Source organism: Myxocyprinus asiaticus, chromosome 12, assembly GCF_019703515.2.
Source record: "Myxocyprinus asiaticus isolate MX2 ecotype Aquarium Trade chromosome 12, UBuf_Myxa_2, whole genome shotgun sequence".
Lineage (NCBI taxonomy): Eukaryota > Metazoa > Chordata > Actinopteri > Cypriniformes > Catostomidae > Myxocyprinus > Myxocyprinus asiaticus.
The window spans coordinates 45,200,716-45,344,894 of record NC_059355.1 but is presented as its reverse complement, the minus strand read 5'-3'; the positions used below and the strand labels follow the sequence as shown (position 1 = coordinate 45,344,894).

The 144,179-nt window shown below is 37.7% G+C and overlaps 3 protein-coding genes across 5 annotated transcripts in view; all 3 read left to right on the top strand.

Annotated features, from left to right (window-relative positions):
* LOC127448901 (phosphatidylinositol glycan anchor biosynthesis class U protein-like) overlaps window positions 1-17,424 on the top strand; it is an 18,721-nt gene extending 1,297 nt beyond the window's left edge. Inside the window, exons 4-12 of the mRNA XM_051711837.1 lie at window positions 985-1,047; window positions 1,590-1,699; window positions 1,806-1,906; window positions 3,224-3,321; window positions 4,584-4,738; window positions 7,174-7,317; window positions 8,865-8,989; window positions 9,813-9,955; window positions 14,132-17,424. Of these exons, the coding sequence (XP_051567797.1) occupies window positions 985-1,047; window positions 1,590-1,699; window positions 1,806-1,906; window positions 3,224-3,321; window positions 4,584-4,738; window positions 7,174-7,317; window positions 8,865-8,989; window positions 9,813-9,955; window positions 14,132-14,245 (1,053 nt within the window). The 3' untranslated portion in view covers window positions 14,246-17,424. The remainder of the gene's footprint in view (window positions 1-984; window positions 1,048-1,589; window positions 1,700-1,805; window positions 1,907-3,223; window positions 3,322-4,583; window positions 4,739-7,173; window positions 7,318-8,864; window positions 8,990-9,812; window positions 9,956-14,131) is intronic.
* Window positions 17,425-25,132: 7,708 nt separating this feature from the next.
* Window positions 25,133-37,217, top strand: LOC127448898 (oxidative stress-induced growth inhibitor 1-like). Of its 3 annotated transcripts, XR_007898600.1 has the most exons (7): window positions 25,133-25,283; window positions 28,441-28,508; window positions 30,517-30,653; window positions 31,072-31,263; window positions 31,993-32,084; window positions 34,449-35,593; window positions 35,930-37,217. XR_007898600.1 is itself a non-coding variant. In XM_051711833.1 (6 exons), the coding sequence occupies exons 2-6, from the start codon at window positions 28,451-28,453 to the stop codon at window positions 35,518-35,520; spliced, it is 1,551 nt and encodes a 516-aa protein (XP_051567793.1). In that variant the 5' UTR covers window positions 25,133-25,279; window positions 28,441-28,450; the 3' UTR covers window positions 35,521-37,217. The 3 variants fall into 3 exon arrangements, 2 of the variants coding, with proteins under 2 accessions (XP_051567793.1, XP_051567792.1); XM_051711833.1 differs by having other exon boundaries at window positions 25,133-25,279; window positions 34,449-37,217; XM_051711832.1 differs by having other exon boundaries at window positions 34,449-37,217.
* Window positions 37,218-40,455: 3,238 nt separating this feature from the next.
* LOC127448896 (protein MTSS 1-like) lies at window positions 40,456-118,189 on the top strand. The gene is made up of 14 exons (XM_051711830.1): window positions 40,456-41,169; window positions 63,569-63,630; window positions 67,568-67,641; window positions 92,572-92,656; window positions 92,774-92,865; window positions 95,016-95,090; window positions 101,450-101,607; window positions 102,140-102,247; window positions 102,332-102,429; window positions 102,565-102,655; window positions 106,010-106,147; window positions 107,498-107,654; window positions 109,260-109,531; window positions 111,874-118,189. The coding sequence occupies exons 1-14, from the start codon at window positions 41,098-41,100 to the stop codon at window positions 112,651-112,653; spliced, it is 2,262 nt and encodes a 753-aa protein (XP_051567790.1). The 5' UTR covers window positions 40,456-41,097; the 3' UTR covers window positions 112,654-118,189.
* The last annotated feature ends 25,990 nt before the right edge of the window (window positions 118,190-144,179 follow it).

Below are 144,179 nucleotides of genomic sequence, written 5' to 3'. Positions count from 1 at the left end.
AAATGACTGGATCATAATTCTAGAGACATTAGACATTAGAGCAGCCCACTCTGTGGCAGTTCTTTGAGCAACTTCCTTACTAGGCTAACAATTAAAGGGATAGTTCACCCAAAAATGAAAATTCTCTTATTTACTAACTTTCATGCCATCCCAGATGTGTATGACTTTCTTTCTTCTGCAGAACACAATGGAAGATTTTTAGAAGAATATCTCAGTGCTGTAGGTCTATACAATGCAAGTGAATGGTGACCAAAACTTTGAAGCTCCAAAAAGCACATAAAGGCAGCTAAAAAGTAATCCATTTGACTCCAGTGGTTTAATCCATGTCTTCTGAGGCAATCCAATCGGTTTTGGGTGAGAACAGACTAAAATGTAACTCCTATTTCACTGCATATCTTGCCATTGCAGTCTCTAGGACACTTCCCAGCGCTTAACACATGCGCAGACCGCTAGATGGCGCTAGGAAGTGTAATTGAGCTTGAACTTTTAAAGTAAATAAGGAGTTATTTTGGTCTGTTCTAATCCAGAACCAATTGGATCCCTTTATAATATATGGATTAAACCACTGGAGTCGTATGGATTACTTTTATGCTGCCTTTATGTGCTTTTTGAAGCTTTAAGGTTTTGGTCACCATTCACTTGCATTGTATGCACCTACAGAGCTGAGATATTTTTCTAAAAATCTTCATTTGTGTTCTGCTGAAAAAAGAAAGTCATACACATCGGGGATGGCATTAGGGTGAGTAAATGATGAGAGAGTTTTTATTTTTGGGTGAACTATCCCTTTCATTCTAATTCACTATGAATTTGGCATAGAATGATTGAATGAGTGTGTGAGGATGAAATGACGTCACTCACAAAGTGATTTTGTCCCAGAAGCAGATGGTGAAGAGAAAGAAAGTCTGTCTTAATCATAGCTCATAACTTCAAATATTACAATGTGTTTGTGTTCATGTAAAATTCCCTATACTGTTATATCACTAGATTGCAGATGGAATCACAGCAGTGGCTCTGTATCTGGCAGTCCAGATTTATAACAAGAATGTGGTAAGCTTTAAAATTGACTTGTTTTTGTTCTTAATATTCAAGTTCCAGAAATCTGATATTGTGCTTCATAATATCTTTGTCAGACATTTGTAATTTTAGAGATAATTATCATAATACACTCCTCCTTTGGTCAAATAAAGTTAAACTGCAAAAAGTGTCATGCTATAACCATGGTTGTTAAAGCCCCAGCACTGCCAAGATGCCACTGTTGGGCCCTTGAGCAAGGCCCTTGACCCTATCTGCTCCAGGGGCGCCGTATCATGGCTGACCCTGCACTCTGACCCCAGCTCAGCAGGGATATGTGAAAAAAGAATTTCACTGTATATGTGCAAAATGTATAATGTGTGATAAATAAATACAATTAAATTATTATAAATTACCATGTAAATTCCATGGTATATGAATATGGTAAGCATTCAATACCATGGTATATGACACAGTACCATTGTATTGTCAACTGAAACCATCATTCTATTATGGTACTACTACTGCCACAGTACCTATTTGTTACTTTAGTTTAATTGTGCTTGTTTACTTTGTAGTTTAGAAAACAGAAGTATGCTTTAGAATCAGAGCGGTATCCACATGACTGTTTGGAGCTTCTACGTTCTCCCAAGGAGATGCTCTACATCCCTTTCAAAGTTGCCATGTTGTAAGTTCTGACTCTTTTCCACAATCAGCCTCGCTTTGCACTCAAATTTGTATTGCTTTTTCTTATTTGCAGCTTGATAAGACATTTTAATTGCTTTTCCTTTCAGTTACCTGTTAAACCCCTTCACCATTCTGTCTTGTGTGGCAAAGTCGACTTGTGGACTGAACAATGCAGTTATTGCACTCTTCATTCTCTGTACATTAAAAGGTGAGCGTTCTTGCAGTGCCTCTTAATCCAAGCTTAAAGGGATAGTTCACCCAAAAATGAAAATTCTCACATCATCATTTACTCACCCTCATGCCATCCCAGATGTGTATGACTTTCTTTCTTCTGCAGAGCACAAATAAAGATTTTTAGAAGAATATCTCATCTCTGTAGGTCCATACAATGCAAGTGAATGGTGACCAAAACTCTAAAGCTCCAAAAAGCACATAAAGGCAGTATGAAAGTAATTCATACGACTCAAGTGGTTTAATCCATGTCTTCTGAAGCAATCCAATTGGTTTTGGGTGAGAAACAGACCAAAATGTAACTCCTTATTCTCTATAAATCTTGACAATAGCAGCACTCTGTGCATGTGCCAAGCACTAGGAAGTGTAATCGACCTTGAAATCATAATCGTTCCTAGAGACTGCAATGGCAAGATGTACAGTGAAAAAGAAGTTTTATTTTGGTCTCTTTCCCAAAATCGATTGGATTGCTTCACAAGACATGCATTAAACCACTGAAGTATTATGGATTACTTTTGTGCTGCATTTATGTGCTTTTTGGAGCTTTGGTCAACATTTCTCTCACATTGTAAGAACTGTACAGAGCTGAGATATTCTTCCTTAAATCTTCGCTTGTGTTCTGCAGAGGAAAGAAAATCTTACAAATCTGGGATGGCATGAGGGTGAGTAAATGATGAGAGAATTTTCATTTTTGGGTGAACTATTCTTTTCATCTTAATTCAAACACACATCAGTTGCATACTTTACTGGTAATGGGAAAGTACACACTTCTGACTGAATATGTAATGAGACCATATGCCAGCATTGAGACATACTACAATGTCTTGATGTGCGATATTAGCCTAAAAAGCATGCCTGCTACAAAAATCCATCTAAAACCGGGGCGTATTTGGCATAATATTTTCTACATACATACTATGACTTGAGACACACTAAACCTAATCTCACATACTATTTAGGTTGTATGGAATGCAAATTGTGATGCAGCCTTGAACTTCATGTAATTATCCAAGTAAAAACAGAAAGTGTAATAGTTTATGAAGCATCTTAGTGTATTTTGCTACTGTATTGGCTGACCACTCTTGTTTTAGAATGACAATGATCATATACATATCATAAACATATTTGAGTCAGTAGCCTCAAAAACACAAGCCCTTGATCTAAGAAACTATATAGAAATAAAGAGCTAGCTGTGCTTATATACTGTATTAGTTTAGTCACTAGAACATGGCATTATACCTACAGATTATCCATGAATTACTGTATGTGGTTGGTGTTGCTTTTATGTTTTCAGGTAGTTCCTTGTTGAGTGGGATCTTTTTGGCCTTAGCCACATATCAGTCTATGTATCCTTTGACACTGTTTGCTCCTGCACTGCTGTTCCTCCTACAGGTAAGAGACTGACATTATTCCCGAAAATGTATAAAATTACTGGAGAAGTCAGACATCCAACTTTCAGCATTAAGTTTAATATAATTATACTGAAATATATAACGATACCTTATTTTTTATTTTCCGTCAGCTGTTTTTAAAGTAAACGCAAGTATATTGTGTTAATGACGTTTATGTTTTTGCCATAATTGGCATAAGAACACACGTTTTCTTGTAAAGTCATGGCGCTGTCTCATGGTGTGTGCATTTGACCATGACACATGATTGACTGTTACACTCTGAGGTCGGAACTGGGGAGCTCTTGTAATGCCACTTCTCAATTTGTCTCGAATGCGGCATAAGAAAACACCTGATGTAAGGCTCTAGCAACTAATTGACTAAAGGAATAGTTCTTCCAAAAATGAAAATTCTTTCATTTACTCACCCTAATGCCATCACAGATGTGTATGCCTTTCTTTCTTCTGCTAAACACAAACTTAGATTTTTTTTTTTAAATATCTCAGCTCTGTAGGCCCTCACAATGCAAGTGATTGCATAAAAGTAATCCATACCTCAGATCTGTAGGTCCTCACAATGCAATTGATAACATAAAAGTAATCCATACTCCTACAGTGGTTTAATCCATGTCTTCTGAAGCGATCCAATCAGTTTTGGATTAGAACAGACCAGAATGTAACTCCTTATTCACTATAAATGCTGACATCAGCAGTCTCCTTGATGATAATGATTTCCAGCTCAATTATACTTCCAAGTGCCATCTAGTGCTCTGTGCATGCATCAAGCAGAAATAAATCATGATCATGCCTTGAGACTGCAATGGCAAGATGTACAGTGAAAAATAATTTTTTTTTTTTTTTTTTTTTTGGTCTGTTGTCACACAAAATTACCTAAATCCCTTCAGAAGACATGGAATAAACCACTGGAGCCTAATTTGATTATTTTATGCTGCCTTCCTGCACTTTTTGGAGCTTCAAAGTTTTGGTCACCATTCACTTGCATTGTATGGACCTACAGAGTTGAAATATTCTTCTAAAAATCTTCATTTGTGTTCTGCAGAAGAGAGAAAATCATACACATCTGCGATGGCATGAAATTGATAAAACATGGTAATGAAAGTAGTGCACAACATAACACGAGCCAAACTCTAACACTTCTCTGGGAGCAGCATGACTCTTTATGTTGTGATTGTGCGCACTACCACTGCACCACAGCTCTGAAATAACCACAGTTAAACATGATGACCCATTCTCTCTCTCTTTCAGAGGTTGTATATCCCAGTGAACCTGAGGAGGACTAGTTTCTGGTTCTTCACTCTGCAGTATGCATTTATATATGTGGGCAGTCTGTTGGTGATCACTGGCCTCTCCTTCTTTCTCCTGAGCTCCTGGGATTTCATCCCTTCTGTCTATGGATTCATGTCAGTAAACAGTCATACACCACTTTATGACATTAGTACATATTTTGTTTTATCATTTTCTATCAAAGGTTTCCCATCCCTGCTGAACAAAATCAATGTTCAAAACGTTCAAATGTTCAAACCCCCTGTAAAACTAGCCTGACCAGCAAAAACCAGGCTGGCAACCAGCTTAAACTGGTTTTAGCTGTTTTTCCAACAGGTACTTGGAGCTAAAATATTTCTTTGCCTTTACTTGTGGTAAATATATCATACCTGCTTCACACATGCAATGAATTTGAGTCTTTAAGCACCAAAATGTTGTTAAACTCTGTGATGTAATTTTCCAGAAATTACCTTTTAACGGCTGCGACGTTTTGAAAACATGGTGGGTATAAACAACCATTTGATTACAGCTCGCTGTCCGTTCACAGGTTATAACTGTTACACTGGCGGCCAAAAATTTGGAATAATGTACAGATTTTGCTCTTATGGAAAGAAGATGGTACTTTTATTCACCAAAGTGGCATTCAACTGATCACAATGTATAGTCAGGACATTAATAACGTGAAAAATTACTATTACAATTTGAAAAAAAAAAAAAATGTCAGAACTTCTTAAACTACTTCAAAGAGTTCTCATCAAAAAATCCTCCATGTGCAGCAATGACAGCTTTGCAGATCCTTGTTATTCTAGCTGTCAGTTTGTCCAGATACTCAGGTGACATTTCACCCCACACTTCCTGTAGCACTTGCCATAGATGTGGCTATCTTGTCGGGCACTTCTCACGCACCTTACAGTCTAGCTGATCCCACAAAAGCTCAATGGGGTTAAGATCCATAACACTCTTTTCCAATTATCTGTTGTCCAATGTCTGTGTTTCTTTGCCCACTCTAACCTTTTCTATTTGTTTTTCTGTTTCAAAAGTGGCTTATCTTTGCAGTTCTTCCCATAAGGCCTGCACCCCTGAGTCTTCTCTTTACTTTTGTACATGAAACTGGTGTTGAGCGGGTAGAATTCAATGAAGCTGTCAGCTGAGGACATGTGATGTGTCTATTTCTCAAACTAGAGACTCTGATGTATTTATTCTCTTGTTTAGTTGTACATCTGGGCCTTCCACATCTCTTTCTGTTCTTGTTAGAGCCAGTTGTCCTTTGTCTTTGAAGACTGTAGTATACACTTTTGTGTGAAATCTTCAGGTTTTGGCAGTTGCAAGCATTGTATAACATTCATTCCTCAAAACAATGATTGATTGCTGAATTTCTAGAGAAAGCGGTTTCTTTTTTTGCCATTTTTGCCCTAATATTGACCTTAAGACAAGCCAGTCTATTGCATACCGTGGTAACTGAAAAACAAACACAAAGACAATGTTAAGCTTCATTTAACGAACCAAATAGCTTTCAGCTGTGTTTGATATAATGGCATGTGATTTTTCTAGTACCAAATTAGCAATTTAGCATGATTACTCAAGGATAAGGTGTTGGAGTGATGGCTGCTGGAAATGACGCCTGTCTAGATTTGATCAAAAATGACTTTTTTCAAATAGTGATGGTGGTGTTTTTACATCAGTAATGTCCTGACTATACTTTGTGATCAGTTGAATGCCACTTTGGTGAATTAAAGTACCAATTTTCTAAACTTTTGGCCGCCAGTGTACACGTTCATTATGTTGAAGTTTTGAAATAGTTGACCCACCTTCTGTCACACAGTCCATCTTCTCGACATCACAGGTCGTTGTCTTGGTGTCAGTCGACGAACTTTCTTCCCACTCATCGTCAATGGAGCTAGTTTGGGGCTCTTCGGGATTCCGGCTACTGCTCGGAGCCTCCAGATTCGAAGGGCTGCTGGTGCCCCAGATGGACTCGCAAAGCTTTTGCTCTGCCTTTTGGTCGGGTGTATACCTCACTCTCGAAGGAGGCTTGTTATTTTATCATAAATAACAGAATCACTTACTGTTCCTGTAATCTGTCGACAAATGTTTTCATTCGTTCGGATGAAGAGAAGCGCTTTAGTTTCACGATCTGTCCAATTTGTCCAAATTGCCCCCAAATCAAACTTTAGACATTGCACACAATTATCTCATGGATCAGGAAAATTTTGCAGTGTATAGTGACAAAATGCATTAAGGAAAGTACTGTGGTAGTTTTTGTTGCCGTTTTCTGTTTTGGGAGAAAATAAAATCAAAAGTACCTTTTACTTTTGTGTGACAATGCCAAATGAGTCATCTTTTGTGAGCGCAGTCTCTGTAAAATTAATTTTAAAATCCTCATTTAGTAATCACAAACAACTGGAAAAGTCATGGAAATCCATAGGTCAAAAGGTGTGAGAACCCTGAAGGTAAAGCCGGTTAAATGGGTTGGTATGTTATGTGCCATGGACCGAACTTGTATTAACACTTTTTTAGGTGATAACTTGTATGTTGTGCATTGTATAATTTACTCTGTGTGTGTGTTCTACAGTCTCTCTGTTCCAGATCTCACTCCTAACATCGGACTCTTCTGGTATTTCTTCGCTGAGATGTTTGAGCACTTCCGTCTCTTCTTCATCTGTGTCTTTCAGATCAATGTCTTCTTTTACACCATCCCTCTCTCTATAAAACTCAAGTAGGTCTTGCATATAGCTGAATATATGAGCAATAGTTTGTCTTTAGCTTTCGTAAAGCATTTACAGTAACACTCTCATGGATGAGAACTGAGAGTAATGCTAAATTTCTAAAAGTCTGTTGCTTCATGAAAGAAAAAAAATCTGCCACTGGAAGTCCTGTGATTTCCTCTCTAACGTGGTCTATGAACTAATATCAAAGTCTTTTTAGCAAGTCAGTTCACTCAGCAGCCATCTTTGGAACGCCTCCGAGCAACTATTTTTCTATGTAAACAAGCGGCATACAAGTGCAGCTCCTATCTACTTGAATGGTGAAAGACCGAAATCTCCAAAAACGATTGGTCAAGATTGCGATCAAAGAACATATTTCAAATCTGCAGTCAAATCTGACATCACTGGTTTCATAAAATGTGCTGCTTTACCTCAGATTACGTGGAAAAAATGAAATTTTCCAAGCGAAATTTGCAAGCTAATGCGCATGCGTGTGCTCGATTTGATTGGCAGGCGATGTCTGTATCTAAAAGGTGATTGGCTCTTTTACCTGCAAGGCGGGACTTCCTTTTCTACATCAGTTGACCGTTGGGCATTCCAGTTTCTCCCATTCATTTTAATAGAAGTGGCCCATCTCTGCTAATATGTAATAAATTTGCAGGACATAAGAAATTATATGTATGCGAAAAAGTGTATCCCAAATGTACTTCCCTAGGGATTCACTAACTTAATTTTAAATTCTTTAATAGGATATATCTTACACGATGCGTATTAAAAAGATATTCATTAACACGTCAGGTTTGTGCTTCAAGTGCAATAAAGAAAAAGGCACATTCATTCATTGTTTTTGGTATTGTAACAGAATTTTGCCATACTGGGAGAAAATACATGGTATAATAGAAGATCTTCTTGGACTGCATTTCGATATGACCACAGCCTTAGTGTGGACACTAAACATGATGTAAAACAGTTATTTGTTATCCTGGTCTATTTAGCCAAAAATGTATTGTGTTGCTTTGGTCTGCACCACAGGCACCATCTCTTAAAATGTGGACATTACAGGTCACTATGTGGTTGCCACTTGAAAAGCTCACCTATGATAAACATAAAAAAATCTGACAAATTTTGGCAGATATGGTCTCCCCTTTGGGACTATATAAAGGAGCTCCATTAACATACATATCTGACTGCTTTTAACTTATTCGTAAGATGAATAAAACTAATGTGACTTTTTTTTTTTAGGTTTTGAACATCCTGTAACATGGTTAGAATTATATGTTATACTGTGTGATACTGCTGATGTTAATCTAATGTAGTAGGCAAATAAAATAAAAAAAAGTAATAAATAAAAAGAAATTATATGGGCATCCAAGTGTTGAGAAAGCAGCATTGTTTTCAAAGTTTTAAAACATTTTTTTATTTTTTATTTTATTTAGTTGATAAAGAGAGATTCATATTTGCATTGCAAGATTCTCTCCATTTTGTATTGACGGTGCAAAAAACATTTGCTACTTTTTGAATGAATTCTTCCTTGTAATGATTTAATTTATTTAAACAGGGAGCATCCAGTGTTCCTCATCTTCATGCAGATTGCCATTATCTCTATCTTTAAGTCGTACCCGACCGTGGGAGATGTTGCCCTCTACATGGCTTTTCTGCCTGCCTGGAGTCACCTCTACAGATGTAAGTATCTCTTGTGTGTGTTTTTTCTTTTCCTTTTTTTTTTTTTTTTTTTTTTTTTTTGCTTTGTTTTGTTTTGAAACAGCATTGTGAAGTGCTACACAAAAAAGAAAGAAAGAAGCAAACATTGCAGTTACAGTAAAGGACTTTCAATGGAAGTGAGTGGGGCCAGTCTATAAACATTCAAATTTACATACAGAGCTGAGATATTCTTCTAAAAACCTTTTTTTGAGTTCAGCTGATGAACGAAAGTAATTTTTGGGTGAACTATTCCTTTAAGCCATAAGAAGAGCTCAATTATGGCTTTTATAATTTTAGTATGCTATGAATGTGTTACATAAAGGTTGCATTAATTTTTTATTTGGTCTTTTTTACAATAAAAATTGTTCTAAAGCGTCTTTACAAAGAATAGTGACTTCTGGAGACTTCTTCACATTTTCTACACTGATTTTGGGGAAAAATCTGCTCAATTCAATAGCCAAAAGCATTATAAAATTAGCCTGAATATTTAACAAAAAAATTAACGGAGCAAGGGATGTGTAGAACTTTGTGAACGACAGGCCTTTTCTTAAAATGTGCAGAAATCTGCAGCACTTTCTGTGGAATTTCTGTGGACAGAGATTCTGTTCAGGCCTGCTAATGCTGTTTTTTTTTGTTTTGTTTTTTTTAAGATTTATTCATGTTTTATAACAATATCAGTTAATGATCCTGGATTATTTAGATACGTTTGGTTGTGTTTCTTGGTGTATGCATGCACATGGTTTTCTTTTAAAAGATATCTATTTGCAATGAAACATTTCTTTCCTTTTCTCTCTTTGTATTTCAGTCTTAAGGAACATCTTTCTGGTGTCGTGTGTGCTGTTGGCATGCTCTGCACTCTTCCCTGTTCTGTGGCATCTCTGGATCTATGCTGGCAGTGCCAACTCCAACTTCTTCTATGCCATCACCTTGCTCTTCAATGTTGGACAGGTAAAGCACGCCATCTTGAAAATATATTTAATCATAATTGAAAAAGACTGCTGGCACAATATCGAACGAGCGATTTGGGGGCAGTGGTGGCTTAGCGGTTAAGGCTCTGGGTTACTGATCAGAAGGTTGGGGGTTCAAGCCCCAGCACTGCCAAGATGCCACTGCTGGGCCCTTGAGCAAGGCCCTTGACCCTATCTGCTCGAGGGGCGCCATATCATGGCTGACCCTGCACTCTGACCCCAGCTTAGCTGGGATATGTGAAAAAAAAAAATAGAATTTCACTTTATATGTGCAAATGTATAATGTGTGATAAATATATAAAGTTATTATAATTATGATTAATTATATTGGTTTTGTTTTATGGTCACATGGTCTTGTTTACTCTGAAAATAAAGGGTTCTTATCTGGTTCTATTTTGAGTCAGTTGCTCATTAGACCATAACAAAAGCTCCAGTCACATCTCTCACTAATTCATAGAGACATTTCCTGTCCTGGTAGAGGTAAAGCACAAAACCTGGTGTAAGGTTGCAGGAAAGATAGATTAGAGAGACAGGAGTTAGAGCATGCTCAAATGTTTAAAAAACATTTAAAAAAAAATAGAAGTTAACTGCAAAGATATTGTAACTTACTCATTAGAAACAAGAAAACATGCTTTTGATGTATGGAAGACTTGGCAATATATTGGTTTTACAGCTCACAAATTGTACATGGAAAAATTCTTGTCGGAGCAAGTTTTCATTATTCATTAACTTGTATTAGTTTCAGCTAAACAGCCCCATATTGAGTTCAGCATGACAGCCGTTAGAACACTATCTAAGGCATGTGTACCTCCAGTTTGCTTTACAATCTGGGAATATACTGTGTCCCTTCTTTTATTGTGAAGACCTGTTTTGTCCTTCAATGTGGACTTGTTTTGAGATTACCTGACATTTAGCCTGTAATATGGACTTCCATTGTAAATCCATTACTAGTAATGTAAACTACTCCCTTAAAAGATTTGTACTTTTTAACAGCTAATCTCGAAAGCGATAACTACTGTAGACAACAGGGTGGCTGACGGCATTATAATATACTGTATATATAATATAGGTTATAATTTACAATAAGGTTCCATTTGTTAACATAAGTTAACAACATTAATTGGCATGAACTAACTGTGAACAATAATTTTACAGCATTTATTAATCTTTTTAATGTTAATGTTTTTTGTTTTTGGCACAATTCAGAGTAAATTCTAGAGACTGTTGTGCGTGAAAATCCCAGGAGATCAGCAGTTACAGAAATACTCAAACCAGCCCATCTGGCACCAAAAATCATCTTTACGATTATCTAATCAGCCAATCATGTGGCAGCAGTGCAGTGGATAAAATCATGCAGATATGGGTCAGGAGCTTCAGTTAATATTCACACCAACCATCAGAATGGGGGAAAAAAAATTGATATCAGTGATTTGGACCGTGGCATGATTGTTGGTGCCAGACAGGCTGTTTTGAGTATTTCTGTAACTGCTGATCTCCTGGGATTTTCACACACAAGTCTGTAGAATTTACTCAGAATGGTGCCAAAAACAAAAAACATCCAGTGAGGGGCAGTTCTGTGAACGGAAATGAGTTGCTGATGAGAGAGGTCAACAGAGAATGACCAGACTGGTTCGAACTGACAAAGTCTACGGCAACTCAGATAGCCGTTCTGAACAATTGTGGTGAGAAGAATAGTATCTCAGAATGTTATTCTGAGATTCGGGTTGGTGCTATTTTGGCTGCACAAGGGGGACCTACACAATATTAGGCAGGTGGTTTTAAAGTTGTGGCTGATCGGTGTGTGTGTGTGTATGTATATGTATAAGTATATGTATATATGTATATGTATATATGTATATATATACACACACACACACACACTACCTGTCAAAATTTTGAAACTCTTGACTGAAATGTTTCTCATAATCTTAAAAATCTTTTGATCGGAGGGCGTATGCTTAAATATTTGAAATTAGTTTTGTAGACAAAAATATAATTGTGCCAACATATTACTTTATTTCAGTATAAAACTAAAATTTAATTTAAAAAAAAGTTTTTGAAATTGATGACTTTGACCAAATAATAAAGAAAAACAGCCAATAACTGCCCAACATAGATGGGAACTCCTTCAATACTGTTTAAAAAGCATCCCAGGGTGATACCTCAAGAAGTTGGTTGAGAAAATGCCAAGAGTACATTTCTGTAAATTCTAGGCAAAGGGTGACTACTTTGAAGATGCTAAAATATAACACAGTTTTGATTTATTTTGGATTTTGTTTAGTCACAACATAATTCCCATAGTTCCATTTATGTTATTCCATAGTTTTGATGACTTTACTATTATTCTAAAATGTGAAGAAAAAAAATTATATTAAAGAATGAGTGTTTCAAAACTTTGGACTGGTAGTGTGTGTGTTTGTGTGTGTGTATATATATATATAATATGGTGGCCAAAAGTTTGGAATAATGTACAGATTTTGCTCTTATGGAAAGAAATTGGTACTTTTATTCACCAAAGTGGCATTCAGCTGATCACAATGTATAGTCAGGACATAAATAACGTGAAAAATGACTATTACAATTTGAAAACAATGTTCAGAACTTCTTAAACTACTTCAAAGAGTTCTCATCAAAAAAATCCTCCATGTGCAGCAATGACAGCTTTGCAGATCCTTGACATACTAGTCAGTCTGTCCAGATACTCAGGTGACATTTCACCCCACACTTCCTGTAGCACTTGCCATAGATGTGACTGTCTTGTCGGGCATTTCTCATGCACCTTACAGTCTAGCTGATCCCACAAAAGCTCAATGGGGTTAAGATCCATAACACTCTTTTCCAATTATCTGTTGTCCAATGTCTGTGTTTCTTTGCCCACTCTAAACTTTTCTTTTTGATTTTCTGTTTCAAAAGTGGCTTTTTCTTTGCAATTCTTCCCATAAGGCCTGCACCCCTGAGTCTTCTCTTTACTGTTGTACATGAAACTGGTGTTGAGCGGGTAGAATTCAATGAAGCTGTCAGCTGAGGACATGTGATGTCTATTTCTCAAGGCTTCTGTACTTATCCTCTTGTTTAGTTGTACATCTGGCCTTCCACATCTCTTTCTGTCCTTGTTAGAGCCAGTTGTCCTTTGTCTTTGAAGACTGTAGTGTACACCTTTGAACGAAATCTTCAGTTTTTTGGCAATTTCAAGCATTGTATTTCCTTCATTCCTCAAAACAATGATTGACTGACGAGTTTCTAGAGAAAGCTGTTTCTTTTTTGTCATTTTTGACCTAATATTGACCTTAAGACATGTCAGTCTATTGCATACTGTGGCAACTCAAAAACAAAAACAAAGACAATGTTAAGCTTCATTTAATGAACCAAATAGCTTTCAACTGTGTTTGATATAATGGCAAGTGATTTTTCTAGTACCAAATTAGCAATTTAGCATGATTACTCAAGGATAAGGTGTTGGAGTGATGGCTGCTGGAAATGGGGCCTGTCTAGATTTTATCTTCTGAAGAACACAAATAAAGATTTTTAAAATGATACTTCTGCTCTGTTGGTCCTCACAATGCAAGTGAATGGTGAACAGAACTTAGAAGGCCCAAAAAGCAGTATAAAAGTAATCCATAAGACTCCAGTGGTTAAATCCATATTCTGAAGTGATATGATAGGTTTGGGTGAGAAACATATTGTAATTTAAGTCCTTTTTTAAATGTAAATCTACATTTTCACTTTCACATTCAGCCACCTACTGGTTGGGGCTGGTCAAAGGTGCAGATTGATTGTAAAAAAAAGGACTTAAACATTGATCTGTTTCTCACCCACACCTATCATATTGCTTCTGAAGATATGGATTAAAATACTGGAGTCGTATACATTACTTTTATGCCTGCTTTATGTCATTTTTGGACCTTCTGAGTCCTGGTCACCATTCATTTGCATTGTATGGACCTACAGAGCTCAAATATTCTTTTAAAAATCTTCATTTGTGTTCTGCAGAAGAAAGTAAGTCATACACATCTGGGATGGCATGAGGGTGAGTAAATGATGAGAGAATTTTCATTTTTGGGTGAACTATCCCTTTAGTCTAATATTTAGTGGGTGCTATGAAAATTCACAGTAAAGTTTACAGATACAATTATTTAATGTGTGTGCACCTCCACAGATCCTCCTGGTGTCTGACTATTTCTATGCCTACCTGCGTCGAGAGTATCACCTGACTCACGGCCTCTACCTGAAGAAGAAAGACGGCACTGAGGCCACGCTGGTGTTGAAATGACCTTCAGTCACTGGACTGCGAGACCTCACCGACTGCCTCACACTTCCACATCACTTTTTCATCTTTTTATTTATATTTATATTTTCACTACATTATCTTTTTTTATACCCTTTCTTCATTTCCATCTCTATCTGCTTCCAATACCATGTTTTGACTTCAAAACCCACTCTTTTCTTTTGCACATTTGAGAGTTTTACCTCATGTTTGGTTGTGGACGCCCCCTCTTGGAGAAAAGGGGGGGCGCTAACTAAAGCACTCTGAGTGAATAAGGAACTCTACTATATCTCTGCTCCCATGAATGAGGGAATTAAAATAACTGAGGTGGGAAGAAAGGTTATGCTAAAGTGTTTTTTCAGTTATTTGTGCTTCTAATTGTGTTTCTTCTTTGTTCTTTGAAAGTATCCATTTTCTGTTCCAGTGAACTCCTTAATTCAGACAGTCGATGCTGTTTGGTTGGACATGCAGTTTGTAGTGCTGGTCAGCAGAGGGCATAATATGAATATGCAATGGCAATAGACTGACCTCTCAGAGCCTTTGAGCAGTTTTATTGGACTGCCTGACATGGAGAGCTGGTTATGTAGGAAGGAGCATTTTAATAGTTAACTCTCTGGGTGAATTTCGCGAAACCTGTCATGAACATTTCCGGATCATATTTCACCACAAAATCAAAAAATATGTATTACAGTAATAACATTCTAATCATTTAAAAATCATGGTAACACTTTATTTTAAGGGTGCACAATAATGCACAAGTTAAGCATGAATAAGACCGTAATTAAAAGTGAACAATGTAAAGTAAAGCTATCTTAGCCATAATTAACAACTTGTTGAATGCCTAATTTTTGTTGAGAAAGTAATGTGGTTAATTTCTTTTTTTTTTTTTTTTTTTTTTTTCAGTGATCAAATTTTAAGTTTGCCAGTAATTAAGGCAATTTAGTATTGGCCTTTCAAATCAGTTACTTATAAATTACAAAAATCTTCTATTGTTTAATTTTTATTTTTAATTTGTTTTTTTGTTTTTTGTTTTTTCACATTTCAGTTACAATAAAACTCTGCAAATGCTGTAAACACCTAAAAAAAAAAAAAAAAAAAAAGTAACAAATGATTCAATTTCTTTTTATTTTAAGATTAATTTCATTGAATAAAATTAGTTCATTAGTAGTAGTTCATTAACACAGTTCATTAGTAACAGTTTAGTCAAACCAATATTAATAAAGTATTCTCTTAGTTTAATAAACAGAAAATACCATCTAATAAGTGTTAAACAATCCAGTAATTTGAGTAGATTAAAATGTCACTTTAGTACAGGGGGTCAAGTTGTCTAATACAAAATTGTAGCAATTTATTAGTAAAACCAATAATAATTAATTAATAATCATAATCATAATTACTGTTTAAATATAAACTGAAATACCACCTAATAAATGAACAACCAAAAAAATGAATATGTTTAAAAGGTAAAATTGTACTTTAGAAAAGAGGTTCAAGATGTCTTTAATAGAAGATTTTAGTAATTTATTAGTAACAGATTTGCCAATACTAGTTAGCATAATTTAAGTTATAAATATGTCTAAAATACAGTTACGCTACATTCAGTTAATTGTTCATTATTAATTACTGTCTTATTCATACTTAACTAGTGCATTATTGTAGACCCTTAAAATAAAGTGTTACCAAAATCCCTTAAAAGTAAACCAACCAGAAGCATTATGTTAATAAGAATTTTGTGGGGAAATTGTAATGACAGTTTAATGTTACAATGTAGAAACTGTTAATGGTACTAAAATAGGTATAAAGTAAAATTCTTATATTTTTCATTTAATTTTGGGCTGAAATGAGGACCTGTTTTTGTGAGATTTACACAAATATTGTTCTCACTTTGACTCATAAACTAAATGTTTGATTTTCTTTCTCTTTTTAATAATGCAGTCTGTCTGACGAATAGGAGTTGTGTACATTTTTGAATTTGGTGCTTTTTGTGCAACGTTCTTTGTTTTGTTTTCTTATATACAAAATGAGGAATTAACGTGCGCTGAGAATTTATGTATTGTAACATTGGCACTGTTTGGAATTGGGTTTACTGTTCTGTTTTATTATTTGTCTGGGATTGAGAAATAGCCAGATTTACTTCAATAGGTAAAAATGGCAAACTTTTGACATAACCCCAAAATGCCAAGTAATGACAGGTTTAAAACCTTGTGTCAATTACACAGCTATTCGATAGTCCAACTCATGGTCAGGCCTTCTTAGATGGAATTTTCCATTACCTATATCAGTTCCAGACTTTTCCTTTTCTCAAATAATCCACCCCTTGGCCATGGAGGAAGAGGTTAACATCCGGATGTCTTTTCTAGATAATGAGGTCAGCTGTATCAAAGTCCAGTGTGTGAAAGTTTTCATTGAAGTCATAAAACATGTAGATAACCAAGGTTTACAAACAAATATATCTGTGTTTTAATAATTGTATTGTACATTAACTCCATAAGATATTTATAGGCACTTTTTTTAAACAACAGCTGAACAGTCATTACTGCACATTGAACAAAAAAACAGTTTTAAAATACAGACTAATACAACATATAGACTACTGACCAGAATAATATCACTATGTGAAGAAATATATAAAATGTGTTTGTCATCAGGAACATTGTAACCTTGGATCATTATGGTGTTGGACGACTACTGAGATTATGCTTTTACTTTGGCTTTTTGTGCATTTGTTATTAGTCCTCATCATTGATATTCATCAGTCTTTTGGACATTTTTGCAAAAATCGCACATTATATCTTGGTGTTATATCAAGTGTTGCACAGAATTGTTGATAAATATGCTCTCGGTTCCAGATTAGAAACTGTAGTATGTACATAAGCACGATTAAGGGCTACTCTCCTGCTTGCATCTGAGATGGAACAGTGAAATTTGATTAACTGTTCATTTCAAACATTTAGTGTCTAGGAATTTCTTTTGATATAAGTTTTTTTTTTTTTTTTTTTTTTTTTTTTTTTGAATGACTAAATGTCACCAGTTTGGAAATGTGCACACGAAAGTATTATTCATTACTTGACCTTTGTTTTACATTACTCTAGTTCTCATTTTGGACTGAGAAGGGAGTTTGGGCCAATTATGATATCTTGACACTGATTTTAAAAGATTTGTCAAATATGTGTTAATAAAAATGACAATAAAGAATGTTTCTCAGTTGTCTTGATTTTTAGTTGTTAAACTGCAGGTCAATTCTCAATTCAAGAAATTAATTTAATAAACTTAAAGGGCTAGTTCACCCAAATTCTCTCATAAGTTACTCACCCTCGTGCCGTCCCAGATGATTTTTTTTCTTCAGCAGAACACAAATGAAGATTTTTAGAAGAATATCTCAGCTCTGTAGGTCCATACAATGCAAGTGAATAGTGATCAGACCTTTGTAGCTCCAAAAATCACATAAAGGAAACAGAAGTAATCCATAAGACTCCAGTGTTTAAATCTGTGTCTTCAGAAGTGATATGATAGGTGTGGGTGAGAAACAGATAAAAACTTATGTCTTTTTCTTTTACTCTAAATCTCCACTTTCATTTTTACATGTGAAAGTGGAGATTTAGAGTCCTTTATGTGATTTTTGAAGCTACAAAAGGTCTGAACACCATTCACTTGCATTGTATATGAACCTACAGAGATCAGATTTTTTTCTAAAAATCTGTGTTTGTGTTCTGCAGAACAAAGAAAGTCATACACACCTGGGATGGAATGAGGGTGAGTAAATGATGATGAGAGAATTTTCATTTTTGGTTGAACTTTCCCTTTAAAAAAATCCTCAACCCATTTTTTGTTTTTGTCTTTTTCTTTCTTTTCAGTCAGTGGGCATATCAAGCATGTCTTAAATCGTCTTATTATTTGTTTTCTATCAGGAATGGCACACAGGAATTAATCCTTGACTGTCATGTGTTTTATCAAGAAACAAGAAGTAAAATCTATCACTGTCAGTGAGTATTGTACGTAACAGTTCAAGTAAATACATGTCAGCACTGTATTTTAAATGCTGTAGATCTTTGCAAAAGCATTTACCAGTAGTTATGAAATACATTCAAAGTGAGGGTTTATCATTGACAATCAGATGTCAGTGGGAACTTTGTTGACAGTTCTGCTTTCATAAGTATGAGCAGAGGACGGTGGCACACAGTTTTTTAAACTGGGCCCCACCTGCTTCTGTTTGTCAGATACTTTAAGCTGTCTTAGTGAAATGAAGAGATTCAGTTTAAAAATCTATTTTAATCCATTTTGTGTAGTTTATAAGTCTATTTTAATAAACATTTCAATCAAATATGTAATATAATTTTTTATAAAATATATGAACTTGATATACTTTTTCATTTTGAAATGTAACGTGGTTATTTAAGGCTACAGATTTGCTTATTTACCACAATTTAAATTACAATAGTTTTTTTGTAAGGAAGACTTTAGTCACACACCGCAGGTGAAAGTCAGAATGACTTTGCACGTATAAAAACCACATTATTCAAATAGCTTTTTTTTTGTTGTTGTTGTTGTTTGTTTCCTTTCACCTTCTTCAATGGAGATAATTATTTTACAACGAGTGTTAAGTAAATTTTATAATATTTATCTTTAGATATTAATTTTTAGATAATTTACAAAACATGAATATTGATCTTCATCTATAAAATTGTCAGTTTTGGTAAATCATTAGTCATTATTTAAAGGATAGTTTTCTTAGGCTTAAGTTATTCATTTTTAAAAAAGAGGACATTTTCTGTAATTGGAATGCAAGTTTATGTAACAGTAATTAATTCGCTTTCAATCCCATGTAACTTTAAGAGCACATGCAGCAGTTTCTGTGCACGTTGCTGGAATAATGTTGCATAAGCGTATTTACATAACTTCTATGCTACCATGACAACTACACTGGACCTGTTGAATCAGATTTTCATGTTACCATTCTTTTTTCTCTTGAACTGGTCAAGCGGTGTATTGTTTTGACATAGACTTGGTTCCCTTTGTGAGCCCCGTTGACTCTTGGACAGACTAAAGAGAAATGCTTTTGGAAGCCTTTTGGAAGGGCCCCTCATCCAGACTAACTGGAAACTTGTTGAGTCATACGCTGACTAGCCAGCAGAATATAAAAGGCTCCTGGGGTAGTGCATGAAATTAAGCACTACAGTTAAACTTTTATACGACAAAACACTTTTTTTGTAAACCTCTAACTGCAAAATGGAAAGTGATTAAAGAATCATTTAATCTTTTCAGGTGTATCTGGATGCCAGCATCATTTAAGAGTGATTACATTCTGGGGAATTTATAAAAATGTGGGAACAACTTGAGTTCATCTAATAATTAGTCTACTAATAGTTACAGTCTGATAATGTAATTTGAATAAATAATGTAAAAAATTTAATTTCCTAAACCTGTGCTGAAAACATTAAACCCATTAAATTACTATTAATTAAACAATTGTTTATTTGAGAAAACTATGCTTTTAGCCCGTCAAGAAAAAAGTAGAAAATATGAAAATGCAAAGACCAATAAGTTTTTTACTTTAAGCGTGTGATTAGGTGCGGAAACCTTGACGAATTTTAGCCTTGCATGCTATACATTATGTATAATATTTTTCCTATTTTATTTTCTGACATAAAATTGTTCTAATAAAATATATATATATATATTCCTTTTTAAAGAAATAAAACAATTTTGTTGAAAAATGTGGGAAATGTTGCCATATGGCAACTCTGTACCACAGTGGAATTAATTTTTTCTTCTTTAAAGTTCTCCATTTCTCCTTGAATTAACCCTTGTGCGTCAATTTAAAAAAAGTTACTCAGAGGTCCTTAGAGGACAAAAATATCCACGTAAAAAACTGCCATAATAATATTATATATTAATATTATTTTCCAATGAATTAATTTTTTTAAACAACATCAGTCCAGATCATAACTACCAAATATTCATTCATTTTCAGGATTTTAACACTTTTTGTTTTAACACCAGTTTGTTTATATAATGCCACTGTTGTTTTTTATGAAAAAAAAAAAATAAGAATTATTTTCCATATACTAAATGCTAAGGGGAACTGTTTTGTTTTTTAGGATTATCACAGTCTGGGATATGTCAATGATTAGCACCAACACTGATTTTGATGCATTATTATTTTTTGTGCCGTGTCAGATAAAAAATAAAATAAAAAAAAAACTCACACTCAGGACCTTATAGGACAAAAATCCACGTCAAAAAACTGCCATAAAAATATGATATATTAATATTATTTTCCACTTTCACTGACTTAGATTTTTTAACCAGCATCAGTCCTGATCATAACTACCAAATATTCATTCATTTTCAGGATTTTAACCCTTTAAATGCCAGTTTGTTTACATAAAGCCACTGTTGTTTTTTTACACACACACACAACTTTCTCAGTACACACATTCAAAACACACTCTGACATCCATACCAACTGTAACATTCTGGAAGGAAGTCACAAGAGCTGGATCTAGGTGCGGCTGAGGAGTTTAATGAGAATTAAACAAATACAACATTACGGATAAACACAGGATCAAAATAAAACATCCACGATGGGAAACAAGAACAGGAGGAAACATCTACGAAGGTCACTGGCTGGACTGTGACATGGCATGGAGCGGACTCGGATGTGGCTGTGACATGGCGTGGAGCAGACTCAGACGTGGCTGTGACATGCCGTGGAGCAGACTCAGATATGGCTGTGACATGGCATGGAGCAGACTCAGACGTGGCATGGTGTGGAGCAGATTCAGACGTGGATGTGAAATGGCGTTGAGCAGGCTCAGACGTGGCTGTGACATGGCGTGGAGCAGACTCAGACGTGGCGGTGACATGGCGTGGAGCCGACTCAGACGTGGCTGTGACATGGCATGGAGTCGACTCAGACGTAGCTGTGACATGGCGTGGAGCCGACTCAGACGTGGCTGTGACATGGTGTGGAGTCGACTCAGACGTGGCTGTGACATGGCGTGGAGCAGACTCAGACGTGGCTGTGACATGGCGTGGAGCAGACTCAGATGTTGCTGTGACATGGCATGGAGCAGACTCAGATGTGGCATGGCGTGGAGCAGACTCAGACGTGGCATGGCGTGGAGCAGACTCAGACGTGGCATGGAGCAGACTTAGACGTGGCTGCGATATGGCGTGGAGCAGACTCAGACATGGGGGCGACATGGCATAGAGCAGACTCAGATGTGGTTGACTCAGAAGCTGGAACCGGGATTGAGAGAGGAGGATCCTCTGACGCGAGTGTGTTGCGTATTAGCCTCACATATTCCTCCCACGTGTAATCTCCCGAGTCTGGCAATTCCCTCCACTGACATGTTGTGATTCCAATCTTGTAAATGGATTTTAGAGTGGCATCATTAAATCCAGTGTGGACAGCATCGGTGGAGAAAATATGGGTAAACTACTTAGTTCAGTGAAGTAAGCCGCTAGATCCATTTTGCGGTCAGTTGTTCTGTAACGCTCTGGAAGGAAGTCGCAAGAGCTGGATCTAGGTGCGGCTAAGGAGTTTAATGAGAATTAAACAAGTACAACATAACGGGTAAACACAGGAACAAAATAAAACATCCACGATGGGAAACAAGAACATGAACAGGAGGAAACATCTTCGAAGGTCACTGGTCATACACGGGAGGTCAAAACACATAACAACTGACAAAGAACAAGAAAACAACAGGGCATTATATACACAATGGATAATGACTTATTGGAAGACTCAAGGACAGCTGGCAGTGATGAGGGCAGGGAATTATGGGAAATGTAGTCCAGGAGGAACAGATGACAGGGGAGAAACACAAGGCAAACAACAGTGAATCATGACACCAAAACACCCACACAATTTTAGCTGCATCATTTATTCAATTGGCCTGCAGTGCTCTATAATACAAAAACAGAAAATAGGAAAAAAGCATGTATTTGCTCCGTAGGCTAAACATGAGAAAAATGGTGCCATCTGGTGGAAAATATAAAAAATAAAAATTTTGAAGCCAGAGCTCCGGAATGAAAGCATAATATAGAATTCATGATTTTATGCTTTAATGGCACTGGGATCAAATATTGCCTTTTAATGGGTTTCAATGGGGACATTTTTGTCCTTAAGGTCCTGAGTGTAACTATTTTGTATACACAGTGCATTATATTTGTATTATAGGAACTGAGGTTGAAATATCTAAATTCCCCCAAAAAATACACACCTTTGGCAAAATGTATGCCATTGGCATTAACACTCGAACAAAATGATCGAAAAAACAAAAATGAAAAAGACAAAAATGTCCCGAAGGTCGCATAAGGGTTAAATTAATATTTATTTAATTAATTGGTGTATTTATATATTTGGAACTCGTACAAAACTAAAACTAAGTGAATCATTATCATGTGTTCTTCAATATTCTTCAGTTATTTTTTCCACCATCACTTAAGCCTAGCTCATCCTCACTGTCTCAATCATGCAATTTCATTATAGTACAGAGTTGCTACATGGCAACATAGCAATTTATCCACTGTGGTACAGTTACCCAAATTTTCTGTAAATCTATGCCAAATAAAGTTGATCAGTTAACAACAACATCCAATTAAATTATTTGTTGCAGCACAAAAAAAAAAAAAAAAAAAAAAAAAGATGATACATACCGAAATGTGTTTAAAAGAGCAATTTGTGGAGCACTTCGGCAGGTGTCTATCCTACAAGGGTGACCCCCAGACAAATGTTTTTGAACATCCTGTTGTAAACCTAATCCAGTTTTAAGCCGCCACACCAGGTGCTGTTCCCTGGCATTAAGTATTAAAAAGTCTCTTTTCATAACAAAAAAAAAAGTGTTCATGGGAACCCAACAACACAGGAAGCATGAGAAAAGACCTGGAATTAGGATTTAAATCATTAGAACTGGTTGTTCCCAACAATGGAAACTTTCTTTCATATGAAAGTAACATGAAGTCGACTAGCTGCTATATTATGTCACCTAACCAAGTAAGCATGTCACCCAGTCACAAACAATTATGCGCTTTAACTACTAGAATATCAGGGTTGATTTAAGGGTTTCACATCTAACTTGGTTGTCATGGAGAACCACATGAACTCTGTAACTTTTAAAATGTGAATATGGCTCTGTGTGCTGTGATTTAATGAAGTATTTCTATTACAGGGTATACTAGACTTTCAGACACATTAGCCAAATTCAGAATGGCATACATACTACCATACAACTCTTACTATTTCTGAAAAAGTCAGTTTTGTTAATGTCGTCTTGGACTTACACTGACACCTAGGGGTGTGGATGCTGCATCATTCAAATAAATGCACTAGTTTTCAATTAAGGTTGCCCTTGTAGAAAATCACTATTCACAGTTAGCCATGATTATTTTAATCCACAAGTAAAAATGTCCAGTAACAGGAAGGTTACTGAGATTAAGCGTAGTATTCGACTGCTCATGTGATCCTAACATGGCAGCCCCCATGAGGGGACCCTCTCCATGTAGAATAAAACAGCTTTTTTAAGGTTACTGATATGACTGGAGTCTTCATCTCCAGTGAGTCGTCATGATTATATACATATTTTCCAAAATGTAATTAATTTCTTTAGGAGTGAAACTTTTTTTAATGAAGAAAAAAATACTGAATGCACCTTTAAACTTGATTATTATTTACACAATGGCAGGAAAAGGTTTTAATCCTTCTAAACAGAAATAAAGACCTTAAGTCAGCCATTGAGTGAGGGATTGGGAGTTAGCTTGTATGAGGGTGGAAATTTATGAAATTTTATCAAACATGAGGGAATTTTTTAGAATGAGACAAACCAACTAATACCAGAAAACATTTTACAGTATAATACATTAGCTACTTATATTTGTGCTGTTGTTTTCCCACCAAAATGATGTCATGTCACTTTCCGGAGAAAGACATCAAGCAACCGAAGGTAATATACAAGAATAGCAGAATGGAAGGTGATACTGACACGTAAAACACGTTTTAGTTTGAAACACCTGTAATATGTCTTAATAAATAGCTTTCTTTTTTTTTTTTTAGTTAGAAATTAGTGCATACCCTGTACATAGCACATGTACATCACCTAGACGTCTATTTGATGTCTGTGTTTACATCTGGAAGACATATTTTTTACGTTGTTTGCTCATCCTCAATACGTCTATAAGACATTTCCTCTCGGATGCCAATAAGACATTCAGCAGATGTCTTTGAGACATTTATGATTTAGAATGTTGGTAATTCTGATCTTTTTAAGATGTTTAGCAGATGTAAATTAGACTGTGATGCTTTCTAGATGAAACGATCTAAAACAGACATCTCAGAGATGTATGCGTGCTATCTAGGTACCCAGATATTGAAGATGAGCAAACAATGTAAAAAAAATGTCTTCCAGAGACACAGACATCAAATAGACGTACGTGTGCTATCAGGGTAGCAAGGCAAAAAATGGCAATATCCACTCAACTTAAAACATCACTTAAAATTCACCCCTATATTCTCTTAATTGTGAAATTGTATACAAGGAAACTTAGTTTAACATATTTAATATACTTTGAAATATTTTGAGGCATGTGGGGACATTAAGACGTACTGTCTGGATGAGAGGAATGACCCAACTAACATTCTTTTCCACAAGTCGTCGTTGCGATGGTAATCCTATGGCAGCGACACTGCGAGTCACAGCGTTTGCTGATTGGCTGATGAGCAGCGACGGACAAATTCTGGCCAATCAGGGATGAAAATCAGGGTGGGAAAAGTCGCTCTTGCGTCACTGCACAGCCGCACCAATCATAATTCTAAGCGTCACATCGTTGGTCAATGATTGGTTGGTATGTGCCTGACAGTGGAGAATTATAAAAGCCATTACCACACGATTCACAAGCATCATGGGCGTACGCGCAAGTACGAGAGGAAGCTGCAAGTGCAATATCGATTTTAAACATCATTGCTTTGCTTAAACATTCAAGAGTTTGCTGACTGATTTCATTCAAAGCTCTGGTCATTTACATCAGCATTACGTAGTAGGTAAGATGGATTTTCGCATTCATTCTTGATGGTTCGCTTTCATCACGCTACTGTAATTTACATATGGTTATTTCAATTATTATAATCAGTCGTTACCAGTCCTTGTTTGGTTTATTACCATCTCATTTCCAAGTTCATCATACCCGGTTTGTTTCCTTAATTTGATGCTGCGTCGTCGACTTGTCGCATTGTGTCTGTCGGACATGGCATATCTGGACAGTGGACAGCGCGCGCTTACAGTTAAAGCGCGCACACACGCTGTTAATTCAAGGCTCGGGGTTACGCACCAGTTAAATGTGCTTTCGCATAATCTTAATCCAGTTATAGGATGGAGTCTGCTATTCACGCTTCCTGCAGGTTTAAAGGGGGTCTGAGAGGCTTGCTTCGCACACAATGAGACTGTGCACAGATATAGACGTCTTTGGGAAAAGCATGCTGTCTTTACTGGAAAGTTCTGTGGGGGTCGACCTCCTCGAATAGAACATGCATTATCAAGCACGCGTTTGAAGATTAAATTCGGCCACCTGTGAACAGATCTCGTAAAGCGTTTGGTTTACAGCGCTGGACTTTAAAACTGACACGTTTGAAGTGCACGCGCGCGGCTCGCTGTTACGGTGACCTACTGGCAAATAGAGAATTTTTAATGGACAACATAGCGATAGACATACCGTTACAAGTACAACTGTCTCCGAGTCTAAGAGATAAAATTGTGCAGTCCGAAAATTGTAGCGGTTTAATTCACGCGTTTTACTGTAATTGACGCTTCGCGTGCACACATTCTAAACGTTGGACTTCAGTGTCCTGTGTTAATTCTCGTTTTTATGGGTCAGACAAACATTTCCTCTTATGAACCGCAGCCTCATAAACTCTCTAGGACAGAAAAAGTTTTGCATGTAAACTCACGCCCCTCTCTGGACCCAATTCAAATCTGCAGACGCTTAAATTTGATGTATATTTCAGTAAAATAGTGGACCGAGCTGCATGAATTCTATTTGTTAGAAGTGGTTGCTTTCACTTGATGTGGCGGTCACTATTCAGAGTGACTCAGCGCGTTTGACTGTTGCTCTAAAGTGGCGCTGTCGCTTTAAAACTTTCTTCAGCGTCACCGTTAAACAAAATTTCAGCTGTTATTATGTAACCTCACTGTAGCTGATACATAAGAGGCATACTTTACTGTAATGCAGATTATGTAGGATTAGCTAAACCCTTGAGTGACCACATTTTATTGACCCTAGTAGCCTTGTATGAGCACACTTTTAGCAATTTCCACAATTATGCATAATGAAAATATAAGGAAATATGAAAATATTATGTGCAAAATAGAAGCTTTTTCACTGGTGCAATATATATAAACTCAGCAAAAAAAGAAACATCCTCTTACTTTCAACTGCTTTTATTTTCAGCAAACTTAACATGTGTAAATATTTGTATGAACATAAAAAGATTCAGGAACTAAGACATAAACTGAACAAATTTCACAGACATGTGACCAACAGAAATGGAATAATGTGTCCCTGAACAAAGGGGGGCTCAAAATCAAAAGTAACAGGCAGTATCTGATGTGGCCACCAGCTGCATTAAATACTGCAGTGCATCTCCTCCTCATGGACTGCACCAGATTTGCCAGTTCTTGCTGTGAGATGTTACCCCACTCTTCCACCAAGGCACTTGCAAGTTCCCGGACATTTCTGGGGGGAATGGCCCTAGCCCTCACCCTCCGATCCAACAGGTCCCAGACGTGCTCAATGGGATTGAGATCCGGGCTCTTCGCTGGCCAGGGCCGAACACTGACATTCCTGTCTTGCAGGAAATCACGCACAGAATGAGCAGTATGGCTGGTGGCATTTTCATGTCAGGATGAGCCTGCAGGAAGGGCACCACATGAGGGAGGATGTCGTCTTCCCTGTAACGCACAGCATTGAGATTGCCTGCAATGACAACAAACTCAGTCCGATGATGCTGTGACACACCGCCCCAGACCATGACGGACCCTCCACCTCCAAACTGATCCTGCTCCAGAGTGCGGGCCTCGGTGTAATGCTCAATCCTTCAACGATAAACACGAGTCTGACCATCACCCCTGGTGAGACAAAACCGCGACTCGTCACTTTTTGCCAGTCCTGTCTGGTCCAGTGAAGGTGGGTTTGTGCCCATAGGCGACGTTGTTGCCGTTGATGTCTGGTAAGGACCTGCCTTACAACAGGCCTACAAGCCCTCAGTCCAGCCTCTCTCAGCCTATTGCAGACAGTCTGAGCACTGATGGAGGGATTGTGCATTCCTGGTGTAACTCGGGCAATTGTTGTTGCCATCCTGTACCTGTCCCGCAGGTGTGACATTCGGATGTACCGGTCCTGTGCAGGTGTTGTTACACGTGGTCTGCCACTGTGAGGACGATCAGCTGTCCTTCCTGTCTCCCTGTAGCGCTGTCATAGCGCCTCACAGTACGGACATTGCAATTTATTACCCTGCCCACATCTGCAGCCCTCATGCCTCCATGCAGCATGCCTAAAGCAAGCTCGCGCAGATGAGCAGGGACCCTGGGCATCTTTCTTGTTTTCCAGAGTCAGTAGAAAGGTCTCTTTAGTGTCCTAAGTTTTTATAACTGTGACCTTAATTGCCTACCGTCTGTAAGCTATTAGTGTCTTAACGACCGTTCCACAGGTGCATGTTCATGAATTGTTTATGGTTCATTGAAGAAGCATGGAAAACATTGTTTAAACCCTTTATAATAAAGATCTGTAAAATTATTTGGATTTTTACAAAATTTTTTAAAATACAGTATCCTGAAAAAGGGATGTTTATTTTTTTGCTGAGTTATATATATATAATGTTCATAGATATACAATTATATATGCTTTATATAATTGGTAATTGTATAGATGGATAGAATTGACACTTCTCCTGCCTCTTGCAGCTTTCCCATGTCATTGAGGTCATGACTGGTGGGAATTGAGCTGTCTCACTCTCTTTGCATTCCTGAGTGTGTAGGGGTTTATCTAATAGACAGGGACAGCATTAGTCACCCCATTGATAAGTTATGACCACAATAGAAAGATAGGGGATGAAGTGGTTTTGCCTTGTGTGTTTTGGGAAAGGTTGTATTGTTGTGATGTTAGCTTTTGCAACTCACCATTTGTTATCCTTTTACCTGTAACAGGTGAGACACTATGGAGATTTATGACAAAAACCCTTCTTCCGACAACGTCCTTCCTGTTGTCATTGTTGGTGAGTCATTTCTTTAAGTGTGCTATTTTTAAGCTGTGTGTGGTATACGCGTGAAAACATGCACAACTCTTTCTAAATGAACTATTTTTTCTGTTTTATTTTAGCCTGTAGTTTTCCGAGCAGTTTTTAAACTTTGTATTGTGGTAATTATGTTACTGCCACCTTAGGAACTTGTTTTGTTGCATTCTTCTTTGAATAAAAGCGTCCATCAAATGAATTAATGGACACGTGCCCAAAATTAACAAAAAGTAAAAATTGTTCCTACATTTGCAATTTGGAGATTCCACCAGCAGGTGGTAATGAAGTTCATTTTCAAACTCCGAAAATATAGTGGAACATCAAATAACGTCACTGACGATCAGAGTTCAGTAGCCATCTTATGAAACAATGTGTTAAACTATCTATAGGTCATGGTTTATTTTTTAGTTATTATTATGTTTATATTTACAGTTGTATTTATGATCTGTTTTGTATTGGTATTTTTCCACCTGTTGTCGTAGTGATTTTTAAGTCACTGCAAAAGGTGCCAGTGAAAGACGTTGGAGAGGATAAAATGGATTTGGTATTTGATTTATTTTAACTTTTTCATTATTTTGATCATATTTTTGTTTCGTTTGAAGTGTAATTTGAAGTTAGAAATATTTTTGGTTTCATTTTTGCATGTTTTAATAAATGAACTTGTTCAAAATCGACCAGTAGAAGTGAAGTGCGTGCCGATACAATCACTACCAATACTAGCCATGATTTGTGTCAGTAGATGAAAATAATTAATAATACTTACATTTCCTATAATTTAGTGGAGCATACATCCAAATCTTGAGTGTGTCCATATTTTTTATTCTTCTAATTCATTGTATACAGTCCTTTACACTGCCAACTTCTTATGAATGTGCTGTTTTTGTCTATATCACCAGTGCTTGAGGGAATGGACTGCAATATGCAGCAATAACTGGAGAAAAACTTCAGAATTAAATTGCACTTGACCCACCCCACTCCAAACCCATTTTCGCCTAGACTCGGCGCATACGAAAATACCAAAACTTCATGGCCATGCTTAGGCCTGTCACGATAATTACGTTATCGACTTATCGTACGATATATGGTCATGACCTCGATCATTTTTGCTTTTTTGTTTACATGCATGTTTGTTTACATAAGAATGAATGCCACCAACATTTTAGCCAGTCGCAACGCTTCTGTCCTCTCGTATGCTCTCTTTGTCGGAGGCGGGGCTCAGGCAGCTCCTCCACACACACACACAAAGCGGACAGCGACAGGTGAAGATTACATGTTACTCAAGGCTAATAGGTGTTTTTCCCAACGACTGTATAATTCCAGCCAGAAAGTTTGGAAGAATAATGTTTCAAAGCCGCATTCCACAGCTCCGGTGTGGGAACATTTTGGCTTTAAGCCGAATGAGAGAGGAGAGCCTATTAACGTGAACGTGCCGGTATGTCGACTTTGTTTAGAAACAGTGGCAATACAAATAACCTAAAAGCTCATCTAAAACATAACCATCCCATCCAGTTTTCCGAGCTAGAAACAAAAACTGCAGTTGGAGATGGAGAGGGGCCTTCCGGACATTCCAGTGTCTGAATATTCTTAAGAATTAAAAGTTCATTGTTCTTTGAAAGGGTGTACTTGCATTATTATGCTATTATATTATCATTATATCAGTGGCATAAAATGGTCTTAAAATGATAATAATATCGTTTATTGTAATTATTTCTGGGACAATATATTGTCCAACATAAGTAGTTATCAAGACAGGCCTAGCCATGCTCACTGACTTTGTGCTTAGTGCGCTCTTAAAATAGGGCCCTGTGTGTTGAATATACTAGGAAAAATCAGCAAATTTTTTTTTTTTTTTTTTTTTTTCCCACAAAATTTTGCCTTAGAAACAAGTTTTTCCAAGGTGTTTAAAAGTTGTTTCTGAAAAAGGGCATAGTCGGAGAGCATTTCTATTTTTTTTTTTTTTTTTTTACTTACATGGCTTTGTATCTTTCAGGTAATGGACCATCAGGTATTTGTCTGTCTTACTTGCTGTCGGGATATACGCCTTACCTTTCGCCCAACGGCTTCCATCCCAACCCCATTTTGCAAAGCAAACTGTCAGAGAATCCCCATCTGTCTCTGTTTGACCAGGTAATGCTCACACATATACAAAATCTCCCAACACACATTACCACACCAATTTACATAAAAACTGGTGATTGAGTTTTACAGTCAGCTTTTAACTTTTGACCTCAAAAGTCTCTATAGAAACTACAATGACTGTTCAGAGGATTATAATTATCAGTGTCAATGGTGGCTGCACGGATGAGTTGGCTTATTGGCCATTCACACAGGTCACATTATTGCATTCAGACTGTGCTATTTTTTTAATCGCTGGTCTATGTACACAGGCAGTATGCAGTCAGACTTTTTTAAACCTTTAAAACTGTCTTGATACACCTGCATTGTATTTCATTATGTGTCGCTCCGTCTTGCTGTTATGAAAACAAGAACATGTCCTGTGTTAACACTTAGGGCATGCGTATGTTTTATTAATTTGTGCTTGCAGGATCTAGAGTACCTGTGTGAAGGTGTAGAGGGTCGTTCATCCAACCCTGTGGCCGTGCTTTTCGATGCCCTCCTCCTCCCTGATGGTGACTTCGGAGTGGACAGTGCCTCACCGCTGATATGGCGGTACGAGCCGCAAAGGGCCATCCCGCACCTTGTACTGGGGAAGGGGCCACCTGGTGGAGCCTGGCATGTAAGTTTCTATTTGTAGAGAAATGTTATATACAACAGGACACTGTATTATTTTAATGGGTGGATCTCACTAAAATGTCCAGATCACATATTTATACTGTATAAATTATACTGTATTTCGCACAAGGTATATGAAGCCTAATTTTGCATCCTTGAGATTATTTGCATTGTGACTTTTTAATTACAATTAAGCACATTTTTCCCCTGTATACTCATTACCATAATGCTTCTTGACATTTAACTTTTGAAAGTTTTTTTTAATTTCAATAATTTTCAATGGTTGTTCTTATTAAATTCTCATTATTGAAATACATGATTGTTTCCTTTGTAAAATAGTAAAAAATACTGAAATGCAATGATTACTTTATTTAAATCAGCATAAATTAAAGCAGTAAAACAAAAACTACCATGATGTATAAATAATACTTGACAATGTAAATTATATTTCATTATTTTTCTTTACAGTAAAGAGAATGAATTTGTATTTGCATCGTAATGGTATTGAAAATAGGGTTCATTTTCTGAAGTACAGCCTTGTTGTAAACCACTTCTAAACTAAGGAGGGACTGATGGGGAAAAGGCACTCATGTGATTATATTTGCATTTCAGAAAACAACTGTACCACTGTCTTCTATTGTGTGTTTCTAAAAGTTCAATCAGATGTTATCCTTGTGCTTTCGCCAATATCATACCAGGATGTGAAGTTGTTTATTGTGTTTGATACCTTCAGGCAATGGAGGGCTCGATGTTGACTCTCAGCCTGGCTAACTGGATGGAACTTCCAGGTTTGAAGCTGAAAGACTGGATGCGAGATAAACGAAGGTATGAAAAAGAAAATGTAAATAATTATTATCACTGAAGCATTTAGAGAGAGAGAGCATTGATTTCGCAACCAATTAATTCTAATAAACCAGTACAGATAAGGGCTCACATTCCTGTACAACATACCTAGGCAGATTCTTTTGACTTCAGTTAGTGCTTTCATTTTTTGTTCTTGACAAGGACTGCCTATTCCAAGTAACAGTTGCAATTTTAAACACTGAACTTTAAGAGTTCATTTCACATAGTAAATTATGTTTAATGTTGACAGTGTAGTCACCAATACCAAAACCTGTAAAACTAGACTTTTCTCTATTTAAAGTTATGCACAATCGACCGTAGTTTATAGAACTGCAGTTTAGATGTTTTCCATCTAATAAATCTAAAAACGAGTATTTAATAAAGAATAAAATTCCTTCACTTGCATAAGGCGACTAAAAGCAGAACGGGGTGGGGTTTTTTGTTTGTGTAAAAAAAAAAAAAAATATATAGAACTTGTTTAGCAAACATTTACAGAGACAGGTGTTCAAAACACTGTAAATTATACACTCTTTTGATTATCATAAAGCTGTAGAACAAACGTAAGCATTGCAGCATCGTTTCATAGTTTGGTTGCTATGAGACGTCTGTTGACAGTCAAGGTACCGCTCAAATTCGCAACGTAGTCAATCTCAGAGTTAAAAATAATGCTCCTCTTTGACACGTTTGTGTTGAGTTGTCACTGAATTTAGAATTTAGTGTAAAGTCAGGTCCCGCATGATCATTATCGATCATGGTACTGTCACTTCCGAGTACTCAAGTACTCGTGCCCATCCCTAAAAGCTGTTAGACTACTGTGTCTATTAGAGCTGCTTTGCAGTTGCCAGTGTTGTAGTCAAGACCACCTAAACCGAGACCAAGACCAGAGTGTATTGAGACCGAGACAAGACCAAGACTTTGAGGGGTTGAGAACAAGTTGAGACCATTCACTGGTTCAGATGTCAAGTGTGCTCCGTGAAGATTACAGTACCTCAGAATCTATACATCTTATCGCGGTGTTTTTGGACTTGTTTAAAACAGGAGAATTTGCTTTTAGTAATCGTATGTAACAGTTTCTCATATTCTTTTTATGTTTCATGAGAGAAAAGCGACAAGTAAGCCACATCTGTTCAAAACATCTGTAACTATATGCCATGCACAAATAAACAGCTTTTAGTCTGTGAGTAAAACAATACACCTATTGTAGTCTGTTCATTCATTCGGTTCACTGACTGAATGTTTTTACTATAAGTGTGATGATGAAGCATCATTTTGTGGGCATGTGAGTTGCTGCGTTTGACAGCGGACTAGAGTTTGTTAGAACAATAATGTTATGATGGAAAATATTTTTAAACTGGTTGCATAAAATACTTTGTAATGGAAAATGAATTGGCAACTTTAAAACTCTTCTAACGTAACTATGTCTTCATTAAAATACCGGGGAAAAAACTGTATTTATTTATTTTGAGGAATTTGCCATGGCACACCTGACAATCTTTCATGGCACACTAGTGGGCACAGTGGTTGGGAAACACTGGTTTAGGTAGGAAGATTGTATTACAGAAAATTTGGCTGACATCTCTCAGACAGCCACAGTTTCTTCTACTGTCTCCCGCATTCACTTTCTTGGAGTGCTTGTGAAGGAGGGCGGGGAGGGGTGACAGCTGTTAACAGTAACAAAAATGTCAAATTAGAAATTAGTCGAGTTATTTCTTGCATTTGAAGCAGGAAGTTTTACATCCAATCGCAGTAATGATGTTAACAAATAAATCAGACAGTGCACCGGCAATTTAGTGGTATCCCCGCAGTTGCGATCCTGACCGGTCTTGAAATAAAATCTAGAGTCCTCTTTGTCTGAACCGAGACAAGACCGCGACCTTCAAAAAGTGGTCTCGAGACCTCAACTGATCTCGAGTACTTCAACACTGGTAGTTGCTGTGAGCTCATGTGTAGTTTTCTTAATGTTACAATCATTTCTACTATCCCAAAGTAATTCAAAGGTTGATTTACCCAAAAGGTGTCACTGCAACTCTGTGCCACTTTTAAAATGAATCCATTTCATGTTTGATATCATTCCGACATAGCAAAAATGGCTCAGCCAATGGAGTGCTGTGGGCGAATTTGATCAAATTTGATGTTTGAAAAAAAAAAAAAATTGCTATTCCCTTTGGTGCCACTAGTGGTGCAAGAATGTACACTGCAGCTTTAACTAAACTGCTTAACTACTAGGTGTTTTTAATTAAGGAGGCATAAAAAATACTGTACTCATAAATTGTCAAGTTATAAATGACCAGAATGACCTAAAGGAATCATCTAAAATTTTTATGTTTTTACATGTGTATTTGTTAGGAATTTACGTAACGACCGAGCCACGCCAGCTGAGATTGCATCCTACTACCAGTACTATGTAAGCAAAATGGGACTGGAGAAAAGCTTTGCTTGCGGGACCACTGTAACCTCAGTCCATCAGGTTTCCCTTGAATCTGCCCGCTCCATCTGGAAGATCCAAGGCCTTCAGAGGAGAGCTAAGGGTGAAGCAAAAGAAGAGATAGAAGTTCCATTCTCAGTTTATGCAGATAATGTGGTGCTTGCCACAGGAACCCATGACATCCCAGCACGTCTTGGCGTGGAGGGCGAGAATCTTCCCTTTGTGTGCCACAGCTTCTGGGAACTGGAGGCTGCCATTTCCTCAGGCCGTTTGGACCACGCCTCAGAGCCGGTTCTTGTGGTTGGTGCTGGGCTGACAGCGGCAGATGCCGTTCTTGCAGCTCACCACTTGAACACGCCCGTATATCACGCCTTTCGGCGACCTGTGACCGATCCGGCACTCATCTTCAACCAGCTTCCCAAACTCCTCTACCCTGAGTACCACAAAGTGCACCAAATGATGAGCCAGCAGCAACATAAACTCGGAGAGGCGTTGGAAAATCTGTCCAACCAACCTCTCACCTCACCTGCCGATGGCACAAGCCCTTATACCAGTTACCCTGGTTACCTCAGTTTCCCTAAGCATCGCGTGGTTGCCTTCAAACCTGATGGCAAGTGCATGCTAGAGGGTGAGGGAGGGCTACAAACAGTGCTGCAGGTGTCAATGGCACTCATTTTGATAGGTGCACATCCCAACCTAGCGTTTCTCTCAGAACATGGTCGCCCGCTGGGGCTAAACCCAGAAAAGCCAATCAGCTGTCGGCGGAATCCATTAGACGTGGATCTGTACACGTACGAGAGCGTGAAGCAGCCAGGGATATATGCAATGGGACCACTGGTGGGTGAGAACTTTGTGCGGTTCCTGAAAGGCGGAGCTTTAGCCATTGCATGTGACATCGCCCGTAAACAGAAGACGAAACAACAAAGTGCAACAGAAACTTCCATCACCAACTCGTTAAACATTCAGCTGACCAACTGCACCTTAGAAGCATGAAAAGACATTGAGAGTACAAAGATGGAAATACTTTTAAGGAGTAAAGGAGTGGATGATGTTCTATGTTCAGCAGGTATCTGCTCAGCTTCCTCCTCCCATCACTATAGAACTACGAAACAGAGTAGTACCCACATAGTGGGATTTCCCCGAATTACGGGGAGAAAGGCATTAGAACCAGATTGCCGTTCTGACATGTAATTCAGTCTGCAAATGCACTGACACAGATTTTTATTGTCAATGACTAACTAATGTGGCTGTAACTAAACATTAATCTACGGACAGAAGGTAGGTGCTTTAAGACTTCAGGGAGTTTCTTGTACATGGCTGCTCATTCGAAACACTACTCACGTTCTCTCAGCAATCATGTTCTGTTGTGCCAAATTAACATTTGTACTTGTTGTGTTTTCAGATCTAACAACCATTTTCTTCATGTGAGTAAAACTCAACTAAACTTTGCCAAGCAAATGCTGCTGTCGTAACGCTGTTGGTACTAACATGCTTATTTCCTTTGTAGATGAATGTATTAAAGATAGTGGACCTGTTTGTAAGAAATCACTGAAATCTAAGCACAGCATTGCTGTTGTGAAATTTCCATGTAGAAGATGAAATGCAGTGTGATTTGTAAGATTATGATGGAACTTTTTGTATATTCATAATTCTCTTTCAACAGTGTCCATTTGAGTTCATGAACTTCTTTTACATTTTAATATTTTGTATTATCTTTATTTGAATGATTTTTGTCTTCCATACATTGCCTTCCCAATTACACTGCCCTACAAAGCCAAAACACTGTAACTACGGCAACACTGAAACTGAGGATAAATTGCTTTAGAGGATTTTGAATTGTCCATCCAAATGTGGATTATTAAATTTCTCTGAATTTGAGCATAGTTGAATAAAATCCATCTGTGACAGGACAGATCATAGTCGGTCTGATTTTTTTTATTTTTATATATTTTTTTTAACAATGTTTAGTTACTACATTTTGCCTTTGCAGGGCAATACAGCATACCGCTATAGTGATCCCATTGGTTATACCAGCAAACTCGACTTGAATGTCTAAAGTGAGGGCTCTTAATAGTTAATGAAACTTTGAGATGTCCTTGTTTCATGCTGCTCTTACTAACTCAAAAGCCAAAACCTCAGTGAGTTCAGGCTGCACTTACAAAACTGACCATAAGAGGGCCTTTGCACAGCAATGATAAAGCTAGCTACATTACATCAGACTCAATTATCCATGTGGAACAACTATAATTATGACATAATAAGAATGAATGAATAAATGATGTGTACTACATAACATGCTTAATAACGCCGATGTGTTAACTGATGTGGTTCAAAATTGACTCAGCCTCTGAGATTGCCTTGAGGACTTTTTGATGCAATAAGTAAGTTATTATAGGTAATGAATTTCCTGTATTTTCTTTAAATGTTGTGCGATGTAATAACATGCATATCTTGTTCCTTCAAGAGTGATTTTAGACTCCATTTTGACATTTTCTTTTTTTATAAAAATGAATTCTTCTGTATTATTTGGCTGTAATTTGTGACCCCTGGCAGCTCTGAATTGGACATGTTTGTAAAAAAAATGTTACTTTTCTGAAAATAAAAAAGACGTAAAAGATGTATTATTTATCTACATCGATTGTTGTTGTCTAACACTATTTTAAAAAATAAAAATGAGTCAGAAAAAGTAATACTGTCATTTTATCTGTCCATGGCTTTGTTCAAAATAGCATACTACCATACTACTCTTGCCGTTTCTGCAATTTAGTCTGTATACTGTGTACTGTATGCAAATTTTCTGTATGCATAGAAATGTATATGCATACTCCAGATAACCTTGAGTCAGAAAATGTAGCACTGTCTTCATGTGTCTGTTCATAGCTATGTTCGGAATAGCATACCATCATGCTTCTCTTACCATTTTTAATGAAGAATAACATTCAGCTCTATTTGTTACTATTTTTAAAGCATTTATTATGTACACTGTGTAGTATGCAAATGTTCTGTATCTTTCTGCATAGAACACTCAGATAACCTACTATATTTGCCAAAATGTGCCTTATACAACAGCATACTGTGTGGAATACTATATCTGACAATACAATAGATATCCAACATGAAGTCGTGTGATAACAATGTAACATTCTACCTTTTGAAAAGGTTTATCATTGCACAAAGATGCTTCCAAATATTTGATTTTAAAGAAGAAAAAAAAAAAAAACATAATAAAAGTTATAATTTACAATAATATAACCCTAAAAAGGGCAAGCATATTTCAACACACTAAGGCCCAAATAATATATTTCCATTCTTTTTTTCTTTCAATTTTATAACTTGTAGAAATCTTAAAAATAACAATGAAAAGATAGGAGCATTTGCGTTGAGGTCAGAAAAAGATTGTGAGTTGATGCCAGACTTCATATACAAAAATCAATATTTTAATATTTTGTAAAAAAATGTTAACGACTCACTCATTGCTCCTCAAGGGTTAAATATGTGCAATATATAAGCCTATGTAAAATTTGTCAACAAAAAAGTGTAATTATAGATGGGGTGATGAAGATTAAAGTTTATTAATCGGCCAATAAAAAAACCCTTATGGACTGACTACTATTCTGAATAATGGGGAAGACGTGTCCCTTTTTATGTCTATGATGATTACTTGAAAAATAAAAATAGTGGGCTGTATATACTATAAATACTATGCAGTAAGCAAAAGTACACCAGTATGGCAGTGAGAGCATTGCTCATGTTTTCTATGCAAACGCAACTACAGTTCTATTGTTTTTTCCATTAGATGGTAGCAAACTCTTGATTTAGGTGAAGTATATTTGTGCTAGCAGTGCAGTAGTGTTTAAATGCCCTTCACCAATACTGGTGCAATGGAATATTCTAATGCATTCGCATAGTTTAGTGATTTTGATTCTGTGATTTCAAACCAATATGGAAAATGTATGTAGATGTGAATTTATTTATTTGATTCAATGTCTTAATTTCATCCTATAACTAATCCTTACACATTATAACAACTATAACCATGACAACACTTAAAACGCTGACTTATACAGCTATATAGATCAAAATGTGTGCTATGTATGAACAGATAATGAATGCTGTGTGGAATGCACACCGTAGACTGCTGACAATGTGACCTCCCCTCTACCTGAGTGGACAGACAGGTGGCCACTAGAGGACGTGATGCTGAATTTATTATGGCTGTGTTGCTATGAGACTGCTGAGCTGAGAGGTGAACTCATTTTGTAATGTCAGGTAGCATCACAGGGGTTGGGCAAGATAACAATAATGCTGACTCATAGATGTGATGTGATTCTTTGAAAACCTATTCACTTACAGTACTTGTGTAAAAACAAATATAGGACAGAGGGGCCTAGTTCTGTGTATTCTGTTTTGTCTTTATAAAGCAAAGTAGGGTACAACGAGGCTAAAGGCCCGCTGGGGTAAAAGGCACTTTTGATTTTATCCAAAACATACCAACAAAAACTACAGCAGCACCTTCGTAAACACCTGATTGTCACTATGCACTGCACAATTTCCCTGATCCATGAGATCATCGCTTTCAGTGTCTTAGGATGATTTTGAGGTAATTTGATCTAATATTTTATCATTTTGTATATGTTGCAAACTTGTGTAGTTAATAAATAGCCCTGAAATTATGTCATTTCTTTTTAGACACTATACTTATATGTCATTTTCAGTTTTGTTCAAGTTGAACAAATAAGTGACAGGAAAGTGTTTGGGATAAAAAGCCCCCCTGTTACATGGGCTAAAGGCCTCCATAAAACACACTGTTTTTATTAGGTGATAGTAATAGATTTATTATGACAATTTTTCAAAGTAGGCTCACGTTGACTGATCCAATCACAATGGAGAATAATTTGTTTATAGAATAGTTGAGATTTTATGAAATGCCAAATGTGTTTTAAATGAAGAGGAAATGTTTATCCCTTTACTAATTTATTACTTATTTATTATTTTTAATAAGCATTATCTTAATTTGTTACTTAAAAAAAGGATCTTGTGGTCTGAATTAATTTTTTTTTTTTTTATAATCAAAACAAACTTCTATTATTATTTCTTTTCACGCAAATTATGTTGCTCCATCAATACTCAATAAATAGAAATGTATTTTTCTTCCCTATCTTGAGACACTTTTTGACCTGAAAAAAAAAAAAGCTAATTTTCCTTAAAGGTACACTCAGTATTTTTTCCCTCATTAAAAAAGTTTAACCCCTAAAGACATGAATGGTAATTTTGCAATATATGTAGGAAATCATGACCACTCACATTAAAATTAAGACTCCAGTCATATCAGTAACCTGATAAAAGCTGTTTTAGTGTTCGTGGAGAGGGTCCGCACATGGGGGCTGCCATATTACAATCACATGACCAGCCAAATACTACTGGCTTAATCTCAGTAACCATCCTGTTATTTGACACTTTCACTCATTGATTAAAATAATCATGGCTGACTGTGAATACTACATTTCTACTATGGCATCTGAAACTAAAAACTATTGATTTTGAATGATGCTGCACACAAGCCGCTACGTGTCAGTGTAAGTCCAAGATGACACAAAGACAAAAGTTGCTGAATGCACCTTTAAGGTGTGCCTTTCGCCCTGTTGTACTCTACATTTTAATTTACTTAGAAGAGAGGGTTTAGAAAGCTACAGGGAATGCAGGGAACGTTATTCACGACATTGCGTTTATTTGACTTTTATTTGGCCCTTTAATTCGATATACATAAAATAAATAAACGTTTACCTCTGTACAAGGGCAAAATATGCGAGGTTAACCGCGTATTAAAAGTAATGTTGACGGAAAAGCACGAAGATCACCGAAGTATTCAAGCCCCGCCCCTAGTTGACTTCGTATGCCAGCCTTTCCACACAAACGAGTTGGAAAGAGAGACATGAGTGAATAATGTTTACCACTCACGCTGCGGAATCTATGAGGAGTCGAAACTTTAGTCAGGTATTGCCTCATTAATTCGACCCGAAAAAGCTCAATTCAAGCTGCAATCTCTCGAAATCATCGCACTTGAGGATATACCCGCAGCTGCATCGATTGAATGAAATCATGAGGAATAAAAACACGAAGATTGTTGCGAGTTTTACTAACGTGACTATCGATCCTAGCTTTTGAAAACGCCGAGCCAGGTACTTCGGCGCAGACTTTTTTTTTTTTTTTGCGGGTGTACCTGTGCTTACGTGGCACTTAATTTATTTTTTATAGGGAGACCGGTTTAAAAATAACGATTTTTAGGTGTTTTGTCCACTTTTTTTATCGCGGCGATACGATGTATTTTCAGAGGTTTAGTAAGTTGCGTGGCTGGGACTAGTTTACTTGGGCTGGGCAGCCAATCAGCGTGAAACCGCAGTAACACTTACTATTTCTACTTTAATTTCATCCTCTTTTGATTTATTCCAACGATAACCTTCAAAAACAGCCTCGTACTGCACCCTTCAGATATTGACAGCAGGTTTCGAGGCGAGGTTTCATAAGGAAGAGAAGTGTCAAAGCTGTGTGTGTGTGTTTTTGGTTGGTAAAATGGATGCGGGAATAGAGAAGGAGTGCAGCGCTTTGGGAGGGCTCTTCCAAACCATCATGAACGATATGAAGGTGAGTCCCAATTAAAATAATACATCAGATGCTTTCACTTCATCCGAAGTTCATGGGTGGCTTTGGACTCTGTCTGTTAAAATGCTCAGATTAAGTAATTCTCCAGCTGTTGTGGAGGGTTGGCAACAGTTCTGTGGTTGGCCGGCTGCTGATAGATGTGTATGCAGCCGCCTTGTGATGTGTGTCCTCTTCAAATCACCATTTACTTCTGTGTAGGCTCCAGGGGTGTGGGGGGTTGAAAGAACCCCCCCAATAATCAGAACAAGCAAGTACAACCCTCCCTCCCAAATCTACGCCCTTGGTAGTCTCTGATGATCTTAGATGCAAATTCATGTAATAGTTTGACTACCGTAATTTATGTAAAATATTAGGAATTATTATGAATCCAGCTGTCACTGAATGATATATTAGTCTGAGGAGGGAATGTGTTATGTTTTGGATATGGTATCATTTTATTCTTGGAGTACAGTGTAAACATGGTATAGTAATCATACAGTACCATGGTATCACAGGCTGATAATATGTTATGTTCAAGCATGTACAAGTCAGAACAAATATTACGTTATTCCACATTTAAATTTCAAAAAGTACTATGGTACAGCCATGGTTGTTTGGGCATGTTACCATGGTAATACCATGCCTTTTTGGACACGTGCCAGAGCAATACCGTGGCTGTTTAGGCAGGTACCATGGAATTTTTAGAAGTTCCTTGGAGTGCCATGTAAATACTAGGTAAACAAAATTCACGGTTCGGTACGTACCTCGGTTTTGGGGTCATGGTTCAGTATGGTTTCGGTACAGCAGAGAAAACAAAGAATCTTTAAATTTATTTATTTTGAAAACAGTGGCTGATTGTGAAGGCTCATTTATGCATATTTCTTCAACGAACTTACAATACAAAACTTAAGAGCCTCTTATATGCACATTGAATAAAAACATAAATAATAATAAAAGTAAAAAAAGTGCAATTATAATAATTGTGACAAAATTAAGACATTAGCAGTGCAGATTTGTGTGTCTTTTGTTTTTCAGGAAAATCAGAATATCCATATTATCAGAGGAGAGGGTGGATCTGTTAGCATTGAGATGTCCGCTGTAGTTTTTTTTTTTTTTTTTTTTTTGGGTGTGGATTTTTTTCCCCTTTTTCACCCAATTTGGAATGCCCAATTCCCAGTGTGTTTTTAAGTCCTCGTGGTTGTGTAGTGATTCGCCTCAATCCCAGTTGCCACGTCTGAGACCATCAACCCGTGCATCTTATCACGTGGCTTGTTGAGCGAGTTGCCACGGAGACATAGCGTGTTTGGAGGCTTCACGCCATCCACCGCGGCATCCGCGCCCAACTCACCACGCGCCCCGCCGAGAACGAACCACATTATAGCGACCACGAGGAGGTTACCCCATGTGACTCTACCCTCCCTAGCAACCGGGCCAATTTGGTTGCTTAAGAGACCTGGCTGGAGTCAGGGTGGAGTCACCTGGAATTCGAACTAGCGAGTTAGCGAACTCCAGGGGTGGTAGCCAGCATCTTTTACCACTGACCTACCCAGGCCCCCAATGTCCGCTGTTGTTGAAATATTACTCCCAGTACCGCCGCTCCCTAAACATATATTATGCAGTCTGCGTAGGGCACCAACTCTCTAGGGGGGCACCATCATACCCAAGAGGGGCACTAGAAACTCCACCGGCTGCCCTTACTCGCATGTTATTCGTTCTTCAAGGACCTGGAAGCAGTCGCGAAACACAGTCAATCACCTCGCTCTCGCACTTTCTCACCGCGCCTTCCCAAATGCTCCCAAACAAAGATTTTAGAGACGGCGGTGGGTCTTTAATCTCTAGCTTATTTAAGTCTGATATAATATCGTTTATTTCCACCACAGTTGGGAAAGAGAGCGAGCTAGCGAATATAAACTTCACATGCATTTATATGATTCGCAGCTTCTAGTGTACTGTCTGGCCCGCTGTTCTGTTATGTTTTGGTTCATGCAATCCTGTGTTGCTCCGCAATCTTTTCTCATTTTAGTTTTACATGGTTTGTGTAGTTCGCTATATGTTGTTTTAATATCGGTTTCACGCATGCTAAGATATGTAATCATTTGTATGGCTGTGTGTACCGTACCGAAGGCCCTGTATCCGTTCAGTTCAGCGCGGATACATGTACCGTTGCAGCCCTACAAACCACTCCTTTTTATTTTTATTAACATTTTCCAAAGCTTCCCCAGCTTTTTCGTTTGTACTTTTATGTTGCTTTTTTTGTGGTACATTTATGGTCATTTTGGAGCTTGACAAACCCAGTCACATTTAATTTCAGTATATGTAAAAGATCGAACAGGATGTTCTTAAAAAATTCACCTTTTGTGTTAGAACAACACGAGGGTGAGTAAATAATGACAGTAAAAAAAAATTAAGTTAGGGGGAGAAAATATATATATATCCCTCACATTGTACACAGACAATATATATTAGTGCAAACTGAACTGCATTCACAGAAAAAGAAAAATGTAAATTCTTAAGTAATTAATGCGCATTCCTTTGCGGGCAACACTTGCTTCAAACCATAAAACATCAAGATGTTTAAGCACATAGATGTTAAGCTAGCTAACATCCCTGGCTACTAAACTGCACACATCTAATCTCATGTACATATTTGTCAAAAATATTGAAGGTGTAAGAACACAGGAGCATCAGATTTTTCAAATAAATGGCAGACTTTACACACCCCAGCCATGCTTCATTTAAAATCAATGACATTTCACTGCCTACGCTTTCACTGAGTGCTGTCTCTCTACTGGTTGACATTTCAAATGAGTGAGTTGCAGCTAGTCAGGTACTTTAAGTGCATTATTGTTGAGCTTTGTGGAAATTAGGCGCAATGTTGCACGTAATGTATTATGTCAGGGTGCGGATGTTAGTTCTATCCAAAATAAATTACCAAAATTGCTGATATACTGTGAATATTGGAAAGTCTAATCGTTTTTTTTACACTCTACATAGCCTAACTTTTGCCTGGAATCTGGGAAGGGCCGCTGTTGAAGACAGCATAGGCTTGTCTATTTACAAACATTCAACACACATAGCATTGGTTGATTTGGTTCTTGATTTAAGTGAAATAACTTGATTGCAATGCAAACTAAACTACAACTGTGCTAGGAAATGAACCCTACATCAATAGCAAATAAGAGCTGATCTTCAATTTACAAACTTCATTAGTTTACTGCTCAAAGCATCAGCACCTTAGTGCACACTAAAGTAAAAGCTGTTTATTTAGTATTAATAAGCCAAAATGTACCCTATGCCCTGCAGCTGTCTGTTTGGGAATCTTAACTTTACATGCATGCAAATGTATGCATGCACACACACACACACACACACACACACACACACACACACACACACACACACACACACACACACACACACATGGGGATATCCTGCGTCCTTCCCCCTTCCTGTGAGTTATGTGGCCTATTTCCACATTAACTACAGGCATACAAATGGATACCTATGACCTTGCCAAAAAACTGCTGGTCTATTCATTAGTTTCTGCTATTCAAAGACAGAAGCCTCAAGTTTTTAATTAAAACCTAATTATTGAAAAAGAGAATTTTTATGACTGATAAGCAACAGTCATTAAATATGAAGATGCAAGCTATTAAATGTCAATTGATATGTTCTCAATATATAGCCTACAGTGTATTGGTTTTACCAATTATATGCTGCCAATCATTGCTTTTTGGAACTATCGGATATCGGCAAATATCTATGCTGATTATGTTTTTTTATTCCTCTGTGTTCCTCTTTGGCCAGTGCTAGAGGATTCTACAGTTATATCAATTAACTGACAATATTCATATTTTTATTGGATAAATCTACAAAAAAAAAAAAAAAAAAAACACAGCAAACCTGGTAAATGGAAAAATAACTGAGATAAGTGAACAAGAAACAGAATCCCTCACACTGTATGTCTATACACACCTTTTGTCTGATTGTTGAAGGAGATGTTATGCAGTCTTGTACCACTTCTCAACAAATACCACAAAACTTGTCTATTGATGAAAGAAAAGCTTTGCCAGAGTTAAAGAAGGACTCAGATATTGTTATTAAACCTGCTGACAAAGGTGGAGCAATTGTGATTCAAGATGCACATAAATATTCTTTAAAGATTTTTTCACAATTGTCTAATGCCACTTTTTATCAGAAGTGATCCTCTGACCCTACGTTGACTTTTCAGAGAGAGATTTTTACATTTTTTAACAATGCAAAAGAACAAGGTAGGATTTCACAGAATGTATTTGATTTTCTTTATAGTCAACATCCGATTAGACCTGTTTTTTTATACTTTGCCAAAAATCCATAAACGATTGATTGATCCTCCTGGTGCCCGATTGTGGCCCAAACCAATTCTCTCTTATCTCCTTTGTCACAATATATCGATTACTTCATCAAGCCATTTGTTGATTCTTTGCCAGTGTATATTCGTGATTCAACTGATTTTATTAATAACATTTCTAATATACATGATTAACCAGAAATGTGTTTTTTTTTTCTTTTTCTTTTTCTTTTTTTTTTCTTTTTACCCCTTTTTCTCCCAATTTGGAATGCCCAATTCCCAATGTGCTTGTAAGTCCTCGTGGTCGCGTAGCGGAGGATGAATCCCATTTGCCTCCGTGTCTGAGACTATCAACCCACGCATCTTATCACGTGGCTTGTTGAGCGGGTTGCCACGGAGACGTATAGCAGGTGTGGAGGCTTCACGCCATCCACCGTGGCAACCACGCTCAACTTACCACGTGCCCCACCGAGAACGCCCCACATTATAGCGACCACGAGGAGGTTACCCCATGTGACTCTACCCTCCCTAGCAACCGGGCCAATTTGGTTGCTTAGGAGACCTGGCTGGAGTCACTCAGCACGCCCTGATTCGAACTAGCAAACATGTCACATGTCCTTAAGCATAATTATTTCAGTTTTGAGAATGATTTCTACCTGCAAAAGAGCGGAACTGTGATGGGTTCTATTTTTTCTCCCAACTATGCCAACCTTTATATTTGTTTTTAGAAATATTTTGTGTTTAATAATGATGTTAACCCATATTGTTCCAAAATCTTGAAATGGTATAGGTATATTGACGATGTGTTTTGTAATTTTTTTGGGCAATTAGAATGTAATGCATGAATTTGTCAATCTTCTGAATAGTTTTGATACAGATTTGGAGTTCAGTTTGGAGTACATCACTGAACGTGTCCATTTTCTTGATATGTGGGTCCAAAAGAGCGAGGGCAGTCTTTTTACAACATTACACAGAGACAGACAGAAGTTCACTCCTCTTTTGCTTTGAGCTTTCACCCTATTCCTTTAAAGAGGGGTCTCCCAAAAAGCCAATTTTTTAGAATAAGATGTTTGTATCGGAGATAATGCGGCAGAAAGTTCTCTCTCTCTGATGTCATTACATGTACCTCAACATATGTGGTTTATTTAATTCTTTGCCCTTGCGGGCCGGGGTATGTGGGAAAAACGTCTAGACAACTTGTACAACGCATCAGAGAACATAAAAGATCAATTAGACGAAAGGATATGAATTATCCAGTTGCGGTTCATTTTACTAATTTTAATCATGATGTTTCAACTTAACGATTCATTGGGATTGAAACGGTAAAGGGTGCCACCTAGAGGTGGAGATATAGACCGTATACTACAGAGACGTGAAATCTTTTAGATTTACTCTCTCCAAACGTTAGCTCCAGTGGGCCTTGATGATGAGCTTCCTTTTAATGTTATACTGTGATGATGAAATTGAGATGTATACAGAATGATTAGCAAATTTATACTATGCAGCTGAAATGTAATTTTTATATGTTTTGTAAACAAATGTATTTGTAATTGTGTTTTATGTGCAATCTTGATGATGAATAGTTGGATTCAGGGAATTATACTGTATAGCCTTCTTTATTGTTTTTGACTTTAGTTATTGTTTTCATGAATTTGTTGATTTCCTGATTTGATGTGGTATCTTCAGATGTAATGTCTGTTTGGAATGTCCACTATTGTATTCCTCTCTTTTGTCTTTCTAATTGAGTTAAAAAAGGGATTGTCATTGGCCATGATGGCTTGTAATTGATCTTGATTGGCTGCTCCATATTTTAAATACGCATGTGATGCACTCTTTTTCAAATACCTGATGAAGGTGCCAGATGGGCTGGTTTGAGTATTTCTGTAACTGCTGATCTCCTTGGATTTTCACGCACAACAGTCTCTAGAATTTACTCCGAATGGTGCCAAAAACAAAAAACATCCAGTGAGCGGCAGTTCTGAGGGCAGAAAAGCCTTGTTGATGAGAGAGGTCAACAGAGAATGGTCACAATTGTGGTGAGAAGAACAGCATCTCAGAATGCTCTTCTGAGATGCGGGTTGGCACTGTTTTGGCGGCACGAGGGGGACCTACACAATATTAGGCAGGTGGTTTTAATGTTGTGGCTGATCGGTGTAAATGGCTATAAGCTGGAGTCTCACACCAAACTCTTAACATCTCTGAGTCTGTAAATTTAAGGCCTTTCAGGACAGTAAACTTGAATGTTTTGAAATGTTGATGATCATGTGAAAACCAGGATGGACTTGTGGTTTTGCTCTGTGGCATTTCACCTCTCTGAAATAAGTCTATACTCCGGCGCATAAATGTAAATTGAGCTTTCATAAGAGTAATAATCTAGGTATTTTAATATCAAGAACTAAAGCCTGACTCATATATTGTGCCATGCTTACAACAGGACATGACATTCACTCAGTAACTTCCTGCTCACCTGTGCACGCACACAAACACACGAACACACCCAAATGCATTTTAGTATATTTTCTCCAAAGCTCATGATTATTAGTCTTATGTCCAGAGCTTTTATGATGAACAACAACAGGCACTAGCACTGTTTGGATTCATAATAATGGTCGACAGATAAGGGTTTTTCAATGGCTGATACTGTTATCTATAAGGCATGATGGCCAATGTAAATTCCAACGAACATAATACAAATTAACAAAAGCAAATCAGATGTACACAAAAATTCTCAAGTGAAACAAACATTTATTTTAGGCAATATTTGCTCAGATTTGCAGAAATTGCGATAGAAAAAAACTTGAAAAAGTGTTGACTATCCATTTACAAATCTATTGGTTGATTTTGGAACTGACAAAAAATATAAGTTAACACTTGTTAATCGGCCAAGGGAGCACGGTTAACAACATATGGCGATAATCTCAAAATGGCCAAATATCGTCCGAATATATCAGCCAGGCTGATATATCGGTCATTCACTAATTCACAATGCTAAAATACACTCTAAAATATATTAAAATACATTGTCCAATTCTTGTTTCTCACTGTTCTTCATAAAGGGTGCCTAAAAGAAGGCAACTTCCCATTCAGACAGAGTCATGGATGTTGCACCAGGGTCGCTGCTGCTGCTGCTGGTTAGAGATAAGGGCATCATGTTTCACATGACGCTGCTGAGACTATTAACTAGTCCTGTCTTCTGACACATGAAATTCAGCTGTCATAAAATGATGCCACATTTCAGATGGACTGATCGATTTTGTCATCCAGGCCTAACTGCCCTTATAAAAATAATGTGGTGGTATCCCTTTAATACATACAATGGTTCTGAATGATTACCATATTCATGTACCATAGTATTTACTAGGGGTGTAACGGTTCTCGGTAAAAAAAAAAGCCAACCACGGTTCAGTAAGCATTTGCTCCGCGGTTCATCTCTAGTTTAATAACGCATCTGGATCATACAGTTTGGTGAAGAAAATAGGAGCCACTACATCATTTAAGGCAAAAGTATACATCTGCAGAGCCGCAGAGCAGTGTGTTTAGTGTATAATCAGCTGTGAACTCTCATATGACTGTTTTCACCGTTGCAGCTCGGAGTTTTCAGCTTGTTAGTCGCGGGAAGCTTGATATAACGAACTCTTCACAAACAGGAAGAACTTCAAATGTCTTTCAAAATAAAAGCCCTACTGAAATAGGGGGCCTGGGTAGTTCAGTGGTAAAAGACGCTGGCTACCACCCCTGGAGTTCGCTAGTTCGTGTACTGAGTGACTCCAGCCAGGTCTCCTAAGCAACCAAATTGGCCTGGTTGCTAGGGAGGTTAGAATCACATGGGGTAACCTCCTCGTGATCGCTATAATGTGGTTCGTTCTCGGTGGGGCGTGTGGTGAGTTGTGCGTGGATGCCGCGGTGGGTGGCGTGAAGCCTCCACACGCGCTATGTCTCCGTGGCAACATGCTCAACAAGCCACGTGATAAGATGCGCGGGTTGACGATCTCAGATGCGGAGGCAGCTGGGATTCGTCCTCCGCCACCCGGACGGAGGCGATTCACTACGTGACCACGAGGACTTAAAAGCACATTGGGAATTGGCCATTCCAAATTGGGAGAAAAAGGGAACCCCCCCAAAAAAAGTCCCGCTGAAATAAGAGCTCCGGATGCGTGAAATTGAAGACATTATGACAATTTGTTTTTACTACTGTATAAAAGTGTAATAATCAGTGTAGTCACAATAATACTCATAATAACAATAATATAATATTAAAAGGTTATATTATTAATATTATTATCTCTATGCAATCTGTCTGCACGCGTCCACAAGCCCGCAACGCCGGACCCGTATTAACGCGTGTTGGTCGAAGAATAGATTAAATGGGTGTCAAACTCAATTTCAGCCTGGGCCACATCAGGGTTTATTTGTGCCCTCAAAGTGCCTGTTGAAAATGTGGCACCAGCACCTGCTTTGGTAGCACCCATGCAAATAATATTACATGTTATGTGCATTGAAATGAATGATAACACAGAACTTGCAAATTCATGAAACAGCTCTCAAAGGCCCAAAAGCAATTTTTTTATATTTTTTTTTTATTGAATATAGAAAAACAAAACGTATATACACAGAATCAACAGTTAACCCCCACTATTACCCCTCCCAATACCCAACCCCACCCTGGCCCCCAACAACATCCCAGTGGTCATACTTGATTATAGACACAAAAAAATAAATAGAAATAAAATTAATAATAATAATCACACATCCAGCAACGTCAGGTGTCCACACCATTTCGCCTAATTTTTATATGGCTAAATTGAAATATTCTGACAGTGTGATTAAGTTGGGTCTTCTTTACAGATTCCTTTCATCAGGCTCCTACTAATTAAACTATAGTCATCTCTTGGTATTTCTGAAGGCAAACAAAACAACTTACATCTTCCATTACCAGAGTACAGATTATGCACAGATGGGAAACTGATAGCTTGGTCCATAATTATGAAAATGCACCTAGTTCTTCCATAGTATTCATAGTTTAACAATGATATTTTTAATAGTTCATGGTAACAATGTAAAACCATGCATGGCTCCTCACTACCATGGTTAGTAACTATGGTTTTTTATATATAAAGAACTATGGCATTTTAGTAATGAAAAAACAACAGTCTAAATACATTTAGAAAGTTTTTCTGCCACAACTACCATAGGTAATACAGTACAGTTAGTGTTACTACAGAAAAGCCATGGTACATTTTTGTAAGCGTTGTGATCTGTAAATTGAAAAGCCTTCTAATTTATGTTTTCTTTGTCAGTGCTGTTTGTTTTAAAGTATAGTTTCATAGACATACGTTTTGCAACGGACAATTCTGTACCGCATTCAAACGGGTTTTGCGATCCCCACCGCGCATCTCACTGTTACACAAGTGCATTTAAAATAGTCTGTGTGGTTGAGACCAGTTCGCGCATTACCACACCTGCTCAGCCCTCGTGCTGCTAACTGACGAGGTAGTGCTGTTTCATTCCGCTTTTGAAGTGAGCAAAATGCACTCCAAAACATACAGATGACAGGGTAAGGCTCATTTATATTCACAAGGAAAGCACTTAATGATTGTTCAGTGAAACGTTGCGATCCGTTGCCATCCTACGTTTCAGAAATGAGCTCGCGGGCCACTTGAAATGAAGCGAGTTTGACACGTGTTGTTATGCGGTTACATCATTGTGTGTATATTAGTGTTTGGTGTATGTGGTGGGGTCTCTTTCGCAGTGTAGAAAGCGCACAGCTGACGGATGTTGGCAAGCGTTATGTTGTGTCAAGAATATTAAATGAACAATGTGATATCCCAACAGCGCCACTGCAAAATGCATATAGTGGAAACACTGGATACATCTATGCTGCCTTCAAAAAGTTATCAGATGAAGGTATATCAGTAGACAGTGTGCGACACAAACATTGGATACGGATGTGCCTTGATCAATTCGAGCCTCCGTCCTGGTTTTGGACGCAGCCCAGAACTGTCTGATGCAGTCACACAGTTAACAGCATCAAAGATTCTCACAATTGCTCTTAGCTAAATGTACAAATAAATGTAGTGTTTTGTAAGCTCACAATAGCACACTGTTTATTTTACATTTTTAATTTAAACCACAAAAGAATGCCAAGCCGTTGTGCTCCGTATTGCAATTGTGAATTGTTTTGAACATTTTTAATAATAATTTTTGATACTTATTCATAGACATTGGTTCACAAATATAAGTGTGAAATATAGATCGATTAGCACACTCATACTAAGGATGACAGGGTCGATTTGTGTCAGACTAACAGTGTAAACCGCATCTCAAATGAGCCCCAGCTCACCTCACTGCATTTTCAAAGCTCTCACATAAGAAATGCACATTGCACGAACATTGAGAAGTTTCGCCATCGACTGAAAGCCTGTCCCTCTGTCAGCATCTCCGAGAAATTGTGCAGTCTTGAACACTCACTGACCGGTATCAACTTTGAAGTGCTCGTCTTCCGAGAATGTCACCTGGTGTCATGAATAATCATGAGATAGTGTCTTCTCATTGGATAAGGCCGTGCAGTTTCATGAATAATTATGAGACACTGATGACGCGATGATGTGACGTTGACTCGTTGTTGATTTTAAACTTGGAAGATGAAAATAGCGCAGAAAATCCCTAAATGAACCACTTTCCTCCTAAAATTGAAATGAATGGATCCTAACATTGTCTTCTATAATTTGCAACACATACACTATATTGCCAAAAGTATTCGCTCATCTGCCTTTAGACGCATATGAATTTAAGTGACATCCCATTCCTAATCCATAGGGTTTAATATGACGTCGGCCCACCCTTTGCAGCTATAACAGCTTCAACTCTTCTGGGAAGGCTTTCCACAAGGTTTAGGAGTGCGTTATGGGAATTTTTGACCATTCTTCCAGAAGTGCATTTGTGAGGTCAGACACTGATGTTGGACGAGAAGGCCTGGCTCGCAGTCTTCGCTCTAATTCATCCCAAAGGTGCTCTATCGGGTTGAGGTCAGGACTCTGTGCAGGCCAGTCAAGTTCTTCCACACCAAACTCGCTCATCCATGTCTTTATGGACCTTGCTTTGGACACTGGTGCGCAGTCATGTTGGAACAGGAAGGGGCCATCCCCAAACTGTTCCCACAAAGTTGGGAGCATGGAATTGTCCAAAATCTCTTGGTATGCTGAAGCATTCAGAGTTCCTTTCACTGGAACTAAGGGGCCAAGCCCAGCTCCTGAAAAACAACCCCACACCATAATCCCCCCTCCACCAAACTTCACAGTTGGCACAATGCAGTCAGACAAGTACCGTTCTCCTGGCAACCGCCAAACCCAGACTCGTCCATCAGATTGCCAGATGGAGAAGCGTGATTCGTCACTCCAGAGAACGCGTCTCCACTGCTCTAGAGTCCAGTGGCGGCGTGCTTTACACCACTGCATCCGACGCTTTGCATTGCGCTTGGATGCAGCTGCTCGGCCATGGAAACCCATTCCATGAAGCTCTCTACGCACTGTTCTTGAGCTAATCTGAAGGCCACATGAACTTTGGAGGTCTGTAGCGATTGACTCTATGCGCCCTATGCGCCTCAGAATCCGCTGACCCCGCTCTGTCATTTTATGTGGCCTACCACTTCGTGGCTGAGTTGCTGTCATTCCCAATCGCTTCCACTTTGTTATAATACCACTGACAGTTGACTGTGGATTATTTAGTAGCGAGGAAATTTCATGACTGGACTTGTTGCACAGGTGGCATCCTATCACAGTACCACGCTGGAATTCACTGAGCTCCTGAGAGCGGCCCATTCTTTCACAAATGTTTGTAGAAGCAGTCTGCATGCCTAGGTGCTTCATTTTATACACCTGTGGCCATGGAAGTGATTGGAACACCTGAATTCAATTATTTGGATAGGTGAGCGAATACTTTTGGCAATATAGTGTACATATCTGTTAACATCTCAGAAAATGTAGTTTAGTGTTTCATGACCCGTTAATGTCAAACCAAAATAATCAAACTGTCACTGCCTGTATATGCGCTCTGCCAAGGAAGGTTCACATTTCTGTGATGCAGCGAATGTATGTATTGTTGTGTGTGGAGTTAAAACAGGCATTACATGCTGCGGTTAACAGCCTCTTTGAGGTGCTTTGATTTTTTTAAATGGTTTAAAATCAAACGCCATTGAACTTGCCCAACTGTTGTATGTAAAAATGCACACCAGAGCAAAAGGGAAAAATCAGTTTATCGTTTATCAAGCGCTGAAATTTAGCTGGAATCATGTTTAATGGCATTGCAAGTTGAACTTCTTCTGAATGTATCACAACAAATGAAATGCAACGCAGGTGTTTCGAGATGCGTTTATAAAAATTTAAAGTTCTTAACTATACATGCTGTCTAAAAATGTGGTGATCTTGCCTGAGATGCTGAAAGAAAAAAACAGTGAGATTCGGCTCAAGTCAAAGACGTTCATCCATCGTGTGTTAAGGCAATATAGATAAACAGCACAGATGCTCACAAAAGCATGTTTGAACAGCCCCTAACTCACCCTATATTGAAAAACTGACGAAAACCCGACGGTTTGTCAGAACTTGTCAAGTTGGGGTTGGGTTCAAGACTTCTATTGCACATGTAGAATAATTGAATAGCACGTTGAATGGTTAAACAGTTAACCGGTTATCTGTACACATTCCTAGTTTATAGGATAATGTTTTTAATTGAAAGTGTCATAAAAAGCAAAGTGACATGAAAAACACAATTCACTGCTTTTTGTGGTGCTTCTATGACACTTTCTCACACTCGAACATGTCGATTCGCATGCTCTTCAGGACTCATACCCTGGAGCTATTGTGCTAATTTGATCGCAGTAAAACAAGTTTCTAAATGTAGTTAGTTATGTAATGTGAATGTTATATTATATCATCTTAGTGCTTCATGTCATAAGATAGCTTTGTGTGAGGAACAGGGTCAAAAAGTAAGTGTTTATGAACTGTTTTACTCTGTGTAAAAGTGAATAAAAGTCATTGCTGTTGTAGCACCTCTTGTGTTCATTTCACTAGAAAAGCTATTTTACAGCTTCAGAGGATTTGTAAAATAGCGGACGATTGATATGAACCAATTTTATGATACTTAAATGGTGCTTTCTTCTCATTTCAGAGCTTGACAGCGCCCATGCATATTCACTTTCATTACACTTTCATTACATTGACTTAGGAGCTATTGGCTCCTAAACTGAAAGATTAAGGAGCCAAATGGTTGTTTTCAGTCACCAAATCACAGATTTGCTCAATTTAGATTGCTGTTCAGAAACAAGATAGAAATCCGAAGAAAAGACAGCTGATAACCCATTCATCGAAGGTTTAATAACAGTATATGTAGTTGAGAAGATAAGTTTGCATTCCCTTTTGTCTCATAAATGTTCACACTCCTTTCAATTTTTTGTAATTTTATTTAGTACTGCTCTTCAGAATCTACATATTTACATATAGTATGCATATAGTAGTGTTGTCTTCTTGAGCATCAATGAATGTTTGCACCTTGTGTAACAGCCACAGGTGTGGGAAATTAACCTTTAATTTCCATTTAAACCTGTGTGTGTCACCTTGTGTGTCTGTAACAAGGCCAAATATTCAAGGGTATGTAAACTTTTGATCAGGGCCATTTGGGTGATTTCTGTTATCATTATGATTTAAAAAGGAGCCAAACAACTATGTGATGATAAATGGCTTCATATGATCACTATATGTGTGTGTGTGTGTGTGTGTGTGTGTGTGTGTGTGTGTGATATATATATATATATATATATAGTAGTATATATATATATATATATATATATATATATATATATATATATATATATATATCTATCTATATCCATGGCTGAATCACACCATGCTGATATTCAGTACACTTGCTTATGTGATATTGCTTACAGATAATAATACTAATAATATAACCATTGAATATTATATTATTGTTATTATGAGTATTAGTGCGCCTAATACTCATAATTTTTTATACAGTAGTAATATTTTTCTGTCGTAATGTCTTCAATTTCACGCAGTAAGTTGAATAGAGCTCTTATTTCAGCGGGACTTTTATTTTGAAAGACCTTTTGAAGTTTTTCCTGTTTTTGAAGGGTTCATTATATCAAGCTTCCCACGACTTGAGTTGAAATCTCTGAGCTGCAACAGTTTAAACGGTTCGCAGAGTTCACAGCCGATTATACACTAAACACACTGCTCTGCAGATGGATACTATTGGACACACTGCATGAAAATCAAGCATTAGTAGTGTGTGTTGCAATTGTGTGCGCACCTGCTTGTGTGTGTGTGTGTGTGTGTGTGTGTGAAGGAGATGACAGAGCAGAACGGGGCATCTCATTTGTTCTGTGGCGCACATGTGACAGTATATTATTTCATTAAATGACATCCTTCTGCTGTTTAAAGGTCACACTTGGCCATATCGAGACCTTTTTTTTAATTATTATTTTCAAATCGTTTTTGATTTCATCTCAAAACTCTCACATTACATTACATTTTGCTGATGACAGCATAATTTAATATGGTATTGAAATGAACAACAAGATGATATTGTACCGTTTTACATTTTTTTTCACGATATTTTGTTAGTACCGGTATACCGCGCAACCCTATTTGGGAAGCTAATGATTTCTGGCTCCCCCGTTTGGGATGACGGCAGCCTACAGCTGAGGAGCTGCCAGTGCACATTCCTGCTTCAGGACACAATGTCCTGAAAATCATCAACAATGAATTTCATTATTGATTAGTTGGATCAATGCGGGTGAGCATGGAGAAGTTCCATCAGTGACGTCACTTTACAGCCTAGTGAAAAATGTGTTGCATGATAACTTGCTTGGAAAACGACAGAGACAAGATGAATCTGAAAAAACACGACCCAAGTTTGTCCAGCACATGAGAGCACTTTATAAACCCTTCAAAGAAGATCAAAATAAGCATAGTGGACTGGTTGCTACATCAGGTTTGTTGACAGAGCGATTGTACTGTTTGATGTGCTTAAGAGTTGTTTCTCTCCAGCTTACATCTCCATAACTTACATATTACTGCTATTTTCTATGTTTTATAATGTTGTCTATACATGTTTAGGGCCCTATGAAATCAGTTGTATTTATTTTTTTGGGTGAACTAACCCTTAAAGTGCAGAAGTTTGCATATTCCTTTTTGTTTTATAAGTTTTCAAACCCCTTTCAGAATTTATACAAATATAAGAGATAAACGATGATATTTTTGATGCAGTATTGCCCTTCAAAAGCTACATAACACAAAATTTAAGCTATATACACAAATCATCCTGTTCAAAAGTTTACATCCCCTTGGTTCTTCTTGTGTTGCCTTCTTGAGCATCAATGAATGTTTGGATTTTTTGTTATAGTTGTGTTTTAGTCCATTATTTGCCCTAAATGTCAAAAGCTGGATGTCAGTATCATATAGCCACGGTTGGGAAGAACTCAAATGTACAGAAGATGCTGGGAAACCAAATAATCTACAGTAGTTGGGGGAGTTTTCTTAAGAAAAATGGGGAACGTCACAGCTCAGGACAAAGAAGGAACTCATGAACAGTTATTACACAAACAGTCATTGATCATGGAGAAGCAACACCATATTAAGAACTAATGGAACGTAAACTTTTGAACAGGATCATTTGTGTATATTCAGTTACTATTTTGTCTTGTGGAATATACAGTATGTGAGTATCTGTTATGTCAAATAGCTTCTCCAGGGCAGTACTAATTAAAAACTAAATGCAATTTTTAAAAACAATAACGCATTGTTTCGCATTGACACACACACGTGTCCCGGTTTGAGACTTTAAAAGTCTGGTCAACCTGCATTTAAGTCATTTTAAAGTGAAGAGTAGGCCTAAATTCTGCACCACACAGTTTAGATTATATCGCTAGATATTTATTGAACAGTATACAGTAGGCGGCGGTATGTGCTGCTTCATCTGTCAGTAAGTGACACAGCAGTTTCGTAGAGTAGAATTTATCTGATACAATGGGTCTGATCAGAAGGTAAATTTATTTCCAAATTCTGGTGATTGGGAACAGAGGTATTCAAGCCATAAGATACTTTTTGTAAAATTAGTTAAAGTAATGGAGATCTATTGAAAGTTGCATTTTTAAACATTGAAGTGTTTCTGTAAATATGACTGTTTATGTGCTCCCCTAGACCTTTACATTTATAGAACATATTGACGTATTGTGTTCCCTTCAATTTGTTCTTAAAATGTTCTTTAGTTTGTCTTGAAGTCTTAAATTTAGCTTCAGAAAACGTGCAGAAACCCTGTATATAGTGTAATTTATTTTTGTATCATTTTTTTCAATTTCACGCATCTAGTTAAATGGAGCTTTTATTTTGCTGTTTAAATGAAAAACCGGATATTTTCGACAACTTCACACCTCTGGAAAAGTAGTTCTCCATGTGGGCTGATGTGCTTTTAAAAAGGCTGTGATTAATTATATATATTTTAGGGCTGGGCGATATCACAATATACTGTATATCTTAGAGAGTAGATACAGTGTCAATTGCTAGAGATTTTGCTATATCGTGTATATCGCGATATGTAAATATCCATGTGCGCGACGTGTGCGTAGTTATCAGTGGAAACGGCTTCGCGTGAGGCTGAGAGGGAATACATTTTGGCCGGTTCGCTAAAGGAATTCACTAAATTGGAATTCACTAGTTGCTGAACGCAATTTGCACATGCAATTCCGATCTTGCAGATGATTCTAAGCTATATATAGCCAAAGATGCAGCAGACCATGTGGTCTGACACACTCTGCTGTTCAGCGTCACTGTGATCCAGACACCTGGACCATCTCTTTAAAGGAATAGTTCATCCAAAAATGAAAATTCTCTCATCATTTACTCACCCTCATGCCATCCCAAATGTGTTTGTCTTTCTTTCCTCTGCTGAACACAAATAAAGATTTTTAGAAGAATTTCTCAGCTCTTTTGGTCCATACAATGAATGGTTGTGAATGGGTGCCAAAATTTTGAAGCTCCAAAAATCACATAAGTCAGCATAAAAGTAATCCATAAGACTCCAGTGGTTAAATCAATATCTTTAGAATCGATATGATAGTTGTGGGTGAGAAACAGATCACTTGCACATTCTTCATGCAAATAATTACTTAAATATTGATCTGTTTCTCACCCACACCTATCATATCGCTTCAGAATATATGGATTAAAACACTGGAGTTGTATGGATTACTTTTATGTGCTTTTTGGAGCGTCAACATTTTGAACTTAAAATGAACTTAAAACAACATAAAACATAAAGACACACAGACGCACACAACGCGGCCGCTTGCATCTCTCTCTCTCTTGAACTGGCGCCTCCGGCTCATCTTTATCCCCCTCCCGGCTGATTAGCCCAATTTAGGGCCGGTCGTGTGTCCTCACGGCCCGGCCCCACCCTCCTCCTCATCACACTCCTCCATCACCCGGAAACCCCTGGCATGACACACACCTTCCCCACCCTTCCTGGCGTTGCCCTCCTGGAGGGGAGGGAAAGGGGAGAGGGAAAGAGCGAGGTGGAGCGACAGAGAGAGAGAGAGAGAGAGAGAGAAAGGAAAACTTGCTCGCCGGTTCCCGTACACACTGTCGCCCGGTCCTCAACTGCTCCTCCGCCCTCTGCCGGACAACAGCTCGCTCCATCCCCGGTGGACTGCAGCGAGCCCTCCGCGGACAGAACCTGGCAGACGGAACCGCTCCTCTCCTCCTCGGCAGACGGCAGCGGTTCCTCTGGTTCTCGTCGACCAGCAGTGACCCCTCCATCCCCAGGCAGACGGCCACGGCTGCTCCTTTGGCGGATGGCAGCAGCAAGGACTCCGCGACAATGCATCCCTCCTCCCTCCCGGGTTTCGGCACCAATGTAACAGGGTAAGGGATGGGCAAGGAGGTGGCGGGAACAGGCTGAACAGTCAACGTAAAGTTTAATGTCATAAATGAACTTAAATCAACTTAAACACAAACACATGGACACACACACACACACACACACACACACACACACAAAGAGGCTGCATGTGGCTCTCTCTCTCGAACTGGCGTCTCCGGCTTGTCTTTATCCCCCTCCCGGCTGATTAGCCCGATTCAGGGCTGGCCGTGTGTCCTCACGGCCTGGCCCTGCCCTCCTCCTCGTCACAATTATATATTAAAATAGGGATATATGATTTCCTTTTAAGGGTTTAAAACCTATAAATGACATGAAAAATAATGTTTTAAATATCAGAATATTTCTAAATACTTCAAATTTGTCTCTTTCTGGTCAACTTCAGTCTTTGTCAATATTACATTTACACTGTTGTTTTTGGAACTCAAATATTTTATATTTTAAAAACAATTATATAGTTTGTTTTGTATATTTAATTGTATTTTATATTATATTATGCAATAGTAATATATTTCTGTCCTAATTTCTTCATTTTACACGTTTTTTTAATGCACTTTGTTTTAACACATGAGCCGTTATTTCTCATGAAGCAAAAACATTGATCATTTATCACTCCACAGAAATAGAGGAAGTGTTTGTCTCCTCTTTGTCACTGCGTGTCATTAACACACACTGCGTGTATGAACGCTATGACCAGAAACATTTGCCATTACACGATCGTTTAAAGTGAAACCTGAGGGCTTTGCATTCACTATCAAAGTTTATATTTGTTCGTTTATATTTTCTTGGGAGGTTGGCACGAGTCTCTGCTAACAGCGCGCACATCAGAGTGCTTGAAGCGCTTCACACACTCTTAGGACAGGAGCTGCTCTGGTTGACTACCGTGGTGCGGAGTTCAGCTAAGTGACACACAAACACGCCGTTGATGGCATTTAAATATCCGCTTAAAATTCCCTTATTTGGGCATTAAGATGTGATTGGAATTTGAAGTGCACAATAATCAATTATCTTAACCGCGATCAGATGATTATTTCATAATTGTGACAGGCCTAGTTGTATCATTTCTAGTTGTTGTTATTGTGAGAACCTAATAACTTTTATTTCAAGTAATCAAGTAATGCTAACGACTCTTCAACAAGGCAGTTTATAAGAACATATTAATTATTACTGAAGGATTTATTATAGAGATTGGCAAGTCAGCAATTTTATGAGGCAGATATTCTATAAGCAGGATTAGCTGTTACTGAAACCTGTTATTGCAAATAACATTAGCTTGATTAGGATTATATATTTTTGGTCCAGTGCACACGTCGGACTCTTGGCTCATTTATTGGTTTTGGCCAAGTGAAAACATTATGGCCATTCTTAAACGACATTAAGAATAGAATTCGAAACGATAAACCTAAATGACCAATCCTTTCACCCTCCTATATAATATATCCTATATGCATAAAAATACAAAATAGACTAGTTCATGGGTTGCCTGAACAAAGAGTTGATTAATTGGTCTTAAGGTAGCTCTGTATAATTAAGCTTCACTGAACCCGATTGGATGCTTTTCTGAAATGCTGTTTACATAAGACATATTTTTGATCATTTAGTTGACCTTGCTACTAATTAAGCTCACTAAGACAGTTACCATTGTGACCCATACTCCTGTTGTGTTGTTGTTTTTATTTTTTCAGCAGGTAGCAGTTAGGCAATTTATTGTTTGTTAAAGGCCCACACAAGGCACGTTACAAAGTGAATTCCTAAAATTAGCTTACGTTGTTTCAATGGAAACAAGTCTTGCAGCATTGCTCCATTTTTAAAAACACCTTGAGAAAATTTTGACCCATAACATGAGATTTGACACTGATATTCAAATATCAAGATGAGATATTGAATTCAATTACAGTTGACTGCTAAAGACCTACTGCAAAATGTATTCAATGGCCATTGGAGAGTGTGTGTTTATACAGTCGATATTTAACGCACCCCATGTGTGTTCTGCAAAGATGGAGTTCATTAGTGTTATTGCAGTGTGTTTCAGGAGGCATATTTCTCCAATAACCTCCATGTTTTTCATGGATATTTCAAAATTTGCTTGGAATTTGGTGACAAAGTCTGCTTTGATTATTTGAGGTAGGTTGAAAGGCAGGGTCATTTCAATGAATAGATCTTTGGACATTTTTTAAATATTAGATAATTGTGAAACTGAGATATTTTCTGATTAGTGGTCGACTGATATGGGTTTTTTAATTGTCGATGCCAATATCCAGAGAGCAGGGTGGCCGAAAGGCTGATACAGTGCCACACAGTTTAATATAGTAAATAACATAAACATAAAATTGCTTAAAAAATAAACTCTTATTTAGCACTATATTTACTCCGTTTCACACAAAACGTGGTAAAAAATAATCTAAAAAAATTATATTGTATTTTAAATGGTAGATAGCAGTTTCTTCTGATTTCTGTTTAGTTATCAAATTTTAGTAATTTATTTGCACATGAAGAAATTGTTAATATATTAGGAAGAAGGAAATAACAGTACACACAGTAGTCCAGCAACCATGGATGGATGGCATGTCCACGTTAGCAATTGGAATTTCTCCAAAAATACTGAATCAAACCAATTGAAAATACAGTGCACAGTGAATAAAATATTAACATAGCACACGTCAAGCGCGTTTACCTTGAAGTTGCACCAGAGACTATTTAACAGAGACAGACCACTTCTATTAAAATGAATGGGAGAAATTAGAACATCCAACTGCAGCCAACGGTCAGCCGATGTAGATAGGAAGTCCCGCCTTACAGGTAAAAGAGCCAATCACCTTGAATTGACACCTGTCAATCAACTCGAAAACGTGCATGCGCATTAGTTATAAAAGCTGGGAAAATTGCATTTTTTTAGCATAATCTGATGTAAATAAGCACCATTTATGATACCAGTGTTGTCAGATTTTACTGCTGATTTGAAAAATGTTATTTGATTGTAATCTTGACCAGCCGTTTTGGAGATTTCGGTCTTTTCCCATTCAAGCAGATAGGAGCTGCACTGTTATGACTGTCATGATATTTGCCTTTTTATCATTAGACAAGACAGTTAAAAGTTACAGGGAACTGTTGAGGAGAGAGAGGGAGAATGAAACAGGCAAGCACTTTAACATTATAAGCTCAAACACGTCTGCCACGGCTCTGATATGCGGACCTATTATTGTAGTAACACGATGCATGTAACAACAAAATGAACCATGACTGGTCGTTTACATGTCTTAGTCGCTTCACATGCAAGCAGGCGATTTTCGGCACCCTCAAGAAAAAATCGGCCAAACAGGAAAATCTATCGCCCGTTTTATCGGCGATATATCGGTCGACCACTAGTTCAGATGTATGCAAATATTCAAAATGACAACCTACAAGAGTTTGAAAATGTTGTTGTGACTGGTTTACATGACATTCAGTTGAACAATACATTCTGTATGTTGTTTTATTTGTAACTGTAAAACGAAGCTATAGTTAGATTCCTTTGATTGTTGCATAATCATTTACTCATCAGAGTTCTAAGTTTGAAGTTGTGCATGACTCATCCCTATTTGCATACTATACTCCTTAGTTTACATGTAGACTTGTGAAAAACTACATTGCCAAGGCTGTTTATGGTGTAAACACACTGCACCATAACAACAACTTCCTGTCATGTGATCTCAGCATTTTGTCTCACCATTTTCATCATCATTCTCGTGGACTTCAAACGAGAATTAGTAGTGGTACTTGCTAAGCTTAATTATTAATAATGTTCATACTTGGGGTTCGGAATTTACCCAAAGTATTACATTTCAGCACTTAACTCATCCCACACCGTTTGCGCTACACACATGTATGACGCCTCAAATTGTGAGGTAAAAATCGTTTTTTGTTTCTAACTTTTTATGATTTCCAGTTACGTTTTACACTTTTAATGTTTTATGGTTTGCCGTCATGTCCGGGTTACTCAATAGAGTCTAGTCAGTAATTACAAATTAATGAAATTACTTTTAAACAGACAAATATTGATGATATCCAGATGACCTTTGGGTAAAGTGTAATGATTTACCCTGGTTTACCCTGACTAACCCCTCTCCTCCTCTGTTTGCTCTGTAGGCGAGTTATCCTGCCTGGGAGGACTTTGTCACCAAAGGTGCTAAGCTGCAATCACAACTGAGGTAAGAACAGACTTCCTGCATTATACAGAGACATGAACAATCACATTCAGCACTCATTTGAATAGAGACTGATTATAGTAATCTTGTTTTGAAAGCAGGAAATGGGCTTGATTATTACATCAGTCAGGAAGGATTAGTCATTCAGTAGGCTATATTGAAAGTTATTAGAGAAAACTTTGAGAAAATGTATTTTAGTTTGCAACTGTGGTAATGCAGAGGTAGAAAGTATTGAAAAGTAGATCCAATTTAACAGTCTGATTTTGAGCAATATTTCAGCCCAAAATATAAAAATAGTCTTCATGTACTCACCGTTTTGTTGTTCCAGACCCGTAAATAAATACATTCTTTGTAGATATTTAGAATTTTCACATTGCTGTTTCCATACAGTGAAAGAACATTGTGACCCAGGGCTTTCAAGCTACAAAAGGGTTGTGAAGGGTCCAAGTCTTTTGAAGTCATATGATTGCTTTGTGCGAGAAACATACCAAATTTATTTATTTTTTCTTCCAATTTGGAATGTCCAGTTCCCAATGCGCTTTTTAAGTCCTCGTGGTCGTGTAGTGATTCGTCTCAATCCATGTGGCGGAGGACGAATCCCAGCTGCCTCCGCGTCTTAGACCACCAACCCACGCATCTTATCACGTAGCTTGTTGAGTGCGTTGCCACGGAGACATAGCGCGTGTGGAGGCTTCACGCCATCCGCAGCATCAACGCTCAACTCACCACACGCCCCAACGAGAACGAACCACATTATAACAACCACGAGGAGGTTACCCAATGTAACTCTACTCTCCCTAGCAACCTGGCCAATTTGGTTGCTTAGGAGACCTGGCTGGAGTCACTCAGCACACCCTGGATTCGAACTAGGGAACTCCAGGGGTGGTAGCCAGCGTCTTTTACCACTGAGCTACCCAGGCCCCCATTCACTGAAAATCTTGACATCCTCCCTACCTTTCCATTACTAGTTCATGAGTAGGAGTTGCAGTCAGATCTTTTAAATCTGTAAACCCAGTTCACAAAACTGGTCTAAATGATTTGATTTGTTCATGAATCGCACTGTTCTGGTTCTCTAATTTAACTCACTGACTCGCAGCGGTTAACAGCTCAATGGAAGGAAAGTTATTAGTGAATATCGAATTAAATTGCTTTCTATTTCTCATACAAATCTATCATATGGCTTCGGAGGACTTTAAATAGTCCTACAGACTACTTGAACTTTTATGCCACTTTTGTGTCCTTTTTGAAGCTTAAATGTTCAGTCCCTGTTCATTGTAATTGCATGGAAAATAGTGACCAGCACAGACCTCTGCATTTCTCCTTTTGTGTTCCATGAAAAAAAGTAAGTCATGCGGGTTTGGAACGACACGAGCGAGTAAAAGTCAAATTGTAGATGTAGTGATGAGTAAAGAATAAGCCTGAAATCAGGTAATTTAGAAAGAAAATCCCTGCTTTAACTTGGTACTTTATATGAGGGCCAAAGCAAGGGAGAAAAAGATCTTTTAGTTTAGCCGTTGGTCCAATTTTTTAATAGGCATCCCCTCTGCCTGACCTCTCTGTTCTCTGTCCCTTGAGAGTAAACAAGCTAATGACCCTCCCAAAGGTCCACTTCATTCCTTCAGATAAACATCAAACATACTCCACTCACACACACCATTACTGCTGCCAACTGCTCTGTCTGGACTGCCAATAGATGACTAGGAACCGGTTTTAAGAGTTCCTCATGAATTTGGGTATTGTTGGTGTTTTGGTAAACAGTATTGATAAATGTTAACCCAACAATATATCACGTTGCCGTTTTGTCTTGTTGACCAACATCACAGTACATGCGAAAATAGAGTCTAGACCAGCAGGTTTATGGCTGCTCAAATTTTAGTCAACATAAAGTCAAAATCGTTGTATCTCTACCATTGACCCAACCGTTGTTCCTAGCCCTGCTCAGAGCAGAGATGTCTGTTGAGACTCCTATCAGGCACAAAGGCTTTTGCATGACTTTGTGGGGCTGCTGTAGGGAGTTGGGGGAGCTGCTGAAAGGCTTTACTTTGTAGTTCATATCACCTGATACCACAGAGCTCTCTATGATAAACTAAGATCTCTCTCTTCAGAATGAAGGCTCTCAATGGATCTCTTCAATAGCACCATTGACCCTGTCAGTATGTGCCCATGTCCCACCCGATGAACACACTGACACACTGAACACTTTCCATTCAGCTCCTCTGTCTGTTTTGTTTTTCATCTTCTGGTTCATCAATGTTTTACCATTTTTTTTTTTTTTTAATGCATTTTGGCAGATGTTTTTATCCAAATTGACTGTGCATTTGAGGTGCACATTTTATTAGTCCATGCATTCTCTAGGGATCGAACCCATGACCTTGGCATTGGTAACAGCATGCTCTAGTAGTTGAGCTACACGAACAGTAATCAAATGGGGTGTTTCTTAATGCAAAGAATGCAGAGAATGGGCTTGTGTTCTTATGAAACCAGTCTACCTTGGAAGAACGAACTTGGAAGGACAGGAGGACATAGAACGCATCTATTGCGAGCTTTGAGATGTGCTGTGATCTTCCTGTTGCACAGTTGACCATCCCAGCACATTTGAAGCCAGTGAGAGAACTACTAGCGTTATCACACCTGTGACAGCATTATTGCCATCACACCAGTGAGGTTTTGCAGGACTAGTGACGTGTTGAAATAAAGTCCATAAACACTAGTTTCCTCTGTGTTTATTACTTTATTAAAATCATGCCCAACAGAACAGCTAATGTTGATGGAGTATAACGACTCTCGCGAGCCGTCAGACTTTCACAAGCTTACAGCAGGAAACTCTTGATGGAAAACGCAACTGTGATGAGGAGGGCAAGGCCAGGCGCCCATCCTTACGGCCATGCCCTCCTCATCACAGCAACAGTAAATATCCTTCATCTGCCAACGTATTACCCACAAGCCACCATACAATGCATCCTCGATATTTGGCCTGATCAGGAACACATCCGGGTAATTTTATGTACTGGCAATCGCTGTACTTACATTCTTGAGTATGGAATTAAACTTTGGCAGTGGATGATGACATCGAACGAGTCCTTGAGAATGTAAGAGTCAGAAGAATGCACATTGAGAAACAGCCATGATCAAGGTTAGGGATGTCATGATTATAGAATGTATCTGACAATTAAATGTAATACAAATCATTGAGTATTATGATTAATTATCTGTTTTAGGGCTTTCACAATAATAATGATTAAAAGTCATAAAAATTGTAATACTTCTTAAGGTGTGTGTGTTTCATACGTAACTTATGAAGTAATTTATTCATATTTATCAAAAACCTAGCATAGTGGGGACAACCTTTGCAGGGGCAAGCACCACTCACTTTTCCTTGTAAAAATCTAGTCTAATTATTTTGAAAGTACGGGCATGAGTTGGCCTCTATGGAATCCAACTGCAGAATGTGAATAACATTTTTGCTTGTCATTTATAAAATTCTTCACTGCTTTTGTTTATTTGTTTTTCTTCACTAAAACAGTTGCTTTCTGCAAGTGTTTTTGTTGCTAGTTTAATGCTTTCAGCTAGCAATAGTAGTGTACTACTCTCAATTCTGTTAAAGCATTTCGGTAAATTTAGCTGAATTCCACCCATTCCCCCCCTCCACAATTAGTACAGAAAATATGAAATTGTTTGCTTTTTTTGTATTATAGCTGTGTTGCAGTTTAGTTATCAGCATCATCAGGTATTTGAATGTCAATCAGCCAAAGCATTGCGGTTTGTGGTACTGTTAATGTTGGCTTCTACAAGTTCACCTGGTGCAAGCTCCAAAAAGCCGTCAGTGGAAAATTTGTTTTGATATAGTAACTTTGGTGAGAATGAAGTTAAAGCAACTTTTCTCAAGAGTTTTAGGTTTTCCTTATAAACATAGGTTTAACTTTCTCTTTCTGTTGTTCAGGACAACAATCATCGTAACTAGCTCATTCCTGGACGCTTTCCAGAAAGTCGCTGACATCGCAACTGGAACACGAGGTAAGACGAGATGTTTACCTTTTTGTCTGTCTCTCTCTCTCTCTGTCCTGTCTCTCTCGGCACAAACAGACTATCTCTCTGGTGCTCGTAATGAGAAAAACAGACGAGTCGTACTTCACAGGAAAGGTTATTCATCAAAAACATGCATTAACTCAGAACAGCTTAAGACTTTTCCAGTCTACAAAGTCCCTAATGTTTTAAGACAGATGTGGGCGATATGACCCTAAATTGGAAATATATAAATCTGGTGGCCAAAAGTTTGGAATAATGTACAGATATTGCTGTTTTGGAAGGAAATTGGTACTTTAATTCACCAAAGTGGTATTCAACTGATCACAAAGTATAGTCAGGACATTACTGATGTAAAAAAACAGCATCATCACTATTTGAAAAAAAGTCATTTTTGATCAAATCTAGACAGGCCCCATTTCCAGCAGCCATCACTCCAACACCTTATCCTTGAGTAATCATGCTAAATTGCTAATTTGGTACTAGAGAATCACTTGCCATTATATCAAACACAGTTGAAAGCTATTTGGTTCATTAAATGAAGCTTAAAATTGTTTTTGTGTTTGTTTTTGAGTTGCCACAGTATGCAATAGACTGGCATGTCTTAAGGTCAATTTTAGGGCAGAAAAGAAACACCTTTCTCTAGAAACTTGTCAGTCAATCATTGTTTTGAGGAATGAAGGCTATACAATGCTTGAAATTGCCAAAAAACTGAAGATTTCATACAAAGGTGTACACTACAGTCTTCAAAGACAAAGGACAACTGGCTCTAACAAGGACAGAAAGAGATGTGGAAGGCCAGATGTACAACTAAACAAGAGGATAAGTACATCAGAGTCTCTAGTTTGAGAAATAGATCCCTCACATGTCCTCAGCTGACAGCTTCATTGAATTCTACCTGCTCAACACCAGTTTCATGTACAAGAGTAAAGAGAAGACTCAGGGGTGCAGGCCTTATGGGAAGAATTGCAAAGAAAAAGCCACTTTTGAAACAGAAAAACAAAAAGAAAAGGTTAGAGTGGGCAAAGAAACACAGACATTGGACAACAGATAATTGGAAAAGAGTGTTATGGATCTTAACCCCATCAAGCATTTGTGGGATCAGCTAGACTGTAAGGTGCATGAGAAGTGCCCGACAAGACAGTCACATCTATGACAAGTGCTACAGGAAGTGTGGGGTGAAATGTCACCTGAGTATCTGGACAAACTGACAGCTAGAATGTCAAGCATCTGTGAAGCTGTCATTGCTGCACGTGGAGGATTTTTTGATGAGAACTCTTTGAAGTAGTTTAAGAAGTTCTGAAATTTTTTAAAAAAATTGTAATAATAATTTTTCACGTTATTAATGTCCTGACTACAGGGCTCCAGACTGCGACTAAAATGGTCGCAAATGTGACCAAAAATAATTTATTGCGACTATAATTTAAAATCTAGTCGCCATTGGCAACAGTCGGGTTGTGTGCGTTCATATGCGGTTTCATCAGATATCATCTTGTGAGTTATTGAATACATCTATAGAGTGTGCACCCAGTGTGTCTCGTGCCGCTTTTCACTCGTTCTGTTGTGATGACGAGCTCGCTGCACCGCACGCAACAACAACAAACCCAGCGCGAGAGAGTTGTGACCAATTGACTCTTCTGAACTGGATCTTTTTCATGAATCACCAGAAAAGAACAAAGGGTTTGAACTCAGGAGCTCAGGTTAGCAGTTTGAATTAGATTCACTTCAAGCATACGCCTTCAGATCAAAAGATTTCTAAGATCATGAGAAACATGTCAGTCAAGTGTTTCAAAAATTTTGACTGGTAGTATGTATGTATGTATATATATATATAAAACTCATGTTGATGCTCATAAAATTGAAAATGAGTCCACGTAAAAACTCAGTATTGCTGAACTGTTTACCTGTATGGTGCAGATTTGTAGTAGTACGGCACATTTTTACCAGTCAAATGTAGTGAAACCTGTACTGGAGCCATTGCAGTGTTATACAGCTTATCTTTGCATACAAAATGCTTTATATTTTACATTTTATATCAGCTGAATAAAATTAATATGGTACTGTTGTCTGCCAAAAAACAGATATTATGCTATTTCCTTCAAACCAAGTCTTTCTCTTGATTGCATTCCCACAATCACACCTGAATAGTCATGTCTGTCTTTCGCTTTCTGTATGTTATGTTTTGTTTAGTCTTGTATAGATATTGGATTCCATACCACATTTTAGATTTTTCGAAGCTTAATTTTAGTTGTAGAATTAGTTAACCGACCAAAGGACTTGGCTAATGTTGACTGATGATAAATCGTAAAAATACACTTTTGTGCACTTAAAAACCTTTAACTTCTTGGGGTTAAGGTCCTCAACTATAGAAAGCACATCATGCATCTTATACCTTGCTATATTATTCATTTACATTGCAGACTAGTTTGAGGGATATTGGTGCTGCTTTTAGGAATTGCTTACTTTACTTAAGAGAGACTGCCCGTGAAAACAAGCTTTATCTTATCTGTTGTCCCATCATGTTTATTTTCTGTTTTATCCTTTGATTATAACTGAATCAAACACTGGAAAATCTCACCATTAGGGCAGTGTGCTAACATCCGAATCAGCAGTGTAAAAATCTAGTCACCCTTGGCAACAAATGTACAATCTTTATTTGCACCGAACAAGAAGAAGGTCATGGCGGTATTGTTCTCTGCTCAGACAATTGGAGGAAGGCATGTCTGTCTCATAATGGCCCAGATTGAGTTACACAGCCGTTAAGGTGACCTGCTCGTTTTCAACAACCTTTACGCTGCTTGGTTGTGCCTCTGGCCCTTTACAACACCGCTGCGATATAGCCGTGACTCTGTTTATCTTGTTGATAATCCAAGAATTTTACCTTGATCTTGTGTTGCTTAACTCTGAATGAGAGTAACATAACAAAAACACTAGGGGTGTGTAAAAATATTGTTTTTCCTATTAATCGCGATATTCATTTGAACGATCTCGATATTGATTCTTAAATCCCAAGATCGATCTTTCACTCAAAACCCTCTACTGCAATGAGAGGAAATCACTCGCATTTGTATTTGGCAACTTGCTGGTAAATGTTTACATTTCACTCACCAGTAATTGTGTAGTTGTGTTTAGTCGTGAAGTGTTCAGCAGCAAGATCCTTTCACTGTGTGTTGAGAGTAAAAGTTGTTCTGTGTAATGTGTATTCAAGGACGAGATCCTATTTGAATACCTTTGTTTTTTTGTAGTTGATCAAAAACAACTACAAAAAAAAAACATTTTATTCTAATCATGCAGAGCAAAGATGAGGTAAAGCCATTCGAGTCATCTTTAGTTAACATGCGCTCATTTAAAGGCACTTTTACAGAAATGCTGTTTTTTGTTAAAGATACAGTACCGGTTTTAGCAAGTGTTCAACAAATCAATGTAAATACTTACATATGTAAATAGTACAAATTATGCAATTTAACAATAAATATGTAACAAAAATAATATATGAAATATAATATCTTATTTATTGACTGAATACATTTATTTGTTAATTTTTAAAAAGCCAAAATGTGACCAAAATGATGAAAAAGTTATAAAATATAATTAGTAAAATTTATATTTTCCTAATGAACCTAGTTACAAGGTCCCCTGTATAATTAACAGCATTAGCTGGGAGATCATTTCTTTTATATGTAAGCAAAAGGGACATTATAACTGAAATAAACCCATATGAATCGATATTGAATCGAATCAAAATCAGAATCGAATCGAATCGAATCAAGAGCTTGTGAATCAGAATCGAATTGAATCTGGAAATCTGTATGAATACCGAGCCCTAAAAAACACACGATTTTGTCCATGTGCCATTTTGAATCAGTTTTGAGTTTGCCTTAAGTTTTCTTTTCTGATTGCTTGTATGGAGAATGAACAGTAAATTTAAGCTATATTGGATTAAAAAAAACCAAACAAAAACAAAGTAGGTTTCTCTTTCTGTTTAAGCTCCATTTTAGACATATGACTTGTATACTTAGTGTTGTTGACATACTTTTCCTTTCCATTCTAATTGGACTACAAAGAAGCATAGCAACCATAGCACATTATAGGTAAATGTTTGGTTTGTAACCTAATGCCTGTACCCTGCTGCTGAATCTACTGCCCCATGGCAAAACAATGTCATATTTGATTCTAGTTTTGAGCTTGTGGTCAGAATTAAATGTGACAAAAGAGAGACGTGGCGCTGTGAAATAAAAAATGGGCAATGTTATTTTTCTATTGCTTGTTCTTGTTGGTTGTACACAGTATTGAACATACAGCACAACTATGTTCAATTATTGATGTTCAAATGTCTTTTTAGCCAGTTCATTTAATAAATCAGTTCACATCCACATTGGTCTACATTTAAATTACTCTGAATGTGTCAGAACTCAGCCATTGAATTGGTTAGAGTGATTACTAAAGCCCAAGGTATACTTCAGTCAGACACGATTGCTAGGCATATGCGTACAGGACTCATGACGCAAATGTAATCATCAATGTGTGCGGCCCTATTTTTCTAACCGTGCGTATGCTTAACGTGCAGTATGCGCATGCGCAAGTAATTATTTGCACTAATTAGTGGGTCCACAAGGTGAGACACGTGAGACAAGTTACTTTGCAAACATCAAACCATATAAGATTCAAAGAGACATGGTTGTTTTCAAAAGTCTGAGTCCAGTGCTTCGATTTTGCATTTAGGCCTATCTATTTTATTACGGGTTATTTTCATTGCAAATGAACAAGTAACAACAATGGTAACATTTTGAGGGAAAAGTTTACTTGAAAAAGAAACATGAATTTTAGAGTTTCCCAGTAATTTGGTATGTCTTCCCATTTCTGTAAGAGTCAGAGTGTTGGGAATGTTGATTTAGCTTCAGAAAAATCTAAACAATTTGGTTAACAGGTTATCTAGAAAATTTCACAGTATTTTGAAGTGCTCACGATAACAATATTGTGCATGTTAATTATCACGTTATACCTCACTATTGCATATCGGCAAATGTCTGTTGGAGCCATTGCTGTCACGAAGAAGTGCTATAGATGTCTTTATGGATCGAAACTCCTGAAGAGATAAAGTCCAGTATCTCATAGCAGTTGTAGCATGCATGCGCCAACCCCCTGTGTATGTGTGCACAGTCAAATAAAGTATACTTTAAAGGCTAGCGTTCGACTGTTCGCAGACACTTAAGCATTCACTTCAAAACCGAAGTATACTTTGAGCTTAAGTCAACAGCTCAGTCATTCACTGAACCGCACATCATTGCTTTTGGTCATATCCAATTTAAAACAAGCTATAACGTTATTGTGTTGCATGTCCTTACTTATTTTGTACTTATTTTTTTATTGTTCACACCGAATGCGTTTTTGTATCAAGAACAGCTTCCCATCACAGTTCAAACATTCAAGTCACGTGTGCCAGACTTCTTCAGTGCTCTATAAACCGGCTCTTTCAGTCAACAGTGCACAAATCACCTGCTCCACTTAATGGTGCTTTGTGTTGCAAATGGTTTTGTGTGGTAAAGAGAGAAAGAGAGGGATGGTTTGACCACTCATAAGTTCAGAAAATGTTTACATTGAGATTTGAAGTCCACGTCTATTGTCAGAAATGCAACATGAAAATCTCAGTAAATCACCCACTATTTATTTTGACTTTCTTAGATGCCCTAATACTTACGCTCTGCTGACATGTTTGGAGATTACTTTTTCAGTAGCGCAGGTGTCTCATGAAATGATTTTATACACTGTGGTAATTACCCAAATGGTATTGTTTTCTAATAAGCCAGAAAAAGTTTTGATCTTTTGTCAGAGCCATGGTGCAGTGGGCTGTGCTGTGGTGCTTAGGACATATAAGAGCTGTTTGCTCACAGGGACCCAGGTTCGAGTCCGACCTGGGTCATATCCTGATCCAACTCCTCCTTCTCTCTCTCTCTCTCTCAACCCTACTTTCCTGTCATACTCTACTCTCCTCTAAAATAAAGAAAGACCCCCCTCCCCCTCCATATTTTAATTGGTCTGTCATGGCATTCTGTGGTCAAATAGTTTTATATAGTGATCATCTCCATTTTACAGCCTCATTCCATTGATCCCGTGCTTTCTCTTCTTTCGGAGTACTATTTTTTTCAAGTCCTCAGAGAACAGCTGGTGGCCTAAATGTGCTGCTCATGAGTTTTTGTTTGAGTGAATTGAGCATAAGTATCGAAGGAGAGCGTTGTAATGTTCAATTTTCAATTATACTTTCAATATGTCCTGGAACTGGTTGTATAAGGCCAGCGCTGCCACAATCTTACGTGGAACTGCCCACTGTCATGCTGTCATCATGAACTGCAGACCAGTGCCTTTAGTTTTACCAGGATGTTGCCTGACTTGGCGACAGCATCAGAAGAGGCCTCTTTTTTTTATCTTCTATGTAATCTTTATTGCATAATCTTTAATGAAATGTAAAGAGCTGAATTATGATGAACATATGGGGGGTCTCAAAGCTAGGCTCTGTTACGCTGTCACTGGCTTGGGTGCCGTTTTGGTCTCGCACCTGTTTTAAGCTGCGCCTGCCTCTCAGCTGCCATGCTTTCATACAGGAGCCACACCAGCCCTAATGAGAAGCCAGCTGTCTGTAAATTTATGGCCTGTGTGCAAGCGTTTGTATCCCAAACTGGCCCTGCAACGTCAGACCACACTGCAAACATTCCAAAAACAGGAAGGATTATAAAGCAGTAGAAGGACTGGCTCTTAAGCGGGAATGTATGTACATAAACACATACACTGAGCTGACCCTCTCTACCCATTATCCCAAACCCCAGCTGAGCGAGCTTGAGCATGGGGTGGACAGCTGTTTAGCCCCATGACCATTCAAGACTAAATATGTATGTCATACAGCTTTTTTTTTTAACAGTTTGTCACTCCTCTGTGAGCTATTTTTCTCTACTAAACTACAGTGGCACGAGCAAGTATTTGAACACTTAAGTCACATTTAAATGTGTTTATGTCTTTGTATTGGAAAACAAAATATCAATAACCAACTGGCATCTGCAAACAAATTATACTTTTCTTAGAACTAGTTTCATGTTTCTTAGCTATTATTAGTTTGCTTTGGGACTAGTTGTTAAAAGTAAATTTTTGGTGGATGACTCAAGTCAGTTCCACTCAAGTTCACACAGGTTTCGGAACCACATGGCCACTCTGGACATGTCCCACTAACGTTTCACTAAGAGAAAGTGTCCAAATACTTTATATCTTATTGTTGAACAGTATACCTATTGTTTTGTTATTTTTAACCTAACAAACTTGAAACTTTTGCTTAAAAAGTGTGCTTGTGCTATTTGTCTTTTTTTTTTTTCTTTTTTTTTTTAAAGCCACTTGATTTGATATTTTGTTATCTATTGCATTGACATTCAGACATTATAAAGGAATATTCCAGGTTCTATTCAAGTGAAGCTCAATCGACGGCATTTGTGGCATAACGTTCATTACCACAAAAAAAATCCCTTTTTTTAAAAAAACCCCCCCAAAAAACCAAAACAAATCTGGGTTACAGTGAGGCACACATAATGAAAGTGTTTGGGGGCAATTTTTGGAGGGGCTAAAGGCCCAAAAGCCAACATATTTAGGCTTTTTATTTAGCCCCCTGGGTGATCACATTTTCTGCATGGAGAAATTGCTTTGTGAATTGTATGGTTGGTGACATACTGTAGTTGATATCTAGCCTTTAGGTTGTTATTGCGTTTTTAAAAGACGAACAATACTTTTTAAATTGAGAACTTGTGACTGGTTACCAAAGCAGTAGAGGTGTCTGTTACATAATTTTCTTGGCACACCCAATTGTTTTATCTGAAGTGAAACTGCCTCTGGAGTTTTGCAGGGTAATGAAATATTTTCAGTATGCTGCGCATAAGATGCATGACAAGTATTTCAGTTTAACACTTGATTGTGACCAATTAATTTACAGTTAAGTTATTTGGTTATATGTATATTTATGGTAATTACTCCCTCAGCTTTGAAAAGTGCTATACAAATCAAATTGGCTTAATGATGTACTCATTTTACTCTGATTTAAGTTTGCAGGGCTATACTGTACTAAACCCCTATGCTATATATACTAGCGCTGCAACGGTACATCAAAATTCACAGTCCGGTATGTACCTCGGTATTTCGGTCACGCTTCGGTACAGTTTCAGTACAGCAGGGAAAACAAAGAATCTTTCTTTTATTTATTTTGAAAAAATAAACAATAAATTCTTATCGTGATGGCTCATTTATACGAAATAACAATACAAACTTAAGAGCCTCTTATATGCACATTGTATAAAAACGTAATAATAAAAGTAAAAAAAATATATAATAATTGTAACAAAATTAAGACAGTAGCTGTGCAGATGTCTGTGTCTTTTGCCTTTCAGCTCACCAGTTGTACGTATCGCTCAATTTTGTTTTTCAGGAAAATCAGAATATCCACATTATCAGAGGAGAGGTGCTTGTTTATATAGAGTGGGCACTACAGAATTGCTGAAATGTGGTCTTGCAGGAACTTTATAAAGGGGCTCAAGCACGTTAAGCTGATGCTTATATCCTGTGTTCTTGATGACTGAGTATGGTCGCATATCTGCAGCAAAAAATACCCCTATGGCGTTCGTTATCCCTTTAGCTCTGTCTGAGCTTGCAGCAAGAGGCTGCTTAAACGCTGTGGCGAGACTAACTTGCACAGGCTGTTTATGCTTTACTCCCGTAAACTCAAGAGACACATGTGGATGATGTCGCCGCAAATGAGTCATCATGTTTGATGTGATACCGGTGCAACAGAGCCGACACACAGCCTTCGTCCTGTTCACTACTCGTTGCCCAGTATTACTGTAGTTTACTGAGAAACCATAATACTCCCAAACAACAGATTTTAGAGATGGCAGTGGGTCTTCAATCTCTGGCTTATTTAAGTCTGACATATTTATATTTTGTTTAGTTCCACCACAGTTGGGAAAGATAGCAAGCTAGCTAGTATAAAATTCACATGCATTTATCTGATTCGCAATTTTTTGTGTACTGTCTGGTGCTCTGTTCTGTGAAGTTTTGGTTCCATGCGGTCTCGTGTTGCTTCGCAATCTTTTATCATTTTAGTACCACACGGTTTTTGTTGCTCATATGTTGTTTTAATATTGGTTTCACGCGTGCTAAGATATGTAATAATTCGTGTGACTGCGTGTACTGTACCGAAGGCCCTGTATCTGTTCGGTTCGGCGCGGATACATGTATCGTTGCAGTCCTAATATATACAGTGGCCCAATAAGGTATTTGGACACACAAGCTGAATTTAAAAATGAATGAATTCCTTTGCATTTGAGAACAAAACATCAAATAAATTTGCATTTATTGTAAAGACAAATAGATAAACACACTTTTCAAGCAGAATATTTAACAAAAAGAACAGATACATGGTTTAAAATTAAGACAAAAAATTATTTGGCCACTCGATAATGGCTTCATTAAAGATTACAAGTTCAAGTATTTTAGTTTTTAGATTGCAATCCTTCCATTTGCAGAACTACTTGACACTGTCTGGGCATAGAATCAACAAGTTTCTGTAAAAACTGTGGTGAAAGTTTTCTCCAGGTTTCAGCCACCAAAGCTTTCAGTTCATCCACACTACAACATCGATGATCTGACATTTTCTTCATAGGTGCTCTCTCCAGATAAGCAAAAAACGTAATCTTCCATCCTCCACAATTTGGTATATTGCAAAAAACTTCACAGATGAAGGACTTGTGAATGAGAACAGAAAGCGCACAGGCAGACCCAGAAAGACAACCAGCAGATTGGACGGGATAATTGTGAGTAAACAGGAGAGAAACAGGCAATTCAAGAGAAACAGGCAAGAAACGGCTACAAGGATTGCCTCACACATCGATGAGAATGATCAGATCCAACTTAGTTCGCAGAGCATTCGAAACAGGATCAATGAGTATTGGTACAGAGAGATAGTAATGTGGCGAAAACCATTAATTAGCTTAAAGAATAAGAAAGCCAGGATAAAATTAGCAAAATGTCAGATCGTCGATGTTGTAGTGTGGATGAACTGAAAGCTTTGGTGGCTGAAACCTGGAGAAAACTTTCACCACAGCTTTTACAGAAACTTGTTGATTCTATGCCCAGACGTTGTCAAGAAGTTCTGTGAACGAAAGGATTGCAAACTAAAAACTAAAATACTTGAACTTGTAATCTTTAACGAAGCCATTATCAAGTGGCCAAATCATTTTTTGTCTTAATTTTAAACCATGTATATGTTGTTTTATAATTTAAAACGTAACGAGCTTCTTTTTGTTAAATGTTCTGCGTGAAAATGTGCTTATGTTATCTAAAATACAAGTAGCAGAAGAAGCAGCAGACTTAAAAAGAGAAGCTAAAATAGTGACCGCACAATTAGATGAATCACGGGTAGGGAACTAGGAACTTAAAACATGAAATAAACAAAGCGTAGCTTTATCTAGCACTTAGTGATTTTTCTAAATAAAAATGAAGGTGTATGAATCCTGAGCAGGGTTGAATGTGGAGCCTGTGCTGAGGACGGAGTCAGTGGGTGAAGTGGGTAGGTGTGAACAGTGACGGACTGTGTAGCACGAACACACTGGATGCCTTTGTGCAGGGCAGGCTTTAGTGGGCACCAGCTTAACTAATGTTTACAGAGCGAGGGAAAGAGTGTGAAGTTTATTTTGAACTGTGTCTAAGGAAACAACGAGGAGGGAGTACAGACAATTATACAATGAATCAGGATGGTCGTGCTCTGACATGGGATGAGTTTTGGACAAAAAAAGCATATCTTAGTGTACTGTAGTGTCTGTCTCAAGTTCACACATTAGAAGAACATTGATGATGGGCTGCAAGTTAACCACGATCTTGGGGTTTTTGTCACAGACTAATCACAGCTCACAGTGAAACCTCCTTAGTCCAAAATCCTGCTCCCATAACTATTTTAAACATCAAATATGCTCTGATTGACTGCAATTGTGTCGTGTTCAATAGCATTTTCGCTTTCAAGCCGTAGTCACACTACACTTTGCTCTTTCACTTTCATTTATACGCATCCGAATGTGGGAGACTGGAAATGCAAGCTATTGAAGAAATTTTGCATTCCACTGCACATAAAAGCTCTGACCTGCAAATTTGGATGAAGAGAAGACGTATGACCAATTGAAGAATGAAACGTTGCACACTGACCACTTGGCTCAATATAAAGAGTGCGTATTTCAAAGCTGGACATTTTTATTGTTGCAGGAAAGTGAGTAGACAGTATATCGTAACATTTGGAATATAATATTATTTGTTATTTGTGATTTATTTATTAAAACCAGAAGCCCAAAATGTTCAAATGCTCAAAGCCTAGTACTTCAGTGTGAACTGTGTAAACTCAGGGTAACTTGTCGAGCCTGGTTAGGATGTAACGTGACTAATGATGGACTACACTCTTAAAATGGAATACATAGACTATCAGTTAATTGCCAACAAAAGCCTTCATCGGCCAACTAACAAAAGACCATGCATCTATGTGAACTTCTGCAGTTAATCCAGGATGGACTTCAAAGACATTAGTCATTAATCTTACAGTTCTTACAAAATCTTTGTTTAAACACTGACCCTTAACACTTATTTAGTTTACTAATTTTAAACCATGACTTTCAATGCATATAAATAACTAAAATTGGCATTAATATACATGCTGGTTAGTCAGAGGGGAACTGGCCCCTACAGTGAGTCTGGTTTCTCCCAAGGTTATTTTTCTCCATTAACCATCATCTTATGGAGTTTTGTGTTCCTTGCCACAGTCGCCTTCGGCTTGCTCACTGGGGTTCTAAATACAATTATTATTTAATTATTTATTTTTATACACAATTTACAATCATATTTAATCAAACTACACAATGATCACTCTAAGACTTTATAGTTTCATTTTCTGTTAATGCATTATTTTCTGTAAAGCTGCTTTGAAACGATGTGTGTTGTGAAAAGCGCTATACAAATAAAATTGACTTGACTTAATGAATCTAAAACCATTATGTTATGTGGACCACTTCTTGTTTTTTAAAGACACATGTTGAAACCAAACCCAGTTGTTATGCAATCCGTGCCAACAGATCATCTGCTTGCAGTGGAATTTCGTGAGGAATATCTCATTTTGCACGCTTTATACCACAGCCGCTCCTTACAAGCCATGCACTATGATGCTTTACAGTAAACTCTACAAGTTTTCACCAGAACTTACTTTGCATCTGCTCTGCCTCAGTGCTTAAGGGCATTTGGGTGGCAGACATTTTGAACTCAAATGACCCAGTGATCATCTGGAACACAAGCTGCCTGGAGCTTTTATCTTGTTTTGAGGCTTGTGGCTAAGTGGGCCCCCATGACTCGCATGGAGAAGGAACCAAGTGGTACAAACCCAACCCTGTGATCCAGCAGAGAACATCCTCTTTTCATAGATGCCATTTTAAAACAAGACTCTCAAAGTCAGAACGTATGATCATTGAAGCAATCTCTTATGGCTTCAAATAACATCGACTATCTTGGAACCCAGTGACTGCCTTGGAACTTCTCGTTGTGTTAAACATTAAAGCCAGACATTTTTATATGGTCTTTTTCTGTTTTAGTGTAGCAAGCAAGACTGAAATATTGTCATTCAAGTTGGTATTTTAAGGCATCGTTCACCCACAAATAAAAAAATGGTCATTCTTTACTCACCCTCAGTTTGTTCCAAACTCATATGTCCTGTATTTTTCTCTTCCACAGAACATAAAAGGAGAAGTTAGACAGGTTTATTTTTGTCATACAATGAAAGCATGTAGTGACTACAGGCTTCAAAAAAGACCAAATTAAAGTAGTCCAAAACAATTGTGCATTTATGTTTTGTGTGAGGGAAAAGACCAAAATTTAAGTTTCAGTCAAATGTTTTAAAGGGACAATTCACCCAAAAATGAAAATTTAGTTATTGTTTACTGGGTGTTCTTAAACACCCATATGACTTTCTTTTTCTCAACACAAAGAGAGAAATTGTGAAAATAAAAATAGTTCTCAGTGATGTCTGAGTTCAAGTTTATGGTGACCACCTCTTCAGGCTTCATAAAGGATGCAAAAGTATAATTCAGAAGTCTAATAAATGATTTTATGCAACTCATGCCTTGTTCTGAAGGTTTACGATAAGGTTTGGTGAGAAACAAACCAAAATCTAGTGTATTATTTATTGAAACCCTTGACCAATCGTTGCTCTCCTGTATTTGGTCATGAGAGTGCACAAGAGCAACTGAATACATAGCCCTTGCTCGCAAAATAGGTTGTTCAATCAAAAACGTATTTTATGTATCTAAAAATATGTCCGCCACAGCGTTAGTAACAACAGAACACGGCACAGCTGCACACAGTCCAGAGAACCAAACTAACAAAACATGTCAGAAGAGTTTGAAGTTGAAGGATATATGCATTTCTATGCCTTATTAGCTTGAACCTGAATACTTGGTAATTAAACAGAGAGATCATACGGGTTATACGGGTTTGCAATGACATGAGGTTGAGTAAATTATGACAATTAGCATTTTTGGGTGAAGTATATCTTTAATGCAGACTGTTGTTTTGTCATCTAAGATGGCATTTAACAATTTGATATTGTGCCCATTTCCTTGAAGTCCACCGTGTGCATTTTGCCAGTGTTAAATACTGAAACTCTATGGCAAAAATAATCTATTCCCAATACTGTTTCCACTAAACATAGGCACTGTGTGAAGTTCATTAAGTTTGATTGTGCCAGCCTTCTTGAAAATAATCTTGCTTGTGAAGCAAAAGCGATCTTTTTAAGCAGACATCTCTTTTTATCATATCATATATTCCCACAGTTGGATGGGAATAGCCTGATCTCAATTTACTGACATGGTGGTATGCGTTTAAATCCCTTCAGGCAACCTGTGCCAACCTAAGCTATTTTCAGATTTGTCGAAGATAGCGTTCGGAGGTAAGAGTTGTCTGTTCCAGACCCCTAGTGCTTTAAACGTTGTCCATGTGGGATGAGTTTGAAGTGTTTGTGGGTTTGTGTCAGGAAGAGTTATAGCCAGGGATTAAGGTTTACTGTGGGAACATTTTGGATGAATCATGTATGACGTAGCCATACACCACTTTAGAAAGAATATTGCATAGAATAGAAAGTACATGTAACTCACACTCACGAGTTCTGTTCCTAAACCTAGTGAGCTGCCTACCTAGACAGCATTTTAAGTCATTAAAGTCATTGGCTTGTTCCATTTGTGAAGGCTGTTCCAAAAGTTAGGAAGCATATTTATGATGCCTTGTTGCATTCTTACCGTCAGATATGTCAAGGACAAGTTTTGACTGCATGTGTGGTTGTATGCGTTTGTGCATGTTTTGAGATATAGACAAAGGAAGGATGATATAGAAGACACCTTAACATCAGGAAGCACTGGGGATGCCTTGGTATGCTGTGACAAAAGTCAGTTTGGAGAGGAAGTTTGTCCTCATGGTTTACGAGAGTTTCCTGACCTCAGTGGGGAAGGCAAGCCGTTGACCGTTTCCTTTTGAAATGCACACACGAGTTATACACCCAGTGCGTTGACTTGTAACCGGTGCATTTCAAACCAAACCATTTTTGGTTTGAATTTGAACCCCAGTATAGAAAACGGCATTCACGGTTGGAAGTTTTCTTGACACTTAAGTGGAAATTAACTATGTGGTATGTTGTCACTAGATTAAAACATTGACTGAGGCTAAATAATCATTAAACTACAACAATAACATGCATCATCAAGAAAATGATCATTATTTTTTATGCCATTATATTTAAGCTAATTTGTTTTGCAATCAAAATGAGCACAAATTTGTTTTGTTTTATCTTTGATTTGGACTTTTTGAAAAAAGTTGAGTAATTATGCAAACAAAGCATTATATTTCTTCCACTGTGAATGCCGTTGTTTCCTGTCGAATTCATAGTAGTATAAAGGTGATAAATGGTTAGCTCTGCCAAATGACAGCACTTATCTGTTGACCCGATATTGAAGAACCGATAACCAATTGAGTGTTTAAGTGATTAAAAAAGTCTGAATATCATTAAAAAAAACATTGGTCAATCCGATTATCGGTCTATCTCTACTTTTGGTGTAATAGTTCACACTGACACTGTTTTTGGCCACAGTTGTGCGTGCATCTGTGAGGGTTTTGTTCATACACATGCCTCCTTGATTTGCAATTCATTATCTTCCTGAAGGGCACGCATGACCTGAATGAAGCTGAATTGGCAGCCTTTCAGTCCACCGGTCCCTAAAAGTCCACGCAGGATGGCTGGAGATTCTGCTGACTCTTGTCAGCCTTCATATGTAATGTAATGGTACATAATTTTTTATTATTTGTGGGCTTTTTTAATTTATTTTGTTCATATTATTATTTATTTTTAGGTTTTTATAACAATAACAAACGTTTAGACATTGCACAGAAAGTTATACTTAGGGCGTGTTCACACTTGGCAGGTTTGGTTCGATTAAAACGTACTCTGGTGTGATTGCTCTGTTAGTGCGGTTCATTTGAACAAGTGTGAGCGCTGCCATCCGAACCTTGGTGCACACCAAACAAGTGTACCGAGACCACCTGAACAGTGGGTCTCGGTCCGCTTCCAAACAAACTCTGGTGTGGTTCGACTGATATATGAACGCAACATGGACCAAAGACGTCCAAACGGAAGTAATTTGCCTTATATTGACCTCAAGCATACCTGGTTCTTCTCATCATAGGAGCTATGTTGCCCATTACAGTTCGTTACAGGCGTTGGAACCGCCATCAGCTGTCCTTGTGTGTGCAACGGAGGAATTCCTGGCGCTGTTTTGACTCCTTTACACATTTTATTAGCTCTTCGTTTGTTCTCAGCTGGTAAAAAATGCCACCATATATGCATAAATCCATCGAGCGCATTTAGCCCAGCAGCCAGCATTGTTTTGTATGTGCGGAAGTTCTGTCACAAAATATACGTCATTAAAGCTGTCCAGTCAGGTTGTGACCTTATCCTTATGCCTTTTGTTTTTTGTATCTTTAGGTTCGGTGTTAAAAATGCCAGTGTGAATGCTAAGTGAACCTGGACTAAATGTATCATTTTCTTTTTTGGTCCAAACCAAGAGAACCGAACTATGAGTGTGAACACACCCTTAATCTTAGAAGTACAAATATAAAACCTTTTTTTTTCTTATACAGAACACACTCGCCAACCTTTCAATTGTATTTTTTCAGAGAATGACGAAAACTCTGTATTGGATTCAGTAGGAATAATTTCAGTACGTGTAAATGTTTGCAGATTCTTTTACCATTTGTTGTTTGGTTACATCAGAACTGGTGCAAATGGGCCTTAAAATTTTTTTGTTTAGGAAAGTGTGTCGTTATGTACAATTATGAGCAAATGCACTTAAAGCGTTCTTGCACTACAGTACACGTCTATGCTAATCCCATTTGCTTGCATAAAAAACCTGCAAAGGAGTCCTTAAGCAGCTTCATTAAGACTCTTAATATTTCACTTCCTCGTGTGGGGGTCATTAAGTTTAAGTGGTTTCTCAAAGAGTTTTTTTTTTTTTTTTTTTTTTTTTTTGATGTACTGTGTTTCCAGAACATCCATTGTAGCACTTTGGTGTTCACTGGCTGATTTCAGTACAGTGAAATAGTCATCATTTTATTTCAGTTTAATTCAAGTATGCTTTTTGGAGGCTTTCAGCAATGAATGTAAGGCATTTTATTTTATCACTGAGATTTTATTTTCCCAACAGATCGACGTTAAACCGTGCCATGGAGGGTTTGTGGAGAGAGAGTGAGAACGCTGTGGTCACTGAAAAGTATTGGTCTTTCCACCAAATTAACAAAAGAATTCAGTTGAACTGCAGTGTAATCAATGCTGCAATGCTTTTGACAAGTCAGATATTAATTTTACTCTGATCTGACCTGCAAACAAACATGAAATGAACAGAGGTTAGGTTCAAGGATATGGCCTGTTTCACACATCTGCAGTCGGTCTTTGCTGACGGAAACATAAAACATATTGTATAATAAATAGTGTATTATATTTAACAAGTTAGACCATGTTTATTATTGGTGATTGTCGAACAAATAAAGTAATTATTCTGCTTCCAAGCAAGCAGGTTGTTTAACATCTGCACACATGCAAATTGTATGTCTTGTCATTTCGTCTCCATATATGTGGGTGTGTGTTGTCAAGGTGTGCTATGTTTGTGAATGACTGTCTTTGTCCACAGAATGGCCCCTTTTTAAGCATCATATCACTGACAGCAGAGTGCTTGTTAACTAAGGTTTCATTCACCAGTCTCTCTCTCATTCTGAATGAATATATTGTGACTGACCTGCGATCAGAAGAACTCCATTTAAAAATCTGAGAATGAAACGTAGCACTGTGAATGCCGCACCAGTGTGCTTTCTGTCCTCTGTGGCTGTCTTTATACACCCAGTTTACGTGCAGGGAAATTCAATTGTGGCCAAGGAAAAGCTTTTCCATGAAGAAAACATGGAAAATGTTTATGCTCTAGTCTTGAGCAAACACGATTTGACCGTTAAAGGTGATGAGGACACTAGCTAGGTTTGTGTTACGGAACATGTTGTTTTTTGAGGTTTTATGCAAAAGCTTTACTTTATGTTGAGTTATTATGGAATTTTTTCTAACGGTACAACCGAGTGGAACGTATTTGAGCGCTGACGGAAATACTCTGAAACGGACAGTCTCTCTCCGTCTGTGATAAAGAACGTCTTTGTGTGATTAAGAGTTTAATGGGGATCATACATCATATTGGCAAGAACAGTGAAGAACCTTTTTGTATTAGACACACAGACGTGAGTGTATGCACAAAAGTTGTAATCTGGGTTTGGGGGGACTTATTTTTGTATCAGGTTCTCAGGCCCTCACGTTGTGTGATTGTGTGCATGTTATTAAAGTGGTCATGAAATGCTTTGCTTTTTTTTTTTTTTTTTTTTTTTTTTTTATATACAGTTTTATTATCTTCCCTGAGGTCCACTGTTAATGTCAGTAATTTTGTACCGAAACTGTCATAGTTTAGTAATAAATGATAATTTTCCACCCTGTCTCTGGCACTCGGTTTTGACCTCAGCGTCTCCTATAAACTTAAATGTAAATGCCTACTGTTCTGACTGGCTAACATTGTGCAGCCCCTCAAATACAGTCATATTTGAAACTCAGTCGGAAGAGAATAAACAAGCTCTCCACAACATTATAAAACAAAATGTCAGGGTTTACACATAACGCACATCCAACACATTGCATCCAAATATATTAAACTGTTCACTCAAGCACAGGAGCAACATAATTATCAAATAGTCATGACATGAAATATTCATGAATGAAACTGTTTACTCACGGTTTTGCGGGCATGTCCAAGGGTTTGTTCCAAAACCTAGTGAGCGTCCTCTGGAGGCAGCATTTTAAGACATCATAGGCGTGCTCCCAACGCGAAGGCTGTTCCAAAAGCTAGGTATCTTAATTATGCTGCCTCTTAAGATATCTCGTTTTGGCCAAATTCTAAGGTAGCACCAGATGTATCCTTCCCTGGGTAGGCGATCCCAGAATGCACCATGATGAGCTTGGCGGAAAAATAAATCCAAGATGGCGGACAAAGCGAAAGCAATTTAGATTATAAATATACTTATAATCCATTCAATACTGAAAAATATTGATAAATAACAGTTTTATATTATACAAAATTGACTATTTTACTGAAAATGTGTGTGCGCTGTGCATATTTAGGCTCATTAGAGGATCGCATCGTTTCCCTTGCGTCACCTGCATTAAAATCAGTTGCGAGTCGAGTGTCCTGTGTGCTGCGCAAGGAGTACTATTTGAATGATGCACGGAGCTGCCACCTATGTAGAGCGTTCCAAATAGCTCTCTTATGAGGCATCATTTCAGCAAGGATGCTGCCATAGAAGACAGCTGCCTATGTAGGCAGTAGACAGCGAGGCAGCTCACCAAGTTTTAGAACAGACCCTAAGTGTTTTTAATGGCCCCATTCTTCAATAACAGTTCCTTTGCAAAGCTTGGAGCGTATTATGACTTGTTCACAAGCAGTCCACGCAGATATTAGCTGCACATACACTGTCCATATCACAGTGAAACATGACGCATACACACATGTGCACTGAGGCATCCAACTTGTGTTTGTTTACATACACCAACAATTTAAAATGGCGCAAGAACAGCGAGACGCAGAGCATTTGAATGAAATTGAATGGCATCTCCTTTTCGGTGTTGTAACTTGACACTGCGTCTTTTAAAAGCGGTGTGATAAACATGACAACTGTTAAAGACATCTGTCTAATGCATGTTATATGCAAAAAAAACAAACAAAAAAAAACCCTTCAAAATAGTCCAGATGGGTCCCCTTTGGTGATCAGGAGTAGTTGGTCACACTAGGCCTGTCTCTCTCCCTCTGTTTACGATACGAACTGAATGCCAGTGGGTGGGGCCAAGGGTGCGATGACACATGTTGTGGGGCGTGTAGATACAGCTGAGCAATGTCTCCTGACGTCACAAACACACAGTTTTCAAAACGAGACGTTTCAGAAAGGTGGGAACTATAAATGCAGTTTTTTTAGACTGAGGAGGAAGTTTTGAGTCCTGAAAATTGCAGTATGTTTTTATAGCAGTTACCTCTTATATGTCTAAATATCAAAGAAAATTATATTTTCCATTTCATGACCCCTTTAAGGTTTTGTCTTAAGCCACATTCACACTAATATGTTTTTGTTCAAAAATTCATTGATTTTGGTTTGTTTGTTATATATTTTTGGGGGAGGCTCAATTTAACTTTTAATATCTATTTGTTTATTAATTTACTTTCAGATTCCAAAAAATGTGGCAGTTATTATTCAGTTATTTTGTTAAATAATGACAAAAATTTGGCATTGGATTTGGTGAGAATAATTTCAGTACCAAAACTTTTTTTTATTTCTTTTTTATGCAGGACTTTTATAGCATTGAGAATGCGCCCCCATGCCTTTTTATTACATTATTAAAGCAAGATTACTAGGGATGCACCGATCGATCGTCCAATCTTCGTCTTAAATCTGTGATCGGCCAATCATGCCTAGATTCAGAGCCTTTCTTTTTTTTAATTGCAGCATGCACAAAATCACAAATAAGCTGCTACTCTAATGATTGAATGCTTGCTCAGCCCTTAAAGCATGACATTGCGGACACTGTTGGGTGAGTTCTTGGCAATTCTAAGCATTTACGAATTTACACTTTCAGATATGCAATTATTCAGATGAATTTGCATTTCTGGGGGGAATGGCCCTAGCCCTCACCCTCCGATCCAACAGGTCCCAGACGTGCTCAATGGGATTGAGATCCGGGCTCTTAGCTGGCCATGGCAGAACACTGACATTCCTGTCTTGCAGGAAATCACGCATAGAACGAGCAGTATGGCTGGTTGGCATTGTCATGCTGGAGGGTCATGTCAGGATGAGCCTGCGGGAAGGGTACCACATGAGGGAGGAGGATGTCTTCCCTGTAACGCACACTGTTGGGATTGCCTGCAATGACAACAAGCTCAGTCCGATGATGCTGTGACACACTGCCCCAGACCATGACGGACCCTCCACCTCCAAATCGATCCCACTCCAGAGAACAGGCCTCGGTGTAATGCTCATTCCTTCGACGATAAACGCGAGTCCTACCATCACCCCTGGTGAGGCAAAACTGCGACTCGTCAGTGAAGAGCACTTTTTGCCAGTGCTGTCTGGTCCAGTGAAGGTGGGTTTGCACCCATAGGCGACATTGTTGCCAGTGATGTCTGGTAAGGACCTGCCTTACAACAGGCCTACAAGCCCTCAGTCCAGCCTCTCTCAGCCTATTGCAGACAGTCTGAGCACTGATGGAGGGATTGTGCGTTCCTGGTGTAACTCGGGCAGTTGTTGTTGCCATCCTGTACCTGTCCCGCAGGTGTGACATTCGGATGTACCGATCCTGTGCAGGTGTTGTTACAAGTGGTCTGCCACTGCGAGGATGATCAGCTGTCCTTCCTGTCTTCCTGTAGCGCTGTCATAGCGCCTCACAGTACGGACATTGCAATTTATTGCCCTGGCCACATCTGCAGTCCTCATGCCTCCATGCAGCATGCCTAAAGCATGCTCACGCAGATGAGCAAGGACTCTGGGCATGTTTCTTTTGGTGTTTTTCAGAGTCAGTAGAAAGTTCTCTTTAGTGTTCTAAGTTTTTATAACTGTGACCTTAATTGCCTACCGTCTGTAAGCTGTTAGTGTCTTAACGACCGTTCCACAGGTGCATGTTCATGAATTGTTTATGGTTCATTGAACAGGCATGGAAAACATTGTTTAAACCCTTTACAATAAAGATCTGTAAAGTTATTTGGATTTTTACAAAATTATCTTTAAAATACAGTGTCCTGAAAAAGGGACGTTTCTTTTAATATTTTTCCATCTTAACCAAGTGTTGTACACTATAAGCATTTTGTTTTGTGTTTTCCTCGGTTGAAGCTGCCTCTATAATAATAATAAAAAAAATTAAAAAAAGGCAAAATTATTCCACAATTGTTTTTTTAGAACTTTTCATAATGGGAAGACAGTGTTGACAACTTGTGACCGTAGAGACGTAAACATTTTTTTTTTTATTATAAAAAAAATATGAAACTTACCAGACCACGTGTCCTACTGTTGCATCCACCATGAGTAGAAAGTGGGAAAGGGGTACTCCGATATAGCTGACCATGACATTGTCTGATTTATTCTGGATTATAAACAAATCTGATGGTGCTGATGCAAAGTGAGGACACAACTTCAATAGTTAGTTTTTTATGCAAAATCTAATTTAAAGTTTACTTTGTGTTGTTTGATATCTTACAGATCCCTACCTTTCATTTGATATTTACATATATGAATATAATGTAAATGAAAAATGCTTTGTTTGGCAATTTAATATTGTGACCTCTTGCTGTTGACTGGTTAAGTTACATGTGCTTTTAAGCATGCATTAAAAAAATTCTGATGAAATTATTTAAAAATAAATGTTTTTAATGCCCTAAGTATACACATTTCCTTTTAGATTTAACTTTTTCAATATGTTTATTTTTAAGAATTTCTTGATTTTTAACATAGAGGACTTTTGTATGTAGGACATGTTTTGTCCCTTACCTAAAGAATCAGTGAAAGACTATAAACACCTCATTAAGAAAAAAATTGAACGTCCCCCATTGTGGTTCAGCAAAGCACAACAGTTGCCTTTAATGTGCCTGGAAAATTGGCAAGACGGGTAATCCCAAGAATATACAGAATGTCACAGCTTTATCTGTTAATCTTCTTAGGAATTAAGAGAGAAAAGAGCAAATTTCACACTGTTTTTGAATTTGGCCACAGTTTTATTCACATACTTTCTGGCACTAAAAGGGAGTTACACTCAAAACACCTGCAGTTATAGAGTTTGCCTCATTTAAGCTTCTTTGTTTGACATCAAAGGATTGACACCTGAGACATTTGAAAACGTTTAATGCCCCCCCATTGAGAAATCTTGAGTGTGAAATGTCGCAGCAGTAATATGGTTCATTAATCGTCAACCCGAGGCATCAGGGTGTGATGGGGCCCTCCCACCTCCCCAGCCAAACAAAAAAACATCGGCAGGGAACAGTTGTGGCAATCTGCAGGAGTTGGAGCACAGACACAAAAACACCAGTGAAGTGCATGATATGACATGTCTGGTTGAACTCTTGTGGCAGATGAGTCAGATTTTAGAGAACCTAACACACAGTCACACACGCTCACTGCCCCGGCTACAAACCAGGGAAGTGCAAACCAGGAAGTACCAGGACTTAAAGCGATAGTTCACCCAAAAATGAAAATTCTGTCATTTACTCACGCTGATGACTTTCTTCCATGGAAGACGAGTCAAGAAGAAATGTTGACTTGTTCTTCAGTATTATATTATCAATATTATCTGTATCTCATAGAAATAAATCTCGAAAAGCAAGAAACAAGAAATAAAAAATCTACCATTTTAATTAATGTGTATCAGTGCAATGTGTTATTTTATACTGCAAATACTCTCTGTACTGTCTAATGTAGGTTTGTACATTGACTGACTGAAATGTCCAATGACTAAAACACAGAGCACAAATGTCTAGTTTAAATCTCACGCCATTTCCTCATCTGTCTTTTTCTGTTTTCATTCTTTTAAGAATTTTTTATTTTTTATTTTTTTGGCTCTCATTGGAACTGTTTTGTATTTTGAGAGGAAATGCTACTCGGTCAAGATGTCTATGTTTGTCCTCTTTTCCTCCGCTCCTTTGGGTCAGAATGCCCTGCTGCAGGCACTAAACTAAACTAGGCCAGAGGTGCTTCAGAAATCTGTAGTGCAGTAATGTAATTAAACTGGCCACCTTAATGCCTTTTATTAACGATAATCAAACATGCTTCAAATGTTACTTGGGCATTCATCATTTTAATTACTCAGTTAATTAGAAATTAATATATTAATACTACAATATATGTCAGTATTACTTTGTCTTTTGATTTTAAATTAAGTGTTACATGAAATGAAGCAGCTGTTTTTGCACTGATGATAGACTTAAAGCTAGGGCATGTCGTTCCATCTTGCGCGATTGAGCGCTCAGCCTTTTAAAGTATACTCTTTTGAATGAGATAGCACATGCGCACTACGACTGCTTTGTGATACTCTTTTTGGCACAGTCAATGGCAGGCACATGCACAACCGATGGGTAAAGATGCCCCTACACACGGACAGTCTGCACATGCTGTTTTGATGAGGAAACATGCGTCGTGCACTTTGCGCGAGATGTACCGGCACATGGAAAACTGAAGTATACTTTGGCCTTTGTCATTCATTTGTTATGGATATTCTTAACTTTTGGGTTGCATCCATCAAGTTTCATGTAAGAAAAGAAAATAATCAAATGAGAAAAATTACCTTTTGTTTGTGAAGTATTTAATTCACTGGCTCTGACTATTTAATATATTTAACCTTTTGGGTTGAATTTCCTGTAAAAAAAAAAAAAAAAAAACTAACAAAAAAAAAACCTACATAACCTACATTGTGATATACAATATACTGTTACTGTGATATAAAATTACTCGTATCATGATATATAATTAATTGGTCATAACACCCACCCTCACTACATTCCTTTTGAAAGACAAAACGTATGTTGCAAGTGGTGTGAGACATGTTACAAAATTAAAATTCATATAGATCCAGGGCCTGGGTAGCTCAGCGAGTATTGACGCTGACTATCACCCCTGGAGTCGCAAGTTTGAATCCAGGGTGTGCTGAGTGACTCCAGCTAGGTCTCCTAAGCAGCCAAATTGGCCCGGTTGCTAGGGAGGGTAGAGTCACATGAGGTAACCTCCTTGTGGTCCTGATTAGTGGTTCTCGCTCTCAGTGGGGTGCGTGGCAAGTTGTGCGTGGATCGTGGAGAGTAGCATGAGCCTCCACATGCTGTGAGTCTCTGCGGTGTCATGCCCAACGAGCCACGTGATAAGATGCGCGGATTGACTGTCTCAGAAGCGAAGGCAACTGAGACTTGTCCTCCGCCACCCGGATTGAGGTGAGTAACCGCACCACCATGAGGACCTACTAAGTAGTGGGAGTTGGGCATTCCAAATTGGGAGAAAAGGGGATTAAAAAAAAATAAATCATATAGATCCTTAGTAATAAAAGAGGGAAAGAAAGAATTTAACCATGTGATAAAACTTCTTTAAAAAAAAAACAAATGCTGTTATGCAACTGCTGGTTTTCCCTCTTCGCATTTCTCAGGTTCTGATTGAGCTCAGAATGGCAGATTGTGACATTAAGGGAATTGAAATCAATCAGTTTTTATCTTTGTCTTTTTTTCCCCCTAGGAGCAACGAAAGAGATCGGATCTGCCTTGACCAGAATGTGTATGAGACACAGAAGCATTGAGAACAAACTCAAATTGTTCACCACGTAAGTCTATTTTTATTTTATTTTTTATAAGCTGATTAGATTTATTATTAATGATTATCTCTTACACAACACATTACATATGTATGAGTTTAAATGGTGTGTTTGTGTGTTTGGCAGGGCTCTAATGGATAACTTGATCAGTCCTCTGGAAATGAAAATAGAAGAATGGAAAAAGGTTGCCAGTCAGCTGGATAAAGATCATGCCAAAGGTATCGGCCACTTTCCCTTCACGATACAATCAGAATTCAGCAGGTTTAGTATTTAGTCGTGCTGTGCAGAAAAAAGTTCATTCTGTTAGCCAGAAGGTAAAGTATCATCTTAATCCTTGAATAAGGGTGTTGCAGGCTAACTAGGGTAAAAGGGATGGTTCACTCAAAAATTAAAATTCTGTTATCTACTCAGCCTCATGTCGCTCTAAGCACGTGTGATTTTTCTTTTTACGTGGAACACAAAAGGAGTTAAGAGGTACAATTTCAGGCTGATTTTCTGGCTTTTCTGTACAATGAACATGGTGGCAACCAGCACTAACGATCCATAAAAGTAGTCCATACAACCTGTGCACTATATTCCAAGAGTTCTGAAGCCATATGATGGCATTGTCTGAGGAACAGACCAAAATTTGCCATTATTCACTGAAAATATTGCCTTCTGCCTTAACTCTCAAATCTAATTTATGCTAATGCATGTTCAAAATTAATGTGTTATTGAGACATGCAATCAATTTTATAAATATACACTCAGTGACCACTGTATTAGGAACACCTGTACACCGACTTATTCATGTGATTATCTAATCAGCCAATCATGTAGCAACAGTGCAGTGCATAAAATCATGCAGATACAGGTCAGGAGCTTTGGTTAATGTTCACATCAGCCATCAGAATGGGGGAAAATGTGATCTCAGTGATTTAGAAGTATACTTGAGAAATACTCAAACCAGCCTGTCTGGCACCAACAATCATGCCACGGTCGAAATCACTGAGATCACATTTTTTCCACATTTTGATGGTTGATGTGAACATTAACTGAAGCTCCTGACCCATATATGCGTGATTTTATGCGTTGCACTGTTGCCACGAATAAGTTGGTGTACAGATGTCCCTAATAAAGTGGTCACTGAGTGTATATATACTGTATATATATGTCTGTATATTTAATTTTTGGTTAACTTTTATTTTAAAGGGGTCATATAATAAAGAATCAAATATTCCTTGATCTTTTGAGAAAAAGAGTTAATTGTACTATGAAAACATAATGTATCTTTAAAAACCCCAAACTTTGTCTAGTCACGATGACATAGTACAGAGGATGTAGGATAAATCCTATTATTCCCATGCACCAGAAGAACTTATAAGTCAATTGTGCGAAGGTTTGCCAAACCTTGTATTGTTCCTGGCTGTGTAGCACCTGCCGCTTTGCATATCTTTCCGAAGAATCCCAGTGTTTGAATGAATGGCTGAACTTTATTTTTAACAACATCCCTGGTAATTTCCCTGATCCCTGAGTCCGACCTTAACAATACGAGCAGCATGTTTCAGCATTAATTGTTTTATGAACCTTTTGCAATGTAATACAGGCTTTGTAATGAGGCAAATTTGAAGGACAGGGCAGTTCAAAAACTAAATAGGACTTAACAGCAAACCCGCAGCTTGCGAGCCTGCAGCAAATCATTGTTTCCCATTTACTTAGAAGTCTTGAAGGCACAGCAGCAAAAAGGGCCGGTTAAATTGTAAGGGTGAGGGAGAGGGTTGGAAATGGCCATAAAACATTACATTATGACTGTTTTGATATTTTAATTGTATCTCAGGGAAAAATATTACATAATTAAAAGAAAATAATGATATGACTCCTTTAAGACCAACACTCTTGTAAGCAGTACTTGGTGAACACTGTTAATTATTAAATGGCTCTTAACTCTGCAGGAGTCAGACAGTTATATCACAGCACATAATGGATCATTATTTATAAGAGCAATCCATTATATGTCATATAAAAGATTAGTCGGTCAATAACCACCCCAGTAAAAACACATCTACACCCACACGATCTCCAACACATCTGACTGAGGTCACTAAAGGGTCGTTTTATTAGACGACGTAAGTGTGAATATTTTTTTAGCAGCACTTGCTAAGGCAAGCAGCACTATTACAGTTGTTTAAGGATTAAAAATTTGGGCTGGACTGTCTGTTAGCTGACCAATGAAATTCGAGGGAGGTGTTCTGGAAACCTGTTTGGAAATCATTATTTTTGCAATATTACTTGGTGAGCCTGTTGGTGGAAAAATCACACAATTCAGCTTCATTTTTCAATTGCTCTCATTAAAAAGGCTAATGTTTGTTTTCTTGTCCTTTTTTTCCAGAATACAAAAAAGCACGTGCAGAGATCAAGAAGAAATCTTCAGACACAATTAAACTGCAGAAGAAAGTTAAAAAAGGTAAAAATGACCACAGACAGGAAATCACTGAGTGAAATTCATAGTGCACACCTTGAGTAAATGGTTTCGAAATTATATTACGAGAGTTGCAACAGATAAGTGCGCACACACACACACACACACACACACACACACACACACACACACACACACACACACACACACACACATACCTTCTCATATTATATCAGATCTCTTTGTCTAAACACAATAGGGCATGCCCATGCCTTCTGTTGGCACCACGCCCTGTGCTGTCATCGTACCACACCCCATTTGTCATGATACCACGCCTTATGTTGTCATGGCAACATCCTTGCCAATCTTGCCTCTGCTCAGAATGCTCTGTGAACAGAATGTGTTTGTTCAAAATAGTCTGTTTTCATTTTAAATTTGATATTATAAATTATCTTGATGTACAGACAAACAAAACAGCTAAGATAATACATGTAAATAGTTATAATATATGTCAAGAACATGTCCAAGTCCCATTTTCCCCTTTTATTTAATTAAAATAATAATAATAATAATAATTAATAATTATTTCTTTCTTTTGATTCCTTGGTGAAATGTGGCCTGAATATATTTTCTTGAGATTTACCCCTTTATATTAAATAGTTCACAGAGATTTGATTACCATTTGAATACATTTGCCTTAATTTTGAGAGTGGTAGAAAGTGTCATGAAACAAGTTATCATAAGGGAAGAGGAATAGAGAGAGCAAGAGAGCTGTTGGTGTTTATGCAGATGCGTTCTGTCATTATAGTGGATGTTGACTGCTTTAGTTATGTGTGCTTGTATGTGGGTCGCAGTAAGAGGCTAAACAGTCACTCATCATTCACACCCGCAGAGGTCTGTTTGAGGGGTCAACACTCCCTCTTGCTTACTCAACATTTTTAGAGGGTGGATCAAATGACTTCCGAAACATCAATTTGCTATGTCCTAATATATGTTTATCAGTGTGTACATGTGCGTATACTTAAAAAAAAAAAAAAAAAAAAAAAAAAAATAGCTTTTAAAGAAATTAGCTGTTTTTGACAGAACATTGTCAACAAAATTGCCCATAGCTCAAGACCACTGACATACACACGATCAGAGAGGAAAGAGAATCTATGATTTCTTTACTTGTCAGTGGTGATATGAAACCTATTATTTATACTGGCTATAATTTTAGATGTTTTCTGAAAATTTGGTAGTTTAAGTTGCAAAGTATTTTAGAACATCAAAATGGCTGAATCCAACCCAAATCATCACTTAAGCCTGTAGGACCGCCAACCATGTGTCATCAAATGTGTGCCAGTTTGCGGGGAAAATGGTCTTATCTCGAAACAGTCAGTTTTACAAGGTCTGAATCATTGTCTGTGTTAGAGACAGCGGGCCGAATAAAGTGTTAGTGTAAGTGAATCAGAGGCCCGTGCTTTTGTATTCAATAAACCCATCCCAGCACTGGTTGATTTACTGCCATAACTTGCACAGATGGTTAGAAAATGAAAATAAATCTCAGTTTTTCAACCCGTGCATCTTATCACGTGGCTCGTGTGGAGGCTTCACGCCATCCACCGCGGCATCCACGCACATCTCACCACGCACCTCACCATGAGCGAACCACATTATAGCGACCACGAAGAGGTTACCCCATGTGACTCTACCCTCCCTAGCAACCTGGCCAATTTGGTTGCTTAGGAGGCCTGGCTGGAGTCACTCAGCACGCCCTGGGATTTGAACTCGCGACTCCAGGGGTGGTAGTCAGCGTCTTTACCACTGAGCTACCCAGGCCCCCTATCCTCACTTCTATCCTCCTTTTCTACCTATATCATATTCAGGCCAGGGTTGCATATCATCGCATCTTGATAACACTGACCCCTTTTTTTTTTTTTTTTTTTTTTTTTACCACAGCTGACAAAACATTGAAATATATCTTTCTTTTGCTCTACTGCACAGCTGTCTCCTCCACATGTTTATGGAGAGGTGTTTGGTAATGACATCATAGTTTCCAACCTCTTTTAGACCTGAGGGAATGTCTCTCTGGCACACACACTCACACCTTTGTCTGAATGGCTCTGGGTTATTTTCCCTTCATCTCCAATTACTCCAATTGTTTAAATGAGCTTTTTTTGTTTTATGTTTACATACTGTGTAGCTGTGACTTGCGTTATTCCTCTTGGTTCTACTTCATAATCAAGTTTATGTGCTCATTGTTAATTCTTGATTTAATTCATTTATATACAGACCTACTGACCTTTGCCCTTTAAACTTAAGATGACCCCACCAATAAGCTGCCACTACCCTGCCCAGGTTTACTTTAAACCTTCACTTCAGGCCATTTAAAGGTGTATCACACACACTCACACTCCAGCAAAAGGTCATTGCACTTGAGGGCCAAGGTTCATATTTTTTCCTGGAAGTTCAGAGGATTTATATGAGTTTTGCAACACTGAAAAGAAAGTGGAATTGCATAAATTCCAAAAATGCATACACAGCATTTAGAGTTACTGACCACGTTCACATGCACTTAAGAAAACTGTTTATACCAGGATTTTTGCAGAAAGTAGCGTTCTGATATGTCATGTAAACAAGAATGCTGATTTCCTTACATCGATTAAGAGGAAGCGGTTTAACACACCCAGGTTTCTCCCGGACAGTGTGGCTTATTGTGGTCATGTAAACGCATATGCAGCATTTCTACAGGTTTTTGAGGAGTGTGCATATGCGTGATCAGACCAGATAACAAACGTCATAGGATGGAGCCCAGCAACAAGTCAACACAGTGGAAAGAATTCAACATTTCTGGGAGTACAGTGGGGAAAAGCACATACACTATGCCCATTTATACATACCAATGCAAAATTTCGGCTGTCCCTCACATTTGCGTATATGCGCTAGTACAATTGGGGAACCACAGAGTTTTACGTAAGAGTGAAACCCCACTATTGCAGTGCAGTTCAGCTGCTGGTAGCGATAGAAACAAACACGGCAACAACTCTGGAATGTCTCGAAATTAAGCAAAGCAACTGATAATCAACACGAGAAGCAACACGTTTCTGTGGAGACAGCTGCTTACTGACTGAGCCGCATGTATATGGGAGTAAAGAGAAAGCTGTGAACAGAGCTTGTGTGTAAACCCATACACCGATTTAGAGCCTTATGCTGCTTTCTCAAAATAAACGGCTTTCTGGTGTCCATGTAAACTTTGTCACAGTTGGAATAATGGGATATTTTGAATAGCTTCTATGATGCATTTTAAATGTCCATTTAGAAAGCTTTTCTGTTGTTTACCCATTATTTACCCGTAATCTGATTCTATTATTCAATTAGGAAACAAATCTGAACACAGGATGTTTTCTCTGATTGTTAATAAACCCTCACTGTGTTGAATAAAAATGATCATTGTACAAATATTTACCAATATTTTTTGCCCTAAGTGTTTGGCATTTAAAGGTGCACAAATATTTTTATTGTTTTTATTTTTTTCACTGGCTGATATGACAGTGGTCTTGGATGTCATACTGACACTTATTGGCATGGATCCAGCATCTTAAGTGAATAAATCAGTGTAAGTGTGCGTCATTTAAAAAAATGCTTTTTTTAGTTGTTAACATGCACCTTTAAAATAACCATACATCTGTCATGAATGTTACTTGATAAGAAGTCCAGATGATCACGTGTCACAAAGGGCACCTGAGGTTATTATTAGTAATAGGGACGCTGAGAGCAGTGTGTGTGTGTGTTTGCCTCGCAGCTTGCACCACATCAGATTACGTTAGCAGATCACCTCCAATCCCTTCCTCCCCCGTGGTGATGATCGCAGAACTCTTCATAGGGCATCAGTTAGGCCAGTGCCAGCCTGTTTGATATTTCTTTCACAAATATTGTTCCCACATTAGCAATTAACAGAAGTTATCAATTCAAAACTCTACAGCCTTTTCAAAGGATGTTTTTGAGTGAATCTCAATTTCTTTAAGATTTTATATATATATATATATATATATATATACACACACACATACACACACTCTCTACCGGTCAAATTTTTGAAACACTTACTCATTCTTTATTATAATTTTTTTTCACATTTTAGAATAATAGTAAAGTCATCAAAACTATGGAATAACATAAATGGAACTATGGGAATTATGTTGTGACTAAACAAAATCCAAAATAAATCAAAACTGTGTTATATTTTAGCATCTTCAAAGTAGTCACCCTTTGCCTAGAATTTGCAGACATGTACTCTTGACATTTTCTCAACCAACTTCTTGAGGTATCACCCTGGGATGCTTTTTAAACAGTATTGAAGGAGTTCTCATCTATGCTGGGCACTTATTGGCTGCTTTTCTTTATTATTTGGTCCAAGTCATCAATTTCAAAAACTTTTTTTTATTTTTTTTTTATTACATTTTAGTTTTATAATGAAATAAATTAATATGTTGGCACAATTATATTTTTGTCTACAAAGCGAATTTCAAACATTTAAGCATACGCCTTCAGATCAAAAGATTTTTAAGATCATGAGAAACATTTCAGTCAAGTGTTTCAAAACTTTTGACCGTAAGTGTGTGTGTGTGTGTGTGTGTGTGTGTGTGTGTATGAATGTGTGTGTATATATATATATATATATATATATATATATATATATATATATATATATATATATATATATATATATATATATATATATATATATATACATATATATATATATGTATATATATATATATATATATATATGTATATATATATGTATATATATATATATATATATATATATATATATATATATATATATATATATATATATATATATATGTATATATATATAAATTGTCTGCATTTTCTAATTTAATTCAAAGATCAATCTATCGATCTGTCTTATTATCTGTCGTACTATCAAACTATCTATAAAACTATCTATCAATTGATCTATCAAAGCAATTTGGATTATTATTCTGAAGCAATGATATCAATTGTTCAATCATTCTATCTTTCTTGCTAGCCATCAATTTAGCTAGCTAGCTTCGAGTCATCTTAATTTATATTTGAATTTCATTTGGTCTGTCGGTCTGTCTGACATATTGAGGTGTTGTTATTGAAAAACCCATATTGGTCGACCACTACTGCTATGTGTAGTAGTACTCTATGGTACTACGGAATGTGAGGGCTGCCTCAGTGACAGCTGGGCACTAAATGAAACACAAGGATTTATGCACACCATGCAGTCCACCTGTGCGCTATTACCATATATCTATCCCAAGCAAAAACCCTGCATCCATTATGTTTGAACTACCCTACAAAGACCAAATGGCAACTACGCCACCACTAAAAGAGAGAAAAAGTGCTTCAACGTGTTGTTTGTCCAGCCAAATGTGTCGTACATACACGTGCAGTTTTCTCTGAATCTAAGCGTAGTTGAGCCAAACCCATCTGTCATAGGACAGATCATAGTGTACGAGACCTGATTTCGATCAGAGCTCATTTCTGACAAAAATGTGTAGCTGCTGCATTTTGCCTTTGCAGCGCCGTGAATATGAATGACCAATGTAATCAGCATCAGAGAGGCTGTTGGATCGGTTACTGACATCAAAGACATGATTTTGCAGGGTCGATTTCCACGGATTTTAACTTTTGCAAAGAATAGGCTGTAATGCCTCCTGGTATTTGTAAAAGACATAAATGTTTCAACAGAAAGCTGCTAGGCCAGATCGGAGCTGTTCAGGTTGTAGTCCAAAAATCCGGAAGAGAATTAGTATTTTTGAGCCATGGATTCTGTCTGGAATTTCCTACAGGTTTTATAATGGCAGTTTTAGATTTATGAGTAAAATAAGGTCTGTGGTAAACATTACTTGGATGTTTTGTTCTACAACATAAATTGCACATGGTCATACCTCAAATGTACATTTTGAAGCTGCACTGAAGCAAAAATAAAAACAGGGTGGCTTCAAAATTCACGTTTGAGGTGACTGTGTGTAATGTATGTTGTAGAACAGAATGTCCACGTATCGTCTGTGGCCTTCGTTTACCACAGACCTTATTTTACTTATAAATATTTAAAAAAAAAAAAAAAAAACACATATGAAACTCCCAAGAAAAACTCCCATGTCGATTTAGCCTTCAGGGTTCACCTACAAATTGATGTTACCGATGAACAGCTCTTCCTAGATCTATCCCATGAACACTTGAGTTTTTGCATCAACTTTTCAAATTGCATTCTAATGTATGTGACAAAGTACTTAAGCCTGATTCGTAATTGTTGAACGTGCTTTGGCAAAACTGTTTTCCAAAGTCAGAATGTCTCCTGTTCATACTTTCACAAAACAATACAAACCCTTATCAGTAACCAGTGAAATGTTGCTGTGTTTGTATAGGTAAAGATGATGTGCGCATGCAGTTGGACAGCGCTCTTCAGGACGTCAACATGCGCTACGCTGTGCTGGAAGAGACCGAGAAGAGAGCCGTGTGTCGAGCACTTGTAGAGGAAAGAGGAAGATTCTGTTCCTTTGTCACAATGCTCAAACCTGTCCTGGTGAGTGACTGAATACACTTAACACACACACACACACACACACACACACACACACTCTCTCTTTCTAGTATTCTCAAACTGTTCGTATGTCAAGGACGTCAGTTTTACTAGTAATACAGTTTGTCCACAGAAGTTCCTTGGAATTTAAATCTATTCAATTTGCTAATTTGTGTAACAGTAATGTCTTTGCACATATTATTATTGAAATGTAGGTTAATCTCATGAAACCTATAGAACATACAGGTAACATTTCACCCTAAAATCAAAAGAAACAATATGCATAAGAAGTCATTTTTTATGGGAGAAAAATTAAGCCTATTTTGAGACAATTACAATTTTTGGCACTGTGAAATTATTTTCTGGATATTTTAATGTGAAAAGAGCCATGCCACATAAAATAAATTGTAAAGAATGTTTACATCACAGTAATATTTGTTGAACTGCCTTAGAAGCTATGCTGTTTGTAATAATAATTCAAAAACAATTGATCTTCATTAATGCTATCTCACTTTGTTGTTCTTGGTATTGTCAGGATGAAGAAATAAGCATGCTTGGAGAAGTCCATCATTTGCAGACGATTCTAGAAGATCTTGGCAACCTGACAGCCGATCCCAACACTTTGCCCCCTGCTAGTGAACAGGTACATATTACCAAATTATTGCTGCTCTCAGAGCTGGAGAGAATCTTGCGCTCTCTTATGCTTTGTCTTGTTCTGCTTCTGTAGGTTATTCTTGATCTTAAAGGCTCGGACTACAACTACTCATATCAGACTCCACCTGCGTCTCCTAGCAACACGCTGTCACGCAAGAGCAGCATCAGCAGGTGAGTACAGTGTCAAGAACAGAGTGAGAAATAACAGGTAAAAAAAATAATAAATTTTTGAAAAGAATGCAGAAGAGAAACGATGACAACAACAGAGCATTGTTAGAAATAATCAGTCCAATGTCTATCTTTTAGTAACTACACCTCTGTGCGTCATGTTCCCTCTCTGGACTCCATCTCCAGTGCAGTGGATGGGCTTCATCTGCGAGCACCTGATGCAACACAGGTATCAATCATTTACCACAATACAACTGTCCAAATCATTGCGATTCCTTGGCTCCTTGCAGACCTGGTCCATTTTAGTATGTAAATCCTAACAAACCTAAATTGTTTGAAGAATTAAGGCCTGTTCACAACATTTTCGTCACGGAAGACATGCACAACACAGTCTTAAACTAAAACAATGCTGCCCTGCAAAGGCAAAACGCATTAACCGAAATCAGGTCTCTAAGACTAAAATCTGTTCTGAGATAGACGGATTTGGCTCAGCTATGCTCAGATTCAGAGTTATTGTAATGAGAGTATTGTACAATTTCACATTTGGCTGGACAATGAAAAACTTTGAAGCTGTTTGTCTCAGTTTTAGTGCTGACGTAGTAACTGCGTTTCAGAAAGCATTCCTATGAACTCCTTCACAAGGGACCTAAAAATTGTATTACATTGATCAGGTTTTTTTTTTTTTTTTCACTTTAAGTCTATGAGAACAATTCAGCATCAGACTGTTTGAGTAGTATAGGAACGAAAAATAGTTTGCTAATATTATGTACTTTCAGGTTGTTTAGTCACATTGGATCTAGGGATGCACCGATCCGATACCTGGATCGGTAACGGCTCCGATAGTGACGTTTTTAGACGGATCGGGTATTGGTCCGACGAGCCAGATCCAAATCCGACACTGTGTGTTAGTCATGTTCGTTACTGTCAAGTTTTGCTGGGCGATATGGCAAAAAAATTAAATCTCGATTTTTATCAAACATTTTTCAACTTTTAAATGTACTCACATGATTCAAATTACATGTTCTTTATTAGAATGCAAGGCAACCTGGTTAGAGAAATCCAAGTTCTTTTCATTATAGGAAACAAAGGTGTGCAAGAAAAATGTACAAATGCACCAAAGCGGGAAGTTGTCAACAGAGTGTAAATGTAAAATAAATTAAAATCTAATAAACCCAGATGTTCAGAAATATTAGAATAAGAAAACTGCTAAATAATTCTTAGCCAGTGTTGGTATTCATTTGATCTAAACCAAGTCTATCTAGAAAGGTATCTAGAAATCAATATCTATAAATTATCAAGTTTATCTAGAAAGTACTCATTGTATATCAAACAGTTTGTGTGTATATTCATTAACCCCTGCAGATAGTGATGCACCCTCTAGTGGTTCACGCTGAGCAGCGCAGCATTATGAAATAATGTATCATTGCAATTCAACTAGCAAAGTTTATCAAAATGATCACTTGCCAAATGTTGGCTATAGATGCAGTACACTTGAAACGCGTCACAGAACAAAGCAATAATTAGCGATCTATCTAAATCATCATGGCAAAAGGGGCAGATGTTTGATTCTCCCATATATAACCTCTCCATGATTTCAAATGAAGCGCCCATAACTGTCATGTAACTAATGCTTTATTATGGGTAAAAAGAAAACAAAGGAGAGCGTTTATCAACATGCACATGCCGAGGACAGTTATGGTCTTAAGCTGGTGTATACCTGCATGATGGATGAAGCTGTGCTACAATCACACTGTGTACAATCGTACTGGGAATATTACTGCTGTCTTTTATATCAGTCTCTGTGTTATTAACCTGTCACGTTCATTTTGAGTTTTTCTTAATAGGCTATTCTGTACATTTATATTGAAATAATGTGTAATTAGAGGTTTCTTTACATATAAAAGAGTATCCCCAATTAGCATCACACAGTAAAGTATAGATATTCTAAACTGGTTATGAAAAAAACAACTCTGGTAATTGATCAGGATTGGTATTGGAATCTGATCAGGAGAGAAAAAGTGGTATCGGTGCATCCCTAATTGGACCAAGTGTGTACAAGAATGCTCTTTAGTTGAATGTCACTCAGATCCATCCAGTTCTTCTCAGAAATTCAAGTATGGCTAAAGCAGCATGCCATCACAGCCATCAGTCCATCTAATCTCAGGTTTCTCTTATTCCACCCCTATCTCCCCCTCATTTTCAATCTCTCAGCGTTCTCGCAGTCCTCTCCTCCTGGTAGGTGGGGAGGAGGGCACTCGCTCGCTAAGTGAGGGGAATTCTCCCACAATTCCTCGCTCCGGCCACCGTGGCCATCATCTGCGCCACAGGAGCACTGTGAGCATACACTCGGTGTAGTGCTTTGTGTGCTTGACTGTGAATGGTGTATGTTGTTGCATGTATGTATATTTGTGGAGGTTGAATTTGTGGTTGGTGTAAACAGAGAGCTCCCTCTAAAGGCCAAAATAGTGGGACACCTTCTGATAACATTACATGACAACTGCTTCAAGACCCATCATTCACACATATTTGTTCTTGTGTTTTGGATGTCAGTTGTAAAAAGAAAGGTTTGTTCACCTGATACTGCTTGTATAATTATCTGTAGTATTATAATATACAATAAAATGCAGGGTAAAATTAGAATAATACAAATATCTGATATTATTTAAATAGTTCTCTGGAATACTTGAATCTGATTGGTTAATTGTGGCATTCTGCAGTTAGATATTTGTAAAATGACTGCTAACTGTATAATTGTTGTTCCAGGCAACCGATTCCCTACTTAGCTCTGGTAGTCTCACGTATCACTCTGCTAATCTCTTTCTCACACAATAAAAAACAAGTTCAAAATAAAAATTTCGTGTGCATTAAATATGAATTAATTTGGTGTTTTATTGTGTTGGGGTCCTGTTTTGAAATGATTCATTACACTTAATTAAAAAAAACTGGGGCCTGGGTAGCTCAGCAAGTAAAGACGCTGAATACCACCCCTGGAATCGTGAGTTCGAATCCAGGGTGTGCTGAGTGACTCCAGCCAGGACTCCTAAGCAACCAAATTGGCCCGGTTGCTAGGGAGGGTAGAGTCACATGGGGTAACCTCCTCGTGGTCGCTATAATGTGGTTCACTCTCGGTGGGGCGCGTGGTGAGTTGTGCGTGGATGCCGCGGTGAATAGCATGAAGCCTCCACACGCACTATGTCTCCGCGGTAATGCGCTCAACAAGCCACGTGATAAGACGGTCTCAGACGCGGAGGCAACTGGGATTCGTCCTCCGCCACCCAGAGAGAGGCGTGTTACTACGCCACCACGAGGACTTGGAGCGCATTGGGAATCGGGCATTCCAACTTGGGGAGAGAAAAAAAAAATACATTCGTTTTTAAAAACTAAAAACCTGCATGCTACTCACCGAAATGCTCATGATTTACCGTTCACAAAATCATCATTAATCTTTAAATCTTTTATTAATCTTATTTTATTATTATTATTGTTTATTTTTAAACCCTTATGGTTATGTCATGGTCTTTTTGTTTGTTATTGTTGCCTGTACTTGGTTGAGATGGACTAAATGTGTTCGCCCTTGTTATAGGAGAAGAGCAGTGTTAACAGTCAGCCTTGGCAAGGTCAGATCACTCCTGGCACAGAAAACGGGACCTCCATGCCCCCACCACACAAACCTTACAGCGGGCATGAGGAGAGGGCCAGGACACTGTCCACCTCAGGCAAGGTACACATTAATTTCCATGAACGTCTTGTTGCTTCTCTTCTAAATTTCCTTAATGTCAAGTTTTTCAGAACCGAAAATAGAAAGCACACCTAAAGGCCCCAGCACACTTACATAGAAGTTCTTTGTCGTTCAGAAGTAAAAAGCAGTTGGAAACAGCTGAGCAACGGTATACTGTTTGGGAACATTCAGACACCCGCCACACTGCTGTGGGAGGCATTTAGATGTACATTTAAATATGAGAACGCTCAATACAACATGTAAAACATCAACTAATACGATATTAAAATGAGTTATCAATGACTTCGTGCCTCATTCTATGAGTAATATTCACACAAGATCAGTAAAAGAAGCTGTTTTAACCACTCGACTATGATTTAAAGTAATATATGCAGTAGATAATGTGTAATTTACCTTATTTACATTCTGAATGCATGGAGCTAATGCACTAACATGCTATACATGGCCTTAATATGTGCCGATTACGTTGTTATTGTAATTTATGGTGAAATGGATACTACTGCAAAAATGGGTGTATAAAAGAGTGTTAATGGGATGTAAATACAGACAAATGATGATAAGCATACCTCACTTTGGACAGATGTGAGTGGCTTTCGGCTGTAGGTGGCACATGTGTGAATGGGCACTTAAGAGTGTTTGAGCAGATTTAATTCCGTTTGTAGACTAACAAATAAAATTGCATGACATGGTCTTGGAAAATGTCTCTACGCAAACGATCGTACAGACTAATAACTGCACGCTGGTGTGTTCATGTTGCCTGAACTCATCTGGCTGAATTGGAATTAGCTGTCGGCCTCAAAGTAGGGGGAGCTCCAGGTCACACCTAACCTAACGTGGACCAATGGCAGTAAGGTGTTTAGTGGCTGGTAAGAGGTTTGCCTAAAATTTCTCCCTGGTGAGCTTTTACTAACCACCGAAACGAACACCTTCTTTTTGGCCAGATTTTGTTCTAAACGACATCACACCCGTTCGTTTTTCGATTTCATTGGTTAGTATGCAGGGTTACTTACAATGACCTTTCAGCGGTTTTTAATTGCAAAAAATTTGATCAATTTCAATACAATGCAGCCTTGCAAGCTCTGTAATTCTTCTGCCAACTGTAGGAGATTTTATAGATATATATATAGAGTTGGAGTAATATATAATTCAGTTAATGTGTGGTCACGTGTGTTTGTATTGCTTATTTTGCAACAGCTTCAAATGTGGCCAGTTCATTCTGAATTTAGAGCCAGAACTCTATCTGTCTTAAACCATTTGATCCTACTGGAATTATTGTGATTGACTCCACACTTCTTTTGTTGAATTCTGATCGTCTCTTGCCACTGTCTGTAGCCACAGAAATCCAGGGAGCAGCTGGGTCTTACTCTTGGAGGCGGGTTTAATTCAGATGCTCCTCGAACAAGTCAAGATTCCCTCCACTGCTCGAGTGGATACAGCACGCAGACTACTACACCATCCTGCTCGGAAGACACAATACCTTCACAGCATGGTCAGTATGCATGCAAATGCACACATGCATGAGGTTTTCCACATATTTATTTATTTATTTATTTATTTACTTACTTTTGTGGATTTTCATCTTCACTCACATTCATTGAGATCATAAAAATTAGTTCACCAAACAATTTACATTTTTGTCATACCGTATGGCTTTTTCCTCCCATGAAACACAAAAGGAGATGTTAGGCAGGATGTTGGCATTCTCTTTCATTACATCTTTTTTTTTATTTTTTATTATTATTATTATTATTATTATTATTCAATGAAAGTGAAGGGTGGCTTAGAATAACATATTGCTTAACATCTCCTTTTGTGTTTCATTAAAGAAAGTGACAGAATGAAGACAGAAATGTCACTTTTTAACTGAACTGTTTCCTTTTTCTTTTGAATCTCTGCTTTGTGTAGCATTTTTCTGAACACCATCACCGTTTTATGCTTTGCACCTTCTACATAGTTTCTCAGCTGATACAGTAATCTAATTTGTGGTTTGGGTGCACATCAAATGTGCCTTTGTGTCATAGTATGCTAATTTTAAAATCTGATGTGCTTATCACAAATCACAATCTTAGATTGCTGTCCAAAGTGAGTGTTTTGGGCCTTTCTATATTTGTTAAATGTACTTTATTGTTCTTTTACAGCGGTAAAAAAAGAACCTCCTCTATATGGTAGGTTTCAATGCATAGACTTGAATCCTCTCATTGTGTCCATATTCAAGTAATAGTCATGTGTTTAGGGATCCAATGCCATATTGCAGGCATGCATTTGTTGAGAGAGTGTTATCTATATGCTTCATATTTGGATGTGTGTAATCATGAGATTCAAACTATTGTATCTCTCATCGGTTATCAAGTCTGTTATCCATCTTCTCATATTCTCCAAGGGTAACGGAAAAATAACTCACCCTCATGCAGAGCTTTTGTGCGAGTCATTTTTATTCATTTTTAGTAGGTGATCCAGTACAGTTCTCTTTCTTTCTTTTTTTTTTTTTTTTTTTTTTTTTTTTTTTTTTACAATTGAAGACGTATCTTCATCACTCTCTAAATATGTGAAATCCACTTTATCCACATTTTATTTTATTTTTTATTAAATAAAATGAAATCAAAATAGGGAGTTTTGTGCTTTTAAGTCCATGTCAATTAGCTATGAAACCATTTGTATGCTAGTATACTCCTAAATTTAACATATTTAAAATAGTCTCTCTTGCAGGAAAACAGGCCAAAAATATTGATGGCTCATCTTGAACCTCATAGATTTTTTTGTCCAATCAGATGCTCTCTAGAATGAAAATGTCCCTCCCCCTAATACCACCTGCAACCGACTAACAAGTAGCAAATCATGGTTCGTGGCTATGACATAAAAGCCAATTGGCTATTTAAAATTAATAAGTGGCAGAGCCAAACATGCTGTTTCAATAGGAAATATGTCAGCACAAGAGAGAAAACTGTACTCGCCCAACCATTTCATTGGTTCTTTGAACTGTAAAAGTGATATCATTCTAATTGGTGATGACAACAAAGATAGGTTAAGCTTGTTCAAAATGCACAACATTAATACTTTGCCACTCTGTTTGTCTTTCTCTCTATTGCTCTTTTAGATTATGACTATATCTCTCTGCACGGTGGAGAGGACTGCCACGGTCAGTCCGATTTTGATAAGTCATCCACAATCCCTCGCAACAGCGACCTGAGTCTCAATTACCGCAAAATGTTTCAAAGCAAGCGTCCAGCATCCACCGTCAGTCTGTTGATGGATCCGGAGCCTATCGGGCCGCACACAGCCACTATTCGCCGCAAACCCTCCAGTAAACCCAACATCCGTCGTGGAACCATCAGTGGAGGAGTGCCCATACCCATCTTAACACCACAGGTATTTCATTTTCAGAATTCCAAAGTTAAAAAATCCAATCAGAATGTCTACAGGATTATTAAAGGATTCAGTCCGCATGAAAATGGAAATTCCCAAAAGCATGCTAATGGGAATTTATTTATAACTCATTGACCACATCCACACTAATCTGTTTTTGATTGAAAACTCCTTTTCAGTTTCCTAATGCTATCATTTTTCAAAGTATACAGTCATGGAGAGTGTTTTCAGAACAAATCCAGTATGGATGAAAGGCATAAACTTAGTGAAATCAATACGTTTTCGAACGAAAGCGTATTATTGTGGACGTAGCAATATGATTCCAACACGAAACCAAAACGAGATCTTTTACAACACATAGTTTCCAACAGGACTGTTATGATTCCCACTAAGACAAATGCCCCTTTGTTAAATCAGAATGAATTTAAAATGATTATTTCAGGATTATAAGACTCCTATAGTTCCCCCTGTAATTTCATTGAATTGTCTACTAGCGAGACAAGTATCATTCTGATTAAGATTACAATATGCAATAGGACTCAAGAATGAACCCTTATGTACTGTTCATCATTAAATCAGGTTCCAGTTGAAGGAAATCATATATCCCTTTTTTATTATATAATTCCCAGTTAAATATGAATAAATGACTTAAGGTGTATGAGGCACACATACACCTTAAGTATGACATTTTGAAAGACAATTAATTGTAGAAGCCCTAAAACAGACAATTAATCGCCATAATTGTGATAATTTTTTTTTTTTTTAAACAATTTCATAATTGTGACAGCCCTAACAGTCCTAACATTTCTAACATTGCAGTTGTGTGGGGCCTGGGTAGCTCAGTGGTAAAATACGCTGGCTACCACTCCTGGAGTTCGCTAGTTCGAATCCCAGGGTGTGCTGAGTGACTCCAACCAGGACTCCTAAGCAACCAAATTGGCCCAGTTGCTAGGGTGGGTAGAGTCACATGGGGTAACCTCCTCGTGGTCGCTATAATGTGGTTCGTTCTCGGTGGGGCGCGTGGTGAGTTGAGCGCGGATGCCGCGGTGGATGGCGTGAAGCCTCCACACGCGCTATGTCTCCGTGGCAACGCGCTCAACAAGCCACGTGATAAGATGTGCGGGTTGATGGTCTCAGATGCAGAGGCAACTGGGATTCATCCTCTGCCACCCAGATTAAGGCGAATCACTACGCGACCATGAGAAAAAGAAAAAAAAAAAGGCACTGGGAATTGGGCATTCCAAATTGGGAGAAAAAAAAAAAAAAAAACTTTGCTGTTGTGTAAACTACAAAAACATTTGAGTAGTAAACCTTAGACAATGGCAGATGGTCAGACTGCTGTTTTTTTTTAGTTTTTTTTTTTTTTTAGTTCACAACACAAAGTGGTATTGTGGGGATGTGGCCTTTACACCTTGGGATGTGACTTAATTTTAAATAATAAATGAATGGTCCGGTTAAATGTAGAGCCCTATGATTTCCAAGTCGGAATCACTGAATCGAGTAGAATAACAAGTAATAACCTAATGTATCCCTTGCTTTAACAAGATAAATGTGTGTATGTGTGACACACATAAGGTTTCTGTGAGGGTTAGGGATAGAAATTATCGTTAGATCGGTATAAAATCCATAAAATGCGTGGAAGTCTATGGAGAGTCCCCACAATTATATAAAAACAAGTTCGTTTGTGTGTGTTTTGCACTTTTGATGTTTGGTAGACTCACCCCTTCATGTCTGTGTGTGGTCTTTTTTCTGTATTGTGGCTGTGTTTTAGATTTTTTATAATAAATAATGGGGGAAAAAATCACAGATTTTTCCCATTCATTTCCTATGGCAGTCACTTTTGACCAGGAACAGTACAAGTGTAACTTTTTTTTTCTTCTACCACAAGACTGAGTGAACTCCAATTTCTTTGTGTGTGTTCAGATATCAAATGGACGAAAAGTCACCAAGTCTCGTACCCGTCAGATAATGGAAAAAAGTTTTTTTGAAGAAAGAAAATTGATTTCGGTCAAAAATGACCGAAAAGTGCTTAAAAGGGTTAAATTGAATAAAATGAATAAAACATTGTGTAGTAATTTCAGTTTATCTAGTCAGATCTTATTTGATTTATTAGGATTGGTTCCAGTGTAAAAATACAAATAGAATGCAGTTAACATTTTTTAGGAGTCCTGTATATATTACTTAAGATGTTTTACACATTTTGGATGTATTTGCATAGCTGTTCTATTGTTTTATAATAAATGTTCATGCACACAGAAATGGGCTAGACGTACCTTTATTGACTTGTGCAGTATTAAATATGTTGTAGAATTAACCTGGAAAGCCATTGTCATTCTTGCTCTTAGGTGCCGCTGAAGGTGTCCATTTCTAGTACCGGTCTGAGTGGCAGTGAGGAGACTGTTTGTCCATCTGGGGTGACTCAGAATAACAGGGCACCTGGCTCAGATCTGACTCACACCACACATAATCTCTGTACGTCCACCCAGAGTCTGAGTGCCATGCCACCTCCATACTATTCCATGTTCCCTGGGCAGCCACCGGTGGGCAGCTCAGAGCAGCTGTATCAGATGAGCAAGCAACAACAGTATGCATTGCACCAACAGCAACAGAGGCAATATCAACAACAGCTGCAGAACCAATATATTCAACAACATAATCATCAACAACACAATCAACAGCAACAACAGTACAATCAACAACCGCAACAACAATATAATAAACAACAGCAATATAACCAACAGCAGCAACAGTATAATCAACAACAGCCACAACAGTACAATCAGCAGCAACAGTTTAATCAACAGCAGGAGCAGCAATATCAACAACTGGTACATCAAAAGGAGAGAGAGCAGAAGTTGAAACAACAGCAGCATGTAATGCGTCAGTGTCAACAGCAGCAACATGAAAATCAACAGCAGCCACAGAATATTTCTACTCACAATTCCAGCATGCCACTTGCAAGTGGTTCGCCTAATTCCGACCAGCCTGTCTTGGATCGTTCCAACGATGTTCCTGATTCTAGCAGTGGAAGTGAGATGTTGAGCATGATCCGTAGAGTCAAACTTCGCCGGACAATTACCAACGACCGTTCGGCGCCTTTCATCACCCCAAACCATCTCAACTGATTTCTGTTCAAATTCTTTTAATTCTTCTGATGCTTTTGACATAATTTGCCTTTTCTGAATATTTTTTTTATGTAACAAGACATCTTTTCAAGCCTTTTTTATTGTTGTAGTTTGCACACATTTTTTATTTTTTAGCGGAGGCACAACTGTTGACAAATGTACTACTCCTGCCACATGAAAAGACTTTTTGATTCTGGAAAATCAATTTTGATTTAACTACACTGTGTGTGAACAATCTTTTTTTAAACCACAATGTTATGTCTGTGCGAATGTTGCCTCTCAACAAATTAAAATTAAATTCCACAGGCTGTGTGCTTTACGCTATATATACAGATATATATATATATATATATATGTATGTATTTAGATATATAGATCAAGCATTGGAGCTTAAGATATATAGACCTTATTTGTTTATGTTGTATGTGCAGAAGAAAACAGCACTCAGCCTTTATTAACTGTGGTTAGAGATCAAAAAGTTCTGTATATATTAGCAAAATGATTGAAAGGCTGTTGTATTATTTTTGTTTTTCCATTTGTTTTTTAAATTAGTTAAAGCAGCACTAGGCGTCTATTTTTGTACAAACTGCACCACTGCCTTTAATCCGCCCAATTACTGGACATGCAATGCAGTTGCAATTAATGCAGCCCATGAGAGGAAAGGAGGGAGGGAAGAAGAGTTGTGACTGGGTGGATGAATGAAGGACTGGAATAGTGGATCATATTTGTGTTGCTTATGATGACTGTGAGAGCTTACGAGGCGTCACTGTGGTTATTTATTCAACCTGTTTGATTCTGAATCATTTGTTTACCAAATCTTTGATGCAGTTGCCTCATAGATGCATATAAACCTGCTCTCCTGGATGATTCGGTATAAAGATTTTGACCCATTTTGACTTGTTTTGAACATTTTTTTTGTTTGTTTGTTTAGTTGTTATACCAGGAAAATCTGTGATTCAAAACAGTTGCAAAAATTGCATGTCTGATGCATAGCTTTTCTTAAAAACTTGTTTTTTTTGTTTGTTTTTTTTTTACCTGAAAGAGGAATATTTTATCAAAGTCAAAGTGCCCCCGTTCCTCAAATATGCAAATACAAAGCTTATTTAATGAAAATGGAAAGCAATAGAATATTAACCTACTTAATGTCCCAAATCTCATTAAGCAACTTAATGCATCTTAATGAATCATTCTAACCCTAAACCTCAATAAGAAGCTAACATTATTCACACAAGGGGAATCCAAACAGCTTTCTATTGCCGTTTTGACAAACGCTTCTCCTAAAAAGGTATCTCAGAGGACGTTTGGAATGAATGTTCACAACTGAAATAGCAATTCTGTTCTTTATCAGAGTATTTTTATTTTATTTTTATTTGTGTGTTACTTTAACTTTACATTTAAGGCTGTGCCTAGTTAGGCCTTTACTGAAATATCTTCAGGCATTTGATGAATGTTATTTTAAAAGCAAATGGTAAGCCTAGTTCAGATGCTTCCCCATTTTTGGTTAATCCTTTTTAATTGATTTTTCTAAATACATTTCATTTAGAGTTTGCTCTGCGTGTGGATTACCCCGAATTTTGTTGGTTTGTTGTGATGCACTTTTTTTAATTTTGCTACGCTTCCCTCTTGTTTTCTTACAGGAAAGCTAATGCTGGACGTTTGCTTTCAAGCATAAAAGTGCACCACCAATGCTATGGTTTTCATTGCCTTTTAACATATTAAATATCAGGTTCATTTCATCAAGCATCATTTTTATAACATCTCTAAATGAGATTGTTGACATCGTATGAATTCTTAAAGGTACAGGTCCCCCAAAATGGAAAATTCTGCCATCGTTTACTCACCCTTATGTTGTTTTTAACCTTTATGACTTTTTGTTAGTCGGTTTTGTTTAGTCTCTAACACCATTCCCTTTTGTTGTATCTTTTTTTTTTCCCTCTATACAATGAAAGTGAATGGTGACTGAGACTATTATTCCACCCAACATCTCATTTTGTGTGCCATGGAAGAAAAGAAAATCATATAGGATTCAAACAACATGATGGTGCGTGATTTTATTTATTTTGTTTTTACTATGAATAATACAAAAATAGCATTGATGAGACTAATGAGCAATATCACAAGAGCATAAGTGCTGTTGTACTGGGTATCATTATATTTTGAGTAACTTTGAGTTATTTTTCTGCAATGATGAATACAGTTCCAAACTAAACCACTTGTCCAATTTATGAAGCCCTTCAGAGGAGAGAATTTATTTTCTGAAATACTTAGTTCCCTTGCAGTATCTGTATTCATCCCTGAAGAAAATTAACCATGGTTTTACTACAGTAACCATTGTTCAACTATTGTATTTATAGTAAGCCTATAGTAACCACAGAATTTACCATGGTTTTACTACAATAACTATAGTTCAACAATGGTATTTGTAGTTAAACCGTAACCGAAAAAATGAACCATGGTGTACTACAGTAACCATATTTTAACCATGATATGCGTAGTAAAACCATAGTAATAAAACGGGAAAACATAAACTATGGTAATAAAAAAACAGTCATTCTGCCAAAGGAAAAAAACTATTTTACAATAGTAACATCATGGTTAGTTTATGGCACGAGTATGTTTTTAAAAACATGGTTTTACCAAAAAAAAAACATGTCCTCACAAAAATTTTCCATGAATTCACTACAGTAAACCTGCAGTAACCATGTAACCAGTTTTAAAAACCATGGTACATGTACCACAAATTAACTATGGTGTTACTATAGGAAAACGAATCATGTTTTTATCTTATTTACTTTTTGGGGGGAAGAATGATTATGATATTTAGTACCATAGTGGTTTTCCTGTATTATTACTATGGTTTTTACCACAAAGATCATGGTTAACATATGGTTACTGGAGTAAAGTAGAAAAACCATGGCTAATTTTCATAGGGATTAGAGGGATAGAAAATAAATTACCTCCCTGTCCTCTAAGGGGATCCATACCAATTAAAGTTGAGCACCGGAACTGCCTTCAGTAACATTGAATATGACACACATCTAACCATGATGCTACATGTAATGAACTTGATATTCAGAAATATCCCTCTAAGTCTTGTGTGTGTTTGTGTGAGTGAAATGCTCCTCTGCAGTCCGACAGCACCTCTCGGTCATTTATTATTTCCGTCTCACACATGTGCTGGCAGGTGTGCTTTTGTTTTCTCAGCCAAACAATGGAGGCAAATTTAAAATGGCTATGAAATGTCTCCACAACAGTTTTTTTTTCCCCATATCTTACCTCATTCTTCTTTTACCGCTCGCCACTTTCCTTTTTCATCTTATTCTCCATCTAGGGTTACTCCACACCTGTCTGGCAGTGGATAGGATTTCTCAACCCTTCTCCATACTTATACTCAATTCTCCGGTGTCTGCAGTGATTTAGACTCTTCCAAAGAAGTTCAGCTCTGACACAATAGTCTTCAGGCCTTTTACTGTAGGACTGGCTTGCAGCTGCTGTACGACAAATGTCTGAGGTTTTTAATTTGTGAAAAGGAGACTTTCACTTGTTTTCTTTTCTGAGATACAGGTTGGTTTAACCCTAGCGAGTGTTGCCTTCTAAGGTACCGTGATATGTCCTTTAAGTGCTGGTGTAAGTCCAGGTTTTTATCATGTTAATAATAAAAACCTACAGTATTTTTCATACAGTTGCCATTCACAGGAGGGTTCAATTCATTAAGTGTGATGAGAAGGCCTTTGTTAATGATTGATTTGAGATTTATGCTACAGTACTGACGTTGAGAGTGTGCTTGTGGTCTCTGATGTGATTGAGCTGAGAATGGTTGACCCCTGCTGTGTGTGCAAGTGTGTGCTAGAGAGTTGATCTCTCAAGGTTTAGATATCTCTTTCTCTGTGCGACAATATGTTTCTAATGTCTGTAGTCAATGCTGAAGCCTCAAACAAAATGGAATGTGGGTTTTAAAATATACCAATGTTGAAAAGGAAATATCTGAGTCCTTGTTTTGATTTGCTTCACTTCATGTTTTGAAAATGTTTTTAATCCATGCTTATGCATTAGGGCTGTAACGGTACATGTGTCCGCGCTGAACCGAATGGATACAGGGCCTTCGGTACAGTACATGCAGTCGCACAAATGATTACATATCTTAGCATGTGTGAAACCAATATTAAAACAACATATAACGAACAACACAAACCGTGTAGAACTAAAATGAAAAAAGATTGCGGAGCAATACGTTGTTTGGGAGTATTATGGTTTCTCAGTAAACTACAGTAATACTGGGCAATGAGTAGTGAACTGTGTGTCGGCTCTGTTGCACTGGTATCACATCAAACATGATGACTCATTTGCGGTGACATCATCCACATGTGTCTCTTGACCTTACGGGAGCAAAGCATAAACAGCCTGTGCAAGTTAGTCTCGCCACGGCGTTTAAGCAGCCTCTCGCTGCAAGCTCAGACAGAGCTAAAGGGATAACGAACGCCATAGGAGTATTACTGCTGCAGATATGCGACCATACTCAGTCATCAAGAACACAGGATATAAGCATCAGCTTAACGTGCTTGAGCCCCTTTATAAAGTTCCTACAAGAATGCATTTCAGCAATTCTGTAGTGCCCGCATGGGACATTGTCAGTGCTAACAGATCCACTCTCTCCTCTGATAATATGGATATTCTGATTTTCCTGAACAAACAACTTGAAAATTGAGTGATAAGTACAAGCGGTGAGCTGAAAGGCAAAAGATACACAAATCTGCACTGCTAATGTCTTAATTTTGTCACAATTATTATAATTGCACTTTTTTTACTTTTATTATTATTTATGTTTTTATTCAATGTGCATATAAGAGGCTCTTAAGTTTTGTATTGTAAGTTCGTTGAAGAAATATGCATAAATGAGCCTTCACAATCAGCCACTGTTTTCAAAATAAATGATTTAAAGAAAGACTCTTTGTTTTCCCTGCTGTACCGAAACCATACCAAACCATGACCCCAAATCCAAGGTACGTTGGAACCGTGAATTTTGTTTACCGTTGCAGCCCTATTATGCATACATTTATCTCAAATCTGCCATTTATATTATTACAGTGATTGCAAGACAGCACTATTGATATTCCTGTTTGTATTGTTTTCTATCATTTTCTACAACTATTATAGCTTGTATTACGTAAAGTACCAATTCCAAAGTACTTTTTAAGAAATGTATTAAAGTTTGACCATGTCGGTTTCAATTTCATCAAAAAATTGCGTTATTTTTGTATAATAATAAAAAAAATTAAAAATACATATTTTAAGTTCAATTTAGTTAAGCATTACACAATTCAACTAAAAAACAAATCGCATTTGTACATCTTAACTGAGCGTCGCCACTTCTCATAGAGCATTTTTGCGTGGCAGATAGCGTAATGTGACAGTGAATAACAGTCAGCATGGTCAAACCCTCTGCAAGAAATAATATTCTGAAGTTTCGGACGTTGAATCCTCTGCTGTGAGTAATGTTCCTGTATTTGTGAGGTGCTGTGGAGAACTTAAACTTATTTGCTGATTCTGTCTGAAACTGTTTAAATAAATAGTTGCAGTAAAAAAAAGGTTTAGTCGACTATTCATTCAGGCAACCCACCTACTAGTAAATTATGAAAATTGGTAGTTTTGCACATCCCTAATTCGTACACTTCCCTGGGTGCAAAAGGAGTCACCAATATTTTTAATTTGTTTTAGTAGGAGAGAGAAAGAGTTAAAGGTTCACACAGTATTGTTTTATGTATGTCATCTTGACACCTAGGGGCGTGGTTGTACTTGTAGCATCTTTCAAATGCAATATTTTTCAATTACAAATGCCATTGTAGAACTATTCGCTATTCACAGTCTGCCATGATTTATTCAACCCACGAGTGAAAGTGTCCAATAGCAGGGTTGTTACTAAGAGTAAGCTAGTAGTGTTCGGCTGGTCATGTGATCATAACATGGCAGCTACCATGAGGAGACCCTCTCCATGTACAATAAAACGGCTTTTACAGGGTTACTAATATGACTGGAGTCTTCATCTTACGGTAGAGGTCATGATTTTATACATATGTTTGAAAATTACTATTCATTTCTTTAGGAGTAAAACTTTTTTTAATGGGGTTAAAAATACTTGGTGCCCCTTTAAATGTGCATGCCTCACAACTTTTATTTGTTCAACTTTTTGGAGTTTGCACACTAGCATATAGATGACCTCAAAGTGAACAGTGACAGACATGGACTAAAAGCCACAAAAGTACTATCTTTACTTCATGGGGTCATGCATATGAAACCAAATGCCTTATATAACTGCTATTTCTGGAATTTAAAAGCGATGTAAATGATATCTGATGATTCAGATAGTGTTTGAGATCAGATATCACTTATACAAGCACACAGTCAGGCTCGTTTCAAATATAAGAGGGTTGTGTATCACGGCGACTAAGCATTTTATACTGTAGATGTCGTATGACTTTACCGGTCACGATTAACCGGTGTTCTGAACTGACCTCAATGCTCGGTGTTGCTCTGTGATTGCAGCATGCTGACTCATCGTGCCGGTTTCGCCAGCTAACACAAGAGGGCGCTGCGAACCGCCGCGGAAACCATCGTCATTTAGCACTTCCAGGAACAGCGGCCTGTTTTCCTGCTCAAAATAGAAGGTGGGGAATCGGTTCTCCCGGGAGATAAAGCACCAGCGGCCATGGGGATGTAGGGAATTAATCAAATTAGTGGTCACGTGCAAACTATGTTTTCTACAACATTTCCTGTCAACGGTTGGGATGTGAATTAAAAGTTAATTAACTGTAAACAGTTGATGTTTAATTGTGCACACTAGCTAGTGTTTTTCCATTTATTATTAATGTTTGATAGTTGCTGTGACCCTATAAATATGTGGATACTTGTGCCACACTGATAATAAAATATGGCACCAGTGTTGGGTAAGTTACTCTAAAAAAGTAATTAATTGCTAACTAATAATTACATCTTCTACAGTGTAATTAGATTACTGTACTAATTACTCTGTCTGAAAAGTAATTGCATTACTTATTATTAATTACTTTCTAAAACCCAATCTTGACCAGATGAAAAATACAAGGATAGACATGAAACAGTTCTATTAATTCTTTCAGATAAATTATTTAAAATCAAATAAATTATTAATGAACTGGTCAAAGAATTTAAGGGGGCAGCATTAAATTAGAAAACATATTTTAACATTAGACATTACATTTTAATTCACTAGTGTTTTATATAGAATTGTTCTATAGTCTATACAGTATTTAGCACAATTACATCAGAAGTAACTGTAATTAAATTACTGAAAAATTAACAGTAATCCCTTACTTTTTTTTTATTTATTTATTTATTTTTTTTACAATGAAAAAGCTATTTAATTACAGTAATTTTAATTACTTAGTAATGCATTACACCCAACACTGGATAGCACAAGCTTACTTTTCAAGCCAAACATTTCACAAAAACGGGTTAGGTTTCTAATGATAAATAATGTAGATACTGTTTTAAATTAAACATTTGGACACTTTCTGGTCGTCAAAGTGGAATGTTGGTTTGCAAAAATGGCTCAGAGAAATTATTTCTTTGCAGAGGCCACTTTTTAAATATTTTGTTATTAAATGGAATGACATTCATATATTAAATATGGCTTAAAGGTGCACTCAGTATTTTTTTCCCCATTGAAAAAGTTTAGCTCCTAAAGAAATGAATATTAATTTTGAAACATGTATAAAATCATTAGCACTCACATGAGATGAGGACTCTGGTCATATCAGTAACCTTATAAAAGCTGTTTTATTCAACATGGGGCAGGGGCTCCCTCATGGAGGCTGCCATTTTAGAATCACATGACCTGCTGAATACTACTCGCTTAATCTCAGTAACCGTCTTGTTATTGGAGACTTTCACTCTTGTATTAAATTAATCATGGCTGATTGTGAATAGTGAATTTACACAATGGCGTCTGTAACTGAAAACTATTGATTTTGAATGATGCTGCATCCACACCACTAGGTGTCACTGTAAGACCAAGTGACACAAAAAGTTACTGAGTGCACCTTTAAAGAAATAGTTCTTGACGCATGCACAAAGTGCTAGATGGCGCAATAGGAAGTGTAATTGAGCTCGAAATCATGATCGCCAAGGAGATTGCCGAGGTCAAGATTTATAGTGAAAAAGGAGTTATGTTCTTATTCAGATCTAAATTGGATCACTTCAGAAGACATGGATTAAACCACTGGAGTTGTATGGATTACTTTTGTGCTGCCTTTATGTGCTTTTTGGAACACATTTTGGTCACCATTCACTTGCATTGTATGGACCTACAGAGCTGAAATATTTTTAAAATCTTCATTTGTGTTCTGCAGAATAAAGAAAGTCATACACATCTGGGATGGCATGAGGGTGGGTAAATTATGAGAGCATTTTCCTTTTACTGTGAACTATTCTTTTACGTTTTTAAATACTTTTTGGGGCCACGTCACTGTATATGGTTATATTTGATCTTTCGTAGATTATTTGCATAAAATGCATTATTTTGCCAGGTAGGGGTTACTGACCTACACAAAAAACTAGTCACACGTGAGAAAAGATAAAACTAACTGCAATCAATATTTTTCTGTTCCTTTGATGTTCTAGCTCCCTCCGTTTATTCTATGTGTAACTCTGTTTTCTTCATCCATTTGGGATGGGTAAGGAGGTGAGTGTTTGAGTTTCCAACTTCAGTGTGTGTGTGTTTAAAAGTGAGTGACTAAGTTAATTTTCATCCTATCACTGTGAGTCACTTCCAGAGTTTTGGATTATCCACTCCAGCAGCAACTGTTTCCTTAACCACAGAACACACACACTGATCCCCCAACAACCCTGAACTTGAACTTTATCCCAGTTATACCCCTACCTTATCTTTTCATTTTTATGTTTTTTTTTTATGTTTCACACCAAACCAAAAACACCTGCCTTACTTCCCTTGGGATCCCCCCAACACTTTAGTAAATGTCTGTGACCTTGTCAGTCTGAGTGTGTGTGTGTGTGTGTGTGTGTGTGTGTGTGTGTGTGTGTGTGTGTGTGTGTGTGTGTGTGTGTGTCTATCCGTGAATGTGTCTAACAGTGACACACTTCTTCTATGTAACTCTAAACCATAACATTCATTAGTGTTGACTGGATAGTATGATTAAAGGGATAGTTCACCCGAATCATTTTCTCACCCTCATGCCATCCCAGATGTCTATGACTTTCTTTCTTCTGCTGAACACAAATGAAGATTTTAAGAAGAATATTTCAGCTCTGTTGGTCCATTCAATGCAATTCAATGGCGGCCAGAACTTTGAAGCTTCAAAAAGGACATAAAGGCATCATTTAAGTAATCCATAAGACTCCAGTGGTTTAATCCATGTCTTTTGAAGTGATCCAATCGGTTCTGGTTTTTTTTTTTACTATAAATGTCCACTTTCACCAGCCCTCCAATGCACGTTCATCTAAGAACCGTGCTTTTATTCCCATTTTTTTGTTGTTGTTGTGGCGATTCACATTATTTGCGCATAATGTCACCTACTGTGCAGGGAGAAGAAAGATAAAAAGGGAGGGTTAAAGGGGCTGGTGAAAGTGGAGATTTATAGTAAAACAGAAATTAAATATTGATCTGTTTCTCACCCACACCTGATTATATCATTTATGAAGACATGGATTTAACAACTGGAGTCTTGTGGATTACTATTATGCTGTCTTTATGTGCTTGTTAGGGCTTCAAAGTTTTGGTCACCATTCACTTGCATTGAATGGACCCACAGAACTGAGATATTCTTCTAAAAGTCTTCATTTGTGTTCTGCAGAAGAAAGTAAGTCATACATCTGGGATGGCATGGGGTGACTAAATGATGAGAGAATTTTCATTTTTGGATGAACTGTTCCTTTAAGGTGCATCCCAAACTGTACACTTCTGCCTTATTGTAAGCAATTTTGTTGTATATGTTTTTTTGGGGTTTTCCACTGTGGATAGTACCTGGTACCTGATACTTTTTTTAGTACCACCTCGGTCGAGGTTCCAAGCAAGCCGAGCCGATACTAAATTTGGCGTCAAAACCCTGCAGATCACTGATTGGTCAGAGAGAATCGTCACTACCACCGTCACTGGATTTGCGAAACGGGACATCCACCCGCTAGTTTCAAAATTAGCAACAGCGATAGCAGTATCATTTGTTCACACGACTTTCAAATTGTAAAAAGAAATGGCTGTGCGCAAAACCACGCCATGGTCAATAAACGAGGTGCAGACGTTCCTCTTGTTAGTAGCCGAGGAGAGGATCCAACGAGTGCTGGATGGGGCGACGCAACTATGACGATCAGCCTATAATCTCACCCATGTTGAGGCTGCACTAAACTGCAGTGGAAAAGCAAGCTCAGAAAACTAAAGCGAGCAGAGTCGAGTCGAGTTGAAACGTAACGTGCAGTGGAAAAGTGCCATAAGTCTGTTTCTTGTCCAAAGCTATTGTATCACTTTAAAAGATTTTTTAAAACATTTGATTGCGCTATTTTTCTTTTATGATTTTTTTTTTTTTTTTTTTTTTTTTGGAACAGAGCAGGTTGGACGTTCTTCAAAACCTCTACTTTTTTTGTTCCCCTAAAGATAGTCAGTCATAATGGTTTGTTTGGGACACCACGAGGGTGAATAAATGATGACAGAATTTCCATTTCTGGGTGTACCATCCCTTTAAGTTGTGCCAAAGCATTTTCTTCCCCCTTCTTTTTTTTTTTTTTTTTTCTTCCCTCTCTCCCATTACCTCCCAAGATGGTCTGAATAAACCCATGTCTGTTTATGGCTTTAGTAGTTGTGCCAGCATCCCTGATCTGTCATGGCTGTGATTTCTGACGCACTGCATGATGCTCTCATGATGCTCCTCCTGACAGCTGTATCACACCAGTGTCTGGCACTCTCATAATAACTTCTAAATATTCTGCTGTACAGCACACTTTCCCATAACTGGACAGTTGCATTTTAAACCTCAGAACTGACTACACACTTCATATAAATTTTGTATTTTTTTTTAACTTTAGTAGTGTTTTTATAAAATACAGTTCTGATAGTTTCTGATATATTATTTATATTAAAACACATGGAGATACTGTAGTTCTATTTCCTAAACTATGCTGCACTAGGCATCGATTATAAAATATCCCTCAAGTTACTTTGGATTATATGCAAGAAAGTTTTTGTGTGTGTTGTTTTGTAATTTTGGTGAATTTTGCTACGTATATATATGATCATGTTAGTTATGCATGCTTAATTCTGTGGGGGGCCATTTGATGTAACTTGAGTCACTGTAGTGTTGCTTTTTGACTTTGTATTTGCGAACACTTTCATGTTTGTACTTGTAAGTGTGAGGGCATCATAAGGTGTCTGAATCTAATTTGTGGGTCAGTCTTCTGTTTCACACTTGCTTTTGTTGCCAGGGAAATACTTGCATCATAACTGTTTATCACAATCATGACCTTTTCATGTGACTTGGCTTCTTCTTAAATTCTGCAAATAACACAGAAGAATGAAAGTCATACAGCCTTGGAAAAACGTGAGCCTGACAGAATTTACATTTTGAGTACACTCAAAATCACTCAAAATCAGTAACTTTAAGCCTCCGTAATGAGGGCCTAGTCATAAACTGAAAATGATCTTTGTATGAATGAGAATTTATCCCCACCCCCTCTGAAGCAATCCACACCTGGTAGGAGGAAATTCAGCACAAACTGGGCTATGATGCTAATCCTATTATACTGACTGTGTAATAAATGTGTTAATATGTAGCCATAGTTTTGTTTGATGTGGGTTCGGTTAAACTGTGGTCAGGCAGTGTCATATGACTAAGAACTTTTGGACTTCATCCCAGTTTAATGAAGGTGGTTTGTCAGTTTGTCAGTGGAGTGCATTTTATTACACTTTTCCTCAAAGTGCGTTAACGATTATTCAAACTGCGATAACTCCTTATTGACTGATTTGTTTCGAGATGATTTGTCATTGCATTACAATGTGACCATAAATGATGTTTGATTAAATTATCAGGTAGAGCAATACTGTATGACTCGTTAACATTGTTTTACAGTGAATTCTTACACAATTACATTATAATTTTAACTTTTTCGGTGTCTCTCAGTACCTGGGACATGGTTTCTTGGGATGACCAAGTTATTTGAATATGTACCATGGTAATACATGGTAATAATATTCATTGAAGTACTTGAAGTATCATGCAAATATCATGGTATGTAAATATGGTAGTCAATCAGTATTGTATCACAGTAACTTGGTATTACCTTCTGATATCATCACTGTACCATGGTACCGTCACAGTACTGTTTTGCAAGGACCAACTTTATGGAAAATATCAATTGTCAATATTCCAAACAATAATAAAGCATATTGGTAAACAGTAAAGAAAATATCTTTGTTGTTGTTGTGCTCAGAAGCTGAAATGAGGTCTGCGCCTCTGCCCAGTACAAAGGGTATTAAGGTACACAAAAGCTCCTTTTTTTTCTTTTTCTTTTTTTGAGAGAGAATTTTCCCGCCAAAATGCAGCTGGCCTTGTATCCAGTGTCCTCTGTAACCATGGTGACCAGAGCCTATTGCAATCCTGTGCCACGTGAGTGAGGAGGCCGTTCTGTGTGTTGAATTACTGTGCCACACACTCTGATGTTGTTTTGTTCTCAAAGCCGTGCCACATGGACAGTGTGTGTGTGTGTGTGTGTGTGTATCATGCTGAGGTAATGAAGTTTGGCATACCCCCAGGAGCCCTCACCTCCTCTGTGTGCTGCTTGAGTTACACGTTCCCTCTGAAACTTCAAAGAATATCTCCACAATGCAGGCTGAAATGTAAAGGTCTTTAATAGATGCTGGCAGTCATTGAAAGTTCTGTAGAATAATAGCTGTGCGTCATCATGGCTCCGCTTAACCACTAGATGCCCCTGTAATTCCAGGTTCACACATCCTCCGTGAGCGAGGTGTGAGCGGCGTTTCGGCGCCCATATTAACAGATTACACCATTCCCACTGCAAGCGTGAGTCGCTAGGTGATGCGTCCCAGAAGCGGCAGTGAACGGATAGTTTCGGCGTTGAGCCTATATTTGCCGTGCGGCTCATGCCGAGCTCAATGGCTCTTGGTGCAGTACAACAATAAAATAATCAGGAGAGTATAGAAAAGATACAAAAGCAAGTCAAATTTTTTAAACCGAACCTATAGTACACTACAGTTTATATGTCTGCATGCCAGGGTCTATTCGGGGGGGGGGGGGGGGGGGGGTGGCAATGGACCCCTGACAGAAGCCTGGCCCCCCATGTGCGCCCCCCCCCACCAGGTCTGTCTGTCTGTCTGTCTTTTATCTATATTTCAGTCTGTCTATCTATCTATCTGTCTGTAAGTCTTTTATCTATATATCAGTCTGTCTGTCTGTCTGCCTATGTCTTCTATCTGTCATCTGTCTGTCTGTCTGTCTGTCTGTCTAAACGAAAAGTTCTGTTTATCACTCTTTCATTCTACATTCCTATATCCATCTCTCTATGAAGCTTTATCATTCTATCCTTCTATAACTGTCTATCTGTTGTCATATATCTGACTAATTTACCGATCTGTAAATAAAGTTAAAGGTATTTTATACTCCATAAACAGTTGCCTCTATAAACTGTATGTCTTATGTGACATTTAGTGAAAATTAAGTGAGCATTTTCTGAAGTGGTCTGATTGGTAGATGCTTCTGGAAGCAATGTTAGTGAGTGAGAGAGAAATGGAGTACAGCACGAGGTCCCTCCCCTCAGCGGCACACTCACTGACCTTTTGTTCTCTCCTACTCGGCGACGAGAGAAGGGAAAGCGCGCGAAACAGCCAAACGCAGCGTAGAGCGGCAGCTGGCAGAGGATACTACAATGGCGTACAGTTCTGACAAAGGGAGGACCTGTTCCCGCACTATGCAAAAGTGCTGGCACTCTTCCAAACACATTCCTCACAGTGAGACTCCTTCAGAGGAGCGCGGGAGAGAGAGACAGAAAGAGAGAGTGAGGAAGAGTGCCTGCTGCATTGTGCTGGTCCTTCTTTTTCTCTCTTTCTGTTTTTGTACTCCGTTGGGCGTTTCAGTGTTTCGTCAGCAGTGGTTTACTGCACATCCAATCTAATGATTAGTTGGGGTCGAGGCATTTGTGAAATTATCTTTGCTGTAACAACAAGGCTTTTATTGCGTAGACATTGTCCCTTTAAAAAGAGATGATTTGTTTTCTCGTAAAGTGTTCTGTTGGCTATGTCACTGGCCTTTAAGGGTTAGTTCACCCAAAAATAAAACATCTGTCATTATTTACTCATCCGCATGTTGTTCTAACCCATATGACTTTCTTCCATACAACAAGGAAATGTGAAGAATGCTCTCACTGCTTTTTTTATGCATAAAATGAAAGTAAATGGTGACTGGGGGTAACATTCTGCCTCCTTTTGTGTTCCAGAGAAGAAAGAAAGTCATACGGGTTTGGAACAAGATAAAGGTGAGTAAATGATGACAGAATTTTCATTTTTGGGTGAACTAACCCTTTAAAGGCTAGTTCACACTGCCCCGACATTTTTTGGGGGCAGTTTGAACAGCTTAATCTAAGAAATTATCAGTGCTGATCCCAAATCTATTGTTAATCCTTGAAATACCCTGGAGTACCATGTAAATATAATGGTAAATCAATATGGTAATGATTCAGTTACATTAGCAACATTAAGGTGAGTAATTCATGACAAAAATCTTATTTTTGGGTGAACTGTTCCTTTAAAGCTGAGTGTAATGAATCACTTCTGAGAAATGCCTGAATTGTCGTATTCCAGTAAGAAATGTTTAGGCTGTGAATGAGAATTAGAAAACGGTCTGTACTGATTCCAAGTACCTGGAGAAGGGGCCTCTCGCTATGTAGTAAATCCAGTCATGGGATTCTATGAATGGGGCTGCAGCATTGGCTGTATCTCTGAAGCCAATCTGCTTTAGCAAACAGAAGCACACTGCGGTACCGTTGGCACGTCAACATTCAACGTGTCACATTTCCATGGAAGAACTTGAGTAGCCTTTATGTTTCCCCAGAAAAGTCCCCTATCCCACCTCCCATTCTCACATTACATATGCAAGTGGAAAACTGCATTTACACCCGCTTTCCAAGCACCTCCTCTAGATCCCACCCACTTATAACTAGCAGGTCCATCATAAATCCCACCATGCTCTATATGTGTGCAGTGCATGTGTGAACTCCCAGGTTTGTCTTTAATATTTGCCTTCAGGACTATGGCAACATGGACCTCCCGTTCCTTTAAGTAACGTCACTTGCTCTTTAAAAAAAGTAGAAGAGAAATAACTTAAATTGTACCCGTAAAGGGATAGTTCACCCAAAATAAGAAATTCTGTCTGCATTTATTAACACCCATGTCGTTACAGACCCATATGAGTTACTTTTTTCATGGAACACAAAAGGAGGTATCTAGCAGAATGTCCAAACTGCTCTTTTCCATACTATAAAAGTGAATGGTGGCTACAGGTGTTCCCTAGACCTCATCCACTTTCATTGTATGGAAAAGAGCAATTTGGACTCATAGGTATGGAACGATATGAGGGTGAGTAAATTATCCCTTTAACTAACCATTAGTTTCCCAGGCTCTTTTTTTCTCTCTCTCTTCTATCTCACTCTTCTCTGTCTCATTCTTTCGCAATGTAATGCAACGTGGCTGTGACATTTGATCTTTCCAACAGTTGTCATTACCAGGGCCTACAGAGACACTTATCCCTGTATAAGGGCTTTGTGGCGAGTTGCAAATGGTGGTGGCGTGATAACAACTGAAGAACATCTACAGTAGATGGACAGAAATTGAGAGAGTGTGCATTACATTGCTTTCCGTGATTAGCCTATATAAACCATATTAACAAATAATTTTCCAAAGAAAATGTAAGTGGTGTTTGCCTGTCAAAAGAGATAGTCCAACCACAAACTTCCGCCATTGGTTGGGCCAATGTTGCTGTGTCAAGCTGCTCGGGATGTTCAAACAAACAGAGCAATATTTTGATTTGAGTGCAGGAATAGTTCACCCAAAAATGAAAATTCTCTCATCATTTACTCACCCTCATGCCATTCCATATGTGTATGACTTACTTTCTTCTGCCGAACACAAATTAAGATTTTTAGAAGAATATTTCAGCTCTGTATGTCCTCTCATTGCAAGTAAATGGGTACCAAAATGTAGAAGTTCCAAAAGCACATAAATGCGGCATAAAAGTAATCCATACTCCAGTGATTAAATCCATGTTTTCAGTAGTGATATGGTAAGTGTAGGTGAGAAACAGATCAATATTTTAGTAGTCCTTCCTTTGTTTTTAGCAATTCACGTTCTTCATGCATATCGCCAACCAGGGCCGTATTAAGGTGGTCTTATCGTTTCGCTGGGCCTCTGTCAGTCATCAGAGCAGACGGGGGGACGTTTTCACTTGATGATCATGCCCAGGTAAGCCTGTGCATTAATGCAGCCCTGTTGCCAACTACTGGGCAGGGAGGAGAATCAATAGTAAAAAAGGACTTACATATTGATCTTAGATATCCCTTTTTGGGTGAACTATCCCTTTAAGACCAACCAATCAACAAACTGAATTTCAAATTAATTCAATACAGGCATTACATTTTATCTAGCCTCCTATCTAATACTTTAAAAAAGGAAATGTCAGTGAACAAATTTTGTTACTCATTCCAAATTTAGATGTTTTCTTTTATCTGTGGTACACTAAAGTTATTTTCCTATAAAATCATGGTTGAGTTTAGGTTTGGATTAGGGGTTAAACTTTAAAAATTTACACAAAATCGTTCATTGGGTTGTTTATTTTTCTCTATGGCAGTAAAAGACGTACTTTAATGTATAATTTCTTTCGATTTCTTACAATTTCGCCATCTTGTACTACTATTACGAATTGTCATGAGACCGTGTTGGAAATTAACCTAATAGTCGCTTACTTAGAGTTTTCTATGTATATCACGCTAGGATATTTAACATTGGGAAAAAAAATCATAGATTTCACCTTTAAGTATCATACAGAGCTGGAACTGACCAGTTATTCTCTAGGGTCCAATGAACTCTTAACTGCCTGCTATGCATGGTGTGTGTGTGCATAATACCCATATGTATACTTCATGTGTTTGTGCACGCTCATGTAAATCCTGGCTCAAAGGGTTGTGATGGAACATAGCAAAAATCCTCGGATGCCCTCTGAGACCACAGTCACTGAGGGGGAGGAAGAATACCGCGCATACTGTAATTACACCAATACAAACTCCTCCCAGACTCGGTGAAAGAATGGAAAAGCCGTCGCTCTGCAGGCCACACAGCAGTCCCACACAAACATGCATGCCACATGCATACACGCTTGCACACAGGAATATAAAGCAACGGCAGTGAAAACTTTATGGCCGGTTAAAAGGCTTTGTACACTCAACTCCTGCATATTTGACCACAGTGTACACAGAGCAGTTTCCATCCTGAATCATGAGCTTTGGTTTAATTTTCAATCTTGAAAAGAAATGGAGACATTCTGGAATTAAAAATGAACGTTTTTAGATGATGGTTTCACATTTTCTTTTTCTCTTTCGAATGTTTTTTAAAACCTCAACAGCGCTCTTCCTGTCTGCACTCAATAAAAAGTGAGGTTTCATTGGTATGAGGTTCAAAGTGAAGGATGTCAGATTTTGGCTTCTCTCCAAAGATGTATAAAGATTTTCTCCTTCAGAAGTAACCTCAAATGCATATTATAAATCTCCATATATGCCCAGTCAAATTTTCTGATGCAAATTCTCCCACGTAATACTTTTTTCAATACAAGTAAAGGCTGATTTATACTTCTGCATTGAACCTATGCCATAGCCTCTACATGGTGGCCTACGTGGTGGTTTGCATTTATAGTTCTGCATTGGTGTCTGCGTCATTCTGCAAGTATACAATCAAAATACTTGTGTATTGCAAGATAATGCCTTCATTTCTCAAAATAGTTTTTCATTTCATAAATAAAAGCAATATAGTTCACAGATTCAAAAGTATTTCATAAATTATTGCAGCATTAAAAAGTAGTTAATCAAAGAACATGAACATGTTGAGATTTAGGAACAGTATATACTATTTATCATGCCTGTTGCCTGCCATACAGAGATAAAATAAATCAGGCATACATTGTGGTTGTCTTTTTAAAGCTTAAAAGCTGGACTTTACAATGCACAAAGGCAATAGAATCAACTCTTAACAGGTGCTTTTTCATTTGCTGGCAAATTAGAAGTGTTCCATTTTTATAAATAATGAAATACGATTATTTAGTGTACACTACTATACTGTTAAACATAAGGTCAAAACATCATTGGAATAGTCTAGAGTAGATTACAACATGCATATTTGTTTAAAAATTGAGTTTAAGTATGTGTATGTAACTCGAAGTAAATCGATGTAGCTCTTTATGTTTTCACTTGCAACTTCACAAAACATAAACAGACTATAAAACAGCTGATGCTCCTGATTGAAATGAGCCCAAATAAAATGTGATAAAAAAAAAATTTCAAAAATAAACAGTACATTTAACCCAATAACTTTTGTATGATTCACACAGGGGCATAACCTAACTATGTGCAAAGTAAGGAGCAAACATGGAGCAAACTCCAACTAGTAGAATTTATTATAGAACACATAACTTAAGAAATTCCATCCAGCTAGTACTACTAAGTGGTACTCCTATCACTAAAAGTGTGCTTTAGACAATTTTAATGCTCAAAATTTGGTACGGAAGAATTATTACAAGTGCTTTAACAAAAATACAAGCTGCACATTTTTGCTTTTAAACCCTTCGTCTTTCCCCATAGACTTCTATTTAAGAACATACTGATAACACAATTAATGCTTATTTTTACAAAATGAGGGACTAGTCAAAATTATTATGGGTGGTAATCGACAGTATGCCACCGATGCTGTCAGCTGAGCCAACTGGGTTGGATTCAACTTGTATTGAACCCGAGACATTTGTTTAAACAAACCCAAATTTGCATAAGAGTAAGGGCAGTAGGTCAATGTTTTATGGTCATGCCGCAATGTATTGGTACACCTGGATGATAGACTCAGGGGAGCTAGTATCGCAGTGACACTGTTGGTCACAGCTGGGACAAACGGTACTCTGGCAGTTACAAGGGAACCTGTCTGCTTTGAAATGTAAGATAAATAAATAAGATTATTGGAAAGTTTTTGCTCACATGTCAGATACCAAAACACCATAATCTATTGCTCCCACCTCTGTGGTTGTGTTGGAGTTGGCATACAGTATATTTGATAAGTAATAACAGCTATCTAAAAATGAATATTAATGCACTAATGTTATTGCTGTAGTAATGCATACTGGGTTGTATTTGAAAAAAAAAAAAAAAAAAAAATACATACCAGCTCATTTTGAAATTTGAGTATTGCCCCAAAAGCGTCCGGCTGTCCATTTTGAGAAAGCAGTCGCCAGTTTATCAGATTCATTTAATGGTGCAGTTTGTAATTTATGCGCCACTAAACATGTTTGCAAAAATGATATAATGAAATAATGATAATTGATAGTGAAAAACCTACATACACAGAAATCTTTGCATTTTAAGGTGCGGTGGGTTTTAAAAATACTTTGAGAGAAAAAATTATTGGTAACACTTTACAATAAGGTTTAATTTGTTAACATTAGATAACAACATTAGTTAACTTGAACTAACAATGAACAATACTTTTAAAACATTTATTAATCTTAGTAAATTGAGTTAATTAAAACATCTAATGCATTAAAAAAAAAATAATAATAAATATATATATACAGTGCATCCAGAAAGTATTCACAGCGCTTCACTTTTTCCACATTTTGTTATGTTACAGCCTTATTCCGAAATGAATTAAATTCATTATTTTCCTCAATTCTACAAACAATACCCCATAATGACAATGTGAAAGAAGTTTGTTTGAAATCTTTGCAAATTTATTAAATAATAAAAATGAAAAATAAATAAATAAATAAAAAATAAAAAAAAATCACATGTACATAAGTATTCACAGCCTTTGCTCAATACTTTGTTGAAGCACCTTTGCACCAATTACAGCCTCAAGTCTTTTTGAGTATGATGCTACAAGCTTGGCGCACCTATTTTTGGGCAGTTTCTCCCATTCTTCTTTGCAGGACCTCTCAAGCTCCATCAGGTTGGATGGGGAGCGTCGGTGCACAGCCATTTTCAGATCTCTCCAGAGATGTTCAATCGGGTTCAAGTCTGGACTCTAGCTGGGCCACTCAAGGACATTCACAGAGTTGTCCCGTAGTCACTCCTTTGTTATCTTGGCTGTGTGCTTAGGGTCGTTGTCCTGTTGGAAGATGAACCTTCGCCCCAGTCTGAGGTCCAGAGCGCTCTGGAGCAGGTTTTCATCAAGGATGTCTCTGTACATTGCTGCATTCATCTTTCCCTCGATCCTGACTAGTCTCCCAGTTCCTGCCACAGCATGATGCTGCCACCACCATGCTTCACTGTAGGGATGGTATTGGCCAGGTGATGAGCGGTGCCTGGTTTCCTCCAGACATGATGCTTGCCATTCAGGCCAAAGAGTTCAATCTTTGTTTCTCATGGTCTGAGAGTCCTTCAGGTGCCTTTTGGCAAACTCCAGGCGGGCTGTCATGTGCCTTATACTGAGGAGTGGCTTCCATCTGGCCACTCTACCATACAGGCCTGATTGGTGGAGTGCTGCAGAGATGGTTGTTCTTCTGGAAGGTTCTCCTCTCTCCACAGAGAAATGCTGGAGCTCTGTCAGAGTGACCATCGGGTTCTTGGTCACCTCCCTGACTAAGGCCCTTCTCCCCCGATTGCTCAGTTTGGCCGGGCGGCCAGCTCTAGGAAGAGTCCTGGTGGTTCCAAACTTCTTCCATTTACAGATGATGGAGGCCACTGTGCTCAATGGGACCTTCACTGCTGCAGAAATTTTTCTGTACCCTTCCCCAGATCTGTGCCTTGATACAATCCTGTCTCAGAGGTCTACAGACAATTCCTTGGACTTCATGGCTTGGTTTGTGCTCTGACATGCACTGTTAACTGTGGGACCTTATGTTGACAGGTGTGTGCCTTTCCAAATCATGTCCAATCAACTGAATTTACCACAGGTGGACTCCAATCAAGTTGTAGAAACATCTCAAGGATGATCAGTGGAAACAGGATGCACCTGAGCTCAATGTTGAGTGTCATGGCAAAGGCTGTGAATACTTATGTACATGTGATTTTTGTTTTTGTTTTTTATTTTTAATAAATTTGCAAAGATTTCAAACAAACTTCTTTCACGTTGTCATTGTGGGGTATTGTTTGTAGAATTTTGAGGAAAATAATGAATTTAATAAATTTTGGAATAAGGCTGTAACATAACAAAATGTGGAAAAAGTGAAGCGCTGTGAATACTTTCCGGATGCACTGTATAATGAAATATATATATATATATATATATATATATATATATATATATATATATAACATTAGTTAATGCACTATGATCTAACATAAACTAATATTGAACAGTTTTATTTTTATTAACTAACACTAAGATTTATAAATGTTATAAAAAATATATATTGTTAATAGTTTGTTAATGATAACTAATGAATTAACTAATGTTAACAAATGGAACCTTATTGTAAAGTGTTACTAAATTATTGGAGGCCAGTTCACAACTTGTTTGAGAAAATAAATCTGTAGCCCTTATCATTTTGGTCAAGTCAGCCAATACCAAACATTAGCTAATGATACCACTCATAAACACGTTCTAGCCCTTCATTATCTGTTATGAAGTTAGAGAGCTGGTTAAAATGTTACTGTTAACTTACATTTACCATTGCGGTGTAATTGGGACATTTGTGTTATTACATTTTAATCAGCATTATTAGAGTTTGTAAACAATTTAAATCACATGTTTATTTTGGAAAGTTTTACTATATGTGATTTATTAATTTTCTGTGATTTATTATATCCCTTTAAGTATGTTATATTGGCCTTAGGCAGACATGAGTACAAGCTAATGAGTGTAGTCTAAAATTCTTTTAACTACAGAGTAATATATCTTGGCAGATAATATAGATTATATATCTGCTGGGAGAGGGTCGTTGGGTGTTTATAACACGCTGTTGCTTCATGCTCAAGCGAGACACTAAACATGGAGTCTCTCTCTCTCTTTCTCTGCATATGTGTATGAGTACATATTTTCCCACCATAGTGGTGCTATTCTGAGTTGTGTTAAGAGATAGGGTAGATTATGTATCTGAACAGCCTGTGCAGTTGATTGGCTGGCGGCTTCTTCAAAGTCTAGACCTGTGTTAGTGGAGAGACAGCGCAATGCTTTATGAGGGCCTTATGCTAACCATTTGTAAATTGGTTAATCATAATATTCAGCATAAATGGCTCTAGAAATGTGATCTGATCTTTTTTCATATCGCCATAATAATGACTAGATTTTTCAGAAGATGTAAGTGGTGCATGCATGTGAAAAACATGCTTTCTCGATGTTAGGGTGCTGTGGGTGTTTACCAGGATTTTGTGCATTGCTATGCAGTTACTAAGCGGTTGCAACAGGGTTCTGGGGGGTTGCTTATTGGCTAAAGTCAAAGGAGCCCACCCCCAGGTCTCTATGACATTCTGTTCCCCAGATATTGCTCAGGCCACTCCTTCAGTGTATGTCTCTATGGTATTTTTTCACCCGTTTTTATTGTCCACCAAAAGAAAATTGAATGTTTGATAGCTTAGAAAAGTAATAGACCATCTGTCCTCTACAAGCCACACAAATTGAGGCCTCATTCCCAGCCTGATCCTTTCCTTTACATCGCAAGTGTGACACACTAAGAGTTGAGCTACTGTGCATTTTGAATGCGTAATCAAGTTTGTAAATGTACTTGGTTATGTAATGCAAATGTTAAAATGTAATGTCTTACAAATTATGAACTATATAATTAAAGTGTTTAGAAGTGTGAAGAACAGGGTGAAGTAAGTGTTTATGAACTGATAATCTGATGTTTCCTTGTAATTTGTGTGAAACAGAAAAAAAAAAAGTAATTGTTGGAGTGCTTCTAGTGTTTATTTCAGCACGAAACTTCTGCGATGCGTACAATGAGCCACGTAAAAGTAATTTTGCAAAAATGTAGGTATAGTAACATGATTCTATGAAACCAGACTGATCATTCCTGTCTGTAGCACAAAAGTTGTAGGAAAAGTTACGTGCCGCAATTTAATACTAGAGGTTAGGGGTATGCTCAAATTGCTAACCTCAAGTATGCGCAAGTATGCCTTTGGAGGCAACCTTAAAAACAACTGATTTTAACAGGCCTATTCTAGTATTTAAATAATCACCTGTTATTTTTAGTATGGAACTAATGGAACCTCCAATATTAGCAGTCATAATGCAAGCAGAAAATCAACAGCTTTTTGTTGTAGTTAATTAGACCTGTGCAGTGGAAAGGCTAGTTACAAGCTAGTTTTTAGCTAGTTTTTCTTTTACAAAAAAAAAAAAAAAAAAAAAATCTCATGTATACGTTTAATTTGCTGTCAAAAATTGGTTGTTTGCCAGCTTTCGATTACACCTTAGCATTTGAATTGGAGTGTGGTTGTAAATTGCTTACACAGAAGAAACTTTATTGATTTGCACTCATTGCTTAACATTTAACCTGTTCAAAGAGTTTGAGCAGCAGGTCAGTGTTTAATGGTCAGGCTGCCCTGGGTTGGCACAGCATTTGGCAATGTCATGTACTAAGAACATGATGGTCTGATTTTGGGTTTCATGAAAGAAGGAAACATCATCCTGGCCTGACGTGAGGATAAGTGGTTGATGACAGTTTTCATTTTTTGGCGAGATATCCCTTTATTGACCGCAAAGGATGCTGAAACAGATTACACATTACAACTCTGTGAATAAAGCAAATCAGTGAAGTTTAATGAAGTATATAAACTTTAAAATCTGTTAATAGTATTGTGAACTAATAGAGTCAATGAAGGCAACTGAAATCCACTGGTGCGTTTCTCTTTCAGATGCTTCTGCCTGTTTAAGAAGCATTATAAGGGTGTAACATGAATAAATAAAGGTGTGGATGACGGATGGAGACTGGCAAGATTCTGCATGCAGCCTGAATCCTTAGACAGAATGTAAAGGTCAGTGGTGTTAGCTATATAAACGGGTTGTTTATGTTGCCTCTCATATGCACAAACACACCCATAAATGGTTCACTGGGTCAAATAGAGCAGCTGTGAATGAACTCTCCCATGGCATTTGACTCCCTCTGAAATACCACTTTTACATACGGCAAAGCACTTAATATAAAAGTACCATACTATTACCATGTTTTCATTTTGAACATGTACCATGGTATCATTCTTTGAACTACCTTGGAGGACAATGTAAATACCATGGTATGTGAATATGGAAATCATTCAGTAATATGCAGTCAAAAGTTCAGACACATACTCATTCTTTATTGTTACTATTTTTAAGATGGCAGAACAGTGAAGTCATCCAACATGATCACACGGGATGTTGGCATGTGGTTTCCAAGAGTACCAGTACCCTAAGATCGCTCACATTATGCCGATTCACTGACAAACTGCATCTCCTATCAGACATTTTTGCATCGACTCAAGCATGTTTACCTTCCCCTGTGGCGTGACCGGAAGTGCGTTGCGTCAGCATAATCAGCAATGAGCGCAATTCAGAGGTTGCATTTTTCCCTCTAACATTACATTTTTACTCCACTGATGGTAAGGTTTAGGGTTGGGTTGGGGGATTGGGGGGGGGGTACTGTTTATAAAATATTAATTCTTCTTCACTGTATTACATCCTTTACAGCTGAAAACCCAGGTGCATATAGTCTCTCCGAAATTCAAATTCTCTCATCATTTACTCACCCTCATGCCATCCCAGATGTGTATGACTGTCTTTCTTTAGCAGAAAAAAAAAAAAAAAAAAAAGATTTTTAGAAGAATATATCAGCTCTGTAGGTCCATACAATGCAAGTGAATGGTGATCAGACCTTTTGTAGCTTCAAAAATCCCATAAAGGACTATAAATCTCCACTTTCACATGTAAAAATGTAAGTCAAATCAAATCAAATCACTTTTATTTTAAGTGAAGATTTAGAGTACAAAAAGGACATAAGTTTTTATCTGTTTCTCACCCATACCTATCATATCACTTCTGAAGACACGGATTTAAACACTGGAGTCTTATGGACTACTTCTGTTTCCTTTATGTGATTTTTGGAGCTACAAAGATCTGATCACCATTCACTTGCATTGTATGGACCTACAGAGCTGAGATATTCTTCTAAAAATCTTCGTTAGTGTTCTGCTGAAGAAAAAAATCATCTGGGACAGCATGAGGGTGAGTAACTTATGAGAGAATGTGGGTGAACTATCCCTTTCAATTTATTAATTCAACTTCTTGTAATTGAGAATTGACCTGCAGTTTAACAACTTAAAATCAAGACAACTGAGAAACATTCTTTTTTTGTTGTTGTTGATTTTTCCCCCCCTTTTTCCCCCAATTTGGAATGCCCAATTCCCAAAGCGCTTTTAAGTCTTCATGGTCACATAGTGATTTGCCTCAATCTTGGTGGCGGAGGACGAAGCTCAGTTGCCTCTGCGTCTGAGACCGTCAATCCACGCATCTTATCACGTGGCTTGTTGAGCGTGTTGCCACGGAGACATAGCGCGTATGGAGGCTTCATGCCATCCATCGTGGCATCCACGCTCAACTCACCACACACCCCACCGAGAATGAACCACATTATGGTGACCACAAGGAGGTTACCCCATGTGACTCTACCCTCCCTAGCAACTGGGCCAATTTCGTTCCTTGGGAGACCTGGCTGGAGTCACTCAGCACGCCCTGGGATTCGAACTAGCGAACTCCAGGGGTGGTAGCCAGCGTCTTTTACCACTGAGCTACCCAGGCCCCCTGAGAAACATTCTTTATTGTCATTTTCATTAACAGTTATTGCTTTGATATGACTACTGAAACTAAGGTCTAACTCCAAAATGACATTAAGATTCCTTACTTGATTTTTTGTCTTTAGACCCCTGTAGTCAAGATAAGTGTTCACCTTGAGAATTTTGCCTTTGTTGCCAAATGCAATGACCTCTGACTTGTCTTTGTTTAAAGGAATAGTTCACCCAAAAATGAAAATTCTCTCTCTCAGAAAAAGGAAATTTACTCACCCTCATGCCATCCCAGATGTGTATGACTGTCTTTCTTTAGCAGAACACAAATATTTTTAGAAGAATATCTCAGCTCTGTAGGTCCATACAATGCAAGTGAATGGTGATCAGACCTTTGTAGCTCCAAAATAACATTAAGCAAACTTAGAAGTAATCCATATCTTCAGAACAGATCAAAATTTAAGTCCTATTTTTACTCTTAAATCTCCATTTTCACTTTTACATCTGAAAGTCACATGTGGTGCCTGTTTAGTTACACTTTCACATCTGAAAGTTAAAGTTAAAGTGGAGATTAAGAGTAAAAAGACTTAAATATTGTTCTATTTCTAACCCCCACCTATTATATTGCTTTTGAAGATTTGGATTTAACCACTGGATGTTTCCTTTATGTGATTTTTGGAGCTACAAACTATGGTCTGATCACCATTCACTTGCATTGTATGGACCTACAGAGCTTAGATAATGTACAGATTTTGTTGTTTCAGAAGAAAATTGGTAATTTAATTCACCAAAGTGGCATTCAGCTGATCATAAAATATAGTCTGGACATTACTAATGTAAAAAACAGCACCATCACTATTTGAAAAAAATTATTTTTGATGAAATCTAGACAGGCCCCATTTCCAGCAGCCATCACTCCAACACCTTATCCTTGAGTAATCATGCTAAATTGCTAATTTGGTACTAGAAAATCACTTGCCATTATATCAAACACAGCTGAAAGCTATTTGGTTTGTTAAATGAAGCTTAACATTGTCTTTGTGTTTGTTTTTGAGTTGCCACAGTATGCAATAGACTGGCATGTCTTAAGGTCAATATTAGGTCAAAAATGGCAAAAAAAATAAGTTTCTCTAGAAACTCAACAGTCAATCATTGTTCTGAGGAATGAATGTTATACAATGCTTGAAACTGCCAAAAAACTGAAGATTTCATACAAAGGTGTACACTACAGTCTTCAAAGACAAAGGACAACTGGCTCTAACAAGGACAGAAAGAGATGTGGAAGACCAGATGTACAACTAAACAAGAAGATAAGTACATCAGAGTTTCTAGTTTGAGAAATAGATGCCTCACATGTGCTCAGCTGACAGCTTCATTGAATTCTACCAGCTCAACACCAGTTTCATGTACAACAGTAAAGAGAAGACTCAGGGGTGCAGGCCTTATGGGAAGAACTGCAAAGAAAAAGCCACTTTTGAAACAGAAATCAAAAAGAAAAGTTTAGAGTGGACAAAGAAACACAGACACTGGACAACAGATAATTGGAAAAGAGTGTTATGGATCTTAACCCCATTGAGATTTTGTGGGATCAGCTAGACTGTAAGGTGCGTGAGAATTGCCCGACAAGACAGTCACATCTATGGCATGTGCTACAGGAAGCGTGGGGTGAAATGTAACCTGAGTATCTGGACAAACTAACAGCTAGAATGTCAAGGATCTGCAAAGCTGTCATTGCCGCACATGGAGGATTTTTTGATGAGAACTCTTTGAAGTAGTTTAAGAAGTTCTGATTTTTTTTTTTTTTTTTTTAAATTGTAATAGTCATTTTTCACGTTATTTATGTCCTGACTATACATTGTGATCAGCTTAATGCCACTTTGGTGAATAAAAGTACCAATTTCTTTCCATAAGAGGAAAATCTGTACATTATTCCAAACTTTTGGTCGCCAGTGTATGTTTTTTCAAAAAAGATTTAACGGATTCTAGCCACAAAATATTCAGTTCTACTCTTCAAATATTAACACACTGACTTTGCCTGTGTACCTGCCTGTTTTGCAAAGATGGTTAAAATCTGGCACCCCGTAAATCCTGTTTTTGTATAAACATTACAAAACCGCTGTCATCCTGAGGACTCCCCTCAAAAATGGGGAGATGTTCAATAGAGTTATGTACAGGAACTGAGAAGGAGAGAGAGAGTGAGAGGAATAGAGAGCTTTATTCTTACTGATAAAGAACTAGTAGGAATGTGTGATTCAGAGCCGAGTGCTGTGTGGGCTTGTTTTACCAGCCGCATCTTGTAGATGCCATACCCATTACTGTACTGCTTCACACACACACAGCATATGATGTAAAATGACCTTTGGATACTCCTGTCATGTCAAGACATTTATGGAATAACTAATGCCTAAGGCCTTTGTAAACTAATGTACCAATGCTCCTCCCGGTTTCATATTGGACAAACCTCCAATGATTTGGTAGGGTTCCAATTACATTAAATGATATACTTGGCAAAACTTGAATGAAAATATTTTTTTCCCATAAAAAAGACAAGACAAGAGTAGGGTGTGAAAAGATGATGCTATGTGAGGTTTCCAAACCTGAGAGAGAGACAGGCCCCGAGGACAAGGTGGGCATTACTTGAATTTCTCAAGGAGCAATTTAAATGTTTAAGCAGTCATTATTTACTTAGATCCATCTCTCTTTAAAACTTATTTCTTTCACTTTTCCATTTTTTTTTTCTATTGCCACTCTGTAGCTTCTGATAAATGTATGCTTTATTAGTGCATTTGTAACACTTTACAACAAGTTTGTATTCGATAAGATTAGATAAGTTCATTAGTTAACTTATATAGCACTAATTGAATTAATGTAATTGCAACATACACATACATTTTTAAAATTAACAATTGTATTGTCATAAATTTACATTAACCAAGATTAGTAAATGCTGTAAAATATATATTGTCCATGCTTAGTTCATAATACCTAATGCATTAATTAATGTTAACAACTTGAACCTTATTGTAAAGTGTTACCATCGCATTTATTACCATGTTATCAGAATGAAGTATATTTAAGCAATATGGTAAGAGAGGCCATGTTAGATTGTGTATATAGTCACTGGTAAAGGCCAATATTAGGCATGACCCTCCAGACCTGACTGTATTCATAATATAGCATGACCTCGAATGTCTTATTGCTCACTACATAATGAAATATTAAGGATGCACATTTTCATTAAAATGTTATTGCATTAAGCAAATTCATTAAGTGCTATCTTTCCACTAGAAGACATAGGCCCTGACGAGGATAACCAACCATTAGCCTCTTTTAGGGCTGCACAATGATATATACAGTAGCTAGATAATTAAGTATTTTGCATCGTAGGTATTACTATTGTGTATTTTAGGACCAAACTATCTGTTTTTAAGACACAATATGGCAGTGATGATAAAAGTGGGACATTTTAGCAGTTAGTAGTAGCCAATCAGTGGTGTTTTGAATTCCATTGCTACTCACACAGAGAGGTCAAGTCAGTTTTATTTGTACAGCGCTTCTCATGGTCCATATTGTTTCAAAGCAGCTTTACAGAAATGTTTAGACATGTTACTTTCAATTAGAGTAGCTTTTTTTTTAAGCTTCAATGAGTCTTATAATCTACGTGGCTCATGCTATGACAGGTAGAGACCTAGGTGAAGTGAGCTAAAAGGTTTGTGCATGGTTTTGACAGATACACAGTCCCAGGTGAAGTAAATTTAAAGGTTTGTGTGTGAGTGGGTAGAAAGGGGTTGGTGTAATGAATGCAAAATAAGTGTTTGTGGTTACATTGAGTCAATATCACAGTTAAAAGTGCTATTACTGAATAGAATGAGTGTAATTTTCTGCGGAGGTGCAACTCTTGTGTTAATATAATTACTGTCTAAACTAACTGAATTATTGTCTTTCGACAACTAAAGAGCCGTTCATTACCATCCTGTTATCACTCAGTTAGCCCATGTGAACCTCAGCAAACAAAGTTTCTCTCTTTTTCTTCTGGTTCACCTCAAATGCACAATGGAACACGATTGTGTGTTTGATTTGTGTTTCTTTTCTCACTGTCTTCTTTAACACTGGTTGGTCTGTAACTTCTGTCAGTTCAAATATTAGTGTTTGTTGTAATATCATGTTAGATTTATTAAGTGCAAATATTTGAAGCTGAAATGTAATCTCTTTCTCCAGAAACATACTTTATGCAAATATGCGAAAGCAGGCGTGAATGCTTGGCCAGCACATTGCAAACTCACAGTCCCTTAGAATGTACTTGACGTGTGTTCTCGTGTTGCTTACAAGCCCCAGTACTCAAGGGGGCGATAGAGTTACCTAGAAGTAGACAGTTTACACAGTGTCTGCTATCCACCTTTTTCCTGAACATTGAAGTATTCCATGATTCGACTATTTTCAATAGTAAGAGTAGTAATTTGTACATTCTTAGCAGGTAAGGTATAACATTTGTAAAAATGTGGCTATATAGTGCCGATACTTCACAGAGTTGAGATGACCGTTTTTTTATTGACAGTGCATCAACTGACATTATACAACCTGACATGAATCTATGGTCCGAGATTAGTTACTGTTGTAATGTTATTACAGCCAACAACAGCACAAGTTGAGCCTGAAATACATTTTTACTCAAAAAAAAAAAAAAAAAAACGTTGTTGTTATCCATCTGGATTGCTTGTTTTGGTAGATTTTGCATTGCGTCTCGAGACCAGAAACAGAAAACAGGCAATTAGAATCATCATGGCACTGCCCAGTGGTTGCTCAGGAAAACTGTGGATAGCATCCTTTGTGACATTGCTGAGAATGCTACGTGTAATTGCATTGTGTTACGAACTGCATTCTGACACATTTCAAGTTAAGCTAAATGAACAGAAATCCACCTTAGATAGTGAGCAAAGCAAGAGAAATGTTGATTATAAATATACGTAGGCTATAATTTGAAATGTAAAATGTTCACATTAATATTCCAACTATAATCTAAAAATAGACTACTTTACTCAATATTTGTGTGTGTTATAAATTTTTTTTGCTAAGTAAAGTATTACAGCGTTAGCAGCATTATGCTAATGCCAAACTATGTCAGTTTTCTAAATCAGCTACATATGAGGTTCCATTTAGGTTAGCATATAATATAGCAATATAATAGGTGCAGGTGAGAAACAGATAAAAATGTAAGTCCTTTTCTTTTACTCTAAATCTCCACGTTCCTGTTTAGTTTCACTTTCACATCTGAAAGTTAAAGTGGAGATTTAGAGTAAAAAGGACTTACATATTGTTCTGTTCCTCACCCGCGCCTATTATATTGCTTCTGAAGATATGGATTGAACCACTGGAATCATATGGATTACTTCTACATTTCCTTTGTGTGATTTTTGGAGCTACAAAGGTCTGATCACCATTCACTTGCATTGTATGGACCTACAGAGCTGAGATATTCTTCTAAAAATCTTTGTTAGGGAATAGTCGCGTTTAAGGCCCAAACATACTCTACGTAAGTA

Coding starts and splice junctions, on each gene's coding strand:
- LOC127448896 (XM_051711830.1), top strand. CDS start 41,098: ATGGATGCGGGAATAGAGAAGGAGTGCAGCGCTTTGGGAGGGCTCTTC. Junction 67,642..92,571: donor CATCGCAACTGGAACACGAG/GTAAGACGAGAT, acceptor TTTTCCCCCTAG/GAGCAACGAAAGAGATCGGA. Junction 92,657..92,773: donor AAACTCAAATTGTTCACCAC/GTAAGTCTATTT, acceptor TGTGTTTGGCAG/GGCTCTAATGGATAACTTGA.
- LOC127448898 (XM_051711833.1), top strand. CDS start 28,451: ATGGAGATTTATGACAAAAACCCTTCTTCCGACAACGTCCTTCCTGTT. Junction 28,509..30,516: donor CCTTCCTGTTGTCATTGTTG/GTGAGTCATTTC, acceptor TGTATCTTTCAG/GTAATGGACCATCAGGTATT. Junction 31,264..31,992: donor CACCTGGTGGAGCCTGGCAT/GTAAGTTTCTAT, acceptor TGATACCTTCAG/GCAATGGAGGGCTCGATGTT.